The 128,593-nt window shown below is 42.1% G+C and overlaps 5 protein-coding genes and 1 pseudogene across 5 annotated transcripts; 3 read left to right on the top strand and 3 right to left on the bottom strand.

Moving 5' to 3' along the window:
* Positions 1-20,677: 20,677 nt before the first annotated feature.
* Positions 20,678-23,403, bottom strand: LOC115199885 (complexin-4-like). The gene is made up of 3 exons (XM_029762417.1): positions 23,228-23,403; positions 22,178-22,265; positions 20,678-21,482 (listed from the first exon to the last, which is right to left on the bottom strand). The coding sequence occupies exons 1-3, from the start codon at positions 23,290-23,292 to the stop codon at positions 21,255-21,257; spliced, it is 381 nt and encodes a 126-aa protein (XP_029618277.1). The 5' UTR covers positions 23,293-23,403; the 3' UTR covers positions 20,678-21,254.
* A 1,029-nt stretch (positions 23,404-24,432) lies between these two features.
* emb (embigin) lies at positions 24,433-30,655 on the top strand. The gene is made up of 8 exons (XM_029762415.1): positions 24,433-24,604; positions 26,835-26,903; positions 27,186-27,369; positions 28,293-28,378; positions 28,667-28,794; positions 29,007-29,292; positions 29,620-29,653; positions 29,788-30,655. The coding sequence occupies exons 1-8, from the start codon at positions 24,535-24,537 to the stop codon at positions 29,846-29,848; spliced, it is 918 nt and encodes a 305-aa protein (XP_029618275.1). The 5' UTR covers positions 24,433-24,534; the 3' UTR covers positions 29,849-30,655.
* A 149-nt stretch (positions 30,656-30,804) lies between these two features.
* LOC115199884 (28S ribosomal protein S30, mitochondrial) lies at positions 30,805-33,080 on the bottom strand. Its single transcript, XM_029762416.1, has 4 exons — positions 32,710-33,080; positions 32,306-32,482; positions 31,830-32,022; positions 30,805-31,493 (listed from the first exon to the last, which is right to left on the bottom strand). Exons 1-4 carry the CDS (start codon positions 32,813-32,815, stop codon positions 31,361-31,363), a joined length of 609 nt encoding a protein of 202 aa, XP_029618276.1. The 5' UTR covers positions 32,816-33,080; the 3' UTR covers positions 30,805-31,360.
* A 16,520-nt stretch (positions 33,081-49,600) lies between these two features.
* LOC115199882 (long-chain-fatty-acid--CoA ligase ACSBG2) lies at positions 49,601-67,643 on the top strand. Its single transcript, XM_029762414.1, has 15 exons — positions 49,601-49,862; positions 52,446-52,520; positions 52,682-52,944; positions 55,873-56,144; positions 57,325-57,413; positions 59,435-59,555; positions 60,125-60,205; positions 60,555-60,704; positions 60,979-61,146; positions 61,343-61,524; positions 62,169-62,402; positions 62,629-62,846; positions 64,195-64,334; positions 64,525-64,768; positions 66,974-67,643. The coding sequence occupies exons 2-15, from the start codon at positions 52,456-52,458 to the stop codon at positions 67,057-67,059; spliced, it is 2,313 nt and encodes a 770-aa protein (XP_029618274.1). The 5' UTR covers positions 49,601-49,862; positions 52,446-52,455; the 3' UTR covers positions 67,060-67,643.
* Positions 67,644-75,765: 8,122 nt separating this feature from the next.
* LOC115199580 (long-chain-fatty-acid--CoA ligase ACSBG2-like) lies at positions 75,766-95,360 on the top strand (annotated as a pseudogene).
* Positions 95,361-100,018: 4,658 nt separating this feature from the next.
* Positions 100,019-123,239, bottom strand: LOC115199881 (lysosome membrane protein 2-like). Its single transcript, XM_029762412.1, has 13 exons — positions 122,454-123,239; positions 115,292-115,449; positions 114,783-114,930; positions 114,063-114,257; positions 112,740-112,831; positions 112,280-112,399; positions 111,611-111,789; positions 109,300-109,418; positions 108,233-108,306; positions 108,047-108,098; positions 107,669-107,821; positions 106,852-106,899; positions 100,019-104,053 (listed from the first exon to the last, which is right to left on the bottom strand). Exons 1-13 carry the CDS (start codon positions 122,574-122,576, stop codon positions 103,916-103,918), a joined length of 1,599 nt encoding a protein of 532 aa, XP_029618272.1. The 5' UTR covers positions 122,577-123,239; the 3' UTR covers positions 100,019-103,915.
* Between the last annotated feature and the right edge of the window lie 5,354 nt (positions 123,240-128,593).

Genomic DNA, 128,593 nt, shown 5'->3' with positions numbered 1-128,593 from the left:
AGGAACACCGGCTCTATCCATGACATGGACTGACCAGGTGAATCCAGGTGAAACCTATGATCCCTTAATCAGTGTTGATAAAGGAGAGGAGACTGGTTAAAGAAGGATTTTTTCAGCCTTGAGACAATTGAGACATGGATTGTGTGCCATACAGCAGCGGGTGAATGGGCAAGACAAAAGATTTGTGTCTTTGAACGAGGTATGGGAGTAGTTGCCAGGCGCACCGGTTCAAGAACTGCAACAATGTTGGGTTTTTCACGCTCAACTGTTTCCCGGGTGTATCAAGAATGGTCCACCGCCCAAAGGAGATCCAGCCAACTTGACACAACTGTGGGATGGATTGGAGTCAACATGGGCCCGCACCCCTGTGGAACGCTTTCGACACCTTGTAGAGTCCATGCTTCTGCGAATTTAGGCTGTTCTGAAAACGGTTCCAACTCAATATTAGGAAGGTGGTCCTAATGTTTTGTACACTGTGTATAATGGGCCTTTGTCTGATCAGTGGGCAATGACCCCTTACCAAGATGGGCTGGCGCTGTTTTCCGATACGCCACAAAAACGTACATTCAAAGTCAAACACGGCATCAGGCAAGAGACCTGCTCATCAGTTAGACAGCCAAGGTCATGGGTCGTAAAAAACAGAAAGGGTGCCTACAAAAGTAGAAAGAGCACATTCTACATTGTCACCTCACTCAAAATATCCTATTTTCTGGGCGGCTAAAACCATAATTTGGTCAAACAGTAAAGTGCATTATCCTCATGATTCCTGTAGTGAAAGTGTCTGCCCATGTTCCTGTGCCCTCGCTGGGGCCTGATGCTGTGATGAGTGAGCCACTCTCCTCTCCCCCCATGTGCTCGAGATCAGTGGGTATTACATTTAGCAATCTAGATCATGTGTTTTGAGTTTCCACTTCCTCAGGTGTTGAACCCCAAATGAATTAGCCTATGATATTAGTTAGTGCACATACATATGTATGTAATTCATCTCTATTGAACCAAAAACAAATCCGGAAATTCTGGAGTCCTATTTTGACAGTAAAATAGCAACTATAGTCTAATTGCCAACCCGAAATTCATGACAATCACTGGATTAGGTTACACATCAAAATATCTTGAATCATGCATTCCTGCTTGAACGTGTTAGATGAAACAACTTATTTCTATCCTCAGTAATCTATGTATCAATACTTCTTAATAAAGCACTGTGAATGACTTTATAAGATGATTACTCATGATATGGGTCCAACCAAATCATGGGGCTGGTACCAACTGTAAAAGTTAGTGGCACCAGTGACTCCAGGGGAAAATGTAAGTCTGGAGCCCTGTAATAGTAATTAACATTTAGGGTTGGTGTTGATTCAGGTGAACACCTTGACAGGCAGTCATTTACAATATAGCCTAAGTTGTTAGCTTGGCTTTTATAACGTATAAGGCTTAAGCAGACAGACAGAGAAAGAGAACAAGAACAAGCACAGTGCAAGGAAGGGGTTGAATCAGAAAGGAAGCATGTCAAATGAAAGGGGATATGAAGAGGCCATTGGCACCTCAAGAGTCATTAAGAGGCCTCCTGGGTGGCGCAGTGGTCTAAGGCACTGCATCGCAGTGCTAGCTGTGCCACCAGAGATTCTGGGTTCGAGCCCAGGCTCTGTCGCAGCCGGCCGCGACCAGGAGGTCCATGGGGCGACGCACAATTGGCCCAGTGTCGTCCGGTTTAGGGAGGCCGGCAGGGATATCCTTGTCTCATTGTGCACTAGCGACTCCTGTGGCAGACTGGGCGCAGTGCACACTGACCAGGTCACCAGGTGTACGGTGTTTCCTCTGACACATTGGTACGGCTGGCTTCTGGGTTGGATGTGTGTTGTGTTTCGGAGGACGCATGGCTCTCGACCTTCACCTCTCCCGAGTCCATACGGGAGTTGCAGTGATGAGACAAGACTGTAACTACTACCAATTGGATACCATGAAATTGGAGAGAAAAAAGGGGGTAAAAAACTACAAAAAATAAAATATGAGTCATTAAGAGTGTTTTCACCCAGATCCTACGTCTATACTGGACAACTATGGCCTAACAGAGGTAAGTGCTCAAAACTTTGTCTGATCTCAGTGCACTGTCCTTTTCGTTGGTAGTAGATGGGGTGAGTTCCCCATATCTCTTTCCCTGGAGAGACAAAGAAGGGATAGGTCAGCATTAGGCTTCAGCGATATACCGTTTAGAACCTATACCGGGTTATTTCCAAATACCGACGGTATTGACTGATTGAATTTATTAGACAATTTATTAGATAATTCTCCACTCCATTCCGCCCACAACCGTAAAGGACTGTTCTGATGAAAGCCAAAATTGAACTCTTTGGCCTGAATGCCAAGCGTCTGGAGGAAACCTGGCACCATCTCTTCGTGAAGCATGGTGGTGGCAGAATCATGCTATGGGGATGTTTTTCAGTGGCAGGGACTGGGAGACTAGTCAGGATTGAGGGAAAGATGAACGAAGCAAACTACAGTGAGATCCGTGAGGAAAACCTGCTCCAGAGTGCTCAGGACCTCAGACTGGGGGGAAGGTTCTCCTCCAAACAGCGACAACTACCCTAATCACACAGCCAAGACAACGCAGAAGTGACTTCGGGACAAGTTTCTGAATGTCCTTGAGTGGGCCAGCCAGAGCCCGGACTTGAACCCGATTGAACATCTCTAGAAAGACCTGAACATAGCTGTTCAGCGACATCTCCCCATCCAACCTGACAGAGTTTGAGAGGATCTGCAAAGATGAATGGGAGAAACTCCCCAAATACAGTAGTGCCAGGCTTGTAGCGTCATACCCAAGAAAACTCGAGGCTGTAATCGTTGCCAAAGGTGCATCAACAAAGTACTGAGTAAAGGGTCTGAATACTTATGTAAATGTGGTATTTAAGTTTGACAGATTTTGCAAACATTGTTTTTTTTGGAGGTTGATGAAGGAAAAAAAACGATTTAATGAATTATTTTATAAAATGTGGAAAAAGTCAATGGGACTGAATACATTCCGAATGCACTGTATGTACACACTGAACAAAAATATAAACAAAACGTGCAACAATTTCAAAGATTTTACTAAGTTACAGTTCATATAAGGAAATCAGAATTGAAATATATTCAATAGGCCCTAATCTATGGATTTCACATGACTGGGAACACAGACAGGCATCCGTTGGTCTCAGATACCTTAAATAAAAGTATGGGGGTTTGGATCAGAACCAGTCAGAATCGGGTGTGACCACTATTTGCCTCATGCAGCACAACACATCTCCTTCACATACAGGCAAATCTGACCACGACTCCATTTTGTTGCTCCCAGCCTATAGACAAAAACTAAAACAGGAAACGCCCGTGCTCAGGTCTGTTCAACGCTGGTCCGACCAATATGATTTCACGCTTGAAGATTGCTTCGATCACGTGGACTGGGATATGTTCCGGATAGCCTCAGACAACAACATTGACCCTGGGTCTCGACCCTGCCCTGTGGAACTGGGTCCTGGACTTTTTGACGGGCCGCCCCCAGGTGGTGAGGGTAGGAAACAACATCTCTACCTCGCTGAGCCTCAACACTGGGGCCCCACAAGGGTGCGTTCTCAGCCCTCTCCTGTACTCCCTGTTCACCCATGACTGCGTGGCCATGCACGCCTCCAACTCAATCATCAAGTTTGCAGACGACACTACAGTGGTAGACTCGATTACCAACAACGACGAGACGGCCTACAGGGAGGAGGTGAGGGCCCTCGGAGTGTGGTGTCAGGAGAATAAGCTCACACTCAACGTAAACAAAGGAGATGATTGTGGACTTCAGGAAACAGCAGAGGGAGCACCCCCCTATCCACATAGACGGGATAGTAGTGGAGAAGGTGGAACGTTTTAAGTTCCTCGGCATACACATCACGGACAAACTGAAATGGTCCACCCACACAGACATCGTGGTGAAGAAGGCGCAAAAGCACCTCTTCAACCTCAGGAGGCTGAAGAAATTTGGCTTGTCACCAAAAACACTCACAAACTTTTACAGATGCACAATCGAGAGCATCATGTCGGGCTGTATCACCAACTGGTACGGCAACTGCTCCGCCCACAACCGTAAGGCTCTCAAGAGGGTAGTGAGGTGTGCACAACGCATCATTGGGGGCAAACTACCTGCCCTCCAGGACACCTACACCACCCGATGTAACAGGAAGGCCAAAAAGATCATCAAGGACAACAACCACCCGAACCAATGCCTGTTCACCCCGCTATCATCCAGAAGGCGAGGTCAGTACCGGTGCATCAAAGCTGGGACTGAGAGACTGAAAAACAGCTTTTATCTCAAGGCCATCAGACCGTTTAACAGCCATCACTAACATCGAGTGGCTGCTGCCAACATACTGACTCAAATCTCTAGCCACTTTAATAATTAAACATTTGATGTAATAAATGTATCACTAGTCACTTTAAACAATGCCACTTTATATAATGTTGACATGCCCTACATTATTCATCTCATATGTATTTACTGTACTCTATACCATCTACGGCATCTTGCCTATGCCGCACAGCCATCGCTCATCCATATATTTATATGTACATATTCTTATTCATTCCTTTACACTTGTGTTTATAAGGTAGTTGTTGTGAAATTGTTAGGTTACTTGTTAGATATTATTGCATGGTCGGAACTAGAAGCACAAGCATTTCGCAACACTTGCATTAACATCTGCTAACCATGTGTATGTGACCAATAACTTTTGATTTGATTTGAGTTGATCAGGCTGTTGATTGTAGCCTATGCAATGTTGTCTCACTCCTCTTCAATGGCTGTGCGAAGTTGCTGGATATTGGTGGGAACTGGAACACGCTGTCGTACATGTCGATCCTGAGCATCCCAAACATGCTCAATGGGTGTCTGGTGAGTATGCAGGCCATGGAAGAACTGGGACATTTTCAGCTTCCAGGAATTGCGACATGGGGCCGTGCATAATCATGCTGAAACATGAGGTGATGGCAGATGAATGGCACGACAATAGGCCTAATGATCTCGTCACAGTATCTCTGTGCATTCAAATTGCCATCGATAAAATACAATTGTGTTTGTTGTCCGTAGCTTATGCCTGCCCATACCATAACCCCACCGTCAGCATGGGACACTCTGTTCACAACATTAACATCAGCAACCTGCTCGCCCACACAATGCTATACATGTGGTCTGCGGTTGTGAGGCCGGTTGGATGGATGGCCAGATTCTCTAAAACGACGTTGGAGGCACTTGTGGTAGAGAAATTAACATTCCATTTTCTTGCAACAGCTCTGGTGGACATTCTTGCAGTCAGCATGCCAATTGCACACTTCCTCAACCTGCAACATCTGTGGCATTGTGTTGTGTTTGCGGCGTTTTTCCTATTTTGTTGCATTACAACCTGTCATTTAAATGTATTTTTATTTGGATTTCATGTAATGGACAAAATAGTCCAAAATATTTTGCATCTTTGAAGTGGTAGGCATGTTGTGTAAATCAAATGATACAAACCCCCAAGAAATCAATTTTAATTCCAGGTTGTAAGGCAACAAAATAGGAAAAATGGGGTGAATACTTTCGCAAGCCACTGTATGCCACACTTGTCAGGTGTATGGATTATCTTGGCAAAGGAGAAATGCTAACTAACTGTAATATAAGCTGTGGCTATTTTGAAGAATCTCAAAAATAAAATATATTTTGATTTGTTTAACACTTTTTTGGGTTACTACATTATTCCATAGTTTTGATGTCTTCACTATTATTCTACAATGTAGAAAATAGTAAAAAATTAAGATAAATCCAAACTTTTGAATGGTACTGTATATGTGTGTATGTAGTGTTGGTTTCATGAGTTGAAATAAAATATCCCAGAAATGTTCCATACGCACAAAAAGCTTATTTCTCGGGGCATTGCAGGGGGAAGCCAAAACAGCCAGATACTCAATCTAAACGTGGATTGATTCTCAATTGCGGTACAGTTCTAGAAACATAAATCCCTCTACCTTCATATCACATCAAAATAATTTCACAAACGCAAAATACACACTTACTGTACACCGTTTTAATCGATTCTAATTTGCAGCTGACAGTATTTTTCAGTGACAACACGTTTGTGGCGTCTGTCTTCCGTTTACACACAGCTGTTCTGAGATGCAGATAGCTAATTATCACAGGTAGCCCACTCTGTCTTCCGTCTGTTTTCCGTAAACAAGCACTGTAACGTGGAAATATGGCCGTATGGGAACCCTAACACTATAAAGGTGTGCATCAATTTAACGTTTTGTTTAAAAAATATATTTATCGCCAAAATGAAAGATGAGGTCCTTATGCTTCCAAAACCTTACCACAAGCGATGCGTGTTCATTTTCAGACCGAGCGTTTCGGCTCTTATCTCCCCCCTACTGAAGACGACTTCGTCCAATGACTCTTATGTGTAATGTAATGGAAGTGAAGACAAAGCTATGCATTTGGTTTGCTAGATGTCAAGATAAAGCTTCTTGGTTACAGCAGAGGCATTCAATCCCCTCCTGGATCAAGATCCCTGTTGCTTAAATTGTTTTGTGCGTAATTTATTATTGTGTGCAATTCCGGTAATACCCCGGTATGGTACAGAAACGGTATGCCAGTATGAAAATCTGGATACCGCCCAACCCTACTCAGCACTGAACATCACTTACTGTAATATTTAACAGACAATAGCAAGACAATGATAGGTCCTTTGATGATTAGGAAAATATTGAAATCGGACTCAGGATGGCTTATTCTGTACAGAAGATGTTCATGATGTTAGAGCAGTGAATGACCTGAAAAGGAGTATTATGGCCAAAAAGTCAACCTGCTTCATTTTTGTGTAACTTTGTCCAACTGGTCATCCTTGTGAATGATAAATCCTTGTCATTAGAAAGCTGAGAAGACCAGTGGGGAGAAGAGCAAAGTCCCTGTGCAGCTGGACATTTAACATTTACATTTAAGTCATTTAGCAGACGCTCTTATCCAGAGCGACTTACAAATTGGTGCATTCACCTTATGATATCCAGTGGAACAACCACTTTACAATAGCGCATCTAAATCTTTTAGGGGGGGGGGTTAGGATTACTTTATCCTATCCCAGGTATTCCTTAAAGAGGTGGGGTTTCAGGTGTCTCCGGAAGGTGGTGATTGACTCCGCTGTCCTGGCGTCGTGAGGGAGCTTGTTCCACCATTGGGGTGCCAGAGCAGCGAACAGTTTTGACTGGGCTGAGCGGGAACTGTGCTTCCTCAGAGGTAGGGAGGCGAGCAGGCCAGAGGTGGATGAACGCAGTGCCCTTGTTTGGGTGTAGGGCCTGATCAGAGCCTGAAGGTACGGAGGTGCCGTTCCCCTCACAGCTTCGTAGGCAAGCACCATGGACTTGTAGCGGATGCGAGCTTCAACTGGAAGCCAGTGGAGAGAGCGGAGGAGCGGGGTGACGTGAGAGAACTTGGGAAGGTTGAACACCAGACGGGCTGCGGCGTTCTGGATGAGTTGTAGGGGTTTAATGGCACAGGCAGGGAGCCCAGCCAACAGCGAGTTGCAGTAATCCAGACGGGAGATGACAAGTGCCTGGACTAGGACCTGCGCCGCTTCCTGTGTGAGGCAGGGTCGTACTCTGCAAATGTTGTAGAGCATGAACCTACAGGATCGGGTCACCGCCTTGATGTTAGTGGAGAACGACAGGGTGTTGTCCAGGGTCACGCCAAGGTTCTTAGCACTCTGGGAGGAGGACACAAGGGAGTTGTCAACCGTGATGGCGAGATCATGGAATGGGCAGTCCTTCCCCGGGAGGAAGAGCAGCTCCGTCTTGCCGAGGTTCAGCTTGAGGTGGTGATCCGTCATCCCCACTGATATGTCTGCCAGACATGCAGAGATGCGATTCGCCACCTGGTTATCAGAAGGGGGAAAGGAGAAGATTAATTGTGTGTCGTCTGCATAGCAATGATAGGAGAGACCATGTGAGGATATGACAGAGCCAAGTGACTTGGTGTATAGTGAGAATAGGAGAGGGCCTAGAACAGAGCCCTGGGGGACACCAGTGGTGAGAGCACGTGGTGCGGAGACAGATTCTCGCCAAGCCACCTGGTAGGAGCGACCTGTCAGGTAGGACGCAATCCAAGCGTGGGCCGCGCCGGAGATGCCCAGCTCGGAGAGGGTGGAGAGGAGGATCTGATGGTTCACAGTATCAAAGGCAGCAGATAGGTCTAGAAGGATGAGAGCAGAGGAGAGAGAGTTAGCTTTAGCAGTGCGGAGAGCCTCCGTGACACAGAGAAGAGCAGTCTCAGTTGAATGCCCAGTCTTGAAACCTGACTGATTAGGATCAAGAAGGTCATTCTGAGAGAGATAGCAGGAGAGCTGGCCAAGGACGGCTTGGGAACATGCTGGCGGTTCTGGAAACAAAACAGCAAACTCAAAAAGACAAGCAGGACGCCAAACCAGTCAGCCTCTCAGGTTGTACAGCAAAAAAAAAGAATATAAAATTTGTCACTGTCTTTTGCTTTACACATGGCACTTTGAAATGAAATAGCACTGATGATAATATTATTGTTACACATATTGTTGAACTTAACTCAGAGAAAATACATATCACGTGGTGTTCCACAAGGTTCTATTTTGGGTCCGGTACTCTTCAGTTTATATGTTACCCCTTGGCAGCGTTATCAGAAATCACAGAATTGACTTTCACTGCTACGCAGACAATACACAATTTTACATTTCTGTGTTAACAGAAGATTTTTGCACCATGGATTAATTAGTAGACTGTATTAGGGATTTAAATTCTTGGATGACTTCCTCCAGCTAAATCAAGACAAGACCGAGGTACTTATTGTTGGAGCAATAGCACAGAGAGAGAATCTGACCACACATTTTAATAAATGGGCAATAAAGATAAACCACCAGGTAAAACACCTAGGTGTTATTTTAGATTCTGAATTCAATTTCGAATCACACATTAGGAATGTGACCAAAATACCATTATAGCACCTGAGGAACATTGCCAAGATGCGGCCGTTTCTCTCTCAGGCTGATACTAAGATACTCCTCCATGCTTTTGTTACAAGCTGGCTTGACTACTGTAATGCTCTCCTGTCTGGTCTAAGAAAGACATTGGTCAACTGCAAAACATATAGAATGCTGCAGCATTGGTACTGACCAAGACCAGACGGAGAGCACACATTACACCAGTTTTAATGTCTGTGCACTGGCTGCCTGTGAGTTTTAGAATTAATTTTAAGATTCTTCTGTAGTCTTTTAAGTCAATCCACGATTGTGCACCTGAATACATGTCAGACATGCTTTAAAGTTATGTACCCAGTAGGTCCCTCAGGTCCTCTGGGACTGGCCTTTTAACTATCCCAAAGCCTAGGACGAAGAGGCATGGAGAGGCAGCCTTTAGTTATTATGACCCCAGCCTCTGGAATAGCCTACCAAAGGACCTGACCTGCTTTTTAGTCGTTCAGTTTTTATTGTAATTATTTTGTTTTTTATCCTCTTATGTTTGTGTAGTAAATATTATTATATTTTTATTTTCATTGTTATCACTCGTTTTTGTCCTGTGAAGCACATAGTTGCATTCCATGTCTGAAATGTGTTGTATAAATAAAGCTTGATTTGATTAAGAATCATGCTATGCTAACATATCTTCAACGCTTGTTACTATGTATGTTGTGTGGGTTGTTACTTGTCGGGCCTAAGAACCCACCGAAGAAGCCATGGCTACAGGATGAAATAGCCCACAACCTCTTGGACTCGACCTGCCCACTGGTAAAGAAGGGTTAGCAGAAAGAAGTTCCAAAAGCTAAGAAACCCACACAACTGAAAAGGGTGAGTCTCAGTTAGGACCCTAGCTATCTGGAAATATGGACTGTGTTGATTATTGTTCCCTAGCTTGGATTAACTCTGTTGACCTTTCTTTACTTCCACAACATTTTTCTGTGATTTAAAGTTTTTTCCCAATTGAATACTCCCCAGTCCTTAACCTGACCTGCATAACCATATCTGACAAGCATAACCATATCATGATGCAGCCACTACAATGTTTGAAAATATGAAGAGTGGTACTCAGTAATGGGTTGTATTGGATTTGCCCCAAACATAACACTTTGTATTCAGGACAAAAATTTAATTGCTTTGCCACATTTTTTTCAGTATTACTTTAGTGCCTTGTTGCAAACAGGATGCATGTTTTTAAATATTTTAATTCTTCAAGCTTCCTTCTTTTCACTCTGTCATTTAGGTTAGTATTGTGGAGTAACTACAATGTTGTTGATCCATCCTCAGTTTTCTCCTATCACAGCCATTAAACTCTGTAACTGTTTTAAAGTCCCCATTGGCCTCATGGTGAAATCCCTGAGCGGTTTCCTTCCTCTCCGGCAACTGAGTTAGGAAGGACGCCTGTATCTTTGTAGTGACTGGGTGTATTGATACACCATAAAAAGTGTAATTAATAACCACCATGTTCAAAGGGATATTCAATGTCTGCTCATGAGAGCTAGTTTCATCATAGCGCTTGATGGTTTTTGCGACTGCACTTGAAGAAACTTTCAAAGTTCTTGACATTTTCAGGATTGACTGACCTTCATATCTTACAGTAACTCTAAATATTATTAGTATACAGCAATATACACTTAAATATCAAAAAATACTTTTCTGCATTATAAAGCTCATCCTCTTATGAATCTTCCCAAGTACAGTACATCCTGTCAATAGACCAGGGTTAGCCTGGTGGAAACAGCCTGATCGCTTCATTCACCATTCTATGTGAAGTGAAATAGAATGGTGAATGTAGTAATCAGGGTGGTTAACCAGGCTGGACCAGGATACCCCAGGGGTGTAAGTACCCCAGGTTAACAAACCCTGCCCTACTACACAATAACAACAGTGGGGTCACTTTCAGGCTAAGTTCACATTGCCATAGTCTACGATTGCAAGGACTATTAAAACGATCTACTGTAGCCTACATAACTCAAGTGATCATGTCACATGATATTAGTATTCATAAAGGTAAGTAAATAGAAAAGGAATTTACATGAAGTATGTTATATAAATGCAATATGTTTTAACTTACATAATGTTGTATTTGAGCAAACAAATACATTTGAGGAAACATGGAAAATGTTGAGTTACAATGTAAAAGGTACGGTATTGTTACTCACCTTGATAAAGCACGAAGCCACTGGATTCGTGGAGGTTCCAATGCTAATGTTGAAACGTCTCCCCTCGACACAAGATGTGCCTTCTTGAATTGCACAACTATTTCTAATGTCAACGAATATCATCACATTGTTCCTAGATACATGTCGGCAAGAACATCTTATTTTGTAGTCTACGGTGGTCGAAGCCTCTGCTGCATTGCTACACGGCAGTGGTCTAGTCCAGTGAGTCTAGCGGAAATCTCCAGTCAGGTAGGCCTTTTTTCTTTCTTTTTTTTCTTTATTAATACGTTTTTTATTCCAAGTGCAAATTACAAATATCAAGCACAATTATACAAATCATCAGCAATCAACAACTTACATTACTACATCAAACACATCTAATGCGAAAGAAAACAGACAGGCAAAAACAAGAAGAGACTTTAAATACATACACAAATAAAAGGTGTAATTGTAAATCTCATTATAACGATTCAAGATGTCATTCTTTTTGTTATTAATCGGGGATAATGTGTTAAATTAAATCAGAAATAGCCCTTTCCTGTTTCAGAATGACAATGCCCCCGTACACAAAGAAAGGGTCTTTACAGAAATGGTTTGTTGAAATCGCTGTGTAAGAACTTGACTGGCCTGCACAGAACCCTAACCTCAACCCTATCGAACTCCTTTGGGATGAATTGGAACGCCGACTGCGAGCCAGGCCTAGTCGCCCAACATGAATGACATGAATGACCTCACTAATGGTCTTGTGGCAGAATGGAAGCAAGTCCCCGCAGCAATGTTCCAACATCCAGTGGAAAAGCCTCCCAGAAGAGTGGAAGCTGTTATAACAGCAAAGGGGGGACCAAGTCCATATTAATGCACATGATTTCAGAATGAGATGTTCAACAAGCAGGTGTCCACATATTTTTGGTTATGTAGTGTAGCTTCTGAAAACTCTGATTCCAGCAGAGGGAGTCCTTTACTCACCTCAAGCCAGGTTGCAGAGAATTTTTTTACATTTTACCTTTATTTAACTAGGCAAGTCAGTTAAGAACAAATTCTTATTTTCAATGACAGCCTAGGAACAGTGGGTTAACTGCCTTGTTCAGGGGCAGAACAACAGAGTTTTACCTTGTCAGCTCAGGGATTCAATCTTGCAATCTTTCAGTTTCTAGTCCAACGCTCTAACCACTAGGCTACCTGCCGCCCCAGAATGATACATTCCCAGCTACACATTCCTCATCTTCATTTCAACCATTTGATATCTATGATGTACTAAGTGCCTTATTGAAATTCGATGTCAAAAACATCCGCTCGGACTGACTTGATCCCTTTTTGCTGCAGCTTTCTGCCCCGCTTACTGCAGAATCATTAACCTATATTTTTAACTAGACAGTTGTTCCTATGGTTATCCCCAAGATCTGGAAAATGGCGCAAGTCCTCCCCCTACACAATGACGGATATCCTTCTGACTTGGATAACTACCGTCCGACTTCCAAGCTATCTTGCCTTGCCAAAGTTTTAGAGTCCCTGGCCAACTCTCAACTTAGAACTTTTCTACATTTTCATTCTACTCTTAATGATCACCTACCTGGTTTTAGACCTGGGCGTAGCACTGTTTCAGCAGCTACACTTGGCTTAGATGATGTGCTATATTGTTTAGAACATAAAAATCATTGTGCTGCCTTATTTATTAACCTGTCGAAGGCATTTGATACGGTTGAGCATTTCTTACTTGTTCAAAGGTTAGCTGAAATAGACCTAGATCAGGCATTAATTGCAATTCGTTCAAGAACTAACGGACAGGAGACAATGTGTGCTTACTGACAGTCTCAAATCTAGTTTCCTCAAAATAACGAATGGTGTGGGGTCGACTTTGGGCCCTGTTCTCCCTATATAAATAATATCGGTCTATCTGTTAAAACCTGTAACGTTCATCTCTATGCAGATCTTAAACTGGTGCTAAGTGCTTATAAAACCAAGTTTATGTTGTTCTCTAGGTCTTTTAATATTGACCCTGAGAGCATACATATTTTCTCATTGAAGGGAGCCCAAATTGAGCAAGTTCCCCATTATAAGTACTTGGGTATTTGGATTGATGATAAGCTGTCTTTTAAAACACACATTGAAAAACTGACACAAAAAGCTGAGAATTAGGATTTATTTGTAATGTAGAAATAAATCCTGCCTCACTTTGGAAAGTAGAAGGAAGATTGTTCAAGCAACGCTTCTCACAGTGCTTGACTATGGTGATATCATCTACATGTGTGCAGCAGCATCTGCTTTATAAACCTTTAGATTCAGTCTATCACTCAGCACTGCGTTTTATCACAGGGGACAATGTGATGACATTGAATCAAGGTGGAAAACTGTTTGGATTTGGTCAAAATCATCAACTGTAACGCCCTGGCCATAGAGAGGGGTTTTTGTTCTTTATTTTGGTTAGGCCAGGGTGTTACATTGGGTGGGCGTTCTATGTTATTTTTTCTAGGTTGGTTTGTTTCGTTGATTTTGGCCGTGTGGCTTCCAATCAGGCACAGCTGTAGTTTGTTGTTGCTGATTGGGAGTCACACATAAGTAGCCGGTTTTTCCTTTGGGTTTTTGTGGGTGATTGTTTCTGTCTAGTGTTTTCTGTTTTGTTCATTTGGGACCAGACAGGACTGTTTGCTGTCGTTGCTATCGAGTGTTTTGTTTGTAGTGGTTAATTTTTATTAAATATTTTAAATGAATACACATCCTCCGCTGCACCTTGGTCTTATTACGACGACGGCCCTTACATCAACGTAAGGGAATGTAGTCTTTTTTTCACCCAAAATGTCATCTAAATCCAATAACATGGTGAATTTTTGGGGGGGATTTCACGTTGAATTGACGTTACTTAACATCTCAACCAAATGTAAATCAAAACTCAATGAACTGATGTCTCAACCAAATGTAAATCAAAGTTGAACTGATGTCTGTGCCAAGGAGGTATGCTAGCCGTGATGCTTATGCTATGTTCATTTGATTTTCACTAATATTCAGTGTCCCCTCCCTGTTAGCAACATGGGATATAAAGCCCCTCACCATACTGTTGTTGTTATATTGTTTAATATTGTGACTATTTAATTTGTATTTTTATAAATATTCATACTATTGAGGGTCACAGCTAACATTGTTTTTGGATATGCAACGTAAGTAATCTGATTACTCAAAAATATATCTAAACTTCTATTTGTAGCATGTTACTTTGTAGGAACAAATGAAATTATATATTCCCCAATGTGGTTCCATTCTTCTATTGTGCAGCTGCCAAGATGCAGAAGCTTATGAGCTGAGTTCTAGCAGATTCACCAACGGTGTCTTCATCAAGTTTCTGAAGGAACGTCGTCTGGAGGATGAGAAGATCACTGTGTTGCTGGACAAAGTGGCTGAGGGTATGGAGTAATGGACCAATTTATGTATTGGTAAAATAATAATCATTTTGCAAATGTCCCTTTTTGTGGTCATGGAGTATGCAAGTCAATTAATAATAAAGTACACAGATTTGCTCTAGTGCAGTACCATGCAAAGTAAGTAAAAGCAATACAAAATATATATATATCCTATCCTACCCTGTATACAGTACCTCCATGAATTGATTATCATGGCAATAATACCTTGCCTGACAAATCTCTTCTATGAGAGCCTGAGATAATGTTATTGTGGTGTTGTTTTTTTTATCCAGACATGGGCCAGTTCGACGCCACTAAGGGGAAGCAGGCTCTGGAGATCCGCTGGAGATCCGCAGCAGCCTATCAGAGCGCAGGGCTCTTGACTGACCCTATTGTGCCTGATGACAGCTCTGACATGGACCTGGCTCACAACCGTCAGTGGGCCAAGGCTCACAGTCAGTGGTGATTTCAGCATTTAAATCTTGGAGGGGCAAACCATTTTTTGGGGGTGGGGGATGCATGCCAGCAAAGCCACTACACAAAACAACACAACACTAAACAATACATTAATGGTGCCCACAAACTGTTAGGGCCTACATCCCAACAGCAGTCCCAACACCTTACCACTGCTACACCTGGCTATCAGCGGAGCCTTGTCTGGCAGCAAAACAGTTAATTCAGCTTAATTTACTGCCTTTTCAAAAAACATGGCTGATATGGCTGATTTGCTTAAACAAATGTGGTTTCTACTGACAATTGAGATGTACAAACTGTGGCATAAGGGGACGACAAGCGGATAAAGGGCAATCCGTAATTTCGATTAAGGCATTAATGAGCGAGCTAGGACGGACGTAGTCAATATAACTATTTGTTCAGCACTTTTGAAATGTACAGCGACAGAATTCAGAACATGGGCCATTCTTACAGGGTTCTCCCTGTACAGCAAGTCAGAACCGTAGGATAAATAAAGGGGGCATGTAAGCAGACAATGAAATCTCTTACAATATTCGATGATTACATTTCTCTAAAACAGGTTATAGGCTACATGTGCACCACCAAGTCAGAACAGTAGGCGAAATTAAGAGGGGAAAATAGACCAAATTATTATGGTGAAGCACATGGGCTACTAACAACTTACTACACAACATACAGTTAGTATTACTTTCTTAGCTACAATATACATATTTCCCTGGCATATTACATAATTTATGCAGCAGCATACAAGACATTTTTAGACTCACCTTGTTGTGCTGTGCTCACTTGAACAGGAAGGTTGTGCGGCGGTCCTCCGTGGGCAAATTTTGTCATCAAACATTCTCTGGATTTATGGTGCTTTTTATGGTGCTTTTTCCCCGAGTACCCAGTTGTCTTGAACTCACTGAAGTCAGATTTCCCAGTTCCGAGTTTGCCAGTAGATTGTCGACTTGATTCATGATGATAACTGCTAGCTAAGATTTTGAAAGTATGATGTTGACATAATCAGTCCTATCAAATCACGGCGCAACTAGAGAACATTACCGACTCCTACACTTTGTATTTTCCGCTGGCTGCCCCACCACTACAGAAAGCACTGAGCTAGGCTGAAGCACCTGCATTTTGGAGCTGTCTTACTCAAGAAAGCAAAAAAGAGAACATAACTGTGTTCGAATACCCATACTAACATACTGTATACCACATACTTAATGAGTATATATTACATACTATTAGTTTATTTTAGTATACTGTAAACTAACAGTATTGTTACAGTTTTATTGTACTAGCGCCTCGCCTGTCTACCGGAAGTTGATGCTGTTGCTATGCAACCTCTTGATAGCTTGTTAGCGGTACATACTGCTGTAATGCTATGTGGTTCGTAAGGATAGCGTAGTTAACAAATTGTCAGCCAACATAATGTGCAACGTAACTTATTTGAAAAGTTATTACTTTATTAAATTGCTCTACATTTTCTTAACATTTGTCATAATTAGATAAAGCAATGAGTTTGTATCCACTCTCGTTGGACATCGGCTGTATATTTTCCCCCATTTTCTTCAAATCTGAAAACGTTCTGAAACCCACGCCCATTTTCTGAACAACTGCCCTAAAAGCACGGAAATGGTGTCCACTGCTTGTATACTTCGTATTTTGGCAAATGTTATACAATACCCGGGAACTTTTGGCATACTAACCATATCCATATGTAACCGATGTGAAATGGCTAGCTAGTTAGCGGTGGTGCGCGCTAATAGCGTTTCAATCGGTGACGTCACTCGCTCTGAGACTTGAAGTAGGGTTTCCCCTTGCGTTGCAAGGGCCGTGGCTTTTGGGGCGCGATGGGTAACGATGCTTCGGTGGGTGTCAGTTGTTGATGTGTGCAAGGGTCCCTGTTTCGAGCCCGGGTTGGGGCGAAGAGAGGGACGGAGCCTACACTGTTACACATACTATGACCAATAAGCATACTACATACCCAATTTACATCACAAATAGTATAGTTAGTGTGGTTAGTATGAGTATTTCGAACACAGCTCATGTTTGAATGCAGCTTTATGAACTCAATGTTTTTTTTTTACATTGTTTCCAAACTGATATGTGACACATATTAATGGCAAAATAACATGTAAAACAGCCCCCCCCCCGCCCCCCCCCTCAAAACAGGTGGAGCTCAATGTACTTATGGTGGATGTAATGTGTTTTTATTGCCTGAGATAATGTTTCTGGACTTTGAGTGTGGGGCTCAGCTCAAGCTGGGCTTCGCTTCATCTACACCCACATCATGAAGAAACCAGAGGACATGTCCTTCTGCCAGGCCCACGTCACCAACTTCTCCCTGGTGAGATGCTACAGTCTTTCACCCAGTTCCATTATGCAAACTTGTTCCTTCCCCAAGCTCCTGTCACCGATTTCTCACCGTTTCTTTCCTATTCCCTACCCCTTCAAGTGTTCACAGATCTGAAAAGGTGTAACTAATCCAATAGCCTAATCCAATCCATCCATCGAAGCTTTTCAGATCCGTGAACACCAAAGGGATAGGAGGATAGGGAAAGGAATTTAAACGCAATATGCCACTGATGCCATAATGTTTCTTCCCAGCTCTGTTCAATACCAATGAGAGCATTTTCCTTTCTTGGGGTTTACTGAAACAACATTAGGAGCATAGGTGGCATTGTGCAGACTGCAGAGACTCTACAGTGCCTTCAGAAAGTATTCATACCTTTTGACTTATTCCATATTGTTGTGTTACAGCCTGAATTTAATATGGATTCAATATGTTGTATTTCCTCACCCATCTACACACAATACCCCATAATGACAAAGTGAAAACACATTTTTAGAGATGTTTGCAAATTTATTGAAAATGAAATACAGAAATATCTAATTTACATAAGTATTCACACCCTTGAGTCAATACATGTTAGAATCACCTTTGGCAGTGATTTATAACTGTGAGGCTATCTGGGTAAGTCTCTAAGAGCTTTGCACACCTAGATTGTACAATATTTGACCATTATTCTTTTTTTAATTCTACAGGCACTGTCAAATTGGTTGTTGATCATTGCTAGACAACCATTTTCAGGTCTTGCCATAGATTTTCAAGTAGATTTAAGTCAAAACTGTAACTACTATACACCCTTTAACTTCTCCATGCTCAAGGGATATTCAATGTCTGCTTTTTTACCCATGTACCAATGGGTGCACTTCTTTGCGAGGCATTTGAAAACCTCTCTGGTCTTTGGTTGAATCTGTGTTTGAAATTCACTGCTCGACTGTAGGACCTTACAGATGATTGTATGTGTGGGGTATATTAATGAGGTAGTCATTCTAAAACTATTAAAACACTATTATTGCACAGAGTCATTCCGTGCCACTTATTACGGAACTTGTTAAGCAAATTTTTACTCCTGAACTTATTTAAGCTTGCCATAACAAAGGGGTTGAATACGTATTGTCTCAAGACACTTTAGCTTTTCATTTTTAATTAATATGTAAAATAATTTTAATTTAAAAGCATAATTCCACTTTCACATTATGGGGTATTGTGTGTAGGCCAGTGACAGAATCTCAATTTAATACATTCTAAATTCAAGCTGTAACACAACCAACCAAATTCAAGGGGTATGAATACTTTCTATAATCTTTTCCTATATGTTGACCCCAAAGCGATGAAAAGGAAGGCACCAGAGGAGACTGGCATCTTCTTGCTCTCCAGCAGTCTGCCCCAGCACTGCCTGTACACACGTCTCAGCTCTCTACAGAAGCGTACAAAAAATAATCACCACTTTCTACATTCTCACGTTACTACTACTTTATTATACTGTATTTGCCCCTTTTGTTTGATCTCTGATCTCTGTAGGATCAGCTGGGGTTCACAGTGTGTATACAGGACTCTTTCAAGGCTGTGGATGAGCTGGTGGACTGGACCACGGACGTCAACATCGGCAAGCACCTGATCGCCATAGACCTACAGCGCACCATGAGGAACAGCTGTCTGCAGACCTGCCCCACAGCCCCTAACACAGCCCCAGATCCAAGCACCTCCACCACCCTCACCCCAAAGACCATGGCCTTCTCTCCCCACACTGCTCCAACCTTTACCTGGATGTGTACGAGCCTCTACAGGGAGCTGTGGGAGGCTCATGCTGTGTGAGCTCCAAGCTGTATGACAACTGTAGCTCCTCTTTCTTTACTACTAGTGACTCAGTGTTACTGAACTCCACTAACACAGCCAGCATTCCCATGGAGACCACGGATGACATCAACGAGCTGCAGACTGTCTTCATGAATAGCCTGCAGCTTCACCACAAGTGATGAAGCCCTCTCTGGGGCATTGGTCGCCTGTTGCAGGATCTCTTTGTGCCGTCTTGCCAACTCCGATGGTCAACAGATCTAGTACCAGGCTATGGCATTGGGTGATTTTGGGGAGGAAACTGACATTACCTAGTGTAGGCCTGCTCTGTAAATCCTGGTGTTTTCTATGTGCCTGCCTTAAATGGATATTACATGTATTTTGTACTTTTGACTACAGATGTAGGATCTTAATCTGAGCACTCTTTTATTGCTGATCATTTTTCTGCACTACAGGAAATACAAACTTGTAGTATATTCAAGGTTTAAAAAGGCTTCTAAAGTTAGTAAATTCGACTTTAAAATGTCAGACTTGATTTGCCCTAATGAAAAATGTATCAACCCCTACAAAGAACTTCTATTCATTATGATCCACATTTCCTGTTGCTGCAGAAATAAGACTTAATAATGTCAAACTGTTACATATCCCTTGAAAAGGTTGTGGTTTTTGCAAATATCTTTTATTTTATTAGATAATTCTCATATAATGTGTACAATTGAGCTTTGAATAGCTAAATCGGTCTTACACGGAACCCAAACCGGCTGCGCGCGTGCACCATCGTGCATAAATTTATTTTGTCCCCCTACATCAAATGCGATCACGACACGCAGGTTAAATTATCAAAAGAAACTCTGAACCAATTCCATTAATTTGGGGACAGGTCGAAAAGCATTAAACATTTATGGCAATTTAGCTAGCTAGCTTGCATTTGCTGGCTAATTTGTCCTATTTAGCTAGCTTGCTGTTGCTAGCTAATTTGTCCTGGGATATAAACATTGAGTTGTTATTTTACCTGAAATGCACAAGGTCCTCTACTCTGACAATTATTCCAGTCATCTCTCCTCCTTCTAGGCTTTATCTTCTCTTGACTTAATATTGCAATTGGCAACTTTCATAAATTAGGTGCATTACCGCCACTGACCTCATTCGTCTTTCAGTCACCCACGTGGGTACCTGCTTCTATAAACCAATGAGGAGATGGGAGAGGCAGGACTTGCAGCGCGATCTGCGTCACAAATAGAACTGACTTCTACTTTAGCCCTTGGCAACGCAGACGTTCGTTGGCGCACGCGAGCAGTGTGAGTGCAATAATTGAATAATATAGATTTCTAAGTTTATTTTGCAACGCTCGTGCACGCGACGCAAGTGGTGTAGTCAGCCTTTCATATTCTATAGAGAGATATTTATCCTGAAACTTTTAAGAGCAGTTTCAGTAAAATGTAATGATTTTATCCACATGGAGGCATTGTCTCTCATTATATAAACCACAGCTCTGAACATGGATTGTTTTTCATGGGGTTCTTATGAAACATCTCTATATTTATTACAAACGAGCTGAAGTACAAAATCCAATTGCATACGGTCCGTTTTACAAAGGCTTTACCAAAGATTCAGAGGAATGTATTTTTTAACATGAAACATTTCAGAGCATTTATAACCGTGATGATATGACATCCTCTTAATTGTACCTTCTTGCAAAGAAGACATGAGGTTTACTGTATATAAAAAAGAAAGAAAAGCGTATTAACCACAACAACAAAAATACTTTTACTGCCATCCCTGTGATGTTTTTCCTGACCTCCTCCCCACAGCTTTCTGAGAAAGACAGATTAAGAGTCATCTCTCCAGGAGAGAGGGCCCTCTATTGACAGATTAACCAATTTAAGACTAGTTAAATTTAGATTGTGAAGTAGGACTACTGGTATGTGTTTCGGATAAATCCATGCCCACAGTCTAGATTAGAATACTTGAAAGCTAGAATATTTCAGGGAAGTCCAACCTTGGAAGTCCTATCCTTGGTCAAACTTGGTGCTTAGGAACTAATCTCAGATCAACTGAACCAGTGTTTCCTCTCATCACATCACATTACAGAGCACTTCTCCTCTGCTTTAGATTTCATCTCAACCATGGTGGCTGAGGCTTTCTCTTTGATCTGGTCCATGTCCATGTTCTGGAGGTTCTGTATCTGGCCCAGGATAGAGTCCTTCTCCTCCTCCTCTGTGGCGTCCTCATCCACCATTTTGAGTAGTTCTTCAGGCACGTCAATGTCGTCTCCTGCCAACTCCATCAGGTTTGCGTCCTGTTCACTCTAAACACAGCAAGCAATGCACTGGTCAGACTGGCTGAAGAGGAATCACTGTTCAGACTGGCTGAGGAGGACATTATTATGCCCAGGCACAGTATCAATATTATCATGTTCAAATTCTATAGTTTTTCTTCCTGGCCCATTTTTTTTTAACATATAATAGGTATTTCCTGACCAGGTAAGATTTTGGGTTGGAAGGCACCTGATCTGGGCACGTGGTCCAACAGCTAAAGAAAACAGCTTAGCATCACATGTGACCCTCTATGACCCTGACAGGGCCTCTGAGATAGATGGCATACACACACACACATGCACGCAGGGCATTTCAGGCCTGGGGCTCAAACGCAGGATAGCCGTGGTCACTGGGCTTTTTTTATGCCTTAATCTCTTGGCTCTACTCAGGCCTATCTGACTAGCAGGCCATGTGCTCCTGTAAATGTACTCAGTCACGCACTCTGACACTGACCGACACAGCCTCTGTTGCATCATGTTACTCATTTGTGATAATGTGTTCTCGTTTACTGAGAAATTGCATAAGATTATCACCTTACGTCATTCACAGGAAATTATAAATGTGGATGTTTTTATATTGAGGCCATTTTGCTATTGAGAGCATTTTTATCTAAGTGTTTATCAGCATTTCTCCTCTTGTTTCATATGACATGAGAATGGAGGAGAATGACAGGAGACTGTCTTACCTTTGGTAGTCTGTATTTGTCTCTTAAGCACGTTCTCAGTGTGGCCCTCTCAGCTTTCTTTACCAAGAACTCTGAATCTCTCTCCATCCTGTTTTCAGACAAGAAAAGAAACCATGTTACCAAACCTATAAAAGCGTATTAATATATTGTCCAACAGTCGATCATATAACTCTTACAAAATTCTAAAAAGGTAAACAGCTTGTATTTTCACTGCGTGATGCTGGTTGTGTAAAAATGTGCATTCTTTTTTTCAGAGATACAAATCTGTTTCTATGCTTCTGTGCAATGATAATTATTCATTGCCATTGCAGTTTTCATATCAATCAATCACATTTCATAGGCGTCAGCTCTAAATAAGATAATGTAGGAAAACAAAAAATATAAATGACTTAGTTTCTGGGGCAGCAGAGTAATAAATATATTTTTTATTAATCTCCAGATTATGGCAGCACTGTCAATCCCACCACTCTCAGCAATTGGAGACAGACAGTGATTCTGAAATAATCTAGGTGTGAAGTAATATAGGACTGCATGGTGGGTAGTCTGCCTTCAGTTTGACTCCCCTACTATTTGGTAAAGCATTCTTCATAGAAATTGTAAAATATGTTTAATTGTATTTTTATTAGTGTAATACTCTTGACTAGAGGTACATTTACAGGTGTAAATTGCCATTGTATCTCCCTTACAACTGTTTGGCTTTTTTACTTCATATAGCTAGGATAATAAAAAATTGCTAACATTTTTCAAAAAAGGGAAAGTTTGAAACTAAATGCTCTGCTCTTGCTTGCTATTGAATAAATCTAATACAAAATGTCAATTTTAATCATTCCAATGAGGTTGGCCTCAGATTCAGGAGCATAATCTATTTTACATTTAACTTCAATTGAATAAGAATTCAATCTCTACTTCTTGTATTTGGCTGAATTGAAATGGAATTGACCCCAACCTTGAAGCATTCCTTTCACCCTAAGCATCCTTTGCAGTTGTTTGATTACCACTTTGTATGACTTTTACAGTACTGTAAAATAAGGGCTAGTAGTAGTGACTTACTTTTCCTCCACCACCTGTTTCTGGTACTCCTCTGCCTCCTCTCTAGACATCCCCTCGGTGGACATGGTGACGTCTCCTATTCCTCTGGTCCAACACTGCAGTAGAGAGCTGGACTGGACAGTGCTCTACTACTGTAGCTCTTCACCAAACTGCTCGACTACTCACGATCAGCCTCAACAGGGTGAATAACCTACCAGGGGATTTTCAGACAGCACTTTTGTTTTTTCTGACAAGTTTTGGTCACTAAGTCCCTGGATTCGATTGGTCTCCAAGCGGGCTAAGCCAAGAGAGGCCTCCGACTGAGGGATGGCGCTGTGAAGGGTATGGCTGATCACTGATGGCCCGGGTGACTAAAATCTGAGGAATTTCTGCCAATGCCATGATCTGGATTAATCCTTTTGGGGAAAGATGGTATAAATTAAAACATTTAATATAAGTAATGAAAGTGAATGTTCACAGGGACTGCTTTTGAGATGGGTACTATTGTGGTTTAGACTGGTACAGTGTTATATTCTACAGACAGGGTAGGGTGCTATAGTCACTACTCGTCTCATGTGTGTGAGTTTGACTTTAATCCCCTTACATCACCAACCATAGCCTGAGTGCCCTGTCGCCGACAGAGTGGAGTCTGTATACCCCTGAGTAAATCACTAGATCTACACTCAATACATTAAACTATACTGTCTTGTCCGAGGTAAACAACTTTAAAGATATACATTTCATTAGAATATAACAATTGTGAATACAGAAATAGTAATGAATACCGAAGTAAACTCAACCGTTGCTAATATTAGCACAGGTGATGTTTATGGTATAAATCTGATATTGCACATATCATTTGGGGGGAATAATGGACAAGGACTTTGGACAGTGATCTCCAATATGACAGGCATACTGTACCATGTGACATACTGTACCAGCCATCCTACACCTGTATATCTCTTTACCCCCCCTCCCACCCCAAGTCATTTTTCAACCAAATGTTTGTACTGTAGTGTAGGGTTGTCATATGATACTCACTGTACTGTACTTTTTTTTGCACCTTCCATGACAAGGTCGCTGTTGCACTATGGGACAGGACTGTCTGTACCCTCGGTCTGTGTCTGTATGAATAATAGAGGAACACCAGCAGGCTGAGGAGGCAGTAGGCTGATATCTTTGCTGCGTCACCGATGCTGAGGGGAAGAAAAAGGAGGGGAGGGAAGGGGGCGAGAGAGAGGAACAGCAGGCAGCTGATGAGGGAGAGATCTTATAGAAAAACTCTATGCAGCAGATAACGCAGGACTAGCTGACTGACTGAAACAACCATGTTTTCGCCCTGGATCCTTTCCCTTCAGCTCATCCTGTTTCCTCTCTTCTGGAGAGGCATCTATACAAGTAAATATAGATTCTGGATTTTATATGTATCAGCTTTGTAGACAGGTCTTTCTGCTTGGCTGGTTGTGATGTGACCTTGTAGCCAGTGGAACAAGTGTGGCTGAGAGTCTTAGCTGCAGCAGGACATCTGCAAATGTGCATTAGATTTCCACAGTAGCTGCATTGGTGTGGTGTATTCAATACGCTTCTAATCCTTCAGTATTATGTATCAGGAGGACATTGGACCAATAATTGGGTCTGTTGTATGGATCACCAGAGATGCCATTTTTTCCATTACTGAGACAATGTTTTGTTACTGGTGGTGTGCTGCTGGCAATGACTTTGAAGTGTGTACTGTAAGCACCCTGTGCTTTACATGACTACCCTTTGTGGCAGTTAACAGCTTAAATGTCAGGTGTATGTCATATACATTACTGGGTCATTCCGCCAAATTGAGTACCTTTTGGGTAGTGTAACTTAGTAAAAGAAATACCACATGTTCAACTTAATAAAAAAACATGTTTAATCATCTCATGAGGTTTAATAAAAAATTACTATACCATGTGCCTATTAAGTGTCAAATAAAGGGTGACCGTAACAGGGTTGACGATTTCATCTTAAATCAGCCATGAATCACCTTGTGATAAGGGGAATGGAAGCTTGTTGTGTGCAACAGGGAGTGACAATTGAATATAAGCTTCACAAAAACATGTAATTTGCTAAAACATTTCCAGCCTGTTTATCTATAGGTAATAGGGTTGACGTGTTACGCTCGACCCGCTCAGTTTTCCACCACAAAATGGCCCAAAAGTTTTTTCTTTAAACACTATTTCAATGTTTCTTTAGAATTGTCTTTAATTAAAGGAATAGTTGAAAATATTAAAACGAGATGAGGGACAGGCGTACACTCACCGGTCAGTTTATTAGGTAAACCCATCTAGTTCCGGGTCGGACCACGCTTTGCCACCAGAACAGACTGAATTCTTCGGGGCATGGATTCTACAAGTGAGAAACGCTCCATAGGCATGTTGGTCAAAGCTGACGCGATGGCATCACAAAGTTGCTCCAGATTGGATGCCGGTACACCAACGCTACCAGGATGTACCGTTGACACCAGGCAGGATGGGGTCATGGACTCATGCTGCTTACGCCAAATTCTGACTCTGCCATCAGCATGATACAACAGGAACCGGGATTCATCGGACCAGGCAATGTTTTTCCACTCCTCAATTGTCCAGTGTTGGTGAACGTGTGCCCAGTTAAGCCACTTGTTCTTGTTTGTAGCTGATAGTAGTGGAACCCTGTGTGGTCGTCTGCTGCAATAGCCCATCTGTGACAAGGAATGATGAGTTGTACACCACCCCATTTTTGTGAATGGGGTGGTGTAACTAATAAATTGGCCAGTGAGTGTAAATGAATCACTAATAAATAAGTAATAATCTTCAGAAATGACTGTCAAAGCAACAAAATAACTAATGGCATAACTAGCGCTTTAAAATGATGGTGAAAACTTGGAGAAATTTTGAGAGTAAGCGGGTTAACATGTCAAAATTCTGAATTTATGGCACTTTAGCAAGCATTTATTCATATTAAAAATGTGATTTATTGAATTTTATATGTGGTCTACATTAAATGGCAGAATTATAACAGGCTTTTATAACGCAATATTGGTGCAGAATTTCTACTTAAAATATCAAAGGGATGCAAAATGTACTCTTTTCGTGGATCAACCCTACAATGTTAAGTGTTTAGACTACTGAGCTTTGAAAAAGTATGTACATACAGTGTCTTCAGAAAGTATTCACACACCTTGACTATTTCCACATTTTATTGTGTTACAGCCTGCATTTAACATTTGTGTCACTGGCCTACACACAACACCCAATAATGTCAAATTGTTTTTATAAATTAATAAAACATGAAAAGCAGACATTGAATATCACTTTGAGCATGGTAAAGTTATTACACTTTGGATGGTGTATCAATACACCCAGTCACTACAAAGATACAGGCGTCCTTCATAATTTAGTTGCTGGGGAGGAAAGAAACCACTAAGTGAAAAGAAGGAAGCCTGTACAGAATAAAACATATTCCAAAACATGCATCCTGTTTGCAATAAGGCACTAAAGTAAAACTGAATTTTATGTCCTGAATACAAAGTGTTATGTTTGGGGCAAATCCAACACAACACATCCCTCAGTAACACTCGTCATATCAAATAACATAATGTTTACATTCATTTCCCTTATAGCAGAAACAAATCCTCAGTTGGAATTGACGGATCCCATCACAACAGTCTTTAAGAGTGCAGTCCTGAAAGGTAACTACTAGAGAGTTCTTGTTTTAGTCACAAGTTTGTGTTGTTGCTGTACACAGTTTATTTGTGTACAGTGGTGTAGTGTTACATGTTTATTTCATTCTTCATTCAGTCATCTTGTGATACTTTAGAAAATGTTTTGTCTGAAATTCTGGTATATGTTCATCTGTATGTTTTGTGTAATGTGTACATATCTATTTTAGCTGTATTATAGGGTTGAACAGATGTCTCATTTTAGCTTTTTCTTTCTATCTGTTTGAAATCCCACCAAAATTCTAAACACAGGTGACAGCCTGGTTGAAAAAGTTGAAATCTTGAAACCCATCGATTTAGAGCTAGCATGTACCTGGACCGGTAATCCAAACAAATTACCAAACATTACCGGGTACTGGCGAAAAGATGGGAGTGAAATTACTAACTCTCGGCTTACCGTACAATTGGAGAATGAACAATATAATCTCAAAAGAGTGTAAGTATGTATTCATTATTCCATCAGGGATAGAGAATGTAAATCTGAAATGTAACTGCCTGTCATCTACATGTAAATATACAATGGTCTATGGACCCGAATGTTAATTATAGAGGTTGGGAGAATATCTCCAGTATCTACTCTCCAAATTAGGCAGCTATGTATTAGAGGTCTTCTCGGGTCCAAAAAGTTGGACTTTGACCTTAACTGACCCGAGGACAATCAGATCTGGACCCGAAAACAGTCAGACCTGAACTCGAATGGACCTGACGACAACCAGACCCGTACCCTAACGGGTCCAGGTCTAGACCAGACCCGATTGGACCAGAGTGACAAAAGAAAACATGTTTACCAGCTAAGTTGCTCTTCAGGTTAACGAATTGGTCTTTATATTATGACTAAGCCTTCTATAAGTCAATAAATTCAGCTTATTAGTGTAAAATGTATATTCTATAGGCTATGCAAAGCAGGTCCATTCGGGTCCACCCCAGTTTATCAGCTGTAGTTACATAGACCCGATGACAAACAGGACCCGACCCGGACCAGAGGGAAAAGTTTGGGTCCCGGGTCAGGTCTCACCTATTCAGGTTCGGGTGGACCCGTGAAGACCTCTATGTATTACTTTGTGCAAATACACTTTTGGTACGTCAGGACTTGGTTATATTTCACTACTGAAGCAGTTAAAATGATACACTTTGCCTCCGTTATATTGTATCCCAGAGTAGTGGTTTCCTTGACTGTAACCAATTCTGGCCCATGGCCAGAGGTCAGATGCCATGCTTTGCCAACATCTTCTAATGATGTGCCTAATTGACATTTGACAGCGAATGTTTCTTAGACTGACAAAACAACTATATTTTAGATATGATATTTTCCTTAGACATGTGTTCGTGAAAATTAAGCTATGATTATATATTTTACAGGTTCAGAATTACTGGGGATACACTTGGGAACTACTCATGCATCTTTAGTGATACCGACGAGGCAAAAATTGATTTCAATGTGGCAGGTACAGTATGTTATATGACATAAGTCAATGCATACATCATATTTCGTATTCTCTAGTCTCAATCATAGCCATGTATTGCTACAGGCATGTCAAGTTAGGCTACATGTTCTGTCATCCAGTATTACACCTGTTTTTATTAAATAAAAATATAGTGACACGATCCTTCTCAACATTACAAGAATGCACAGAAACCCATCTGTGCAAGGCGCTGGAAATTTGTATTGAATAATGAACTGTGCCTGTAGATAGCATTTTGATCTTGATACTGGTCCCTTTCTTTTCCTCCAGCCCCAGAGATGGACGATAAGAAGGACAAGCCTATTGTTGCCTATGTGGGGGACTCTGTGGCGATGGCCTGTAAAACCAAGCTTCCCCCTAACACTTGGCTTTGGTACAAAGCAAACGGAACCGAGCAGGTGAGAAGGTTGCCCAAATGTAATCAATGTGTAAAGGGAGACGCCGTCAACATTAGTTATTAACTACGTATTGTAATCTAAGATGTTTTAATTTCATTCAACGTACAGTTGACCATTAATAAATCACGTTATTTCATTTGACAGTTATGACAATTATCAATAGTACCACTTCGTGTTAGAGGCTTCGTGACATCGTTTTCTTTTGGTTTCAGGAACTCATCAATGCAACTACTGACCCCCTTCGTTACAAGATCAGTGTGGATGGAAACACAACCAAGCTCACTGTGATGAACCTGACAGAGGAGGACTCTGGTGTCTATGTCTGCAGTGCCATCTATAACATCAAGGCCAGTGTGAGCCGGGTGGAAGTTCGGGTCATCACCTTCATGGAGCCTCTGAAACCCTTCATAGCCATCGTGGCTGAGGTGATCATCCTGGTCCTCCTCATTCTGCTCTATGAGAGGTGGAGCTCACAGAAGAGCAGTAACTCGCCCACAGGTAATAACATACACACTTCTTTGCATACAGCTCTGTGTAGCACATAGGGATGTGGGGAACTTACTCCTCGGGCCTGAAGCGTGCCAGCGAACAGCTAGCTTTTCGTGTGGCGCGACTGGTAAGACATTTTGGGAGGGCGGTCACGTGTCACATGCGAGTCGAATCAGGAAGAAGCGATACTCGCTAAGCAAGCAGCGTGACGTCCTTCACATGTAAATGCAGCTTTGCAGTAGCTTTCAGGACCATTGTTTTATCCTCCATGTACAATGTGTTCTTTATAACATGATGGTCATCCTTTGTATAAAACTCACATTTTCTTATTCTCAGAAAATGGGGTGCATGCTGAACAAACACATAAATTGTGAGTATTTTTTAAGCTAATCATACCTTACTCAAGGGAATTGTATTGTTTGACTGATTCTTACAGTGACATTACTTTGCACATGCTGTATCCTTTCAAGACTAAGATGCTCTTTTTAACTTCTGCTATTTTAGGACAAGGGAAGGTAATAATGGAATGGATGAGAATACCACAACGAGACAACGAAAGACTTAAACCGATACAGCATCAACAGGGTAAATAAACTAGAAGAAATGTATGTTCCTAGTGCTAAGTTTTGTTTTCCGAGTGTCGCTGAAACCATTTCTTATTCATAAATCAATAGCACTTTTTTTTAATCAATTCTAAGTACTTTCAGAACCTTACTCAACAAGAAAACATCTTATGGCAAACTGTTGCAGGAACACCTTTTCCACAAAAACAAGGACAAAATGTCCCCCTTTCTGAATGTGTCAACTGAGACATATTCGTAAAATATGTTTTATTTTTGGGTCAATAATTATAATGCAACAATATATTTTTCTGCATTTTGACATAAATGATCTTTATATTTGTTTTTGTCCATGTTTCATTCAACATCATACTACCAGTACCTATGAGGTTGTGCAATAGCAGTGATATCTCAGCACAGTGTGTTATTTGGTTCGGTTGGTGAGATTGCTTGAGGCCTTCACTTTTGCCTAACAGGATGTGTGCCTATGGTTTGACATAAATGCCAATGTCTTCTTGTTTGACAAGTCTTCTTATTCTTGCACTCTTCTAGCCTATCTTCAGCTGCACTTATCAATTACATATGGTAGTTGGTGTGCAGTGCCTTGTAATTTGACAAACAAGTCAATTCTCTGCTTTGCTGATAGAATTAATCCCTTGAAGTCCCCATATGATGTTTATTTTACATTATCTGTCAGTGTTAAAGCAGTGTGCCTTTAATATACATTTTAAAATGCTATATTATTGTTGTCCTAACTCAGATGTAACTTTCCTCTTGTATGTGAATGGTAAATAAAAATCCTAATGATGAATCATCTTTGTCAGTATCCCTGATAAATGGTTGTGCCAAATATATTTATAACTAACCAGATAATTCATGTGTAGTTTTTCATAGGAGAAAATTAAGCCGAGTGGGCAGAACAAGCAAGGAGGTGGGCAGAGCCAAGGACAAGCTACTGAGATCCTATTGTCGCGTTCAAGCATTTATTTGCATATTTCCGCTAGGGAACTTTGGCAAAGGGTCACACCTACAAAACTTATTGCACTCTGTAACAGATTCTAGTTTTGGGAAGAGATAACTAATTGAGATCGAGCTTTTCTTCTTCTTCTATGAGAAAAATCTGCAGAATGTCAGCCCAGTTCCATCTCGCTCCATACTCTCCCACTGGGCTTCCTCTCCTCACCATATTTGGTGAGGGGTCAAAATTCCAACCGGATGCTTCAGATTTATACATCCGGTGAAACATCTGGCTCCTTGTTCCATCTGTGGTTGTGCCGTTTGTCCACATTGACTAAGCGACACCTAGTGGCAAACAGCAGAACACCGGAAGCAGGGTTTTCAACAATAATCACCGAAGCGGGGTACTCGCCAATCTTTCCCCACTGAAACAGTCTTTGACTTGGGTGGCTGAAGTCTGACAATTTTTAGGGCCTTCCTCTGACACAGCCTGGTATAGAGGTCCTGGATGGCAGGGAGCTCAACCCGTGATGTACTGGGCCGTAGGCACGCACTACCCTTCACAGAGCCTTGTGGTCAGATGCCAAGCAGTTGCCATACCAAGCGGTGATGCAGCCAGTCAAGATGCTCACAATGGTGCCGCTGTAGAACTTTTTGAGGATCTGAGGGCCCATGCCAAATCTTTTCAGCCTCCTGAGGGGGAAGAGGCATTGTTGTGGCCACTTTACAACTATGTTGACAGCTACCTACACAAATAGCTAGCTAGAACAAAGTGTTAATAAGATAAAAATTCATTAAAAAGATTTAAAAGCAATACAAATAAGTATTAGTGATGTGGACACCAATCAACCCTGTATGCAACTGTTTTTTACTTTGCACATGAATACATTCTGCCAGATCATACCAGAGATGTGATATATATATATACACACACAGTACATAAACACTGCCCATGTTCAGTGTACATGAATTGACATTTGCCACTGTTGAATCCAGATGGAAACAGTTCAACAAAAACACTTATTTTACCCTGCATACACCATCTCTCCATGTCCACCTGACCTGCCCAGTAGGAACCAGACCAGGAGCTTGAGGACCCTGTCATCCAGCCCAACAACACCACCATGCTTCATTTCATACAGATGAACACTGTCTGTCCCCCAGCACAAGTTCTTCCTGGGGTTCACAGCATCCGTCTCATGGACAGGGCCAGGGAGTTGAGCTGGTAACAGAAGAAAGAGAAGTACTGGCCAATAGTGATCACAGCCTGGGACACAAAGGACCTGGCCACATCCTCATGGCTCCAGAAACCTGATGATGTTTTGTTCAAGTTTACAAAATGTCCTTTAACAACAAATGGTGGTATTCACAACTAAAATGTATCAAGAATAAATGTATTCAAGAGCAGTCAGAAAACAGTTGAATGGTAAAATGAATTATAAGTTACTGATGCTTAGGGTGGTAAGGAGAATAACACCTGATATTCAAGTAATGACTCTACACACCTTGATACATGGCTTGTGCTCCTGTCCATGCGAATATACGGGCAATGCCATTAGCTCTCAGGTAGACCTCGATCTGGTCAGTCAGATTCAGTTTGGCCATTTTGTCCCTGCGATACCCATCAGAGACCAGGTGGAACTGGGTGTGGCCATAACAGCCTGGGTCAGGAAACTTGGCTCCTGGGAAAGCAAAGAGAGAATAAGAACCATGTTGAAATAGAAACATACACAAAATACTTTGATACTACCACCACCACTAGTGGAAACAATGTGTGGTTGGTTGATGCACCCCCTATGAGAATAACAAAGTAAATGGCTAAAGCGGAAACATATTGATCAATATTACTAGATTAACAACCAAAACCTTGTGACACTCATTTAACATCCAGATTCAACTCCATTATTACCTGTTAAGATGTTGTTCTCATACTGTCTCCCGAAAATGGGAAGCAGGTCTGGGGCAAACTTTAATTTGTGGAAACTACTCGCACTCAAATGTAGGTCTAATTCCATGGCCCAAAAAACAGTTAGGCAAAACCCAGTTTGACGTCAATATTCGACATATAATAGCTAGCCCTCGAAAACTCTAGGCGGCATTCTGCCTTCTCCCTACAGTTCCAGCCATTAACTTCGCCCACAACTGCCTCATGTGAACTACAATCCCGACGTTGTATTTTAACGTTTAGAAACGTCAATACCGATCGCTTGAGACGCAGATTTCGAAACATTGTGGACCTTATCATTCGTCAGCGAGAAATAATCCTTCAAAATAAAATGATACACTTACTGAAGTAGTTTTGCACAGATCCATACAGGCTATTGAAATGCGGTCTTCGTATTAACGATATGGTCGCTTCTAAACACAAGTCATTTTTTTAATGAATTAATGACCGTAAAGTCAACCTTGCGGGCGCCGCCACGTTTGTTGCTGATGACAGCAAGTTCTTCTTCTGTACGTCTCGTCCATCATCCTCAAACGCGGAAAGTCGCCTCAACGTGGAGGGTGAAATACTATTCGAGTTAAAATAATGTCTGTGCCACTGGAATCTGTATTTTGTAAATGGATTGGTTATTCTAATATAAAATGTTATGTTTATAACATTTTACACCAAGCATGTAACGCACGATACTGAAAATCGAACTGTTTTGAAACAACGTTTCGATGCTTGAATACTTCACATCAGGTTAGACTGCGACTCTCCAAACTGAATTTGCACAGCGTGCACTAATTTATAGCTATGAATTCGCAGGCACAATGTTGCCATTCACGCCCTGCATACCGAACTGATGTAGTTATTCTGAGAATAAACCTAATTGTTTTCATCTTAGTCGTCAGCATTTGTTTAATGACGGAGAGCGCAATGATCCTGGGCAAATGTGTCCTCCAGGAGGCACAGTAGTGCCTACTCACCAAGTGGTTGGCATTGTCAGAATGATTCATGGACGTTTTCCAGTTGACAGTGCTGCACTGCCACTGCAGTGTTTGCAATGCCATGCCTTCTTGGAGTCCTCATGCTTCCCAGCCGAAACCGTTCGGAAAAGTTCGTGCGTATATTAGCACGACATTTTGGACTTCGGTACGAGTTTTTTAGGCTGTTCGGCACACATTTTTCTCAACGCCAGTTCGTGAGCCGAAGTCTACACCCCTTCGTCCGTGATTGGTCAAGTGTAGGGAGTCTTTGTTGTCATTCAACGAAAGACGATTCGTTTTCATGCACATGCAGTGATGCCAATTTAGCAATTTTGTTGCTATATTTAGCAACTTTTCAGACTACCCTGGAAACCTTTTTTCATACAGCACCTAGCAACACATTTAGCTACTTTTAAAAATGTATTTGGAACTTTTAGCAATTTTTGAAAAGTAACTCAAACGCTAAAATGCACGCATTTTCCCTCTAAATGACACAAAACCGAGTTTCTCTGTCACACACTCAGTCACAACACACGTGCCTGGCTGCAAAAGTGCATTGTGAGTGACGTCAGCAGCAATTTCAACAAATTGCAAATCATTGTTGGCTGACTGCAGCAGCAGTAGTACGGGTTCGACGAGCCAAACTCAATGAATATAGTTGGTCACGAATGTTTGATCTTGAACAGAACTTACAACATCAATCAACATGTCTCAATCAAAATTGTACAGAAAAGAGTGGGAGTCTGTACCTGAACAAATTAAATCATATTTTTTTGCCGAGATGGACAGTCAATTTGAGTCACGTTATTGTGGATTCAACGTAATGACGCAGATTTACGTTACCACGCAATGACATTACGACGCATTTAGCAACTTTTAGCAACAAATCAACCTGCCTCCAGCAACATACCCTGAAAATGAGTTGGCAACACTGTGCACATAGAGAAATAATGCACCAAACATCTTAGTTATATGTACAATTGCGCGCCTAAGATCTCGGCAAAAACGTCAACATTGACAGATTTCTTGAGTTGTTTTAGATTAATTCGGACTATTTTTAGGATTACTGGCTACAGCGTCTCAACATGGACAGACAGTAGGGTAGTAGGGGTAACTATCCCCCCTAGGAACAATGTCTAATTGCTGAGACAAAAAAAAGCAACGTTTGGCAAAAAAAATGGTATGTGGGTGAAGGTCATGCATAGGCAAATAAACTATAAAGGGAAATAAATGTCACCATTAATATCTGCACTATGAGGAGATTTGATGTAAAGTCCCTCTTTTTAACTCGCCTGCACATTAATTTTCTTTGTTGTTCCTTTTCCAAACAATACATTATGTACAATTACACTAAATAAATATTATTTGAATAATGCAAGATTTTACATCCCAGCAGTCAATAAGATGACATTCAGGAGCAAAAGGTTTTCAATAGTTGTTTTTTATTCCCATAAAAAAATATTAATTGGACTATAATATTGGAATAGAATATAACTAATAACATTAAATAACATCAGAAATAACATTTATTAAGAATAAACTAATTAACTCAGTGTGACATTGATTTGGCAACTCTTATGCTCTGCTATTACACAATTCTAATTTGTACATAGGACACAAATGAAGCTATCCCCAGGAAAATTGGAGCACAAGTAATGAGCCCACCTCCTGCACTGCTCACACCTAATCCAGTCCCCACCTGTGACTGAAAATGGGGAGAGATGCCAATTGAAAAGCAGTCTCTTAATGACAAAGCAAAAACAGGTTTTTGAAATCTTTGAAAATGTATTTACATAAGTATTCAGACCCTTTGCTATGAGACTCTAAATTGAGCACAGGTGCATCCTGTTTCCGTTGATCATCCTTGAGATGTTTCTACAACTTTATTGGAGTCCACCTGTGGTAAATTCAATTGATTGAACATGATTTGGAAAGGCACACACCTGTCTGTTTAAGGTCCTACAGTTGATTCTACAGGATTCTTCTTAATTTCATTGAGCATTCTGCACTGTGCTCTTGCAGTCATCTTTGCAGGACGGCCACTCCTAGGGAGAGTAGCAACAGTGCTGAAATTTCTCCATTTATAGACAATTTGTCTTACTGTGGACTGAATTTTATAGATACTTTTGTGACCCTTTCCAGCATTATGCAAGGCATAATGTTCGAGGCATGGTTCACATCAGGCAATGCTTCTTGTGAATAGCAAACTCAAATCAAATAGCAAACTCATTCAAGGGTTCCTCTTTATTTTTACTAATTTCTACGTTGTAGAATAATAGTGAAGACATTAAAACTATGAAATAACACATGGAATCATGTAGTAACCAAAAAGTGTTAAACAAATCAACATTTATTTTTATATTTGAGATTCTTCAATGTAGCCACCCTTTGCCTTGATGACATCTTTGCACACTCTTGGCATTCTCTCAACCAGCTTCATGAGGTAGTCACTTGGAATGCATTTTAATTAACAGGTGTGCCTTGTTAAAAGATTTGTGGAATTTCTTTCCTTCTCAATGTGTTTGAGCCAATCAGTTGTGTTGTTACAAGGTATGGTTGGTATCTAGAACATAGCCCTATTTGGTCAAATACCAAGTCCATATATTATGGCAAGAACAGCTCAAATTAGCAAAGAGAAATGACAGCCCATCATTACTTTAAGACATGAAGGTCAGTCAATCCGGAAAATTTCAAGAACTTTGAAAGTTTCTTCAAGTGCAGTCACGAAAACCATCAAGCGCTATGATGGAACTGGCTCTCATGAGGACCACCACAGGAAAGGAAGACCCAGAGTTACCTCTGCTGCAGAGGATAAGTTCATTAGAGTTAACTGCACTTCAGATTGCGGCCCAAATAAATGCTTCCCAGATTTCAAGTAACAGACCCATCTCAGCATCAACTGTTCAGAGGAGACTGCATGAATCAGGCATCCTCGGTCAAATTGCTGCAAAGAAACCACTACTAAAGTACACCAATAACAAACATGAGCAATAGACATTAGACCGGTGGAAATCTGTCCTTTGGCCTAATGATTCCAAATGTTAGATTTTTTGTTCCATCTGCCGTGTCTTTGTGAGACGCAGAGTAGGTAAACAGATGATCTCCGCATGTGTGGTTCCCACCAGGATGCATGGAGGAGGAGGTGTGATGGTGTGGGGGTGCTTTGCTGGTGACATTGTCTGTGATTTATTTAGAATCCAAGGCACACTTAACCAGCAACCAAATTGAGATGGTTTGGGATGAGTTGGACTGCAGAGTGAAGGAAAACCACCCTACAAGTGCTCAACATATGTGGGAACTCCTTCAAGACTGTTCGAAAAGCATTCCTCATGAAGCTGGTTGAGAGAATGCCAAGAGTGTGCAAAGCTGTCATCAAGGCAAAGGGTGGCTACTTTGAAGAATTTCAAATATAAAATATATTTTTATTTGTTTAACACTTTTTTGGTTACCACATTATTCCATATGTGTTATTTCATAATTTTGATGTTTTCACTATTATTCTACAAGGTAGAAAATAGTAAAAAATAAAGAGAAACCCTTGAATGAGTAGGTGTGTCCAAACTTTTGACTGGTACTGTGTATATATATATAAAAAATCCTGCTTATCTTAATTTCCAGAATGAACAAATAATGTTCCTGATAATGTAGACTGTAACAAAAGATTGTTACCTAGCAACAATTGTGGGTATACACACACACAAACAACCATAAACTCAAATGCTCAACAGTTGTTCTATCCCAGAGCCCAACTCAAGAAAGGACTTGATTTCCGAATGCATATACAGTTGCAGCTGTTTGAGAACGCATGCAAATTTGAGCAAAAACAGGCAAAAATGGGGAGATTTGATTAACCATTGTCAAGTCCTAGGTAATGGAGATCAGATACACCCCCTTCCCTTGAAATACACACACGCTGGTCCCCCGTTGTGACCATTTTCCCAAGCGTCTCTGTGCAGTCAGACCTTTGATTATTTTGTGCCTCCAGAGCCACAATAATATGCCCCCTCTATGAATGTCCGAGTGTGACCCCCTCCCCATGGGTTACTGCAGCCAGTGTTGTCAGCACTACCACTACCTGGGTGGGGGGGTACCCCACCGGAATCCCCACCGGCTAGGTACAAGGTCATCAAGGTTCTCATTAGCAGCTTTGAGATTTTCCTTGTATATAATATTCTCCTATCAGGGGGCTTTGGCTTTGTAGGACCAAACTTGCTGCTTTAGTAAGTCTCTGACCGCATTCATCTTTCTGTTTTTGCTGCGTATAGGCTACTTACAGTAGGCCCATAAAACAGATAAGGACTTCTCCTTAGTGTATGGGTCGCTCAGGTGCGTGTCTAGGGTATAGGCCATTCCATCATGATAGGACAATAAATAAACTATATTTATAATTTATTTTAAAATGTACAGTATATCCCATATCTGCACAACATTGAAAACTCTCTCTCACAACCCCTGCTCACAGACACACATGGGCTCTGGGATTTGCAACCATTAGCCTTCTTCACTCACTTAACTCCACACTTTTCCAAACACACACCCCACCTTCCATCCCAATACATCTGCACATAACCACATACTGTGACTTCTATGTCCTCTGTTTGCTGTGTTTTATCTCTATCATGTTGATTGAGTAATTTTGTGTTCCAGTTCCTTATATTTGAATAATTATTATTTTGCTAATTATCCTTTCTTCTAATGCTGTCTTATCAAATTATCAAATACTATAATGGAAAGTCTAATACTAATTATTTAACAACATTCCCTAACTGGAATGGTATAGTGTAGTTTAAGTTTTTTTCTTTAACAATTGTTGTATTTTATTGCTTTTCTAAATATTTTTTTTATTACAATATTGGGTGTTTCATTATTCTACTCCTCTATGGGAACTTTGTAATATTTAAACTAGCCATGGAGAAGTCTTTGTGTCTCAGAACATTTGGTTATCAATATACAGTTTATCGACTACGAGAGCTACACGCTTCCCTTTTAATCTATTCTCCTTGAAAATTGGGTACAGAACATTGCGCCGTTCTGCAAATTCCTTCGGGAACCAATCATTCATGCCTATTGTCATGCCAGCGACTCTTTTACCAAAGCTTTTAACCATTATTTCATCTTCAAAGAAAGCAAATTTGGCAACGATTGGGCGCTCAGATCTCTGTCCGAAACGGTGTACTCGTTTGAGTTGTATTTTGTCGATAGCTTCGTGTGGGATCTGAAGCGTTCTAGGAGGAACTCCCTCACTACACCCTCAGGAACTTTTACTTCTTTCTCTTAGATAACAGTAAGTACCAGATTTTCTCTCATAAAGCTAGTATGTATGTATGTCAAATCAAATATATCAAATCAAATTGTATTTGTCACATGCGCCGAATACAACAGGTGTAGACCTTACAATGAAATGCTTACTTACAAGACTTTAACCAACAATGCAGTTTTATGGAAAAAAGTGTTAAGAAAGTATTTACTAAAATAAACTGAAGTAAAAAATAAGAAAAATAGTCAAATAACAAATAATTAAGAAGCAACAATAAAATAACAGTAGCGAGGCTATATACAGGGGGCACTGGTACAGAGTCAATGTGCAGGGGCACGGGTTAGTTGAGGTAATTGAGGTAATATGTACATGTAGGTTGAGGTAAAGTGACTATGCATGGATAATAAACAGAGAGTAGTAGCAGTGTAAAAATGGGGGGTGGGGTTGGGACAATGCAAATAGTCCGGTTAGCCATTTGATTAGATTTTCAGGAGTCTTATAGCTTGGGGGTAGAAGCTGTTAAGAAGCCTTTTGGACCTAGACTTGGCGCTCCGGTACTGCTTGCCATGCGGTAGCAGAGAGAACAGTCTATGACTTGGGTGGCTGGAGTTTTTGGCAATTTTTTGGACCTTCCTCTGACACCGCCTGGTATAGAGGTCATGGATGGCAGGAAGCCTGGCCCCAGTGATGTACTGGCCCGTATGCACTACCCTCTGTAGTGCCTTGCGGTCGGAGGCCGAGCAGTTGCCATACCAGGCGGTGATGCAACCAGTCAGGATGCTCTCGATGGTGCAGTAGAACTTCTTGCTTTGAGGGCCCTATGGTGTTGAATGCTGAGCTGTAGTCAATTAATAGCATTCTCACGTAGGTGTTCCTTTTGTCCAGGTGGGAAAGGGCAGTGTGGAGTGCAATAGAGATTGCATCATCTGTGGATCTGTTGGGGCGGTATGCAAATTGGAGTGGGTCTAGGGTTTCTGGGATAATGGTGTTGATGTGAGCCATGACAAGCCTTTCAAAGCACTTCATGGCTACAGACGTGAATGCTTTGGGTCGGTGGTCATTTAGGCAGGTTACCTTGGTGTTCTTGGGCACAGGGACAATGGTGGTCTGCTTGAAACATGTTGGCATTACAGACTCGGTCAGGGATAGGTTGAAAATGTCAGTGAAGACACTTGCCAGTTGGTCAGCGCATGCTTGGAGTAAATGTCCTGGTAGTCCATCTGGCCCTGCAGCTTTGTGAATGTTGACCTGTTTAAAGGTCTTACTCACATCGGTAACTAGGAGCAGCTGCTTCCAATTGAAGGTCAACCCAACAAACACCACATAGAAATAGACATACTAGAACTAACATAGGAATAGATTAACAAGAACATAACCCAACAAACCCCGAAACACTCCAAACAAACACCCCTCTTAAAACAGAACATAGCCCAACAAACCCCGAAACACTCTAAACAAACACACCCCTGCCACGTCCTGACCAAACTACAATAACAAATAACCCCTTATACTGGTCAGGACGTGACACTTATTGAGAAAAAAAGGTAGTTAAAGAGACATTGTTCAACAGGAATCTATGTGTTTGGCCTCACCTGGTGTCTACACTAAGTGGCTGCAGAGTACTTTATGCTGAAAAACATGCACAGACAGATAAAGACAAACAATATAGAGTAGTTATAGAAATAATTAAGGGTCTTACATTCTCCATGGTTGGCTCTCTTGCCTACCCCTGAAAGGGGTTCACCTAGGGGTCATGATAGGGGCTGTACCAAATGTTTGATGTATTATAATAATTGATTATGCTTATGTTGTATTAATAGAAGGGGAGGGGTTATAAGAAAAGCTGATACAAATCTGTCACGTCCTGACCAGTAAAAGAGGTTATTTGTTATTGTAGTTTGGTCAGGACGTGGCAGGGGTGTGTTTGTTTTGTGTTGTTGGGGTTTTTGGGTTGTGTTCTATGTTTTGTATTTCTATGTTCTATTTTCTAGTTTTTCTATTTCTATGTCTAGTTTATTGTTTTGACCTTCAATTGGAGGCAGCTGTTCCTCGTTGCCTCTAATTGAAGGTCCTATTTAGTAGGGGTGTTTTTCTATGGGATTTGTGGGTAGTTGTTCTTTGTATAGCCTAGTAGCCTTACAGGACTGTTTCGTCATTGTTTTTGTATACATGTTTATTTTTGTTTTCCTTCTTCAATAAAAAAAGATGAGTATACATATTCCCGCTGCGTTTTGGTCCAATCCCTACGACGCCCGTGACAGAACTACCCACCACTAACGGACCAAGCAGCGGAGGAAGGAGCAGCAGCAGAGCTATAAGGAGTTTTGGACTTGGGAGCAGATACTAGCGGGAGAAGGACCATGGAGGAAGGCTGAAGAGGACTGGGGACGCTATGCGGGAACACGGCTGGCAAGGAAGCCTGAGAGGCACCCCCAAGATTTTTTATGGGGGGGGCACATGGGTAGTTTGGCTGGGCCAAGGGTGAGCCCTAAGCCAACTCCCCGTGCTTATAATGGGGAGCGTGTGGAGTGGAGAGCGCCGGTGTATGCGGAAGTGTGCAAGATCTCGCCCATGCGCACGCACAGTCCGGTGCGAGCGATCCCAGCCCCTCGCAAGTGCCGTGCTAGAGTGGGCATCCAGCCTGGAAGGAGGATGCCTGCGCAGCACATCTGGCCACCAGTGCGCCTCCTAGGCCCAGACTACCCTACGCCTGCTCTACGCACGGCAGCCATCAGGCCTCTGCACAGCCCAGTTTGCCCTGTGCCAGCACTCCGCTCATGCAGGGCTACTATTACCATCCAGCCAGGACGGGTTGTGCAGGAGGTGCGCTCCAGACCTCCAGTGCCTACTCATGGCCCGGTGTATCCAGTTCCTGCTCCTCGCACTAGCCCTGAGGTGCGTGTCTCTAGTCTGGCGCCTCCAAAGCCAGAACCACGCACCAGACCTCCAGTGCGTCAGCCCAGTCTAGTACGTCCTGTTCCCACTCCTCGCACTAGCCTTGGGGTGCGTGTCTCCAGTCTGGTACCTCCAGTACCAGCCCCACGCACCAGGCCTCCAGTGCGTCAGCCCAGTCCAGCTCGTCCTGCTCCTGCTCCTCGCACTAGCCCTAGTCTGGCACCTCCTAAGCCAGCCCCACGCATCAGGCCTTCAGTGCGCAGTCCCCGTCCAGAGCTTCCGACGACAGTGCCCTGTCCAGAGTGTCCGGCAACAGTGCCCCGTCCAGAGTGTCCGGCGACAGTGCCCCGTCCAGAGTGTCCGGCGACAGTGCCCCGTCCAGAGTGTCCGGCAACAGTGCCCCGTCCAGAGTGTCCGGCGACAGTTCCCCGTCTAGAGACGGCACACAGTTCGGAGCCTGCAGAGACGGCCCACAGTCCGGAGCCGGCAGAGACGGCCCACAGTCCGGAGCCGGCAGAGACGGCCCACAGTCCGGAGCCGGCAGAGACGGCCCACAGTCCGGAGCCGACAGAGACGGCCCACAGTCCGGAACCGACAGAGACGGCCCACAGTCCGGAAGCGACAGAGTCGCCCTCCAGTCCGGAACCGGCGCAGCCAGAGTCGCCCTCCAGTCCGGAACCGGCGCAGCCAGAGTCGCCCTCCAGTCCGGAACCGGCGCAGCCAGAGTCGCCCTCCAGTCTGGAACCGGCACTGCCAGAGTCGCCCTCCAGTCTGGAACCGGCACTGCCAGAGTCGCCCTCCAGTCTGGAACCGGCACTGCCAGAGTCGCCCTCCAGTCCGAAGCTCCCAGAGTCGCCCTCCAGTCCGGAGCTCCCAGAGTCGCCCTCCAGTCCGGAGCTCCCAGAGTCGCCCTCCAGTCCGGAGCTCCCAGAGTCGCGCATCAGCCCGAGGTCTCCAGCGACGCGCATCAGCCCGAGGTCTCCAGCGACGCGCATCAGCCCGAGGTATTCAGCGATGCACCATAGCCCAGAGACTTTGGGAGGGGTAAAATATAATAAGCATTTAGCGGGGGTGGACAGGTTAGGTTGGGGAGTAAGGCCGGAGCCTGAGCCACCTCCGTAGTAGGAGGTTGGGGAGGGGGGGTGTAGCACAAGAACCGTCGGTGACGGTGGCCACCCTCCCTTCCCTCCCTTTAGTTAGGTTTATTTTTTGTTTTGGGGTTTATTTTTTTGTGTTTATTTTTGTGTGAGGTGCTTTCGGGGTCTGCACCTTTGGGGGGGGGGGGGTACTGTCACGTCCTGACCAGTAAAAGAGGTTATTTGTTATTGTAGTTTGGTCAGGACGTGGCAGGGGTGTGTTTGTTTTGTGTTGTCGGGGTTTTGGGGTTGTGTTCTATGTTTTGTATTTCTATGTTCTATTTTCTAGTTTTTCTATGTGTAGTTTATTGTTTTGACCTTCAATTGGAGGCAGCTGTTCCTCGTTGCCTCTAATTGAAGGTCCTATTTGGTAGGGGTGTTTTTCTATGGGATTTGTGGGTAGTTGTTATTTGTGTAGCCTTACAGGACTGTTTCGTTCGTTTTTGTATACGTGTTTATTTTTGTTTTCCTTCTTCAATAAAAAAAGAAGATGAGTATACATATTCCCACTGCGTTTTGGTCCAATCCCTACGACGCCCGTGGCAAAATCTTGCTGATGGTGATACTGGTGCATTTCTGGTTTCTCTTAATCCCATTGTTTATTCAATTCGTGTGGTTCTTTTCAGGACTCAAGAGGTATGGGAGTATAACCAGACTCACCCACCCCCATTAGCATTCCAGGAACCTCAGGAGTTGTTTCTCCCTCTAGAAGGCCATCCCTGGGATCAAATGGATCCGGGGGATTTGCCTAATCTATTTGATTTCAGAGGAGAATATTATTATTGAAGCTGTGAGACTAATTAGTCTTAAAGGGGGAAATGAAAGGGGTTCACCTAGGGGTCATGATAGGGGCTGTACCAAATGTTTGATGTATTATACTAATTGATTATGCTTATGTTGTATTAATAGAAGGAGATGGGTTATAAAACCTCACATTTATAGGGTCCTAGACTACAGATTAACAATATATATTCATTATAGAGGTTTAGTATTATAAAGAGACCCCTCTGAGAAATGTGTGACTGAGACAGAACTCTGCAGGGGAGTGTAGGAGATAAGAGACTAGTCAGACATTCCACTATAAATCAACTTTGGGGAGTGGACATTGATTGCCTAGGCCTTAGAAAACACTGGAACTATTGTATCTCTCTTGCAAGTTTATATAGCTGTGTATGCATGGGCTTGGTCTGAAGAGTAGAAGGTAATGACGTATACAGTGACATCACAAGGGCTGGACTTCGGGTGTATAAAATAACTTGGGACCTTTTAAATTTTGCAGAACTTACTCGGAAACATGCGTTATGTTCCTGTTGTCAACTTCTGTCTGCAATTACATTAATAAAGATTTTTGAAGGATTTAATTAAAGATATTGTCAAAATGCTAATTTCACCAATGAGCCAATTATTGACAAGGAACAAGGAAACAAACCCCAACAGTGACTTAAAATAGCCTGTTTTGTTTTTGTACAGACATCACACTATTACCTAACCAGCACCCTCACCTGAGAAGTAGAAATCAAAGGGAAAGAAACTGGGAATTGAATAACTGCAGTTGACATAGCTAAGTAAATGGCAGAGCCTTTGTTTGTGCATAGTGTAGTCTATAGTGTTGCCAGGGAACAGCACCCTCTTCAAAGAAGTAGGAGGTGAAGATCTCCCGCACACTGATTGCCTCTCTTGCTGCGTTGTTGGACTCCATCCTTGAAACATCCTGCAGAGCAGCAGACTTCTCTGGCACACGGCGGCGAGCTGCAGATCCCCTCCTGGTCCTCGTGTCCATCCTCATGAAGTTATGCAGGACACAGGTACCCTTCACACGCCTGAATTCCCCCAGGAGGCAGTCCGAGATGGCCCTGGTTACCCAACCTGGCAGTGCCCTACACGGTAACTGTAGGCAATCTTTTTGAAGGAATCTCCAGTTAAAAGGTATATGTAGGAATATGGAAGATAATGTCATTATTAGACTTTTACATCACCAGGTCATTGTGGATTACTAAAGTATAATATCCCTTATAACAAATCATGATAACATTGGATAGATAGATGCATGTGCACACACGTGCATGTGTAGCATGCAGTGGCGACCCGTCATTCAGGGCAGGTGGGGAGCCCCACCTGTTTTGAGCACCACACTTTTAGGTAAAAAAAATAGAATATATATATATTTTAACTGAGTTAATTTAGCCGCATACAAACATGGTCTCTTTTTTGTTTTCTTGATTAAGGCAGCTCCAAAATGCAGGTGTTTCAGCATAGCTCAGTGCTTTCTGTGGTGGTGGGGCTAGCCAGCAGAAAATACAGAGCATTGTGAATGATTGGCTCAGTTTTCTGTCATGATTGACTCAGTTTTCTGTCACTCATGGGACAGTACGTCATCCCCAATTCTAAGGTTAGAGCTCGAAAAAAATTTCCCCTTGGGTTCTGCCATAGAGTTATATTAGAAGTGCCCATCCAAGAAGGCTCAAGGTCATTGGCCACAGAATGACATCAAATCACGTTATATCTACAGTAGCTTTGATTGAACTGATCATGTCAACATCTTACTTTCAAAGTCTTAGCTAGCAGTCATCATCAGTTGTCATGAAGACGACAATCTACTGGCACATCCTTTTTAATCCTTGTCATATGAAGAGAAATAATGGAGAGAAATTATAGATAAAATGTATCGATGCTCATCGGCCATTGTACATAAAGATTACACAACAAGTTGGAAGTCGCAAATTCAACAATGAGTCGTTTGGAAGGGATCAGTGGCTAACTGCAAGCGTTGCAAAGAAACCACTAACGTTAGCCTGCTATTCAATGGAGTGGCTGTGTTTTTTTCAGAGTTCCCACCATAAATCCAGAGAATGCCAGACTTTGATGACAAAATGTGCCAGCAAAGGACCGCTGCACCACCTTCACAAGGTGAGTCCAAAAATGTATTGTATGCTGCTGCATAAATGATATAATATGCAAGGGAGATATGTATACTGTAGCTAAGAAAGTAATACTAAGTGTATATTGTGTAGTAAGGTGTTAGTAGCCCATGTGCCTCACCCTAATCATTTTATCTATTTTCACATTGTTCGTGGCCCGTGGTGTGCTTGTTTGGCAACTTTTTTTTGTACAGCTTTGACAGTGCTACTGATAGTAGTGGTGGCGCATGGCTTGCACGTGCAAATTCAGCACACACAACATTCTGTAATATAATTGTGTTATTAAAAAGCTTATTTAATGCGTCAAATAGTGTTATATGATGTTATCTTTTTTGACACGCAAAGACCCAAACGGCGTTCAATGTGTCTCACCCTAATCATTTGGTCTATTTTCCCCTCTCAATTCGCCTACTGTTCTAACTTGGTGGTGCACAAATAGCCTATAACCTGTTTTACAGAAATCTAATCATCGAATATTGTAAGAGCTTTCATTGCCTGTTCATATGCCCCATTTATTTTGACTTGTTGTACAGGGAGAACACTGTAAGGCCAATGTTCTGAATTCTGTTGCTGTAACGTCTACTTCCAACTCACACTCTCAAACACGTAGATTCCCTGAACGCAGCTCACTTTCCAGCCCACTTTCCAGCTCACACTCTCAAAGACATAGATCCCCTGAACACAGCTCACTCTCCAGATCCCAATCACCTGAATTCTGATCACCTGTTCACACAGCTGTATGTCATTATCACACACTATTTAGTTCAGTTCTTTGCACCCCATCATTGTGAGGTATTGTTTGTTTTGTGACACACTTCTAGTCGGACCGCTGGTTTTCCTGTAATTTAATCTTCCCGCGCATGATCATTTTTGCCTGCCTCACTAACGACGCCTATTCCCTGCCTGTACTTTAGCCTATTGGATTTCCTGTTATCAACCTATTTCCTGATCTCCCGGACGACATTACTAGCCTTTTCCCTGCCTGTACTGTTGCCTTTTTGGACCCCCCTGTGTATGACCTTCTGCCTGCCCCTGGATCCAGCTACCTGCCTCCTCCTGTGGTCCTTTACAAATAAACACCTGCTGCGCCCTGCACTTGAAACCAGCTCTTTGTCTCCCCTCGTGTTCATTACATGCTATACATTTCAAAAGTGCTGAACAAATAGTTATATTGACTACGTCCGTTGCCGCTTGCTGATTAATGTCTTAATCGAAATGATGGATTGCCTCTTATTCGCTTGTCGTCCCTTTATGCCATAGTTTGTACATCTCAATTGTCATTAGAAACCACATTTGTTTAAGCAAGTCTGTCATATCAGCTATGTTTTTATGTGTAGTGGCTTTGCTGGCATGCATCACACTTTTTTTTGGTTTGCCCCACCAAGATTTACATGCTAAAATCGCCACTGGTAGCGTGTGACAATAGCAGGATCATATCAAGGATAGCATCACAAATGAATACATAAATACCACTTGAAGCTTGAAGATGAGTTGATCATTTGAATCAGCTGTGTTGTGCTAAGGCACAAAAAAAATGTGCACCACTGCTCTTCATTGGGACCTCTTCATCTGCAAACAGGCTTTCACAGCTCTCTGAATCTGAGGACCAAAAACCTCACAAGAAACATCATATGACTTCCTCATACTCAAATTAGACTGCACTGAATATTATGTTACTATTATCTCCGTCATCACGTCTATGGACTGGAACTACACAAAGTAGCTGCCCTATCCAGAATAGCCTACTCTCTCACTTTGACAGTTGGGGCTGCTATCCTTTCACCCTCCATGGCTGTCAGCTAGCTACCTACAAATGCATTTGGAGTTTGTTTTTTTACAGTGATAAATACATCAAGATACCTAGCTAATATGAAGTTAGGCAGCTGGTGATATTTAATACATCGTTTTTTTTACATTTTCAAAATGTATTTATCTACTTGAATAGGTTCTCCCAGCCATGTGAACGATTGGAAACAGGGCAACAAAGTGTGTTTGTCACCTGAGCGTTTTAAAGCATATTACTATTTACCTGTGAATAAATTCCTGAAATGGAGAATGGATTAAGCTATTTACCCATTTAATAACCAGACCTTCATACAAACTTGCTATGCTGAATTATTGACGCACAATCAAACGTGCTGCTATATGCTGCCATATGCTGCCAGCACGCCCACAATCGAGCCACTCTGGGAAATTTACCGCTTGCTAGTGAACACGAGCCGTTAGGCTTTTCTCAGAAAGATTTTCTCATTTTTAAGTTCATTAACGTCCATTTAAATCTTATTGACTGTCCCTTTTAGCTTATTTGTTTGTTTCTCTATTGTCGCATCTTTTTCGTCACTCATCTCGAGGCTCGCCTACAACTCTTCTATACCTTTACTGACTAGTTCAAGTATTCGCAGTTTGTCATTTATCGATTTTAACAGATTCCCGGTGGTGAAAAGCTTAAGTCGTCTGTATCCATCGAGGAGTCACGTTTTCTTTTGGAGATTGGTTCTCCTTGTTTACTCTCCGTCATGTTTGGGTTTTGCTTGTTTTCGTAATATTTGTCGATACATTTCTCTAGCCATATGATATGTTTTGTGTCGTTATCCAGATTGAAGGTTATTACCCACCAGATTGTGTAGTGCTAATAGTTAGTCTAACTTGCTGATATTGAATATTTAGTTTTTATCTTGAGGTGATCTGCACTGCTGTGTTCAGTCTGCTATCTTTGATATGTTGATTGATGCAATTGTACAGTTTTCCTGTATGTATTTTTTTTTTAAATAAACAAAAATATTTTGAATGTTATTTTTTATTTTTATTAAAGCAAATGTTTTTTGAGATGTCACAAGCAGGACCCAATTTCATAGACAAGTTTGGCCTATATATTGTTGTTCCTATGTGCTATTTTGATATTGTAGCCTTGTTAATATTTCTGTCATATCTCCAGACTTGCTGCGGCAATGATAAGTGAGGGCAGGTGTGGTGTGACTGGTGGTATGACTAAATGACCTTGGTGCCCAGAATATCTGGAGCGCGTGGTTGAACTCTCACCTGCATTTACTAAAACACCATGTCCAGGTTCAGATTATTGCCGTTCTCACCTCATACAATCCAACACCCCTCAAGACATAACATAAGACTGATACTTTGATCTAAAATACAGAATTCAACCACTGGAAATTAAATACGGGTCAATAACAATATATATTAATCTTAGAAAACAACTTAGTTGACATTCATTTGTTACACTTATTTCAATGCAGAGGTGTTTCACATTACAACAAGTTGTTGTTGCACAATGTTTGTTCCACAGATTAAAGATCTGTGCATTGTGGCTCAAAGTCTCCTCTTTTCTCATAAACTTTCAAAAGCTATCTTGCTATATCAATTAATGTTACATCCCCATGATTTAGAACTGATAAGGGCTGACACAATAACTTGCTTTAGTCCTGTTAAAATGACCAGTGTCTTGAGCTAAAGTGATGGTTTTACTTCATATTCTTAGAATCAGAAATATGTTTCTCATGAAATGTGTCTTTAAACGGTTTAACATTCACGTAAACAGGCACAGCAATGTCAGCACAGGCTTAACTTAGATCTATAGGCTGTAATGTAGTCTGCTACCCCCCCCACACACAGCGTCCTTGTGAGTTTCCAGCACCTACTGCTGCAGAAGGTAACCTTTGTTCAAGTCTACTGGTGGATTGTTAACTAGCTATTTGACCCTCAGGTGTGGGGGAAATTACGTAAGAGTGCATACAGACCTGAGTTGGATAGTACTGTCCCCCATACAATACCTCTACAGGCTTATCAGCTGCTGTCCTGGGTGACATTCCCACGTTGTGCACATCCCATCGAGGTCCATCCAAGTTTTCCCTGCACTCTCTCCTGCCAAGGTGATGTCATATAGCACCTGCCTCTGTCTATCCCTGTCTGAACAAAGTCTCTGAACAAGGTAGGATATCTGCTCTGTCTTTATTCAATAGAAAGGTATTATGATATTCTGCTGAATATTACTACTCTGGAATGAATTAGTACATTTTATTATGTGTGCTTTCAATTCTTTCACGATAGGCTACTTTTTTCATGTGCCAGACCACCAAGTCAATCTACAAATCACAGACAGCTCTTGCAACATGTTCCTATAGTCCTTGCTCACATGTCAGAGTGGGGAACTAGAGTCAATTGTCTGTCTGTCTGTCTGTCTGTCTGTCTGTCTGTCTGTCTGTCTGGCTGGCTGGCTGGCTGGCTGGCTGGCTGGCTGGCTGGCTGGCTGGCTGGCTTGTATACATTTGTCCATCTGTATTGGTTTGTGAAATCAGTTTGAAGCAGTTGGACAGTTATTGCATTATAAACATTGGGGAATATTTAGGATTATTTATTCAGCATCTACAGCAAAGCATTGACTGATACTGGGAGGTGTTAAGTTGCCTATAATTGCATGTAATTGTCTAACCATTAAAACCAAGAGTAACTGTGATTTTGACTTTTAGATTGCTTTCTGGTACTGATACAGTAGCCTTGACGGTATAAATCCAATATAATGTTTGAATTTCAGGGGCAGAGGCATGTTCAGAGTGAAAAGATTTGACCAGTAACCTATAATAGCTGCATGCATTGGTTTCCTAATCTATATATAGATATATACATGTGTTCAAAGCAAACAAACAAACATGACCTGGCCTACATCTCAGGACATACATGCAAAAAACATGTTTGAACTTAACTTAACCAAGCAGGTTCCTCTGGTTTTATTGTTTTGCCAACAGGCTCAGGCTTATTCTTTATTGTCTTGTTAAAGCCAACACAACCAGTGCTAGCCTGGGTCACTCTAGAGCTGATGCTGCTGGAGAGATACACACATACTAAAATATATTTCATTGTTTGAAATGGACAGCTCATTACTTGATGGGTTGAGGCCTTGCTCATGTAGGAACATCGATAGAGAATTGTATATTTATGTGTCAATTTGCTACCTGTTTATAGGTAATCTGTTAAATGCCCAGTGCAGTCCAAAACTTGATTCATCTGTGTTTTATATATATTTACACTCTATGAGTTTGGAATAATACAGTGAAATTGTGAAATTGATGCTATGCCCTTTTAGTGTTTGAAAAGACCGCCTGGAATTACAGCCTGTTTTGGTGGGATAGAGTGTTGACCTGTCTGCCCTGTTGACATCACCAGGCAGTAAATAGACCAATAAGAAAGAGTTCCAATCCTCTCTGCTAATAACAGCTAGTTTTTAGTTTTCCCCTCCCACTTAGACCACTCACAGACAGTCCTATCAAATTTCTTGCTTGAGAAATTGCTCTTGCTAAGAAGCTATTTTTGTTCATTTTTTTATTACCATTTTTAATTTAAAACAATCACGTTAAGGTACTTAATTGTTACCCAGAATTGTTTTGATAATGAGATAAAAACGTGTGCATTGATCCTTTAAGAGCGCATAGAGATTCTATCCAATTTATCTATTACAGTTCATTGTTTTATTGCAGAAACGTCAGTAAGCACTAATGTTTGCAGCATTCTGTGCAAAAGTTCAGTGTTTACTTTGCCACATAACTTAGGCAATTGTTTTGCAATTATGATTAACTTTTGCCGAGAGATATTTTGACCATAGTTATCTGATCTATCTGGACGGATCTTCTGTTCTTTTCTTGTTGAAGTGGTGAAACAAAACAATGTCCTCATCAACCAGATAAAAATGTTATATCACTGTTATGAGCTTTGTCTCAATATTTTAACTACTTGTTTGGAATCTGAAGTGACAGCATCCATTTTTCTCTCTCCATACATGTTTAGCAGCTTCTTGGCAATATGGTGTACTCAAGGCATGTCATCATTATGACTGTCACAGCTAAACTAGAGCAGATATGTGTGAAAATTGTCTTCAATTTCAAGATAAAACACAAGATCGCATAATTTCACTGACATTTTTCATCATAGGCTGATTGACATCATGTCAGAGATAATGATGAGGTATCATGGTCAAGTAACCCAACATGCTACTCTATGTGCACTACATGCTTTGGGCCTATGTTGTATTTGAGACATGTAAAAAACCAACACATGTACTATGTGTGCCTGTGGAGATAACTACTGTACAGGACCTTGACTGAGATCTGCCTTTGAAGATAAGACAAAAAAGGGTTTTTCAGCAGAGATATCCGCTCTTTCTCAAGTCACTTTCTAATGTAAAAATCAACCGTCTTGGTGTAACCTACTATATTTAAGTGAAAGATTGGAGAAAGCTCTGCAAATGGTTACACGTTTTTGGTACAAACCCTTTAATTTCGCCATTCGTTATCAATCGAACTAAGCGGCTATTGACACACTACCCCTGACGCTGTCATGTTGCAATACCCACTCATATAAAGATCCAGGAGGCTACACTTTTTCTCTTGAATCTGTAGAAGATCAGGAGCCTTTGCACAAACTATCTAGAGATTTTATTCATTTGATATTTAAAGCTTGTTCATCATGATCTAGTGGTTTCTGCACATCTAATGTAGATCCTTTACGTCTTTTATCTAAGCAATTACAAGATGTCTGAACAAGAGGATTCCATTGTCCTCAATGGGGTTCCTGTCGTAGAGAAGAGTCCTGAGAGGTACGTGGAGTTATAGTAATCTTCTATGCTGGAGAACAAATTCTGTCAGAACAGTTGAAGTACCAGTTTATAATTGCTAAATATTCACCAAACAATGGTACAGTATTTTATGACTGAGTGTTTCTTTAAAGCATATTTTATTTTCATGTGCTTCATTCTAGTTGTGTGAGTGACATTCCTCTTGGCGAAACCGAACCGTTACCACCAGTCACCAAACTCCAACAGAACAGAAACCATTCCAGTCCCCTCGTCAATGGAGGAGTAGTAGACCATCCACAGCCAAACTGTGATGGAGAGGGCAAAGACAGCCAGGAGACAGCTGCTGTAGAACCTGCAGTGATAACCCCAGCAAGCATCCCCGAAGCACCAGCCAAACCACCCAGATCACCTGGACTAGAGGGACCTCAATGGGATCCTCTCTCAGGTAATAGCTGTTTATGGTGATCATAGGTAGAGCTAAGAGTTTTTTTTATATAGGATATGGACTCAACTTAACTGAAGCAGATCAGATGTTTATCACCTATAAGAGGAACATGATTATGTTTTGTAGTTCATAATACAGCAGTTATAAAGAAACTTGTGGAACAGGTTGACAGAAATGTGCCTAAAAGCATAATCAGTTCAAGGATACAGTTATTCTGACCTTCGAGGAAATGTGTTATTTAATCTCTTGAGGAAGAAAATGATTTACCTGTCCCCCATTGCATGATTTTGATCAATCAATCTTTTCTATTTAATCAGAGCCAGTTTCACCACTCAAACCTGATTGGTGGGTAGGCAGGGACATTCCATAGCTTCCTCTATTTTCTGAATCAATATGATACAGGCAGCCCAGCTCTAGTTAAGAGGGTTCAAATGGTTATGCTTCACACTGAGACAGCGAAGGAGGGTGGGATAGAGATAGTCCAGTCTGATTCTCAGAAATAGCCACACACCCTGACTTCTGTTTTATTTAACCCTTATTTTACAAGGTAAGTTCACTGAGAACACATTCTCATTCTGTACCTGCCTGAGGTCCACTGAGTTATTGTGGGGACAGGGCAGGGGAATACTAGTCTTTGAAATGACTTCATAAACTACCACTGATGGCAGGAAACTGCTGCCCCTGCTGTCCACATACTACAAGTGGTCAGATGACACGGATGCTACGCTACAGGACTGTTATACTAGCACAGACTGGAAAATGTTCCGGGATATATCCAATGGCATTGAGGAGTATACCACCTCAGTCATTGGCTTCATCAATAAGTGCATCGACAACGTCATCCCCACAGTGACCGTACGTACATATCCCAACCAGAAGCCATGGATTACAGGCAACATCCGCATCAAGCTAAAGGCTAGAGCTGCCGCTTTCAAGGAGTGGGACACTAATCCGGATGCCTATAAGAAATCCCACTATGCCCTCAGACAATCCATCAAACAAGCGAAGCGTCAATACAGGATTGAGATTGAATCCTACTACACCGGCTCTGACGCTCATCGGATGTGTCAGGGCTTGAAAACTATTACGGACTACAAAGGGAAACCCAGACGCGAGCTGCCCAGTGACGTGAGCCTACCAGACGAGCTAAATGCCTTTTATGCTTTCTTCGAGGCAAGCAACACTGAAGCATGCACGAGAGCACCAGCTGTTCTGGATGACTGTGTGATAACGCTCTCGGTAGCCGATGTTAGCAAGACCGTTAAACAGGTCAACATTCACAAAGCCGTGGGGCCAGATGGATTACCAGGACGTGTACTCAAAGCATGCGTGGACCAACTGACTGGTGTCTTCACTGATATTTTCAACCTCTCCCTGACCGAGTCTGTAATACCTACATGTTTCAAACAGACCACCATTGTCCCTGTGCCCAAGGAAGCAAAAGTTTTTTAAAAAAGAAAGAAAAAAAAGTAACCTGCCTAAATGATTACCGCCCAGTAGCACTCACGTCGGTATCCAGGAAGTTCTTTGAAAGGCTGGTCATGGCTCACATCAACAGCATCCTCCCGGATATCCTAGATCCACTCCAATTCGTATACCGCTCCAACAGATCCACAGATGACGCAATCTCAATCGCACTCCACATTGCCCTTTCCCACCTGGACAAAAGGAACACCTATGTGAGAATGCTATTCATTGACTACAGCTCAGCGTTCAACACCATAGTGCCCACGAAGCTCATCACTAAGCTAAGGACCCTGGAACTAAACACCTCCCTCTGCAACAGGATCCTGGACTTCCTGATGGGCCACCCCCAGATGGTAAGGGTAGGCAACAACATGTCTGCCACGCTGATCCTCAACATGGGGGCCCCTCAGGGGTGTGTACTTAGTCCCCTCCTGTACTCCCTGTTCACCCACGACTGTGTGGCAAACAATACTCCAACACCATCATTAAGTTTGCTGATGACACAACAGTGGTAGGCCTGATCACCGACAACGATGAGACAGCCTATAGGGAGGAGGTCAGAGAACTGGCAGGGTGGTGCCAGGACAACAACTTCTCCCTCAATGTGAGCAAGACAAAGGAGCTGATCATGGACTACAGGAAAAGGCGGGCCAAACAGGCTCTTATTAACATCAACGGGGCTGTAGTGGAGTGGGTCGAGAGTTTCAAGTTCCTTGGTGACAACATTACCAAAGATCTATTATGGTCCGAACACACCAAGACAGTCGTAAAGAGGGCACGACAAAACCTTTTCCCCCTCAGGAGACTGAAAAGATTTGACATGGGTCCCCAGGTCCTCAAAAAGTTCTACAGCTGCACCATCGAGAGCATCCTGGCCGATTGCATCACTAAGCTTCCTGCAGTCCAGGACCTATATAATAGGTGGTGTCAGAGGAAAGCCCATAAAATTGTCAGAGCCTCCAGTCACCCAAGTCATAGACTGTTTTCTCTGCTACCGCACGGCAAGTGGTACTGGAGCGCCAAGTCTAGGACCAAAAGGCTCCTTAACAGCTTCTACCCCCAAGTCATAAGACTGCTGAGCAATTAATCAAATGGCCACTGGACTATTACATTAACCCCCCGCCCCTCCTCCATTTGTTTTGTATACTGCTGCTACTCGCTGTTTATTGTCTATGCATAGTCACTTCACCCCTACCTATATGTACAAATTACCTCTAACCTGTACCCTTGCACACTGACTCGGTACTGGTACCCCTTGTATATAGCCTCATTATTGTTATGTTATTGTGTTACTTTTTATTATTTTTTTACTTTAGTTTATTTGGTAAATATTTTCTTAACTCTTCTTGAACTGTACTGTTGCTTAAGGGCTTGTAAGTAAGCCTTTCACGCTAAGGTCTACACTTGTTGTATTCGACACATGTGACAAATCACGTTTGATTTGATTTGTATTCACTACAGGTGCCTCGGTGCCCCTGAAGCTGTCGGATGTGTGCCTGGCCCCAGCGGAGCAGCTCTGGTGCTCCTTTAGGGATCAATCGGTCAAGCTGAGGATGACCGAGACAGGGCTGGGCTGCAAGGCCCCCATGACCGTCCACCAGATGTTCCTGGAGACGGTGGAGAGCTATGGAGACCTGCCTGCACTGGCATCTAAGAACGAGGGGCAGTGGGTCACCCTGACCTGGAGAGAGTATTACCAGCAGTGCCGAGTGGCGGCCAAGAGCTTCCTCAAGGTCTGTTTATTGATGTAATTGTTGTGTCAGTGTCGGTGCTCTTTAGTTGCTCTCTGTTCTATGCTTGCGTGGAATTTAATGGAAAAGGATCTCTCAAAGTTCTATGTTATGATGTACTTTTACCAGGATGTGTGTGTTCTGCATTTTTTAGTGGCTGTATCTATACAGAGGCGTAGGAGTATTTCTGAACTTTGCCAGTGAATTCTAATGAAGATATGTTAACATCACTGAAAACTGACAGCCACGAGAGCCAAATTTGGCCAGCAGGTGGTTTTATTTGTTCCCCCAAATTTTCTAAACTAAAAAAAATATATGTACTTTAGAACTATATTTTTTTCATTGTTGGAAAAAAGGCTGTAAAAACTCCAGGAAATGAGCGCTAAGTGAAATTAACTTAATAAAACTGTTCCCACGTACTCCCACAGATAATAGAGAGACGCGTGATCGTATACAAATGTAAGCAAGTTTTGAAATTGTTATGTTTTAGTCAAACATATCTGTTTGGCCTTCTAGCAGTCAATCTGCGGTCTACAAATTATTTATAATTGAATTTTTTTTACATTTGACATTTTTGTCATTTAGCAGACACTCTTATCCAGAGCAACTTACATTAGTGAGTGCATACATTTTCATACTTTTCATTATAAGCTGGGTGTTTTGAGCTCTGAATGCTGATTGGCTGACAGTCAGGGTATATCACAGGTATGACAAAATATGTATTTTTACTGCTCTAATTACGTTGGTAACCAGTTTATGATAGCCATAAGGCACTTCAGGGGTTTATTTTATAAGTCCAATATACCAATATACCAAGCCTTATTGCTTAATTTTAAAAAATGGTTCAAGGCTGAATCTAGTTGATGATCCCTGGGCTATGGACTATTTAGAATTTTACCTCCAGAGAAAGGGGATTATGAATGTTTACACAGCAGAAATAATTTCCATTTTCTCCCATTGCCATGTCTGTCTCCTTGTAAGAATGGTGCTGGTGAAAACCAACACTTGGGTGTGTTAGATTCAATGCTTAAGTTACTGTACATCTCCAATGTCAAGGAGAGGCAATGAACTGGAGTAGTTTTCAAAGCATCATGTAGGACAACAGTAAATGAGGCAGTGTGCCACATTCTTATTGATTATAAATGTTTATTTCGGACTCTTTCTCTTCCTCCCTCTACTGTAGTTGGGGCTGGAGCGTTACCATGGTGTCGGTATTCTGGGCTTTAACTCTCCAGAGTGGTTCATCTCAGACATTGGCTGTATCCTGGCTGGGTAATAATAACATTTGACTTCTGCTTTTAACCCCTCTGAAAGACACACATACATACACAGGTTTTTGGAGAGGTGCGGAGGGGCTGCCACACTGGGTGCCACACTGGGTGCCCGGGGAGATGTTGTTGTGGGGGGGTAAGTGCCTTGCACAAGGGAACAACGGCAGGCCAAATTTATTCCCGTCAGACCCGGAATTCGAACTGGCAACCCTCCGGTTACTGGCTCACCTCTCTAACCGCTAGACTACCTGCCACCCCTATCATTATACACTGCTCAAAAAAATAAAGGGAACACTTAAACAACACAATGTAACTCCAAGTCAATCACACTTCTGTGAAGTCAAACTGTCCACTTAGGAAGCAACACTGATTGACAATAAATTTCACATGCTGTTGTGCAAATGGAATAGACAACAGGTGGAAATTATAGGCAATTAGCAAGACACCCCCAATAAAGGAGTGGTTCTGCAGGTGGTGACCACAGACCACTTCTCAGTTCCTATGCTTCCTGGCTGATGTTTTGGTCACTTTTGAATGCTGGCGGTGCTTTCACTCTAGTGGTAGCATGAGACGGAGTCTACAACCCACACAAGTGGCTCAGGTAGTGCAGCTCATCCAGGATGGCACATCAATGCGAGCTGTGGCAAGAAGGTTTGCTGTGTCTGTCAGCGTAGTGTCCAGAGCATGGAGGCGCTACCAGGAGACGGGCCAGTACATCAGGAGACGTGGAGGAGGCCGTAGGAGGGCAACAACCCAGCAGCAGGACCGCTACCTCCGCCTTTGTGCAAGGAGGAGCAGAAGGAGCACTGCCAGAGCCCTGCAAAATGACCTCCAGCAGACCACAAATGTGCATGTGTCTGCTCAAACGGTCAGAAACAGACTCCATGAGGGTGGTATGAGGGCCCGACGTCCACAGGTGGGGGTTGTGCTTACAGCCCAACACTGTGCAGGACGTTTGGCATTTGCCAGAGAACACCAAGATTGGCAAATTCACCACTGGCGCCCTGTGCTCTTCACAGATGAAAGCAGGTTCACGCTGAGCACATGTGACAGACGTGACAGAGTCTGGAGACGCCGTGGAGAACGTTCTGCTGCCTGCAACATCCTCCAGCATGACCGGTTTGGCGGTGGGTCAGTCATGGTGTGGGGTGGCATTTCTTTGGGGGGCCGCACAGCCCTCCATGTGCTCGCCAGAGGTAGCCTGACTGCCATTAGGTACCGAGATGAGATCCTCAGACCCCTTTTGAGACCATATGCTGGTGCAGTTGGCCCTGGGTTCCTCCTAATGCAAGACAATGCTAGACCTCATGTGGCTGGAGTGTGTCAGCAGTTCCTGCAAGAGGAAGGCATTGATGCTATGGACTGGCCCGCCCGTTCCCCAGACCTGAATCCAATTGAGCACATCTGGGACATCATGTCTCGCTCCATCCACCAACGCCACGTTGCACCACAGACTGTCCAGGAGTTGGCGGATGCTTTAGTCCAGGTCTGGGAGGAGATCCCTCAGGAGACCATCCGCCACCTCATCAGGAGCATGCCCAGGCGTTGTAGGGAGGTCATACAGGCACGTGGAGGCCACACACACTACTGAGCCTCATTTTGACTTGTTTTAAGGACATTACATCAAAGTTGGATCAGCCTGTAGTGTGGTTTTCCACTTTAATTTTGAGTGTGACTCCAAATCCAGACCTCCATGGGTTGATAAATTGGATTTCCATAGATCATTTTTGTGTGATTTTGTTGTCAGCACATTCAACTATGTAAAGAAAAAAGTATTTAATAAGATTATTTCATTCATTCAGATCTAGGATGTGTTATTTTAGTGTTCCCTTAATTTTTTTGAGCAGTGTACATCTAGCATGCAACATCTTACCAATCACTACCCTGCACTATTGTTCATACTGTAAATGCTGTGTGACTTGGACAACCTGCTGCTTCCTCATAGAAAGTATTGATCACACACAGCAATCACAGTCTAAACCACCTCAATAAGAAAGTTGTTTGATGTGTGTTGTGTGCCAGGGGTTTTGCTGCAGGCATCTACACCACCAACTCCCCCGAGGCATGTCAGTATGTAGCAGACAACTGTGAGGCCAACGTCCTTGTAGTGGAGAACCACAAACAGCTCCTCAAAATCCTCCAGGTGAGACCCCATAACACATACTGAACTACACGGTTCCCCTGGTTGTGTCTGCCAATAAAATAAAAAAGAAATGTCCACAACTCTGGTATACTCCCATTGTGATTTCATAAGACGCAGAAAAAATATGTTTCGATCTGAGTTGGATCTTCGTCAGGTGATACACCACTGTGAAACACACCTACTTAAATATCCTCTAGAGGCATGTACATCCAGTCAATTGAATACATATGACACATTAACATCACAATAAATTACACAGTAGACATAAGGAAAAACATGAATACATTTTGGTTTGTTTATCCATGTCAAGTAATATACAGTAGGTGTGCAATAGATTTTAAAAACGGGTGAGACAAATGCGTCAATCATTTTGTATACAATAATATACGGAGAAAACTGAAAAATACCAATAGCCATATGCACAGAATTATGCAAATAATATAACATTTAAAAAAAAAATATTATCCAATACTGTGCTGTTTTATTTGTAAGTAGATCAAGTGAAATTTTTTTTGTTTGTGTGCCAAAATGATTCATTCTAAAATTCCTACTTTGTCCATACCTTTCAGATTAAGGACAAGCTTCCACACTTGAAAGCTATTGTTCAGTACAAGGATGAACTGCAACAGAAGCTGCCAAACTTGTACACTGTAAGTTTGCATCGAAAGAATATCTATAAGCAAGATCAAGTTTAGCCAGCTGGAAAAAAAACATGATTTATTTGCCTAATAGATAGCAATATTAGTAGAACACATTATTTCCTCGAACATTTCCTTTCCTACACTGTAACTGTGAGACTGTTAATCCATTCACATTACTGAGCAAACAGAGCCAAGTCCAGCTGCCCTGGGCTGGCTTTGTTACACATCCACCATAGTTGTTGGAACCCTTCTGAAAAGGATAATGTGAATAGAAAATATCTAAGCCAGCACAGTACGATTCGGATTGGCTCTATAATGTGAATCAGGTGTTTCTGACTCAACCTCTGTCCTCCTACAGTGGGCTGAGTTTATGAAGCTGAGTGAGGAGGTGTCTGATGAACAGCTGAATGCTGTGGTGGACAGTCAGAGGGCTAACCAGTGTTGTACGCTCATCTACACCTCTGGAACCACAGGCAACCCCAAAGGGGTCATGCTGAGTCATGACAATGTGAGTAATTCTATTGAGGAAAAAGCTCTATATTTACATGTACATTTACTGTACTGCAGTATCCAGCTGGCCTCCCCTTCATCCTCACAGAATGTGGTGGCTCCCTCAGACACATTACAGTAGTACTATATGGTGGAGATAGCTCTGGGGCCGCTGAGCACTGGATACAGTATGTGAAAAAGTCACAATTTTGTCCATGTATTGTTCACGCCAAGGACAAACAAAAACGTAGTGTATAGTTTTTCCTCTAAGTGGTGACCGACTCTCTCCTCAGATCACCTGGACTTCAAATGCGGCAGGCAAAATGCCTGATCTGAAACATGGTGAGGAGGTGGTGGTGAGCTACTTGCCCCTGAGCCATATAGCTGCCCAGGTCAACGACATGTGGATCGCCATGAGATTTGCAGCAGTGACGTATTTTGCAGAACCAGACGCCCTGAAGGTCAGAATCCATAACTATTATACTACAGAAATGGATGATGTGCATTACTTTCCTTTCAAAATGCTATTTACATTGAGAACAATTGATTGAATTGTGGTGGTTTGGGTTTGACTTGGTTGGGAAGGGTGGGACTGGAGTAACTTGGACTGGAGTAACTTGATATGACTTGATAACCAGTAACAATATGATTTCATAGGGCTCTTTGGGGACTACTCTGAAAGAGGTGCGCCCCACCAGTTTCCTGGGAGTTCCCCGTGTGTGGGAGAAGATGCAGGAGAAGATGAAAGCCATTGGTGCCAAGTCCTCTGGTATGAGGAAAAGAGTGGCAGACTGGGCTAAATCCATCGGATTGCAAGCCAGCTACAGTGCCATGAATGGGTAAGGATTTAGCTCAGGTTCTTGTTGTTCAATCAAACCCGTACTTCAGAAATAATGCAGATTTTCAGTGCATCAAATTTCACCCATAGACATGATCTTATCAATAACAATAAAAAAAACATACATCCTCACTCATGCCCAAATACCATTTTTTGTATTCTAAACTAGATTAAATTCCAGCCAAGTTTGGCGACTAGTAAGTACTTTTTAAACCTCCCGCTTTGGGCTGGATATGTCAATTTGTTTTGTTCATACATGCATAATCTATGAGCAGAATTAATGTCTTACCTCAATTAGCCAGCAAACCCCTAGTTTGTTCACTGGAAGCTTATGCAGCGCCATTTTCCCTACATTTTCCACTACGTGGGCCAGGCCCTTAGCAATTTGAGTTTCAGCCAATCAGCCCCTCACCATTTGAGAGACAGCTAGCAAGATGCACACACAGCAAAACGAGAGACAGCGAGCAATGACGTGGTGCACATATCTGCACATAAGTGATGTAGTACGCAATTTTCGGGGACCGCTTTTGATTCGTGAGTGCCACTTTCAGAACTACTGCTTAAAAAGTATACAAAGGTAACAGAGAATCTCTTTCATCTTTTACACCATGTGTGGTATTCCTCCTTGTTTGTTGTGGATTCCAGTGAGAACCTGTTGCCCTGGGGCTTCATGCTGGCAAACAACCTGGTTTTTAAGAAGGTTCACTGGGCCCTGGGCCTGGACCGCTGCAGGAACTGCTTAACAGGGGCCGCACCCATCACTAAGGAGACCCTGGAGTATTTCATGAGCCTTCGCCTCCCCTTGTATGAGCTGTATGGGATGAGTGAAAGCACCGGCCCTCACACCATCTCCTGGGAGAATAACTTCAAGATCATGAGGTCAGCAACTGGAAAACTAGGATGTCCACTGCCATTTTTAATGACTGTTTACATTCATTAATCTGTAGTTGACAAAGCTAGCATTGTGATAGCAAAACATGAATTGATACCAATAAGCCATCAGATATAAAAGTGACATTTAATACATTCTTGCTTTGCGGTCTCACCGTATAAAGAGCTGACAGCAAACTGTCAACAACAAAGAATATCTTGATGTTGTCCTCAGCTGTGGAAAGGTGGTGAATGGCTGCCAGACAAAGTTGGACAAGCCAGATGAGGATGGGAATGGTGAGATCTGTTTCTGGGGGCGTCATGTGTTCATGGGCTACCTGAATGAGCCAGAAAAGACTGATGAGGCCTTGGACCAGGAGGGCTGGCTGCACTCTGGAGACCTGGGAAAGCACGACAAGGACAACTTCCTGTTCATTACAGGGAGGATAAAGGGTATAGTACTTAGAGTAGTGATGCTAGGCAGGCGGGTGCTGCCCGCACCCGCCCGCCTAGCATCACTACTCTGGACGGTTCTGACTTAGAATATGTGGACAACTATAAATACCTAGGTGTCTGGCTAGACTGTAAACTCTCCTTCCAGACTCATATTAAGCATCTCCAATCCAAAATTAAATCTAGAATCGGCTTCCTATTTCGCAACAAAGCCTCCTTCACTCATGCTGCCTAACATACCCTTGTCAAACTGACTATCCTACCGATCCTTGACTTCGGCGATGTCATTTACAAAATAGCCTCCAACACTCTACTCAGCAAATTGGAAGCAGTCTATCACAGTGCCATCCGTTTTGTCACCAAAGCCCCATATACATACTATCCACCATTGCGACCTGTATGCTCTCGTTGGCTGGTCCTCGCTACGTATTCGTTGCCAAACCCACAGGCTCCTGGGCATCTATAAGTCTTTGCTAGGTAAAGCTCCGCCTTATCTCAGCTCCCTGGTCACCATAGCAACAACCACCCTTAGCATGCGCTCAAGCAAGTATATTTCACTGGTCATCCCCAAAGCCAACACCTCTTTTGGCCGCCTTTCCTTCCAGTTCTCCACTAACAATGACTGGAACGAATTGCAAAAATCACTGAAGTTGGAGACTTATATCTCCCTCACTAACTTCAAGCATCAGCTGTCATAGCAGCTTACTGATCACTGCAGCTGTACACAGCCCATCTGTAAATAGCCCATCCAACCAACTACCTACCCCATCCCCATATTTTATTTTTTCTGCTCTTTTGCACACCAGTATTTCTACTTGCACATCCTCATCTGCACATCCAGTGTTAATTGCTAAATTGTAATTACTTTGCCACTATGGCCTAGTTATTGCCTTACCTCCTTACTTCCTTTGCACACACTGTATACAGATGTTCTATTGTTTTATTGACTGTACGTTTGTTTATCCCATGTGTAACTCTGTGTTGCTGTTTTTGTCGCACTGCTTTGCTTTATCTTGGCCAGGTCGCAGTTGTAAATGAGAACTTGTTCTCAACTGGCCTACCTGGTTAAATAAAGGTGAAATAAAATAAATAAAACGTTTATTTTCTAGATGTACTGTATATAGCCATTACACAACATGGCTGCCATTGTTGGGTTTTGATGGGAGTAAGATGCTCTTTCCTCAAGACACTGATCTAAGGTCAATTCTGTGTACCTTCCCCTGATCCTAAGTCTGTGCCTAAGGGTAACTCCTACCTTGAGCCTGGATATACAAGATAATCATTGTTGAACATCATGTAGATCTATGATCTAAATATCTAGCTAAGTATGACATATCTTGTCCTGCAGAGCTGATCATAACAGCAGGAGGAGAGAATATTCCACCTGTGCCCATTGAGGATGCAGTGAAAGCAGAGACCGCAATCATCAGCAATGCAATGTTGCTCGGAGACAAGCTCAAATTCCTCTCTATGATGCTCACACTCAAAGTAAGACCTCAAACATTAGATGTGGACTGTATTGCCAACTCCTATGTTCATTGACATGCTTTAGAATTATTGCTTAAGAATTATTAAGCAATTCATATAGAATTATACAGCACAAACAGATCTGGAACCAGGCTCTGTCAGAAAGGTTCCTGGATCACTCCTAACCTTTGACCCCACTCTCCTTCCGTAGTGTGTAGTCGACGACAACGGCGATCCAACGGACGAGTTGACCCCAGAGGCCTTGGCTTTCTGCCAGCAGCGTGGTGTCATGGCAACCAAGGCCTCTGAGATTATAGCCAGTAAGGAGCCAGCTATTTACAAGGCCATCCAGGAGGGCATAGATCGCGTAAATGCTAAGGCCAACTCCAACGCCCAGAGGGTCCAGAAGTGGATCATTTTGGACAGAGACTTCTCCATATCCGGGGGAGAACTGGGTGAGTCAGTCAGTGTGAGAAATATATACAGTACCAGTCAAAAGTTGGGACACATCCACTCATTCAAGGATTTTTCTTTATTTGGACTATTTTCTACATTGTAGAATAATAGTGAAGACATCAAAACTATGAAATCACACATATGGAATCATGTAGTAACCAAAAAGTGTTAAACAAATCACTTTATATTTTAGATTCTTCAAAGTATCCACCGTTTGCCTTGATGACAGCTTTGGACACTCTTGACATTCTCTCAACTAGCTTCATGAAGAATGCTTTTCCAACAGTCTTGGAGTTCCCACATATGCTGAGCACTTGTTGGTTGCTTTTCCTTCACTCTGCTGTCCAACTCATTGCAAACCATCTCAATTGGTTTGAGGCCAGGTCATCTGATGCAGCACTCCATCACTCTCCTTCTTGGTCAAATAGCCCTTACACAGCCTGGAGGTGTGTTTTGGCTGAATGTCCTGTGGAAAAACGAATGATAGTCTCGCTAAGCGCAAACAAGCTGGGATGGCATATTGCTGCAGAATGCTGTGGTAGCCATGCTGGTTAAGTGTGCCTTGAATTCTAAATAAATCACTGACAGTGTCACCAGCAAAGCACCCCCTCACCATCACACCTCCTCCATGTTTCACTGGGGGAACAACACATGCGGAGATCATCTGTTCACCTATTCTGCGTCTCACGAAGACACTACGGTTGGAACCAAAAATCGCAAATTTGTACTCATCCGACCAAAGGACTGATTTCCACCGGTCTAATGTCCATTGCTCATGTTTCTTGGCCCAAGCAAGTCTTTTCTTCTTATTGGTGTCCTTTAGTAGTGGTTTCTTTGCAGCAATTTGACCATCGGGCTCCCGAGTGGCGCAGTGGTCTAAGGCACTGCATCTTAGTGCTAGAGGCGTCACTACAGACCCTGGTTTGATTCCAGGCTGTATTACATCCGGCTGTCATTGAGAGTCCCATAGGCCCAGCATTGTCCTGGTTAGGGTTTGGCCTGGGTAAGCTGTCATTGTAAATACTAATTTGCTCTTATCTGACTTGCCTAGTTAAATGAAGGTTCATTAAATAAAGGTCTGATTCACGCAGTCTCCTCTGAACAGTTGATGTTGAGATGTGTCTGTTACTTGAACTCTGAAGCATTTATTTGGGCCGCAATCTGAGGTGCAGTTAACTCTAATGAACTTATCCTCTGCAGCAGAGGTAACTCTGGGTCTTCCTTTCCCATGGCGGTCCTCATGAGAGCCAGTTTCATCATAGCTCTTGATTGTTTTTGCGACTGTACTTGAAGAAACTTTCAAAGTTCTTGAAATGCTCCAAATTGACTGACCTTCATGTCTTAAAGTAATAATGGACTGTCATTTCCCTTTGCTTATTTGAGCTGTTCTTGGCATAATATGGACTTGGTCTTTTACCAAATAGGGCTATTCTGTATACCACCCCTACCTTGTCACAACACAACTGATTGGCTCAAATGCATTAAGATTAACTTTTAACAAGGCCACTTGTTAATTTAAATGCATTCCAGGTGACTACCTCATGAAGCTGGTTGAGAGAATGCCAAGACTATGCAAAGCTGTAATTAAGGCAACGGCTGGCTACTTTGAAGTATTTCAAATATAAAATATATTTTGATTTGTCTAACTCTTTTTTGGTTACTACATGATTTCATATGTATTATTTCATAGTTTTGATGTCTTCACTATTAATCTACAATGTAGAAAATAGTACAAATAAAGAGAAACCCTTGAATCAGTAGGTGTGTCCAAACTTTTGACTGGTACTGTATATTAAACAAACTTAGATTGCTAAACTAAAGCTAGTCTTGTCACATTACTGTATGTAATTTTCAATAGATAATTAGCTTTTTCAGAATTTAACACATTTTTACAAAGATGCCGAGAGAGAAGTAAATGTTTTGCCACTAATGTTTATCGCGCACAATATCTGAAGTTAATCACGTACGGTATCTGAAATAAATGTTTTGCCAGTAATGTTCATCACGTACAGTATCTGACGAGGCAGTCTTGTGACTATTTCAAACTAAACAACATTCCTCTGGATACCATTGCATGATATAATCTTTCTTCCAAGCTGTTGAGTACATCAAATGTGATTGGAGCACAGGAAAGAGGGGACACTCATTTTGAGAGCACAGTAAGTCTGATTGAATATCCTTTCTTTCTTCCATCTTCTCTCCAGGACCTACCATGAAGCTAAAGAGGGGGGTTGTTGTCAAAATGTTCCAGGAGAAAATCAATGCTATTTATGAAATGGCACCAGAATAACAGAGGAACTCAAAAGGACTGGAGAACATTGGACTGTTGTAGTTATTGACCTATTAAATATATCTGCTCTATAGAAATATTTAAGCTGTTTTTATGCACAAGATTACACAGCAACGATATTAGCACTTTTTTGTAAATAAACCATATATTCATCATTGCCAAATCTAGTGTCCACAACTGTGCAAGCAGTTTGTGCTTCTGGTAAAAATTAACTGTAATTGCCACCGTAGCAATACTTTCAAAGTCGTATCACTGTCATATGCTTTTTATTTTATTATTTGTAAAATATATGAACATGTTTGCAAAAAAACAATTATTTTCTCTCAACATGTTCAAGGAGAATCTAAGGACATACCAAGGACAATCATTTAGCAATGCTATATAGTAAACATCACTTTAACTAAAGGACAAAGATACTGAAACATTATTTTATCATTAATGTTATGTTTGTGATAACATAACAATACTATGAATCACAACAATTGTTTAGAATTTTACCCAATGCTTTTCCTTGTACATGAAGAAATATTGAAATGTAAATGTTTATGTGTTAAATGAACTTGGTCAATAAAATCCGAAACGATTTCAAGCCAACAAGCTATTCTGGACAAAAAAAGTAACTTTGGTAGTATCTCACACACACCTTACTTGCTGCTGTCCAAGTTAGTGTCTGTTGTTTCACTGGAATAGCAATTAAAAATCTCCTCATCAGAGAACAGTGCCAGTGATGTGATTGCTATGACTTGATAGAAACCATTTGTGAAGAGGCTTTATACTCCGATAATATAACTACCATCGGAGGTTCTGCTGAGCTGGGTCATGCTAAACAAGCTAGCTACATACAGTAAATTCGGAAAGTATTCAGACCCCTTGAGTTTCTCCACATTTTGTTACGTTACAGCCTTATTCGAAAATGGATTGAATTGTTTTTTTTTCTCTCATCAATCTACACACAATACCCTATAATGACAAAGCAAAAACAATTTTTTATAAATTTTAGCAAATTTACACATTTCGCATGTACATACATTTTGCATTTACAGAAGTATTCAGACCCTTTACTCAGCACTTTGTTAAAGCACCTTTGGTAGAGTATTCAGACCCCTTCCCTTTTTCCTAATTTTGTTACAGCCTTATTCTAAAATGGATTAAATACAAATATTTCCTTATCATCTATACACAATACCCCATAATGACAAAGTGAAAACAGGTTTTTAGACATTTTTGCAAGTTTTTAAAAATAAAAACATATCTTATTTACATAAATATTTATACCCTTTGCAATAAAACTTGAAATTGAACTCAGGTGCATCCTGTTTCCATTGATCATCCTTTAGATGTTTCTAAAATTGTATTGGAGTCCACTTTTGGTGAATTCAATTGATTGGACATGATTTGGAAAGGCACACACTTGTCTATACAGTTGACAGTGCATGTCAGAGCAAACACCAAGCCATGAGGTCGAAGAAATTGTCCGCAGAGCTCCGAGACAGTATTGTGTCGAGGCACAGATCTGGGGAAGGGAGCAAAAACATTCTAAGGCATTGGAGGTCCCCAAGAACACAGTGGCCCAATGGTCACTCTGACAGAGCTCCAGAGCTCCTCTGTGGAGATGGGTGAACCTTCCAGAAGGACAACCATCCCTGCAGCACTCCACCAATCAGGCCTTTATGGTAGAGTGGCAAGACGGAAGCCACTCCTCACTAAAAGGCATATGACAGCCCACTTGGAGTTTGCCAAAAGGCAACTAAAGACTCTTAGACCACGAGAAACAAGATTCTCTGGTCTGATGAAACCAAGATTGAACTCTTTGGCCTGAATGCCAAGCGTCATGTCTGGAGGAAACCTGGCACCATCCCTATGGTGAAGTGCGGTGGTGGCAGGATCATGTTGTGGGAATGTTTTTCAGAGGCAGGGACTGTGAGACTAGTCAGAATCGAGGGAAAGATGAAAGTAGCAAAGTACAGAGAGATCCTGCGGCGACAGGTAGCATAGTGGTTAGAGCGTTGGACCAGTAACCGAAAAGTAGATAGATTGAATCCTTGAGCCGACAAGGTCAAATTCTGTTGTTCTGCCAAGGCAGTTTACCCACTGTTCCTAGGCCGTATTTAAACTGACTTGCCTAGTTAAATAAATATTAAATAAAATTACAAAAAATACAAGCTTGGCACACCTGTATTTGGGGAGTTTCTCCCATTCTTCTCTGCAGATCCTCTCAAGCTCTGTCAGGTTGGATAGGGTGTGTCGCTGCACAGCTATTTTCAGGTCTCTCCAGAGATGTTCGATCGGGTTCAAGTCCGGGCTCTGGCTGGGCCACTCAAGGACATTCAGAGACTTGTCCCGAAGCCACTCCTGCATTGTCTTGACTATGTGATTAAGGTCGTTGTCCTGTTGGGAGGTGAACCTTCACCCCCAGTCTGAGGTCCTGAGCTCCCTGGAACAGGTTTTCATCAAGGATTTAATTTTTTACATTTTAATTTAACCTTTATTTAACTAGGCAAGTCAGTAAAGAACAACTTCTTATTTACAATGACGGCCTACTAGGGAACAGTGGTTTAACTGCCTTGTTCATGGACAGAACAACAGATTTTTACCTTGTCAGCTCAGGGATTCGATCCAGCAACCTTTCCGATACTGGCCCAATGCTCTAATCACTAGGCTACCTGCCTGCAAAAAATTCTAAAAACCTGTTTTTGTTTTGTCGTTATGGGTTATTGTGTGTAGATTGAGGGGGAAATTAGCAATTTCATCCATTTTAGAATAAGGCTGTAACGTAACAAAATGTGGAAAAAGACAAGGGGTCTGAATACTTTCTGAATGCACTGTACTGGCAAACAGTGACACCAACCACTGGTTGGTCTTCTTCAGGTACTGTATCAGGTACTGTATCTGAACCTATTGATGTCACCAAACCACAGGAACCCACGGCAAAGTTTCTAATTCTAAGAACTGAAGCCATAAACGTGGAGGTTCCACACAAATACGTCTCTTAAATTCTTAACACAAGAATTACCATCAAATTATCACTAGTTTTTAAAATGACCACTTTTCCCCTCAAAGATTCAACAGGATTGGTTAGGTAAGTAATATATAGGTTGTTCCACCAATTTGGTGCCTTTTGAGATGTGTAACTTTGTGAAAAGAAACTTGATTTCACCTAATTTTAAAATGATTTCATATAGAGCACATGTTCAACTTAATAAAACAAGTTTTGCCATCTCAAGAAAAAAATGACTATAGCAAGTGCCTCTTAAGTGCCAAATAAAGTCACAGGGTTGGCGATTTCATCCTAAATCAGCCATAAATCCCCTTGTGTCAGTGGAAATGGACGTTTCTTGTGTGCAACAGGGAGGGGCAATTGAAAGTAAGCTTCACAATTTTCTTCTATTGATATATAGTTTACACCTATCCACTCCTTTCAGAACCTAACTACAGTGGGAAGAAAATCTTAGGGGGTAACAACTGTCAGGGGTGTGAGTGACAGACAGTAAGTGTCAGTTGAGATTTGAAGGAATGTATTCTCAAAGCCCTCCAAGCCACTAGCCTGGTCAACCAGACTGACTGCTGTTCTCACATTTTGTTTCAGCGCAGTGTCCTTGTAGTTTATGAGGCATCAAGGCTAATGTAGGACAAAGAGAATTTGGCCAATTGTCAAACAACATTTTAACAGACAAATTGTTCAAATCAACAACTGGTCAAAGTAATTTTCCATTTTATTTGTGGGGAAAGATGGCCGATGGCTGCATACTGATTGCACAGAGTTAAATCCCTTATGCGCTTACAGCAAGATAGGCAACTGCCATTTCGGAGGTTGAATATAAGCCAAATCCCCAAAGAGATGATTTTATGTAATGAGTCAATCAAATGATCCATCGACAGAGCAGTGAGCTCCTTATTGACCAACATTCACACCTGCACCGGGAACCTATTGTCAACTACACACCGCAGAATGCCGGCCTACTTTGGTTAATATTTGTTCATTATTATGTTCAAAATGTGTTTACGTATTACATTATTCAATTAATCATTGAATCAATAATATCTGACTATCATTAATGAATAACTACAAAATGGAACATTTCTTTTACACCATATGAAAAAGTTATACACACACATTAGTTACAGTTTTTGATACTGTAATGCCCCCATGTGGTAACAATCATTGATCCTATTAAAAAGAAAATATGCTAATGCAAATTTCTTTTGAAGAGGTGCTGACTAAAGTAAGTAAACTGTATAAAAATAATTACAAATCTGAAGAAGGCACTACGTGGTTATACCCATTCAATTGTTGGGAACATATTTAGAGTGTGCAACTTTATTTTTGTAACAATCATTTATGACGGTTTTGGATTGATTGATTCGTATGTTCGACAGCCTAGCCCTATACCTTCAATGACTCATTCTACCATTTTAAATGTTTGCTTAATTCAAGTCACCAAAATGTAGCTTGTGTTTTTATAGGGTCAAATAAACAATCTATGCTGCACATCTCCACATCACAAATGTATTAAATGTGTGAATTAAAACATTGAAACATTTGGCTGAATCCAGTGTAAAGACATTTAAGGTAACATGGAGTAACTAGCCCCCCCCCCCCCTGCTGACTGTGGCCCTCATAGACAAGGTGTGGCCAGTGACTACGGTGAGAAAGTATACAGGGAACCCCAGGCAGGCTATAACACATCTTGTCCTTGGAAGTGAGGTTTTAGGCTGTATTTCGAGAAAATATTGCCCTCAACCACCTGACAAAACAGAGAAAACAGCAATTTTATGGTAGGCTGTCAGGCCTGGGGCAAGGTAACACATTTCATGAAACCTCTAACAAAAACAGTGCTACTGAATGCAACACAGAGGAAATGTAAAAACCATACATTTGGTGCTCAGACAAGACATTACATTATTTGCCTTTAATTCCTCATGTTGCACTGTCAATGTCCCTGGGTTCCCGACAATGGCAGTGACCCTGCTGTAGAGCCTGGTTCACCAGATACTGCCCTGTCTGTCCAGTGGATCCAAAAACAGCTATCTTCATCATGACACTTTGCAAAATAAATATAATGAATTTCACAAGTTTAAGGACCAGACTTGAAATGAGTTTTGAATATTTGAGGAAATAGATGTGAGAACGAGGATTCAGTGGGGACATGAGAATGGACCGTATGAAGCCAAGGGGTGCAGATGAAGGAACTAGAGGGTTTGACTCGGTATGGTATGGTATGGTATCATGCAGTAGTCATTAGGCTGAGATGATGAAACAACTGTTTGGTCAGGTTTAAGTTGGGTGGTAGCGGTGATTAAGGAGAGTGAGAACAGGTGTGGAAGATGATTAGCAGTTAGTAGCAGCTGGAGCTTGTTTGAGGAGTTACGTTCAAAGCAACTAAACTCAGCAAAAAAACAAGACTTCCTCTCACTGTCAACTGTGTTTATTTTCAGCAAGCTTAACATGTGCAAATATTTGTATGAACATAACAAGACTCAACAACTGAAAAACTGAACAAGTTCCACAGACGTGACTTAATCAGGTAATATTAATTACAGAGAAATAATTTTATAAGTTAGCATGTCATATCACTTAATCCGGCATAGCCAAAGACACGACACACTCTATGTCCTGCTTCCCTCATTGTCAGTCCATGGACAAGAACATGGTCTATAACTGTTGCTCGAATTCCATCAGATATTTCCACTCTTTGTCTTCGTCCTCCTCTTCCTCTTTCTTGCCCTCCTCCTCCTCTTCCTCCTCGTTGCCCACCTCGCATACGCACTCGTCCTCTCACATTGTTTCTTCTATCCATTCTCAGACTTTCTCCTTCCCACCTTCAACAACCTGTTTGCTCTCTGAACTGGCTTATATTGGTTTTGTCGCATCATTTGAAACAGGTTAAATCACTTTTGAGTGGTTGTGTTCAATCAATGACATGTTTTCTCTATTTGTATTTGATTGTTGCCACTTGTGTTTACCAGTATGAATGACATGTGCATTAGAGTGCAGAATGTATTTTGAGAATGAGAATGTGTTTAGAGTTTTGCTGAAAAGTCTAAGTGAGATCTGCAAATTGTGTTTTACCATGTGAAATGGTTTAAGGTATTGATAACAGACTGCATAATGTGTAATGTGTCCCTGAACAAAGGGGGGGTCAAAATCAAAAGTAACAGTCAGTATCTGGTGTGGCCACCAGCTGCATTAAGTACTGCAGTGCCTCTCCTCCTCATGGACTGCACCAGATTTGACAGTTCTTGCTGTGAGATGTTACCCCACTCTTCCACCAAGGGACCTGCAAGATCCCGGACATTTCTGGGGGGAATGGCCCTAGCCCTCACCCTTCGATCCAACAGGTCCCAGACGTGCTCAATGAGATTGAGATCCGGGCTCGTCGCTGGCCATGGCAGAACACTGACATTCCTGTCTTGCAGGAAATCACGCACAGAACGAGCAGTATGGCTGGTGGCATTGTCATGCTGGAGGGTCATGTCAGGATGAGCCTGCAGGAAGGGTTGCACATGAGGGAGGAGGATGTCTTCCCTGTAAAGCACAGCGTTGAGATTGCCTGCAATGACAGCAAGCTCAGTCCGATGATGCTGTGACACACCGCCCCGGACCATGACGGACCCTCCACCTCCAAATCAATCCTGAGTACAGGCCTCGGTGTAACACTCATTCCTTCGACGATAAACGCGAATTCGACCATCACCACTGGCGAGACAAAACCACGACTCGTCAGTGAAGAGCGATTTTTGCCAGTTCTGTCTGGTCCAGCAATGGTAGGTTTGTGCCCATGGGCGACGTTGTTGCCGGTGATGTCTGGTGAGGACCTGCCTTACAAGCCCTCAGTCCAGCCTCTCTCAGCCTATTGCGGACAGTCTGAGCACTGGAGGGATTGTGCGTTCTACAGTTGTTGTTGCCATCCTGTACCTGTCCCGCAGGTGTGATGTTTGGATGTACCGATCCTGCACAGGTGTTGTTACACGTGGTCTGCCACTGCGAGTACGATCAGCTGTCCATTCTGTCTCCCTGTAGCGCTGTCTTAGGCGTCTCACAGTACGGACATAGCAATTTATTGCCCTGGCCACATCTGTAGTCCTCATGCCTCCTTGCAGCATGCCTAAGGCACATTGACACAGATGAGCAGGGACCCTGGGTATCTTTCTTTTGGTGTTTGAGTCAGTAGAAAGACCTCTTTAGTGTCCTAAGTTTTCATAACTGTGACCTTAATTGCCTACCGTCTGTAAGCTGTTAGTGTCTTAACGACCGTTCCGCAGGTGCATGTTCATTCATTGTTTATGGTTCATTGAACAAGCATGGGAAACAGTGTTTAAACCCATACAATGAAGATCTGTGAAGTTATTTGGGTTTTTACGAATTGTCTTTGAAAGACAGGGTCCTGAAAAAGAGACGTTTCTTTTTTTTATGTTTCAATACAACTTTTAGTAACACTGCTAGCTTATTTGGGATAACTGTTTTGAACTCCAAGCACAGATGGGACACATGAAAATGAATCTGCTTAAACATTAATCATGCAAAATTTGTAAGAAATGTTTGTGCCACAGCATCAGTTTGATTCAAACCTGTGCTCTTCTGTTTTCTATCCTTTGTAATTAGTCCACTGCACCAAAGCTGTTCATTTTAGTCTATTCAAACAGACTCCATTTCAAAGGAAACAAGCACTCATTAAGATCAGATGTGGGCGTGGCCAACACACCTGAACCTGAGTTTTGTTGATGCTGAGAACGGAATGTATGTTTTTAAATAACATTCATAGAGCGTTTCTTGTGGTCTTTACGGAAAGTTCTCTTAATGTTCTGAGAACATGACTTTAAATAAAACCATGATGAAACCTGTAGAAAACGTTATGTTGAAGTAATGAAATTCCTATCTAAGAAACATGGTTCTCAGAACGTTATGTGCTAGCTGGGAATTTGTTTATTTTTACTGGGAACAATCACAGTAAGTTACTTGATTGTTACCCAGAAATGATTTGATACTGAGATAACATCTGCATTGGGCCTTTATGTAATCCACTAAATAATGCTAATATTTGCTTTTGCATTTTAACATTTAATGTGGGAGAATATAATTTTTTAAACTCTAAATATGTCACTAAACCAAGACTCAGGTACAAGCCAGTTTCATGGTACAGATAGTGTTCTACAATATATTAAACCCGTGACATTTTTGTAGAATGACCCATTTACAGAAGTTCTAGTAGCCTAATTTTCTCCAAAAGTTGGGTTTATAACGCTGGTCTCAAAATGTAAAATAGACAAGCATCAGAATTATCTGAATGACATTTGATTCTGTAGCCTAAACCTGAATTGCAGAAGTTTGTTTACAACCCGAGTTCAAGTGAGTACAGACTTAACTGAATGACTACAGAGACAAAATACAATATGGAATTTTATTGAATAGTTTGGGGTAGGCCTTCAAAGTGCCCCTCAAAGCCAGCATTCCTCGGGGATGAGGTTTACCTCAAACTATTCAATAAAATTCCATATTGTATTCTGTCTTACATCAATTAGCAATTAAATCAATATTTTGAAAGCAACTGTTTTCTGGAAGATGTAAGATAAACAGTACCAGTCAAAAGTTTGGATGCACTATTTTCTACATTGTATAATAATAGTGAAGACATCAAAACTATGAAATAAAACATATGGAATCTTGTAGTAACCAAAAAAGTGCTAAACAAATAAAAATATTGTTGCCCTGGGGCTTCATGCTGGCAAACAACCTGGTTTTTAAGAAGGTTCACTGGGCCCTGGGCCTGGACCGCTGCAGGAACTGCTTAACAGGGGCCGCACCCATCACTATGGAGACCCTGGAGTATTTCATGAGCCTTCGCCTCCCCTTGTATGAGCTGTATGGGATGAGTGAAAGCACCGGCCCTCACACCATCTCCTGGAAGAATAACTTGAAGATCATGAGGTCAGCAACTGGAAAACTAGGATGTCCACTGCCATTTTTAATGACTGTTTACATTCATTAATTTGTAGTTGACAAAGCTAGCATTGTGATAGCAAAACATGAATTGATACCGATAAGCCATGAGATATAAAAGTGACATTTAATACTTTCTTGCTTTGCGGTCTCACGGTATAAAGAATTGACAGAAAACTGTCAACAACAAAAAATATCATGATGTTGTCCTCAGCTGTGGAAAGGTGGTGAATGGCTGCCAGACAAAGTTGGACAAGCCGGATGGGAATGGTGAGATCTGTTTCTGGGGGCGTCATGTGTTCATGGGCTACCTGAACGAGCCAGAAAAGACTGAGGAGGACTTGGACCAGGAGGGCTGGCTGCACTCTGGAGACCTGGGCAAGCACGACAAGGACAACTTCCTGTTCATCACAGGGGAGGATAAAGGGTATAGTACTTATTTCTAGTTTGTTTTCTAGATGTACAGTACTGTATATAGCCATTACACAACATGGCTGCCAGTGTTGGGTGTTGATGGGAGTAAGATGCTCTTTCCTCAAGTCACTGATCTAAGGTCAATTTTGTGTACCTTCCCCTGATCCTAAGTCTGTTCCTAAGGGTAACTCCTACCTTGAGCCTGGATATACAAGATAATCATCGTTGAACATCATGTAGATCTATGATCTAAATATCTAGCTAAGTATGCCATATCTTGTCCTGCAGAGCTGATCATAACAGCAGGAGGAGAGAATATTCCACCTGTGCCCATTGAGGATGCAGTGAAAGCAGAGACCGCAATCATCAGCAACGCCATGTTGCTCGGAGACAAGCTCAAATTCCTCTCCATGATGCTCACACTCAAAGTAAGACCTCAAACATTAGATGTGGACTGTATTGCCAACTCCTACGTTCATTGACATGCTTTAGAATTTTTGCTTAAGAATTATTAAGCAATTCAAATAGAATTATACAGCACAAACAGATCTGGAACCAGGCTCTGTCAGAAAGGTTCCTGGATCACTCCTAACCTTTGACCCCACTCTCCTTCCGTAGTGTGTAGTCGACGACAACGGTTATCCGACGGACGAGCTGACCCCAGAGGCCTTGGCGTTCTGCCAGCAGCGTGGTGTCATGGCAACCAAGGCCTCTGAGATTATAGCCAGTAAGGATCCAGCTATTTACAAGGCCATCCAGGAGGGCATAGAGCTAAGGCCAACTCCAATGCCCAGAGGGTCCAGAAGTGGGTCATTTTGGACAGAGATTTCTCCATATCCGGGGGAGAACTGGGTGAGTCAGTCAGTGTGAGAAATATATACAGTACCAGTCAAAAGTTTGGACACACCCACTCATTCAATGATTTTTCTTCATTTGGACTATTTTCTACATTATAGAATAATAGTGAAGACATCAAAACTATGAAATCACACATATGGAATCATGTAGTAACCAAAAAAGTGTTAAACAAATCACTTTATATTTTAGATTTTTCAAAGTAGCCACCCTTTGCCTCGATGACGGCTTTGCACACTTGTCTGAAGCTGTGAGCATATACTGGAAAATAGGACATAGCAAGTAGCTTAGGGTAAAGATGAAACAATGTGTTGCAATGAACAGTTGTGCTGATTGGATGTAACGGGAAAAGATGGCACATGAGGAAGCAACTCAGCATAGTAGTGCCTGACTCATGTGATTTGCCTAGTGTGTTACATGCTGACGCTAGGTCTATGAGGTTGAGGCCCACTAAAGATTAACCAATTATTATCCGTAAAGAAAAAAAAAAACTATGAACTGTGGACTACTAGTCTGAAAGTCTCCCCAAAGGATAGGTAGCGTCCGTAGTAAACCCGTACTCAGAGCCAACTGTCTAACCCAAAATGAGATCTGAAATCAGGCACTATTGCAACACTACCATAGAAACTGTAGGAAGAGACGTAAAATGGCACTTGAATAAAAAATGTATGAAAAACTGAGTGCTACCAAACCCGTGCAGTTGCCAGATGAACCTTGCGTGCTAGCAGTAAAGGAAACAGCATGGTAAACCCATTGCTGGGTAGGCTTAATTTATAACCAGAAGGTTGGAGTTTGCCAAAAGGTACCTAAAGGACTCTCAAACCATGAGAAACAAGATTCTCTGGTCTGATGAAACCAAGATTGAAATCTTTGGCTTGAATGCCAAGCGTCACGTCTGGAGGAAACCTGACACTGTACCTACTATGAAGCATGGTGGTGGCAGCATCATGCTGTGGGGACGCCTTCCCTGTGGCTCAGTTGGTAGAGCATGGCGTTTGCAACGCCAGCATGGTGTGTGCAACGCCAGGGTTGTGGGCTCGATTCCCACGGGGGGCCAGTACAAAATAAATAAAAGTAAACAAATGTAAAAATGCATGAAATGAAAATGAAATGTATGTATTCACTACTGTAAGTCGCTCTGGATAAGAGCGTCTGCTAAATGACTAAAATGTAAATGTAAAATGTAATGTTTTTCAACTGCAGGGAATGGGAGACCAGTCAGGATCAAGGGAAAGATTAACGGAGCAAAGTTGAGTGATCCTTGATGAAAACCTGCTCCAGAGTGCTTATGACCTCAGACTGGGGGCGAAGGTTCACCTCCCAACAGGACAACGACCCTAAGCACACAATGTCATGAATGTCCTTGAGTGGCCCAGCCAGAACCCGGACTTGAACCCGATGGATCTCTGGAGAGACCAGAAAATAGCTGTGCAGCGACGCTCCCCATCCAACCTGACAGAGCTTGAGAGGAATTGCAGAGAAGAATGGGAGAAACTCCCCAAATACAGGTGTGCCAAACCTGTAGCTTCATACCCAAGAAGACTCAAGGCTGTAATCGCTGCCAAACGTGCTTCAACAAAGTACTGAGTAAAGGGCCTGAATTCTTATGTAAATGTGATATATCCATTTTATACTTGGAATACATTTGCAAAAATGTCTAAAAACCTGTTTTTGCTCTGCCATTATGGGGTATTGCGTGTAGATTGATGAGGGGAAAAAACTATTTAATCAATTTTAGAAAAGGGCTGTAACGTAACAAAATGTAGAAAGAGTCAAGGGGTCTGAATACTTTATGAATGCACTGTATTTAGGTACATGAAGGATCCAACCTTACACAGGATAAAATACTTTTTAACAATGTAATGAAGTTATTATTTCGACACAACCACAATGATGCTTTGCCTGTCAGCACCAATAACTATACAATAAAGTAGGTCTATCCCATGAATAATAATATGGTGATTATAGTTATAAGAAATCCCCCAAAACTTGATCAGCAACAACAGACATTAAAAGTAACCCTATGTTTTGATTTGCAACATCAGTTATGTGAGCAGGACCATACACAATCAAGTAGGTCCTATTTACAGAACTCTATACCATAGTATTGAACACTTGGAGAATGGACATGTTTAGTAAGTAGGGTGATGGGGGTTGATCTGTGGTGTCCAGCTGCAGTCCTGGGTCAGATACACAGAGGAGATGACTAGTGTGTTGAAGTCATCCAGGTAAAACGCTGGCACCAGGTATCGGGATGCAGGTTTGCAGCAGGAAACCTAAAAAAAGAAAGGCCAATGAACTGTAAGTAACCATCAGATCACAGTTTGAAAAGTTTTCAAACATATTCAATCTCTCCATTTCCCAGTCTGTTGTTCCCACTTGCTTTAAGATGTTCACCATTGTTCCTTTACCCAAGAAAGCGAAGGTAACTGATCTAAATGACTATCGCCCCGTAGTACTCAGGGCCCTGGCTCTGAACCCCTCCCTGTGCAACTGGGTCCTGGACTTCCTGACGGGCCAACCCCAAGTGGTGAAGTTAGGCAACAACACCTCTGCCACGCTGATCCTCAACACGTGCTCAGCCCGCTCCTGTACTCCTTGTTCACCGGGAGCACACTGCCTGCCCTCCAGGACATCTACAGCACCTGGTGTCACAGGAAGGCCAAGAAGATCATCAAGGACCTCAGCCACCCAAGTCACGGCCTGTTCACCCCGCTACCATCTAGACGGTGGAGACAGTACAGGTGCATCAAAGCTGGAATCTAGAGACTGAGAAACAGCTTCTATGTCCAGGACATATCAGACTGTTAAACAGTCACCACTAACCAGCCTCCGCCCAGCACCCTGCCCTGAACCTTAGTCACTGTTCTAGCCGGCTACCACCCGGTACTCTACCTTAGAGACTGCTGCCCTATGTACATAGAGTCACTGAACACTGGTCACTTTAATTATATTACATACTGTTTTACCCAATTTATATGTATATACTGTATTCTAGTCAAGGTTCATCCTATATACTTACTGCTGTACACACCTTTTCTATTCATATACTGTCCATAATGTCTTTACACACCATTATATGTATGTAAATATTTATGTACATATATGTGTATATATATATATATATGTATATATATCGATTCAATTTTATAATTTTTCTGGATTGCGTGTGTATTGTTTTTTCCCGTATTATTATTGCTAGGTATTACTGCGCTGTTGGAGCTAGAAACACAAGCAATTCGCTGCACCTGCAATAACATCTGCAAATCTGTCTATGCGACCAATAAACTCATACAGTATATTGATATCATTATGCTTCTTAGAGAGGCTGATCATCTGAAATGAAAGACTATAGTAATACAATGAAGTAATCAGGTATGATCTGTCCCGTGCAGATTTGCTCAGGGAGTAGAAAGGGAGAAGAAAACAAAAAAATGAAGGAAAGCTCAATATCTGAGTTGTGGTAAAAAATAAGAGGCAGGTTGGTCGCAATAGTGTCCTAATTTGACCCTTAAATCATATTTGGTTGTTAAGACGTCTGCTCTGTCTGCTTGAGTCTACCATTTCCTGGCTGAACAAATGTGAGAACCAATTCGATGAACAAGGTACTAACCCTTAAACCTGTGACCTTGTACTGAGAGATGCATAACACATTCTATTTTATAATTTGTTCAGACAAAGCACAGGTAGCCACTTCTATGGCATCAGATGGAATAGACGCACATATACATTGTGTTTGCAAAATATGCATGTTACGTTCCCCAGTTTCTGTGCTGTTTAGGGTTTGTTTGTGTTTGTGTGTGTGTGTGTGTGTGTGTTTTTCAGGATGGCTTCCTGGATTCCCCCAAGCAGCTGATTGGTCGGCCCCATTGCAGATTGGAGCTCTGATCCCGCCCTCTCGTTAGGGGATACAGCTGTCGGGAATTACAAACTCATTCTGCAACTGGATAAAGCCAGTGTTCCTTTGTTAGGAGAGATAGCTTCTTTGTATGTGCTGTCTTTAGTTGTTGGTTTGTATACGTTTCTGTGAAGGATTTTGTAGCTGGTCCTGCTGAGGTATGTGTATGCCAAAAAGATAGTGTTTTTAATTATTGAAATTGCTCACTTTAAGTTTGTATTCTGTTTCATTTGTTCCCAGGGGGATGGGGAATGCATCTTGGGAGTGCTTAGGCAAGAGGCCTGCGGGCATACATATACCTGTAGTCTGTCTATGCACACTAGGTAAGACCTGGGCGGACCACCCCCTGTATTTTGGTTAGCGCGCCAGGTTGCGTTAAGGTTAGGTAAGTAGTGGGTAGGTAGGAGAGGGTACTCTAACTTTTACTTTCTTTGCTTTGGTTCCGTCCAGCCCCTTTTCCCCACATTTTACCATGTTAAGGAAATAAATTCCCTGTAAACAGTAATATTCTCTGCCTCAGTCATCCTTACCCACACCTACAGTCACATACCTTTCACTCCACGGGGAGTTGAGTGTAGCAAGGTGTTGCGTTCCCTCCAAGAAGTGTGCATAACTGCATTTGACTGTAAACCTAAAATCATATGCCAACTGTTAACACTTCTCTTCAATGCTTTTGCAGTGTGACGAAGTTTCAATGTTTTTAGTGCAACTTTGACATTCTTGGTTGAGGCCAGGGTTCCATGCGTTACCTCTTGAGGGGAGTCCTGGGGGTAAAGGTGTGCACCACACCGTGGTCCTGTGGGGTCCAACTGTGGGGTGCAAGCTGCACACTGCGTGACGGTGATGTGCTCTGGGTAGATCCAGTTCTCCCAGCCCAGGTCTAGCAGAGACCGACAGACCAGGGTCACTCCAAATGTTGGAAACTGTGCTTGTAATGTTTGTCAGATCTGATAAACAACTTATTTGTCCAGGATTGTAATTATTTGTGCTGTAAAATTGGAAAATGATCAGGTGACACAAACCTTGTATGAAGATCTGAGATACCAGTTGACAGCAGTGTCCCTGTTTCCAGAGAACTCTGGCTTGGAGTTCTCTACTGAAATGGAGAGCAACTTCAACAAATTTTGTGTAGCAATACATTACTCAAGCAAATGGTGGGAATCTCAGATTCATTATCTAGATTTGATCAAACGTTCATTGTCAGTGATGGTCTTCGAAGTTGCATTACACAGCTTTACTGTTGTCTGAGAGTCAGTGTTGGATTGCGAACATAGCTTTTCACTTCTCCCTCAGTGAGGACAGTCTAGCCCCCTCCATCCGAGGCTCTCTTTACAGGTTCAGACCCCCCACAGGAACTTATGTCTGAAAGGGGTTCCCATCGGCACCTGCAACAAGTGAATAAGGGGACCATTACTCCTTAGATTTTTACATAGTGGCCTACATGACATTCGACTGGGCACAGACATCAATTCAACGTTGATTCAATGTAATTTAATTGAAATGATGTGGATTCATCCAGTGTGTGCCCAGTGGATCAACTTCGCTGTGCAGAAAAGGCGATCAAATGCGTTTCGTTCAGAGGAGGAAAAAGGGGCAACAATTGTCCCTCATGCTTTCCACTACCCTGAAGCTATATGCATTGAAAACCATGAATATAAACTAAGCTTGTACAAAAACACAGGATATCTGAAAGCAGTGTTCAGAGTGCTATGAACAGGATGATATGGATGTCTTTAGCATGGGAAAACATCTGGTCTCTACATTTGCAGTAACACACTGCTATTTTCTCTGCTCAAAACAGCATTGACTGATTACATTAGCATCTCAGTTTTAAAGTACATTGCAATGGGAGCAACAAATCAACCCAAGTCTAACTATAACATCTGCATCTTTTAAAGTAGGTTATTCCTACTAACCTAACTATAACATCTGCATCTTTTAAAGTAGGTTATTCCTACTAACCTAACTATAACATCTGCATCTTTTAAAGTAGGTTATTCCTACTAACCTAACTAACATCTGCATCTTTTAAAGTAGGTTATTCCTACTAACCTAACTATAACATCTGCATCTTTTAAAGTAGGTTATTCCTACTAACCTAACTATAACATCTGCATCTTTTAAAGTAGGTTATTCATATCTTTATATTTGAAACTAGTAACTTCAGATCATTTCATTAATCAAAAGCATAGCATGCATTCATTGTGAATTTGAGGTGACATTGACTGCTAATACTCAGTGATGTACCACCATTTATTGCCTGCACTATTATGATCGTACACTCCAGTAACAAATGACACCAAAAAAATGGTAGTTACACACTTGTCCAACAACCTGCTAAGAACGATTATCCTCATTTTCTATAATCATATCTTTGATTATGACTTATTGAGAGTATCTATTCCAGGTGTGTCTCACCGGTTCAGAAGGATGACCGGAGCAGAGACTGTTGGAATTGCTTAGGGTTTCTACTCTGAGGATTTCAGAATGAAAAAGTTTCTCCCAGGGAACAGCTAGAGAGCACAACCATTCGATATTGCAAGATGATCATCTTTCTCTGCGGACAGATTGACATCCAAGTCAGAATCCAATCAAATATTTGGTGTGGTTCTTGTAGTCCTATTCAGAGAGGCAAAGGGTCTGTTGACTGTTTTGAGATGTGTTTGAGTAAAGTGATGCTCGATGGTCAGATCATTATGAATTGTGTGGATGATGAGTGACCGTTTCCCCGTCAGTGATTTAGCAGACTACGTTTTGACATTTATTTGGGCTGCAATCTGAGGTGCAGTTAACTCTAATGAACTTATCCTTTCAAAGTTCTTGAAATGTTCCAGATTGACTGACCTTCATGTCTTAAAGTAATAATGGACTGTCGTTTCTCTTTGCTTATTTCAGTGGTTCTTGCCATAATATGGACTTGGTCTTTTACCAAATATCTTCTGTATACCACCCCTACCTTGTCACAACACAACTGATTGGCTCAAATGCATTAAGAAGGAAATAAATTCCACAAATTAACATCTCAACATCAACTGTTCAGAGGAGTGCGTGAATCAGACCTTCATGGTCGATTGCTGCAAAGAAACCACTACTAAAGGACACCAGTAAGAAGAAGAGACTTGCTTGGGCCAAGAAACACGAGCAATGGACATTAGACCGGTGGAATCCAAATTTGAGATTTTTTGTTTCAACAGCTGTGTCTTTGTGAGACGCAGAGTAGGTGAACGGATGATCTCCGCATGTGTGGTTCCCACCGTGAAGCATAGAGGAGGAGGTGTGATGGTGACACTGTCAGGGATTTATTTAGAATTCAAGGCACACTTAACCAGCATGGCTACCACAGAATTCTGCTGTATCAGATGACCTGGCTTCCACAATCACCCGACCTCAACCCAATTGAGTTCGACCGCAGTGTGAAGGAAAAGCAGCCAACAAGTGCTCAGCATATGTGGGAACTCCTTCAAGACTGTTGGAAAAGCATTCCGCATGAAGCCGGTTGAGAGAATGCCAAGAGTGTGCAAAGCTTCCATCAAGGCAAAGCGTGGCTATATATATATTTTGATTTGTTTAACACTTTTTTTGGTTACTAAATGGTCCAAACTTTTGACTGGTACTGTATGCACAAACTGTTCCGAACTGTTTCAGAAGGGAATCATGTGGACAGCTTAACTGGGTGGGGGGTGTTGTTAAACCATGGGGGCTGTTTGAATTTTACATTTGGGAGGTGTTAAAACATTGGAAGTGTTAATTAATTTACCTGCAAAAAATTATTACACAGGTGCACTTTGTGCTGGGGACAATAAAAGGCCACTCTAAAATGTGCAGTTTTATGTGACAGATGTCTCAAGTTTTAATTTCTCTACCATAAGCCACCTCTAATGTCATTTTAGAGAATTTGGCAGTACGTCCAACCGGCCTCACTACTGCAGACCACGTGTAACCATGGCAGCTCAGAACATCCACATCCAGCATCTTCACCTGTGGGATCGTCTGAGACCAGGCACCCGGACAGCTGATGAAACTGTGGGTTTGCACAACCGAAGAATTTCTGCACAAACTGTCAGGGAAGATCATCTGCGTGCTCGTCATCCTCACCAGGGTCTTGACCTGACTGTAGTTTGCCGTCGTAACCGACTTCAGTGGGCAAATGCTCACCTTTGATGGCCACTGGCACGCTGGAGTAGTGTGCTCTTCATGGAGGAATCTTTCTTTCAACTGTACTGAGCAGACGGCGGTTTGCTGATGTCAATGTTGTGAACAGAGTGCCCCATGTTGGCGGTGGGGTTATGGTATGGGCAGGCATAAGCTACGGACAATGAACACAACTGCATTTCATCGATGACAATTTGAATGCACAGAGATACCGTGATGAGATCCTGAGGCCCATTGTCGTGCCATTCATCCGCCACCATCTCCTCTTGTTTCAGCATGATTATGCATAGCCCCATGTCGCAAGAATCTGTACACAATTACTGGAAGCTGAAAAGGTCCCAGTTATTCCATGGCCTGCATACTCAACAGACATGTCACCCATTGAGCATGTTTAAGATGCGAAGGAGATGTTTCATGCTGCATGAGGAAAATTGTGGTCACACCAGATACTGACTGGTTTTCTGATTCACGCCCCTACCTTTTTTTTTTTTTTAAAGGTATCTGTGTCCTACAGATACATATCTGTATTCCCAGTCATGCAAACTCCATAGATTAGAGGCTAATGAATTGATTTCAATTGACTGATTTCCTTTTATGAACTATAACTCAGTAAAATCTTTGAAATTGTTGCGTTTTATATTTTTGTTCAGTGTGGCTAGCTAGCCAGCTCATATAATTACCAGAACATATCTGCCAACGTTATTGCGTTTGACTCTAGCCTACTTTTTATTCAACATAACTAGAAAATGAACACATTACAAGTTCATCATTTACAAATGATTTACAAGAATGGCGAGCTGATAACTTAAATACATAATCTTTTTTCTGTTGGAGGAATTTGCTGTTACCCCTACCTCTTTCAGATATACCAAGAAGCAAGCAAAAAGAAGCAGGCATGGTACATTCGTGGGATCTTGGTCTGTGTATGAAAGGGATTTATGAAAGGGATTTTACAGTACAAGAGTTAGTCAACTGAATCCGCCAATAGTGTTTTCAGAGTTCAGTATATTCTCATATAAATCAAATCAAATTGTATTTGTCACACACATGGTTAGCAGATGTTAATGCGAGTGTAGTGAAATGCTTGTGCTTCTAGTTCTGACCATGCAGTAGTATCTAACAAGTAATCTAACAATTTCACAACAACTACCTTATACACACAAGTGTAAAGGAATGAATAAGAATATATACATATAAATATATGGATGAGCGATTGCTGTGCGGCATAGGCAAGATGCAGTAGATGGTATAGAGTACAGTATATACAAATGAGATGAGTAATGTAGGGTATGTAAACATGATATAAAATGGCATTGTTTAAAGTGACTAGTGATACATTTATTACATCCAATTTTTAATTATTAAAGTGGCTAAAGATTTGAGTCAGTATGTTGGCAGCAGTCACTCAAAGTTAGTGATGGCTGTTTAACAGTCTGATGGCCTTGAGATAGAAGCTGTTTTTCAGTCTCTCGGTCCCAGCTTTGATGCACCTGTACTGACCTCGCCTTCTGGATGATAGCGGGGTGAACAGGCAGTGGCTCGGGTGGTTGTTGTCCTTGATTATCTTTTTGGCCTTCCTGTGACATCAGGTGGTGTAGGTGTCCTGGAGGGCAGGTAGTTTGCCCCCGGTGATGCATTGTGCAGACCTCACTACCCTCTGGAGAGCCTTACGGTTGTGGGCGGAGCAGTTGTCGTACCAGAAGGTGATACAGCCCGACAGAATGTTCTTGATTGCGCATCTGTAAAAGTTTGTGAGTGTTTTTGGTGACAAGCCGAATTTCTTCAGTCTCCTGAGGTTGAAGAGGCGCTGCTGTGCCTTCTTCACCACACTGTCTGTGTGGGTGGACCATTTTGTTTGTCCGTGATGTGTACGCCGAGGAACTTAACTTTCCACCTTCTCCACTACTGTCCCGTCGATGTGGATAGGGTATAAGCATTGGCTAAAAGTAGTGTACTATTTAGGGAATAGAGTGCCATTTGAGATGCAGACATGGTCTTCTCTATATCCCCTTATATCCATATACCAGTCATTTGTTTACTGTTTTTGTTTTTCTTATAATTGCCTATTGTGAAGTCTTTACATCTGAAAAAAATGGATAGATCCTGGACCTACTGTGGAGTGACCCCATGCCTCAGAATGGCTGCGTGCCCACAACTTTGGCTCAGAGTTTGTCCTGGGTCAGTATCCAGAAAGCATCTCAGAGTAGGAGTGCTGATCTAGGATCTGTCCATATGATATTATTCATTATGATTGAAAGGGAAAAACTGATCCAAGATCAGCACTCCTACTCTGAGAAACTGGATATGGGCCCTGGTCAGGTTATGGTATGTAGCCAGGAAGAACCTCCTGGCCTTAGTAATGGGGTATTTTTAAAGCTACATCTCTTTAGGCCCATAATGCTAATATGCCCACTGACTTGTCATGGCATAGGCCCACACTATGGTATTATCTCACTTGGTAGACGGGAGGAGTTGCAGAGTTAAGAGTTGTAAAGCTTCTCACTTACCTGAGTCAACTTAAATGTGTCTGCTTTGGAAGTGCAGTACAAGAGGTTTCTGGTACATGTGCAACAAACTAAACACTGCTTTACACTGTATGGTAATTACGTATTGTTTACTTCTGTACAACATGTCCTCACCCCGTTCTCTGCCTCCAACTAGTGTGATGTGGGCTGCAACAGGGGGGCCTTCATGAAACTGGGACCAGACCTTGTGCCTTACTTGATTCAGTATCAGGCTAGCAGTATGACTCGAGAACTCACCCTGAGGAAAAAGTAAGATACAACAGACAATGGAAAATTACATTATGTATAGTTTCCATGAGAACGTTGCGCTGTGATATTTAACATCCAAGACTGTAATTATATAGAGATTGATATGACACTACACGAGAGAATGCTTTGGTCTCTTGTATTAAGGATCAGACAATAGCTTGTACACAACTACGCATGCATAAATGTAAACAAGATTGTTCATACATACAAAATATTTTGATTATTCAAGTCACAAGGAAAAAGTTTGATCTGCTCTCCCTGTCTGGCTTACAGTGTGCGGAAGGCGGGAACATTCAGCCCTCAAGGTCCTGCTGGAACAGTTGTTTTCACACAAGTCGGACCTCGTCAGTGCCTTTCAAGAGTTTGACAAAGACAAAACAGGTGTCATAACCTCAGTATAGACATGATCAAATATTATTCCAAAGGATTATGAGTTTGTGGGTTAATCCAACCAACACCCCTTTCACTTGTTTGTGCTCATATTTCATAAGAAATAAACAGACTAAAACATTAAGCAATTCCCTCTTCTCAACACAGGGCAGGTGTCTCTGAATGACTCTGCCACGGCGGTAGAAAATGTGCTGCGTCTAGGCCTGTCCTGGAGGATACTGCTCTCCGGGCTAGCTAGCTGAGACCACGGGGGGCATGTTGGACTACCAGGAGTAGTTCTGGGAACTCTCCATAAAAATACAAATATCCTGTTTAGGAAAGGCGTGCCGCTAGCGGGACACCTCGACAACATCCGGTGAAATTGTAGAGAGCCAAATTCAAATTAAATTATTATAAATATTTAACTTTCATAAAATCACAAGTGTAATACATCAAAATAAAGCTTAACTTCTTGTTAATCCAGCCGCTTGTGTCAGATTTCAAAAAGGCTTTATGGCGAAAGCAAACCATGTGATTATCTGAGGACAGCACAACCATACAAACATTTTCCAGCCAAGTAGATTAGTCACGAAAGTCAGAAATAGCAATAAAATTAATCACTTACCTTTAATGATCTTCATATTTATTTTATTTATTTTTTATTTCACCTTTATTTAACCAGGTAGGCAAGTTGAGAACAAATTCTCATTTACAATTGCGACCTGGCCAAGATAAAGCAAAGCAGTTCGACAACATACCAAAACACAGAGTTACACATGGAGTAAAACGACATACAATCAATGATACAGTAGAAAAAATAAGACTATATACAATGTGAGCAAATGATGTGAGATAAGGGAGGTAAAGGCAAAAAAGGCCATGGTGGCAGAGTAAATACAGTATTGCAAGTAAAACACTGGAATGGTAGATTTGTTATTTGAAGAAAGTTCAAAGTTCAAATAAATAATATGGTGCAAAGGAGCAAAATATATAAATACAGTAGGGGAAGAGGTAGTAGTTTGGCCTAAATTATAGATGGGCTATGTACAGGTGCAGTGATCTGGGAGCTGCTCTGACAGCTGGTGCTTAAAGCTAGTGAGGGAGATAAGTGTTTCCAGTTTCAGAGATTTTTGTAGTTCGTTCCAGTCATTGGCAGCAGAGAACTGGAAGGAGAGACGACCAAAGGAGGAGTTGGCTTTAGGGGTGACCAGAGAGATATACCTGCTGGAGCTCGTGCTACAGGTGGGTGCTGCTATGGTGACCAGTGAGCGGAGATAAGGGGGGACTTTACCTAGCAGGGTCTTGTAGATGACCTGGAGCCAATGTGTTTGGTGACGATTATGAAGCGAAGGCCAGCCAACGAGAGCGTACAGGTCGCAGTGGTGGGTAGTATATGGGGCTTTGGTGACAAAACGGATGGCACTGTGCTAGACTGCATCCAATTTATTGAGTAGGGTATTGGAGGCTATTTTGTAAATGACATCGCCGAAGTCGAGAATCGGTAGGATGATCAGTTTTACGAGGGTATGTTTGGCAGCATGAGTGAAAGATGCTTTATTGCGAAATAGGAAGCCAATTCTAGATTTAACTTTGGATTGGAGATGTTTGATGTGAGTCTGGAAGGAGAGTTTACAGTCTAACCAGACACCTAGGTATTTGTAGTTGTCCACAAATTCTAAGTCAGAACCGTCCAGAGAAGTGATGCTGGACAGGCGGGCAGGTGCAGGCAGCGATCGGTTGAAGAGCATGCATTTAGTTTTACTTGTATTTAGGAGCAGTTGGAGACCACGGAAGGAGAGTTGTATGGCATTGAAGCTCGTCTGGAGGGTTGTTAACACAGTATATGGTATATGGTTGCACTCACAAGACTCCATGTTACACAATAAATGTTTGTTTTGTTTGATAAAGTCGCTCTTTATGTCCAAAAACCTCAGTTTTGTTGATGCGTTTTGTTCAGTAATCCATTGGCTCAAAGGCGGTCACCACAGGCAGACGTAAAATCCAAATAGTACCAGTAAAGTTCGAAGAAACATGTCAAACGATGTTTGTAATCAATCCGCAGGTTGTTTTTTGTCTAAATAATCAATAATATTTCAACCGGACAATATTTCAACCGGTCAATATAAAAGAAAAACAGGAAATGTGCGCTCTAGGTCGTGCGCACCAAACAGGTCTGGGACTTTCCACAGTCCACTCATTGAAAGTGGTCATTCTCCCTCATTTTTCAGAATAAAAGCCTGAAACGATGTCTAAAGACTGTTCACATCTAGTGGAAGCCATAGGGAACGCAAACTGGGTCATAACCCTTTATATGGTGGATAGGCTTTCAATGGAAAAACACCCATTTCAAAATAATGGCACTTCCTGGATGGATTTTCCTCTTTCACCTGCCATATCAGTTCTGTTATACTCACAGACATTATTTGTGTTTTCTATCCATATCTACCAATTATATGCATATTCTAGCTTCTGGGCCTGAGTAGCAGGCAGTTTACTTTGGGCACACTTTTCATCCGGAGGTGGATATACTGCCCCCTTTCCCAAACAGGATATGGAGGTAATGGCATGTTAAATCTGTCATTTAACTTCCATATTGACCCTACTGAATAAAGATGACGCCGGAGGGGATGGCTGCCGTCTTATCGGCTCTTAACCAACCACGCAATTTTTTTGCGTTGTCTGTAACTTGTTTTGTACAAGTTACTGCTCCCATCTCTGACCGAAAAGAGCTTATGGACATCAGAATTGCGATTACTCACCTCAGATTAAACTAAGAGTTTTTCTTCAATGAGTCGGACGGGAGGGATATACTACAGACACCCGACCAGGCCCAGGTACCCGTCATTTGCTGGAGAAGGAAAAGGAGATTTTGCGGGAAAAGATCAGGGTGCCTTGTGAGGATCAGGCGATGAGTGGCTAATCTGCCTTTGCCTTCCGTCCTGCTAGCTAACGTTCAATCGCTGGAAAATAAATGGGACGAACTGAAAGCATGTATATCCTACCAACGGGACATTAAAAATTGTAATATCTAATGTTTCACCGAGTCATGGCTGAACGACGAAATTAAGAACATACAGCTTGCGGGTTATACACTATTTGCAGGATAGAACAGCAACCTCTAAGACACGGGGCGGGGGCCTATGCATATATGTAAACAACAACTGGTGCACGATATCTAAGGAAGTCTTGAGGTTTTGCTGCTCGCCTGAGGTAGAGTATCTCATGATAAGCTGTAGACCATCTGTAGACTATCTACCTTCATCTGTATTTTTCGTAGCTGTCTACATACCACCACAGACTGATGCTGGCACTAAAACAGCACTCAATGAGCTGTATACCGCCATAAGCAAACAGGAAAACGCTCATCCAGAGGCGGCGCCCCTAGTGGCTGGGGACTTTAATGCAGGGAAACTTAAATCAGTTTTACCTAATTTCTATCAGCATGTTAAATGTGCAACCAGAGGGAAACATTCTAGACCACCTTTACTCCAAACACAGAGACGCATACAAAACTCTCCCTCACCCTCCATTTGGCAAATCTGCCCATAATTCTATCCTCAGAGTGACTGTATGTACATACCCCAACCAGAAGCCATGGATTACAGGCAACATTCACACTGAGCTAAAGGGTAGAGCTGCTGCTTTCAAGGAGCGGGACTCTAACCCGGACGCTTATAAGAAATCCCGCTATGCCCTCCGACGAACCATCAAACAAGCAAAGCTTCAATACAGGACTAAGATCGAATTGTACTACACTGGCTCTGACGCTTGTCAGATGTGGCAAGGCTTGCAAACTATTACAGACTACAAAGGGAAACACAGCCGAGAGCTGCCTAGTGACACAAGCCTACCAGACGAGCTAAATAACTTCTATGCTCACTTCGAGGCAAACAACACTGCATGAGAGCATCAGCTGTTCCGGATGACTGTGTGATCACACTATCCGCAGCCGATGTGAGTAAGACCTTTAAACAGGTCAACATTCACAAGGCCGCAGTGCCGGATGGATTACCAGGACGTGTACTCTGAGCACGCGCTGACCAACTGGCAAGTGTCTTCACTGACATTTTCAACCTCTCCCTGTCTGAGTCTGTAATACCAACATGTTTCAAGCAGACCACCATAGCCCCTGTGCCCAAGAACACTAAGGTAACCTGCCTAAATGACTACCGACCCCTAGCACTCACATCTGTAGCCATGAAGTGCTTTGAAAGGCTGGTCATGGCTCACATCAACACCATTATCCCAGAAACCCTAGACCCATTCCAATTTGCATACCGAACCAACAGATCCACAGATGATGCAATTTCTTTTGCACTCCACACTGCCCCTTCACACCTGGACAAAAGGAACACCTATGTGAGAATGCTATTTATTGACAACAGCTCAGCGTTCAACACCATAGTGCCCTCAAAGCTCATCACTAAGCTAAGAACCCTGGGACTTAAACACCTCCCTCTGCAACTGGATCCTGGACTTCCTAACGGGCCACCCCCAGGTGGTAAGGGTAGGTAACAACACATCTGCCACGCTGATCCTCAACATAGGGGCCCCTCAGGGGTGCGTGCTCAGTCCCCTCCTGTACTCCCTGTTCACTCATGACTGCACGGCCAGGCACGACTCCAACACCATTAAGTTACCTACCTACCTCATCCCCATATTTTTTTTATTTACTTTTCTGCTCTTTTGCACACCAGTATCTCTACTTGCATCTGCTCATCATCATCTGCTCACTTATCACTCCAGTGTTAATCTGCTAAATTGTAATTACTTCGCTACTATGGCCTATTTATTGCCTACCTCACGCCATTTGCACACACTGTATATAGACTTTATTTTTTTCTATTGTGTTATTGATTGTACGCTTGTTTATTCCATGTCTAACTCTGTGTTGTTTGTGTCGCACTGCTTTGCTTTATTTTGGCCAGGTCGCAGTTGTAAATGAGAACTTGTTCTCAATTAGCTTACCTGGTTAAATAAAGGTGAAATTATATATTATTTTTTTTAAAGTTTGCTGATGGCACAACAGTGGTAGGCCTGATCACCAACGATGAGACGGTCTATAAGGAGGAGGTCAGAGACCTGACCATGTGGTGCAAGGACAACAACCTCTCCCTCAACGTGATCAAGACAAAGGAGATGATTGTGTACTACAGGAAAAGGAGGACTGAGCACACCCCCATTCTCATCGATGAGGCTATAGTGGAGCAGGTTGAGAGCTTCAAGTGGTGGTGTCCACATCACAACAAGCTAACATGGTCCAAGCATGCCAAGACAGTCGTGAAGAGGGCACAACAAAACCTATTCCCCCGCAGGAGACGGAAAAGATTTGGCAGGGGTCTTCAGATCCTCAAAAGGTATTACAGATGCACCATCGAGAGCATCCTGATGGCTTGCATCACTGCCTGGTATGGTAAATGCTTGGCCTCCGACCGCAAGGCACTACAGAGGGTAGTGCATACGGCCCAGTACATGACCAGGGCCAAGCTTCCTGCCATCCAGGACCTTTATACCAGGCAGTGTCAGAGGAAGGCCCTAAAAATTGTCAAAGACTCCAGCCACACTAGGCATAGACTGTTCTCTCTGTTACCGCACGGCAAGCAGTACCAGAGCGCCAAGTCTAGGTCCAAGAGACTTCTAAACATCTTCTACCCCCAAGCCATAAGACTCCTGAACAGCTAATCAAATGGCTACCCAGATTGCCCCCCTCCCACCTCTTCTACGCTGCTGCTACTCTGTTATTATCAATGCATAGTCACTCTACCTACATATACATATTACCTCGACACTGGTGCCCCTGCACATTGACTCTGTACCGGTACTCCCTGTATATAGCCCCTATTGTTATTTACTGCTGCTCTTTAATCATTTGTTATTCTTATCTCTTACTTTTGGGGGGGGGGTATTAAAACTGCATTGTTGGTTAAGGGCTTGTAAGTAAGCATTTCACTGTTGTATTCGGCGCATGTGACAAATAAAATTTGATTTGATTAAATCCTAATGAATGTACATACTCCTCTCCCAACAGGCTAATTGTGTTTGTGAGTCCTGTCCAAGCATACTGTGGTTATATAGCATTCTGAGGGAACCCACCTGTTATGTCATGACACCTCCGTTTCAAAAACCTGATGCCGAAGAAAATAGTGTGTGTCACAGACAACTCTCCCCTTGTCTGCCCATTCAGCACATCAAACAGGGTTTGCTGGAGACCCTGTACCGCCATCGTGCAACCTTGGGGACAATCTTCAGAATAGTGGACTTGGACAACTCGGGTAACAATACTGTTTTACTCCACTTTCAGTCCATGTGTTGTTTCTTCGGGTGAATGTTTTGATCCCACAAGATGTGATGTCAACCATCTGTTACTTGTGTTGACTCGGTTATTTGTTTGGGATGTGTGGTTTGCGTGCGTACATTCAGACGTCGTAGTTAGAAGCCAATCACCCTGTAATCCGTCTGTGAGGGGTTAAAGCTAATATCAGCAGCAGGTGGTGGCTGACTCTCCAAGTTGAGAATTAACCCACTGATCTCCTAGTGTCACATCCAGCCAACTGAAGCCATTCCTGCTACCTATCTCTCCCCTCCTCCCACTGGCTCTCCCTCTCTCCTCCCTCTCTCTCTCTCATTCTCCCCCTTTCTCCTGCTTCTCCCTCCCTTCCTCCTCAGCTCTCTGGCCCTCTTCCCTCCAGGGTTTATCACGATGGAGGGCTTCCATCAGATGTGGGAGCTGCTGAGTGCCTACTTAAAGATGGAGATCACTGACAAGGCCATCTCAGACCTGTCAATCACCATAGACACCAACCAGGAAGGCAACATGGACGAGTTCAAGGAGGCCTTCCTGCTGACCGACAATAAGAGCCGGCTGGATAGGGGAGCTTCATGGGGACCGCCACTGACCTGACAAAACTGGAGGGGGACCCCAATATGAGGGAGTAGTGGGAATAAGTGAAAAGAGCAGACACTCAAGACCCAATACACCCAAGACCAGGAACTACTACTAGTGGGAGTAGTACAGTATGGAGAGAGAGAGAGAGAGAGAGGGGATGGAAGAGACTGCTTGTTCATTACCTCAGGGACTAGGAATCGAGAACAAACGAATCAACCAACAAGCTGCTTTGATCGTTGACGCACATTGAGACACTGACACTATGGAATGTTACAGGCTAGAAGGTGAATAGAAGCCAATTCATCTCCTTGGTGATTAGAGAGATGGATGGATATAATTTTCATCATAGGTTGAAGTTCAAGAAGACACCACAGAGGGATGTGGTTTGGATTCATTTAGTCCATATGCAGAGGCCAATGAGCAATATACACAACGTCGTCATTCCAAGCAGAGTAACTTGCACATCATTTGAAACTTTCAAAAATTCAATTGATGCCAGACTCACATAAATAGATCTGGACTAAATCAAATGTATTTATATAGCCCTTCTTACATCAGCTGATATATCAAAGTGCTGTACAGAAACCCAGCCTAAAACCCCAAACAGCAAGCAATGCAGGTGTAGAAGCACGGTGGCTTGGATAAACTCCCTAAAAAGGCCAAAACCTAGGAAGAAACCTAGAGAGGAACCAGGGTTTGAGGGGTGGCCAGTCCTCTTCTGGCTGTGCCAGGTGGAGATTATAACAGAACATAGCCAAGATGTTCAAATGTTCATAAATGACCAGCATGGTCAAATAATAGTAATCACAGTGAACAGGTCAGGTTTCCATAGCCGCAGGCAGAACAGTTGAAACTGGAGCAGCAGCACAGCCAGGTGGACTGGGGACAGCAAGGAGTCATCATGCCAGGTAGTCCTGAGGCATGGTCCTAGTGCTCAGGTCCCCCGAGAGAGAGAAAAAGAAAGAAAGAGAGAATTAGAGAGAGCATACTTAAATTCACACAGGACACCGGACAAGACAGGAGAAACAATCCAGATATAACAGATTGACCCTAGCCCCCCGACACAAACTACTGCAGCAGACTAACTATTATTGGTGCCTTAGTGATAAAGTGGGGAAAGCCATCAATTTAGTGAAACTCTTATTAGTGTACTGACTGTACTGTCATTACCAACAGACACCGGTTCACTGGATGTTGCAGTAGGATTATCTCCATGGGGACATCGGTCCTTTCTCACAAGAGCGGAACTCAAGCTCAGCGTCACCCTCTGGTTTACTGTATAAACAACTACAGGAGAAGGAAGCAGAACCTACCTCTCCAAATGCTTTTTTGTTTGTCTTGGACCCATCACTGTAGTTGTCCTAACTTTTACTAAGCCCCATAATTCCTTCCATCATAAATAAAACATTTTAAAAATGCAATTGTTGGGCAACCTTTAACTTTGCCAGATGTTTGATTCACTTGTAATTACTGTAAGTTGCTGTTGATGCTGGAATGTTATCTGACATATCGGAAGGTAACATTTGGAATGCATTGGACGTAAACACAAGTGACATTACTTTTAATGAATCTTTTTAACTAAACATGCTAAGCTTGTGTACGTGTGGGTAATGAATCCAGGAATATCAGGTAGAATGTTTCTGTATTTTATTTGTGTGCGTGTGTTTCACATAAAATCTTGATGACATGATGGCAAACTTAGTAATGTAACAATGGAAGGTCTGGAACTCATTAAAAAAAAAAGTATGTTTGAAGCAACAATGAGTTTCTTTTTAGAGGTACAACAGAATACAGTTATTGGAGATCAATAGTGGCAAATATTAGATCATAATATCATATAATACATTCAAATAAAAATGTCTGAAACATCCAAAGGAAAACATTGGTATTAGTAAATAAGAAACACTGCAAGCAGGTCAAAGCATTTTTTTAAAAAGAGGATGGGAATACTGAGCTCTTTACTAGTAACCACCAGATGGCTCACATACACTACTTGTTCACGTAGATATATCCAATCAGACAGAAGACAGTTTCAGTACTCTACTACTTCCTTTCCTTAATTATTACTGATGGGCCACATCTTTCACCTGTCATGTTCATTCAGATCAGCCGTCAGGAAGGAAAGAGGACCAGAAGACTTGAGATACAACCATGGGTAGAAGTGCACAATTTGCCCTACTCTCCTCCTGCATGAGCCTTTCGTGATGAATCAATATTGTTTTATTGCTTGCATGTATGATGTGATGTGATTTCTGGAGAATTTTTTTTATTTTATTTGATGTTCATTGAATGCCTACATTTGAATTACTAAACTCAACAGGAATAAGGACCTGAGAACACTAAAAAAAGATAAGCTTTCATCCAGGCATTGCAGACAGTGCCCAAACATGCCTGAAATTCAGCATGGTGGTATGTCCATTTTCAAAACAACTATGGTAGAGGATATGGAGGTGGAAAACCATGTCATAAGTGTCCATTTTAAATGTTGTAGGAAGAATAGGATGGCCTATAAGAATTCTGAGCATGAGGTCATGTTAGAAACGGGACAAACAGCATTATTCTATGCTGGAAGCAAGGCAAGGTTTTGTATGTTTTGACTGTGTTCCTTTGGCTAGCCAATAAGGTGACTGACTACTACAGAGGTAACACACATGGCACAGCCTGCCCTCTGACCCTCTTCTCAGTCACAACCCCCCAAAAATCTGTTAACTTTCTCTAAATTCCCTGGTTTTCCAGAAATCCTTGTTGAAGGATATCAGATTTCCTGCTTATTTCCTCCCAATTCCAGGAATCTATTAACTGGGATTTCTGGAAAACCTGACATTTTTGGGAAAGCTAGAATAGTTTTGCAACCCTAGCCAGAGGTGTTACTAAGGAGGAAAACATGACTATTTTGATAAGTTAAAACTATAGTTTGTGACCATTTCTTATAGTTAGCCTACACAAAGCTCTCCTATCCTAAATCCTCAATAACTGAAAGCAGAGATTCTAAAACATACTATGTGAAGGCACCAATAAATACCATGAGCAGAAAAAAAGTATGTTAAACTACTACAGTCGTGGCCAAAAGTTTTGAGAATGACAAATATTCATTTTCAAAGTCTGCTGCCTCAGTTTGTATTATGGCAATTTGCATATACTCCAGAATGTTATGAAGAGTGATCAGATGAATCCCTCTTTGCCATGCAAATTAACTGAATCCCCAAAAAACATTTCCACTGCATTTCAGCCCTACCACAAAAGGACCAGCTGACGTCATGTCAGTGATTCTCTCGTTAACACAGGTGTGTGCGTGTTGGCGAGGACAAGGCTGGAGATCACTCTGTCATGCTGATTGAGTTCGAATAACAGACTGGAAGCTTCAAAAGGAGAGTGGTGCTTGGAACCATTGTTCTTCCTCTGTTAAACATGTTTACCTGCAAGGAAACATGTGCCGTCATCATTGCTTTGCACAAAAAGGGCTTCACAGGCAAGGATATTGCTGCCAGTAAGATTTCACCTAAAATCAACCATTTATCGGATCATCAAGAACTTCAAGGAGAGCGGTTCAATTGTTGTGAAGAAGGCTTCAGGGTGCCCAAGAAAGTCCAGCAAGCGCCAGGACCGTCTCCTAAACATGATTCAGCTGCGGGATCGGTGCACCACCAGTACAGAGCTTGCTCAGGAATGGCAGCAGGCAGGTGTGAGTGCATCTGCACATACAGTGAGGCGAGGACTTTTGGAGGATGGCCTGGTGTCAAGGGCAGCAAAGAAGCCACTTCTCTCCAGGAAAAACATCAGGGACAGACTGATATTCTGCAAAAGGTACAGGGGTTGGACTGCTAAGGACTGGGGTAAGGTCATTTTCTCTGATGAATCCCCTTTCCGATTGTTTGGGGCATCCGGAAAAAAGCTTGTCCGGAGAAGACAAGGTGAGCGCTACCATCAGTCCTGTGTCATGCCAACAGTAAAGCACCCTGAGACCATTCATGTGTGGCGTTGCTTCTCAGCCACGGGAGTGGGCTCACTCACAATTTTGCCTAAGAACACAGCCATGAATAAAGAAATGGTACCAATACATCCTCCGAGAGCAACTTCTCCCAATCATCCAGGAACAGTTTGGTTATGAACAATGCCTTTTCCAGCATGATGGAGCACCTTGCCATCAGGCGAAAGTGATAACTAAGTGGCTCGGGGAACAAAACATCGATATTTTGGGTCCATGGCCAGGAAACTCCCCAGACCTTAATCCCATTGACAACTTGTGGTCAATCCTCAAGAGGCGGGTGGACAAACAAAAACCCACAAATTCTGACAAACTCCATGCATTGATTATGCAAGAATGGGCTGCCATCAGTCAGGATGTGGCCCAGAAGTTAATTGACAGCATGCCAGGGCGGATTGCAGAGGTCTTGAAAAAGAAGGGTCAACACTGCAAATATTGACTCTTTGCATCAACTTCATGTAATTGTCAATAAAAGCCTTTGACACTTATGAAATGCTTGTAATTATACTTCAGTATTCCATAGTAACATCTAACAAAAATATCTAAAGATACTGAGGCAGCAGACTTTGTGGAAATAAATATTTGTTTCTCAAAACTTTTGGCCACGACAGTCTTAATTAATTAAAAGTAAAAAAACAGTATTTCATGGTAATGTTGGTATCGTGTTAAAAGCAAAAACACAGCCATCAACTGTATTCTTTGCTACTTTATTTTTTTGGCAAATACACTAAAAATGTTTACAAAAGCATTGTATAAACATTTGTGCAGTGTAAATTATCAAAACTAAAACTAATGTATATTACATTTGAAATCGTTTTTCACCCAACATGACGATTGTCATTTTTCAGCAGCAAAAAACATTTAATAACTCAGAAGTAACATTAAATGTCTGTTAGATGGTGACTGAGACCTTTAGAAACGTACACAAAATGAAATGTGAAAATAGATACAGTTGCTACACTGCTTAACTAAATTGGTTACTTGAAAGCAAATTAAGGAAATAAAGGATGGTATTACCGTTATTTTTCCATGAAGGAGAGCTTCATTCATCTATGGGTTAGATTGCTTGTACACGACCCTTGTACCCATCCAGGCACTAAGGCAATCTCCCTCCACATGCATACACATTATCAGCCTTCCAATTAAATCACTCCAGTTTGACAAAACAGTACATTGGCTGTACAAAAATGTCTACATAAGCTTATCATCCCACACACACACACGACCATCTAGGAATTCTCTCTAAGAACATTTGTGAGACAGAAAAATTCAATGATCAACTGAAATGTGCTCGAATACCCTCAGTTGAATATTACTATACCGAAAAAAAATAAAGGAAATGAAACAGGACCACAAACAAACAAAAAACATACAAATTCAGAAAAACAAAGACAACATTGAACATATGGATACATAAATTGTGTCAGATTAAAAAAACATTTAATAAAATGTGTTTTTACATAACATTATATTGTTTTGTCAATACATAAAACGTATTTTTTTCTCCCGCACATTAGAGCGGCATTTTTGCATAACAAGCAATATAGATCGCCCCAGTCGCTTGATATTAACAATAGTTATGGAATTCTAAAAACCTTTTTTTTTTTTTGTCTTGTTGGGAAAAGACAACTCAAACACTGTTGTAAATACACTGCAGTTGGATCCTGGCACTGTTTTAGATGGCTTGCATCTGAAATGGCACCCTAATCACTAAACCGTGCACTGCTTTTGACCAGAGCCCTTTGGGCCCTGCACGGTAGGAAAGGTATATGGTGCAATTACTATTAGGTAGGCGGTGGCACAACCGTTATCTCGGAGGAGAGTAGACACAAGCTAGAACAGATCCATGTAGGTTATCTTTGGTCACGCACAGAGGAGCGAATGGACATGAATGATTGGGTACAAAGGTGAATGGGACTAGTCAGTCAGTGTCTCAGGTGTGTGTGTGTGTGTACACTGTTAAGCATACAACACACACATGGCTCTGGTTTGAGGTCTTATATGTTCAAGTCAAAAAAGGATAGTATGATATACTGTGATGATTATACAAGTACAGCCATGCTTGCACAATGCAATAATTGCCTGCAAGTACAGTAGGTTTCAAACTGAAAAGAAGGCCTATTGTGAATTGGTTCTTGATATATAATCATGATATATATAAAAATCAGGACCAGTTTATCATAGTACATCCCCAAAGCCATGTCTGACAGATGTCCTTACTGGCACAACCAAACAAACTAATACTTGAACAACTCTCATTTGTTTACTAGAGTATCCATCTAGACCTCCAGAAATAGTTTCCAGTTTTAACAACCCAAGCCATCGTCGCCCACAGAAACAAAATTCTCAATATGGACAATTCTTCAGCCACTTTAAGGTCTGCTACAATGACAACTGAGATCAAGTCCTCATCAGTTAACAGAAGTGGGGTTAAAAACCATGATACTCGATGTTACAATTTTGCTATCTATAGTTATCTGCTAATTCCAGTAAATGACAGCAAGTTTTGGGCATTGTATCCTGTGCTCAAATATTCTTAAACATTTAAGGAGTTCACAGACCAAACTTAACAATTCAGAAGAGTTGATACCAGTTTCTGTTGGAACAACCCTAAACAGAATATGAGCATGGATGGTTTCTCCACAGAAAAATAGGTTATGGTAATTAATTGCAGCAATAATAGATAAAATAATAATATTTTTTATCTTCCGAAAAGCAAGTAACAAAGGCAAAGTGTCCATCTACAATTACACCTCAGGAACGAATGAAAAACAACCCTGGGTCAAACCACTGAAATACACCGAAGGACCATTGCATTTTACATAACCCCCAAAAATAAAGGGCAAGTTCTCTTTTTTTGGAAAGTGCAGGAATCACATTTTGAAGTTGACAGTATTATGGACTTAGCACATTTTTTTCCAGAAGCGACTGCCAAAAGCCTTGACACGACACAGAGACTAGTGACCAACGACAGCAACAAAAAAACACAACACATCAAAATATACAGTAAGACAAATAGTGATTCAAGTGTCATGTTTGTCTGAATACCTGAAGCTCCTTGGCTAGCCAGTTGACTCTGTTCGACATAACATGCACAGCAGAAGCAGTGTGCAGGGCCTGACTGTTTATTCTAGAATTTTAAAAAAAAAGTTCTTTACAGGGCACCCATCGTCTTCAAATCAATTCGTAGACAAGCCCATTTGACGCATAATGCAACAAATATTGTATTACAGTGAAACGCCTACTTACGAGCCCTTTCCCAACAATGCAGTGTTAAAAAACTAAATGGTAAATATAATATGTATAATATGCTTCTAGCAGGGTACAGACTATGTGAAGACCTGTTACCTTATGAGGACTGTATTAGCAATCCAACTTGTGCTTATTCTAAGTATCAGTACAGACACACACAACGTGGGTCGACACTGTTAAAATTAAAAAGTGTTTTAGGCACACCTTTGACTACTTGCTGGATTAGGTCAGAGGTAGCCTAACATTTCCCCATTACGTATGTACAACTAAGATATCCAGCTTTTTACCGTATCCACATGAAGAATCAACACACTGAACAATTGTAAGGCAGAAAGTAGGTTCAAGTCTCCCTTGTAATGTAGGTTTTTCTTCCATTTTGAATATTAGATTAAAGTTTATGGTATTTCTACTTCGGCTATAGGTACAATCCCCTAACACCACATAATGGGAAAAGCAGCCATCTACTAACGCCTTATCTTCTGACTTTGACATGTCTTCAAAAGGTTTCCAAAAATTCCAATATGTAAACAAAAAAAAAAGCTAAATCTCTCAGTTGTCATACTACACAGTGCCTGCATCAAGAAAAAGTAACCCATAGTCCAATCAAAACAGGACACTACAGTGTAAGACATGCACACAGTCACAAATTCTGTTTGATGACAACTTGGGTATGTGAACTGACTGATTCATCTCAGGAAAATGCTCAACATAATATGAATAGTTTGGCTCAGTCCAAAAGGATATGGAAGTAAGTACACAGTTTTGTTAGCAAACCCACATTCTGAGTCGCTGAAAACTCAGTTACAGGGAGGGAGGGAATACTACTAGTCATACTATTTCACTTAAGGAGCAAAGGTTTTAATCTGTTGGCTTGTTTTGGAGGTAACCTCACAAACACCGTTACAAAGAAATGTTAAAGGACCTTCTGGTCTTCATTGTTCAGGTAAATACTACGGTCAGTCAGTCAGTGCTCTTTGAGCCCTGTTGGAAGGCTGATAGTGGTTGCTCAGTGGTTGTTAATCATTGAGAATACTGACTGATATTCTACTTCAAAGTGCAGAAAAAAAACTCACAAAACCTATTGTCCTGGCTGAGATAACTAGTGTTTCGTCATGAACCCAGCGGTGAGCTCGACAGAAAATAGACAAGTGACATTAGTAGTAGACCGGAGATGTTGTTTTGCACTATGGCAGGAAGAAAGGCCATGCTCAGCAGGAGAGTAGGACAGTCTCCAAAAGTGAAAACCCCTGTCCGCACTGCAAAACCCTGCCTTGGTTATAATACCGCGCCCAGGCTGCTCCGCCTGCCCCTCCCCTCCACACTGCAGCCTCCATCAACATTTCTGAGCCTCCACAGGAGACATGGCGATGTAGGAGCCGTTCCTCATTGGCTGGTTGGTGTGGTTGTTTTCTGATGGTTCAACCTCTGGTTTGTCGCTGACTTGAGTGTAGGCAGTTTCGTCTTTTGCCGTCTGAAGAGGGAAAAACATTTTGGAAAGGTCAAAAGGATCCCGTCATGAAAACAACAACCAGTTATATACTTATAACTAAATTGGAAATATTGTACACATGAAAATTAAATGTTTAATGCAATGTTATAGAATAAACTAATTGTGGATATATAATGAATTAATGTCACTGTAAAAACCACCAAACCCAAAATACTTTTCAACTTAAAGAACAAATATAATATGAAGCAGGAATGAGATAGATGTACACTGAACAAAAATATAAATGCAACATGTAAAGTGTTGGTCCCATGTTTCATGAGCTGAAATAAAAGATCCCAGAAATGTTCCATATGCACAAAAAGCTTATTTCTCTCAAATGTTGCACTCAAATTGGTTTAACCCTGTTAGTGAGCATTTCTCCTTTGCCAAGATAATCCATCCACTTGACAGGTGTGGCATATCAAGAAGCTGATTAAACAGCATCATCATTACACAGGTGCAGCTTGTGCTGGGGACAATAAAAGGCAGCTCTAAAATGTGCAGTTTTGTCACACAACGCCACAGATGTCTGAAGTTTTGAGGGAGCGTGCAATTGGCATGCTGACTGCAGGAATGTCCACCAGAGCTGTTGCCAGAGAATTGAGTGTACATTTTTCTATCATAAACCGGCTACAACGTCGTTTTAGAGAATTTGGCAGTATGTCCAACCAGCCTCACCACCGCAGATCACGTGTATGATGTTGTGTGGGTGAGCGGTTTGCTGATGTCAACGTTGTGACCAGAGTGGCCCATAGTGGGGTTATGGTACAGGCAGGCATAAGCTATGGACAACGAACACAACTGCATTTAATCGATGGCAATTTGAATGCACAGCGATACCATGATGAGATCCTGAGGCCCATTGTGGTGCCATTCATCCGCCGCCATCACATCATGTTTCAGCATGATAATGCACGGCCCCATGTCGCAAGGATCTGTATACAATTCCTGGAAACTAAAAGTGTCACAGTCCTTCCATGGCCACCATACATGTCAACTTGGCACAGCCATTGAACAGGAATGGGACAACATTCCACAGGCCACAATTAACAGCCTGAGCAACTCTATGCGAGGGAGATGTGTCGCGCTGCATGAAACAAAATGGTGGTCATACCAGACACTGACTGGTTTTCTGATCCACGCCCCTAACTTTTTTATTATTTTTTAAGTACTCTGATCAACAGATGCATCTGTATTCCCAATCATGTGAAATCCATATTAGGGCCTTATGAATCTGATTTCCTTATATGAACTGTAACTCAGTAAACTCTTTGAAATTGTTGCATGTTGCGTTAATATTTTTGTTCAGTGTGGCTGGCTAGCCAGCTCATATAATTACCAGAACATATCTGCCAACGTTATTGCGTTTGGCAGATATGTTATTTGTTATTGCGTTTGACTCTAGCCTACTACTGTATGCATATATACTTAACAAAAATATAAACAAACATTTCTGGGATCTTTTATTTCAGCTCATGAAAAATGGGACCAACACTTTACATGTTGCGTTTATATTCTTGTTCAGTATATACACATAAATATATACACACACAAGTATGTAGACACCCCCTCAAATGAGTGGATTCAGCTAAGTCAGCCACACCCGTTGCTGACAGGTGTATAAAATTGAGCACACAGCCATGCAAACCTCCATAGGCAAACATTAACACTAGAATGGGCTAACTGAAGAGCTCAGTGACTTTCAATGTGGCACCGTCATAGGATGCCACCTGTCCAACAAGTCAGTTTGTCAAATTTCTGCCCTGCTAGAGCTGCCCCGGTCAACTGTAAGTGCTGTTATTGTGAAGTGGAAACGTAGTGCACAAAAATCGTCTGTCCTCGATTGCAACACTCACTACAGAGTTCCAAACTGCCTTCGGAAGCAACGTCAGCACAAGAACTGTTAGTCGGGAGCTTCATCAAATTAGTTTCCATGGCCGAGCAGCCGCACACAAGCCTACGATCACCATGAGCAATGCCAAGTGCTGGCTGGCGTGGTGTAAAGCTTGCTGCCATTGGACTCTAGAGCAGAGGAAACACGTTCTCTGGAGTGATGAATCACGCTTCACCATCTGGCAGTCTGACGGACGAATCTGGGTTCGGCAGATGCCAGGAAAACACTACCTGCCCCATTGCATAGTGCCAACTGTAAAGTTTGATGGAGGAGGGATAATGGTCTGGGGCTGTTTTTCATGGTTCGGGACAGGCACCTTAGTTCCAGTGAAGGGAAATCTTAATGCTACAATGACATTCTAGACGATTCTGTGCTTCCAACTTTGTGGTAACAGTTTGGGGAAGGCCCTTTCCTGTTTCAGCATGACAATGCCCAAGTGCACAAAGCGAGGTCCATATAGAAATGGTTTGCCGAGATCGGTGTGGAATAACTTGACTGGCCTGCAGAGCCCTGACCTCAACCCCATTGAACACCTTTGGGATGAATTGGAACGCCGACTGTGAGCCAGGCCTCATCGCCCAATATCAGTGTCCGACCTCACAAATGCTCGTGGCTGAATGGAAGCAAGTCCTCACAGAAATGTTTCAACATCTAGTGGAAAGGCTTCCCAGAGGAATGGAGGATGTTTTATGGAAGCAAAGGGGGGGGACCAACTCCATATTAATGCCCATGATTTTGTAATGAGATGTTTGACGAGCAGGTGTCCACATACTTTTGGCCATGTAGTGTATATATAATCCCTAAAGATAATTTTAAATTATAAGCAACAAGCAAGAATTGCTAAGAGCTCAAAGAAAATAGCAAACGAAGCAAAATGAAGACTTACAGTAAAAGAATGAAAAGCTTCAGTAAAATCAATACGTTTTACTTCATTCTAAAACAGAAAGGAAAAAAGGGGGGGGTTACAGAAATGCTTTATCATAATACGTTAACTATACAGTTCTTTTCAATAGCTTTATTTGATAAAACAAGCTTTATCTGAATACTTTAAAATACCAATTCTTTGTCTGTGATGTGAACTCCTACTTTGTTTCTCAGCATGAACATGCCGGCAGGCCTATATCTGTGTTGTTGAACCATGTGGGGAAGATACTAAGCTAACTTATCTATCTGAGTCATGACTGATGGGTGGGGAATGGGGTCATGCACAAGAGGTCAGAACGACTAACCAAGACAAACACAGATAAGTGTTGAAAGTACACTGGCTAACCTACAGGATTACTAGAGTTCAGTGCCTGTACATCACTGTAGACTGTCATCGTTGTGACTGTCTGCCAATGAGGAACTTCTCAGATATATACTTCCTGTTCTGACCTCAGTGGTTTCAATTGTTAGAAAGGCCAGCCGGAATAACTTTTCATACAGACATTACAGGAGGTAGGACATGATGACCATGTGAGTTTTATCATGTAAGTAGTTGGAGGTTACCCTCAGTCACCAGACCAGTGATGTTAACATAGAAGTATAAATGGTCTATATACACTAATAACCACTTATGAAATCCTTCACCACAACTGACATTGTGAGTGAAGTGCCAAATTGCGAATTAAATGTACAATTTACACCATATTTCAGAGAAGCTAATGAATATTCTTGTTTGGGGTGTCCTGGGAGTAAGTGCAGGGGTAGAGGGGAGGTCTTACCTTCTTCTGGCGAGACCTGCAGACCAGGAGAACAAAGACAACGAGCAGGATGGCGCCCATGCCCACGATGAGCAGAGGGAAGTTGGACACCAGGGTCACGATGAGCAGCAGGGTCCTCATCTGGGTAGCAGAGTCATCGTCGATAGTGGCCGTCTGGGGGAGGTCACTACGGTTATCAATCCATCTTTACTATTTCATTAACTGGTGTTGTTAAACAGATGCTGTAAACCAGTTATTAACTAGTCTTAATAATAGACCAGTAACAAAGGATTTTCTCTGGCAAAATGTTGAAACTTTATTTGACATTTCTAGGCTGCACGTGAGGCCGACTGAATTTCACAAAATAATGGAGAGAGAGAGGGAGGAGATATGTCTTACCTCATTGACAAACATGATAGGGAAAATTGTAAAGTTTAGATGTTTGGTTTTGCTGAGGAAGAGAAAATGTAATGAGGACTCAAGGTTCAACAATGGGCCTTCTCATCCTTCATACTAATTGAGTGGGGGAAAAAAATAAAAAAATCAGGCTTCAAAGTGGGTAAAACTGTTCTGGTCTTTACTTACGGAAAGCCTGGAACTCTGTTCAAAATGATATTGAGCTGGGCTCTCTTGCAGGCACGGATGGGGACCCCAGTGGTCTAGAAATCAAAATAAATGGAGACAGCCAATTTTAATAATCCACTGGTACTTCATAAAACACACAAATACAAAATGTCACATAGCTATTAAATACAGACTGTTAATAATCAGATTGAGACGATGTAAACAGTATACACTCGGTGGCCAATTTATTAAGTACACCACCCCGTTCATGAAAGTGGTTCGCTCCTACACAGTGAGTCACATGTCTGTGGTTTGCTATATAAAGAAGGCAAACAGGCGTTCAGTTACTGTTTCGATTGAACGTCAGAATGGGCAAAACGAGTAACCTAAGCGACTTTGAGCGTGGTATGATCGTCGGTGCCAGGCGCGCCAGTTCCAGTATCTCAGAAACGGACGGTCTCTTGGGCTTTTCACACACGACAGTGTCTTGGGTTTACAGAGAATGGTGCAACAAGCAAAACACATCCAGTCAGCAGCAGTCCTGTGGGCGAAAACAGCTTGTTGATGAGCGAGGTCGAAGGAGAATGGAAAGAATCGTGCAAGCTAACAGGCGGGCCAAACAGGAACACGATTCCCAGGTCCTGTTGTGTCATGTTGATGGCAGAGTCAGAATTTGGCGTAAGCAGCACGAGTCCATGGCCCCATCCTGCCTAGTGTCAACGGTGCAGGCTGGTGGAGTTGGTGTGGGGGGTGTTTTCCTGGCACACGTTCAGTCCCTTGATACCAATTGAGAAAGTTTAAACGCCACAGTGCATCTGAACATTGTTGCTGACCAGTTGCATCCCTTCATGGCTAAAAAGGGGTCCGACCCGATACTAGATGGGTGTACCTAATAAACTGGCCAACCGAGTTTAGGGCCCATAACAGATCCCACATATCGGCCTTATGACATACATACATACATACATACATACATACATACATACATACATACATACATACATACATACATACATACATACATACATACATACATACATACATACATACATACATACATACATGTTAGATAAAATGTTTGTTCATACTGGATTAAGGTCAAGGTAAGTCTCATGCTCCTCCTTGTTGGGGCTCAGTCCTTCAACAGCATTAACGTACATGGCATCGGCCTGATAGAAGTGAGGGAATGACACCACGATAGGGGCACCTATGGACAAGAGGAAGGAGATGGGGGTGAAACATGATTTAAAGGCCCAGTGCAGTCAAACATTTTCTGTGTTTTATATACATCTCCACTCTGAGGTTGGAATAATAATATGAAATTGTGAAAATGATGATAATGCCCTTTAGTGTAAGAGCTGTTTGAAAAGAGCACCTGAAATTTCAGCCTGTTTTTGTGGGATGGGGTTTTGGCCTGCCTGGTGACATCACCGGGTGCTAAATTTGTTAACAGACCAATAAGAAAGAGAGTTCCAAACCTCTCTACCAATAACAGCACCTTTTTTTTCTCCCCACTCAGACCACTACCAGACAGTCCTAGCAAAATTCTTGCTTGAGAAATTGCTCTTTGCCAAGAAGCTATTTGTTTATTTTTTACCATTTTAAATTTAATACAAATCACAGTTAGGTACTTAATTGTTACCCAGAAATGATTTGATATTGAAAAACGGCTGCATTGGACCTTAGAGACAAAAACCCCCCACAAGCAACCAATATGATTAACTACCCTTGATCCTTATCCTGGACTGCCATCATGGAGGATTAAGCAAAACAAAGTCAAATGTTTGAATATTGAGGGTCTAAAAAGGAAATATCATGGACAGATGTGAGAGATTGCTAATGTGTGCTATCTGGTATTATAACCCAAGCACAGAGACAGCGGAACAGATAGCAAAAATGTGTAGAGTTCCTCCTTGCCATTGGAAAGGCAGCCCATACCGGACAGATTCTGACAAGCCATTGGAAAGGCAGCCCATACCGGACATGTTCTGACAAGCCATTGGAAAGGCAGCCCATACCGGACAGATTCTGACAAGCCATTGGAAAGGCAGCCCATACCGGACATGTTCTGACAAGCCATTGGAAAGGCAGCCCATACCGGACATGTTCTGACAAGCCATTGGAAAGGCAGCCCATACCAGACATGTTCTGACAAGCCATTGGAAAGGCAGCCCATACCAGACATGTTCTGACAAGCCATTGGAAAGGCAGCCCATACCGGACATGTTCTGACAAGCCATTGGAAAGGCAGCCCATACCGGACATGTTCTGACAAGCCATTGGAAAGGCAGCCCATACCGGACATGTTCTGACAAGTCATTGAAAAGGCAGCCCATACCGGACATGTTCTGACAAGTCATTGGAAAGGCAGCCCATACCGGACATGTTCTGACAAGCCATTGGAAAGGCAGCCCATACCAGACATGTTCTGACAAGCCATTGGAAAGGCAGCCCATACCAGACATGTTCTGACAAGCCATTGGAAAGGCAGCCCATACCGGACATGTTCTGACAAGCCATTGGAAAGGCAGCCCATACCGGACATGTTCTGACAAGCCATTGGAAAGGCAGCCCATACCGGACATGTTCTGACAAGCCATTGAAAAGGCAGCCCATACCGGACATGTTCTGATAAGCAGACACGGTGAAATCATGGCTGTTTTTCAAAACCCAAGAGAAAAACTATTCCTTTGAGGTCATAATGACCATTCTGAAGTTCCACAAGGTACTAACCTCAGAGACACAATAGAATGTGTTCCATTTCCTTATGTGGCACAACTTGAGTGAGTTAATAACCCTCACTAAGGAATATGGAAACGACTCAAAACTGCAATAACTGACAAATGGAATTCAAACTGACAAAAGCAATTAACAAGGGCCCTAGTTCACTTGTAGCCCGGAGATTACTCAGTCATAACAGCATCCAGACGGTTGAACTTTCTCTACTGCACCACACCGTGAATGTGGATGTTCCTTAACACACATACAGTACAGGACTTAAAAATATATCTACTCCCCCCACGAGACTTAACGGTTACAGTAGTGCATTTATATGCCATGTGTTTGTACATGGATTGTTTTACGAGAGGAAACCATTTAGAGATAAGCCTTATCCTAGCCCTCAAGTCCACAGGTATGCAGGCAATTTAAGTGTTTTATAGCCCTCATCCAGAGTTAATCATTCACCATCTACACCATTGTAAAATCTGGATAGTCAAACATGGGAATTTCTGATATTTACTGCAGCTGGAAGCGCAGCTAGAACTGGGATTGACTGGGGTATTCTTTTCGGTCCAAAACAATAAGTTATGTTGTTAGTCAAATCAAACAGTGGGTAAGTGGGGCGCATGCTTTGTTATGCAAACCAGGGTTGCAACAGGGTGACGAACCGTCTCGTACCTTCTCGGCAAACACTGACTTTAAGCACCCCGGTGCCAAGGCAGTCCCCAGCTGGCACACAGAAGCCGGCGTTGGTAGGGTTCTCCTTAGGACTCTGCAGGACATCATGTGGAGGGGCGAAGCGGTAGGCTGGGATGCCCTTCACTTCCACGTCCTCAACATAACCCAGATGGATAGACCTAGAACACAGAAGTGGGAATAAGGATATGGACACAAGACGTGTAGTAGGACTTTCTCATTATATCGAATTTATGGCAGGATTTTGAAACTCTTCATTCAGTCGTACATGTCATTTCCAGAGAAGAGTGTGAGGTCGGCGGTCTCAGAATGTGTCACATACTGTGCTGAGCATTGGGTAACTATGAGAAGATAACGTACAACTGTTTTGATTGAGTCAAAGCTTCCTTTTCATATCATGTGCAGTTTTCCCAGTTTCTCCTCACGCATCATGGTGCTGGTTGGGCCATGCTCAGCTCACACTTGTTTACTATGATCAGGGCGTGACGTCTTCTACAGTGGTTTTATCAGTCTGATAGGGATAGGAGTCCGTTGTTTCCAAGAATTCCTGGCTGTCACCTAAACCACTGCCCCTCTTTGTACTTTCTACTTTGACTAAACAAATCACAGACTACCGATAATACAAGATTTGGAGATATGACTGTGACGTACCTGCAGAGGTCAGCAGCGAAGATGTACAGCAGCTCTTTCCTGGACAACAGAGGGTGGAACACACTGCCGTCCGTGCCGTTTATCATGTTGCTCTGGTTAGAGGACCACCACGACATTTCACTGTTGATAGGGGAAAGGTAGGGGAAATGTAAGACATCAAGAGGGCGTCTACATAAGGTTATTCTAACATAACGGAACCAAATATTGATTCCATTTAAACTGCCTGGAAGCCATTAAACATCAGATTTTGCAATCTGCTCTGTCATGACAGGGAGCAACTGGGAATAACCTTGGACTTTGAATACTTGAATTGGACAGATACCAAGTCATCCCCGTTCAGTGAGTAAACCCAATGGCCGGGGCAAGGACCAAAAAGCAAAATGCTGACATGAGAAACTTTCTTGTTATCCATTAATCACAACAACATGAAGGTAGAAAAACAGAGGAAAAGGGTCCCTACGTCAGACCGTTCCATGTGTCTATTCTGCCATATTCCATGTAGTCCCGTTCGCCAGTCAGGAACACAAACTCTCCTTCGTCGGTTCCATTTTTCTGGGAGGATAGAGAGAGCAACAATAGTTCAGTGGGACTGTCATATCAAAACAAGTACATCCAACAAACAGGGGAACAGCGGACAGGTCCAGAATTAGAAACAGACAAACGAGCTTTAATAAAGCAGAGTTAAAGTTAGAACATCTTCCGTTATTGATGTTAAGTGAATTGGGAAGTCATTTCTGTGTTTAAAGTGGCTGGTTGTCGTTGTTGGAAATGTACTGACGGGGAATATTGGGCTCTAGAGGCTCAAATAAAAATGCCACTGTATTACTGTAGCCTGCCTATCCAGTTCCGTTTTCTCATAATACAGTTTTATCGGGAGTAGGTTTGGGCGATATACCGTTTATACTGTATACTGGGGTATTTCTAAATATGGAGGGGGGGGTTACTGTGGGGGGGGGGGGGGGGGGGGGGGGGGTGCTACGCCACTGCTTATAACTAGATTTATAACTATAAGAAATCTAAGATGTGTCAAATAAAATATATCCAGCACAGGGCTCCAGTTTTGCATTTGGTTTGCTAACTTGCTATCTAAGTGGCTAGATGTCAAGATCAAGCTTCTTGGTTACAGCAGAAGCATTCAATCCCCTCCTGGATCAAGATCCCTGTTGCCTAAATTGTTTTGTGTGCACTTCCAGTAAAACCCCGGTATGGTACAGAAACGATACACAGTATGAAAATATGGATAGCGCCCAACCCCAATGGGCAACGTTAAGACTCCGTAAGAGTGTCAAACTAACAATAAAAAGTCCCTTCCAGATAAATGCTTTGACAGTTGAGATTTGAAAGTTTAGGTACAGGTACAATTCTACCCACTGTCTACTTCTTTCTGGGATTTTCCAAATAATGCACTGAACTTGTTTATTAAATCTGACTGTTTGCTTTTTATTGCACGAGGCAGAATAGCAGACAAGTCTCCAAAGCAGACATGAGTCTCCAAGAAAAAGGGGAACTAAGCAAGCTTCCTCAGCATATTGTCATTTTTCACTCTCATCATGTGATGACACCACAATACCTCATCAACCGGCGTCTGGTCTGATGACTAAAGGATTTATTGCGCAATGTCACAACTTCTATTAAAATCACAATTTCAAGACCGGCCATTAGCTAAGGCTATAACTTTAGTGAATGACTGTATTAACAAGGACCAGCTCTGAAGTGTAATCTGAGTGAGCATATGGCTTATTACAGTATTTCAAGGTTTTTACTGAATACAAACAGTGCTTACCTTCCACATCAGTCCAAACATCTCGTCCACCTCTGGTTTCATGGCGTGGATTTTGGAGAGCAGGGGGTCCTTGAAGCCCCATAGCACCTCGTGAACGGTGCGGGTCATGAAGATTTCCACACCGATGGAGTTCATCCACATGGAGACGAAGGTGCGCAGCAGGAAAGAGTAGGAGTTCAGCTCGTTCATCACCGCCTGTCCAGGGAGAGGGGGGAGAGGGGGGGAGAGAGAGAGAGAGGGGGTTAGAGATTGCAACACAATCATCAGCAACATTTGTAAGTCCATAGCTTTTGTTGCCATCTGGTCTGGTCCTTGTCATTGGATGAAGTCCACAAAAGTCTCTGTGATAAAGTAACAAGCTTATAGGAACAAGTCACCAAGATTGTGAATTGGAAATGTGTTTTTTGCATATCCCATTTCCCCCTTGAAGACCCTCTCGGAGAGTGGGGTCACGGCCAGGGATCAGCCATTATTGAATGCGTCCCCGGAGCCTTGCTCAAGGGCACACCGGCAGATTTGTTTTACCTAGTTGGCTCGGGAATCGAACCAGCGACCTTTCAGTTACTGACCCAATGCTCTTAACCACTAGTCCATCTGCAGCCCAACACACTGTATTGCGGATATACCGTGTCCATGGCAGCTAAGATAAAGTGCATATGTGAAGTGTACAAGTATGTAGAGGTAACAAGCAGAGACCGAGAGACACACACACTAACTCACCACAGCTGGGATGTTGACTGTCCTCAGAATGTCGACCTCTGGATTACCCCTGGACTTCTCTGGGACGAAGACAAAGCTTTTGGGGTTCAGGGCATAAACCTTGGTTCCGTTTTCGAGGAAAGTTACATTTTCCCTGGGTCTGTATTCCCTGTTATGGAAAGGTGTGGGTAGAAAGGTTGTCGTTCCAAACAATATTCCCCCCCTCCCCATGTCAAACAAGTCCATGAGCAGGATCAGCAGCATGGATTAACATTCAGTCCATATGACTTTCCCAAGACCTGCATCACCAGCTTCCCATGATCAAACAAACAGATCATAAAACAAATACATAGCGGACCGAATCTTAACTTGAGATATACACACGAAACACAAATATTAGCAAAAACCTTCCATTGGTATCGATATAGGAGTTCCACTGAAGTCTGAGTTACGAGTGTTGATCTCAAGCCCTTTGTGAACTGAGGCCATCTCATTTGAAAGGAGAGCAGTTAGTGTTGTGGTCAATCTACCTGTAAGTGTAAGGTCCAATCTGGGTGACAGCTGCTTTGCCTCCTGCTAAGAACACTTCAGGGTTGGTCACGTTGAAGAAGTAATACTCCATGTAGACTGGAGGAGGTGGGTTCTTCCATGACTCAAATACTCGGCTCGCCTCAGTCAAGGTCAATTCCTACAAAAAAAAGAGAGCGAAATACAGTTAATGATGGAGGACAGACCAAAACAACAATGATATCTCCAAGCATAATTTGTTTACGGTAGTACATTCCGGAGGGATAGAAAGCTATTTAGCCTAAAAAGCTATTTAAAACAATTTCTTTCCATTTCTAAACTAAGGATATTTTGGCTTTCAAAAGCAATTACATTATTGATTGCGGCAGCATCATCCACCAACAATCCTTTTCAGGTTATGCCAGGAGAGAGCACACACTGCAATTAATGTAGCGTACACCCTATGCCAGCACACCAAAACAGGGTAAGGTCCTTCACAGCTGAATAACTGTCAGTACAAGCAGAAAACCTGAGTGAAAACTGCCCAGGGGAAGTCTCTGTCGACTTCAGCAGGATGAGAAAGATATTTGCATTTTGCTCAGGACAATCTTCAAAAAGCCTAAATTACCACCCACCATAGTGGCAGCGTGACAGTTTGAATAAACAATATGGACTAGCATCACTGTCCTATTAGTCATCATCTGAATACAGGAAAGCGGTTAAAGTTAGCCATCATGCCTGGACTAGAAAAGACAGTCGCTTCAACAAGGTAATTCAATTGTAATTAAAACTGACGCAGTGACATTCAACACCTTGAATGAATGAATGAATGAAGCGTGTTGAAACACGGTTGTCAAATCTAAAGAGCAAATTACTGTTAAGCGGTCTGTTGATCCATAAAATACTGGTAAGTACTCGACAATAGGGCCTACCGTATAGAGAAATCGGTATTACTAACTTCAAGTGAGAAATGTCTCACTTCCCCCGTCCTTTACATAAGGGGTTCCTGATTGCCTTCTCTGTCCTCTGACTAAAGTGAGGTGTACTTGAGAAAGGCCTTTACCATTTACACAGCTCACTCAGCTGAAGTCTCAGAGAAGCTCAGCGAAGCTCGACGATTGAAAGAGGATGTTTATTTTAAGGTGTGGCCCAACAGGGATGCACAAACTCTTCTTTCCTGTCAAGACTTTAGTGCAGCCATGATTTAAGATGGTAGAATGACTCATTACAATGGAGGTGCATACTCCCTATGGAGACTTAAATGATTGGACAGTATTTTGGCTCATACACACACATTCTGAGAAACACACTCTATACAACTGGGCCAAAGGTCAGAACTCCCTAGCTAGAGCATTGAACTGGGGGGCTTACTCCTCAGGGGCAAAACAGAAGCCTATTGCTTCATTTAGATTCCAGTCAGTTTTAAAACATGATCATAACTTCGAGTGGGCATATTGCAGCAGTGAAATAGGCTATTTTCCAGCACAAGTCATGTAAACAGTGTTCTAATAAAAAGTTAGGAGCACAACTAGGGATGCACGATATATCGGTGAACATATCAGAATCGGCTGATATTAGCTAAAAATGCCAACATCGGTATCGGCCCGACATTAATTTAACGCCGATGTTAAAAACCGATGTTAAAGCAACCGTGCATACCTATATAACGTAGGTATATGACGGAATGACGCCGCGTAAAATGTTGCGCTACACGTGCAGCACAGCATTCTTAACCGAGCCCACAATGTCTGCTGTGTGGATCGAGCAGTCATTTGAAAGAGTAAGACATTTTCAGCGAGACAACTTAAAGGCGAAATCCATTAATGCCAAGATAATGGAATTCATTGCCCTTGACAATCAACCGTTCTCTGTCGTGGGTAAGGTTGGCTTTCGCCGACTGGTCAAGCACCGGTACACACGACCAAGTGCGCTATTTTTCAGATGTTGCCCTACCGGAGTTACACAGTTAAAGCGTCACTGCTATTAGCTTCACGACATGCATACTATGGAACGCCGTTTGGGTCTTTGCGTGTCAAAAAAGATACAGTAGCACTGTCAAAGCTGTACAACAAAGTCAGCAATCAAGCAAACACCGGCCACGAATTATGTGTTTACAATACCGCGCTGGTAATAAAGCATAATTTGTTTGACCGCAACTTCTGTGGTAGCTAGCTTTAGCTTGGTAAAATTACTAGTCAGGATTGAGGGAAAGATGAACGGAGCAAAGTACAGAGAGACCCTAAATTTAATTGATTGGACATGATTTGGAAAGGCACACACCTATCTATATAAGGTCCCACAGTTGACAGTGCATTTCAGAGCAAAAACCAAGCCATGAGGTCGAAGGAATTGTCCGTAGAGCTCCGAGACAGGATTGTGTCGAGGCACAGATCTAGGGAAGGGTACCAAAAAATGGCTCCAGTATAGAAGGTCACCAAGAACACAGTGGCCTCCATCATTCTTAAATTGAAGAAGTTTAGAACCACCAAGACTCTTCCTAGAGCTGGCCGCCCAGCCAAACTGAGCAATCAGGGGAGAAGAGCCTTGGTCAGGGAGGTGACCTAGAACCCGATGGCCACTCAGAGAGCTACAGAGTTCCTCTGTGGAGATGGGGAAAACCTTCCAGAAGGACAAGGTACAGTGGCCAGGCGGAAGCCACTCCTCAGTAAAAGGCACATGACAGCCCGCTTGGAGTTTGCCAAAAGGAACCTAAAGAACTCTCAGACCACGAGAGACAAGATTCTCTGGTCTGATGAAACCAAGATTGAACTTGTTGGTTTAAATCTCAAGCATCACTTCTGAAAGAAACCTGGCACCATCCCTACTGTGAAGCATGGTGGTGGCAGCATCATGCTGTGGGGATGTTTTTCAGCAGCAGGGGCTGGGAGACTAGTCAGGATCGAGGGAAAGATGAACGGAGCAAAGTACAGAGAGACCCTAAATTTAACCACAGGAGGACTCCAATCAAGTTGTAGTAACATCTCAAAGATGATCCATGCAAACACGTTGCACCCAAGCTCAATTTCGAATCTCATAGCAAAGGGTATGAATACTTATGTAATTAATTATTTGCAAAAAAAATCTGTCTGTTTTCGCTTAGTCATTATGGGGTATTGTGTGTAGATTGATTAGGGGGAAAAAACTATTTAACCCATTTTAGAATAAGGCTGTATCATAACAAAATGTGTAAAAGTTCAAGCGGTCTGAATACTTCCCGAATGCACTGTATGTAGCATATTTGGTGTATATAAATTCTAGCTACTTTTTAAGCAAACGTTGTGCTCTACAAACTAATATTTAACTCTGTAAAGACATTTGTTTATTATAAAAAGCTAAAATGTTGATACAAAAACAGGTCATTGAAATTAAAGTCATTTGTGGAATATCACATTTCTACACTGTGTAAAAGAGCAACCTATTGAGATGCATTACATTGAAAACTCTACACTTTGACGTCAAGAGGGTAAAGTTTGAGTGAAGACATGAGCTCAGTCATTCATTCATTGGTATTGTCATTAATCTTCTAAAGAAACTATCCCTTTTGCTTTCTTTCTGTGCCGTCAAATGTTCAGATATACTGGTAAAGTAACCAGGTTGTTAGCTACAAAAGCTAGCTAATGAGGTAACATTACTAAACAAGGTGTAAACAAATGCCCGTGAGTGGTTTTGAAATACACTTTTGAGGTCTAGGGAAGAACATTTTTAAAACATATTTTGGAGGGTATTGTTGCCCTTTAAAATTTCAATTGCACACCTCAAGAGGCTGGTGTTTGGCTCTCAGTGTTTCTGTACTGCATGCGCAATAGCAGAGTCAGCAAAACAAAAGACGACCCGATTGATACAGATCTTTATGATATCATATCATTCAAAAAGGTAAGCCTACTTTGCAATTAACATTTCATTTGTTATGTTTTATGAGAAAACCTTTAGAAAATGACTGTTTCAGCATTGCTGTGGTTGACAGAGGCATTCCCATGCCATTATGTCTTCAGAAAGTTACAAGAAATACAAAAATCACTAATGCATTCTTTAAAATCTAGGCTTTTGACTGAACAAATCTGCACTCACGTTTTTTTTTCTTCTCTAGGGCACTCGGAAACAACTGCACAGTGAAGCCTATCATTACAATAATTATTATCTGGGGGATTTTTTTCCCTGGTCGCACTGGTACTCCAAAATAAAACATCTGAGCATATGCAACCAACATGGTGGCACTTTAGAGCCTTGAACGTGAATCAACTCAAATTGAATAATCAATGCTGTACAGCAAATTATGATTGCTATAGAGTCAAATATCGCATCCCATTAAAGAAAAAATATCCAAGTTATTTTGGAAAAGGCAACAAAAAGCCTATTTGATACTTTGAAGACATTTCCTTTTATTTTACAAGATCATTTGAGTCACCTGAATGGTGTGAATTAAAAAGTAAAGCCAAAGTAAGCTAGCTATTCCAATGCTGTGGGTTGGATTGAATGTGTTTCAAGCCAAACACTGCTTGCATACAGGATATGAGAGAGTGAGGGAAACACCAACACGTGACTCAGTCATCAGGAGTGTTCCACCAAGTTTCCACATTTCGCAATCAGTGAAGTGTGTTCTGTTTGAGACTAAACTGAGTCCCTTTCAAACAGATACAACTCAAGAGTGACAGTTTCTGTGTATACAACATTTTAACTAAAACCAAGGTCTAGATTAAAAGAATTCCTGTGTTTACCAACCTTGAAAAAGGAAGGCCACCTAAAGACTTCCATAGACATCATGTCCACATCATTTATCTCTTAGAAAAGCTTAAAACCTTGATCTCACAAGCAAGCAGGGACAGAGGGTTGCGGTTTATCAATCTTATCATAAATCAAACTCACTATGTGCATGTAGCTGGTGGGTGGGGGTGGGTCACATGATGAGTGGTAAGGACATGAAAACATAACAACTGTTAGGGTCACTCAAAAATAAATTAAAACTTAAGACAAAATATAAGCAGGAGTTGTGGTTTGATAACTGTTCAAGACAATACGAAATTACATTCAGTGCCATATTTTACTCTGGTTTTTCCCCCATCTATGAATTGTGAAAGAAACCTGTTTGAATTAACGTAAACAGGTTTGTCACCCATGAATTGGTTGTGAAGGTTTTTTACTCTACCCTCCAAAATATAGTTTGAGGAGGGGCAGAGGGTTTCTTCCTGGAAGAGCAGTCCTCTAGACCTAGATCAGGCCAGGGCTGAAACAACAAGTTAACAGAGGACTGCTGTCTGACCAAAAAATATCCTGCCTCCAGGCCAAGGAGTCCGTCAGATTCCTTACATGAATTTAACACTCCTCTCCCATCCACGCCCTTTTACCAGAAGTCCTCTAGGTAGGATACTGGAAAGTTGTTCTAGAAGTGCACCATGACATGAAACAACATCAGATCAGTTTTAGAAGTGGTACAGTTGTGGATGGACATAACTTCTTTATTTCTTATTCATCTTTTCAGTCACCGGCAATGTCCGGGCACTTTATTGAACGTAAAGCGCCTGGTAGGCTGATATTTGATATCAGGCTAATATTTGTTTGTTTGTTTCATGATGTTATGTTATGTATTCTAGGTCTAGGATGACACTACCGTATCCAAAATAAACCCAGACGCGAATTTAACAACAGCAATTAAACTGTGGCAGGGAAACTTGGGCTGTTTGTGTCTGTATAATCTCACTGTCAGTTTGACATTTCTGCTGAGGTTCGCAGTTTCAGAAAAAGAAATTGAACCTGTTCAGATCTCTAGGACATTTTGGGGGGAGATTATTTTATAGCGTGGTATTCAACCTTGTCAGCAAAGACGGGGAAGAATGAAATGCAAAATATTCCAAAAGGGAGCTGGACTCCGAGCCTTCACGATCTCTCTCCCTTCCCCCCACCCATGCGCACGCACGCACACACACACCTCCCTACCCTCCGCTGACGGGATTCCTACCCTACTACAACCCCTGACTGATAAACCCAATAAACCACTTGGAAAGCTCATATAAAACTTTTAATCCCAAATCAATTATATTGTGAGACACACGTGTAAATAAGATGAATACACTGCAGTTGAAGGTGCAGCAGTTCTAATTCAAATAATCTGTATCGTGTATAATAAAGCTTGACTGAGTATGATTTTTTTTTAAACAAATATATATATATAGTGGGTTTGTACTGATGGAATAAAGCAGGTTGCTTGCTCTGAGAGCACCCATCCATGGTGATGGTTTTACCACCACGCACTGTGACATGAGCATACCCCGCATTGTAAATCTGCCAGATTCCATCCATAGGCTACTACAATACACTGAGTTTACATGCAGAGCTGTTCAATAGGTTTGAATCAATGTTGCGGATTTATGAATGATACAATGTTGCGATCCTACCACAAAAACCATCACTGGTCGGTGGTAAAAAAAAAAATGCAGCACATAAATTGGCGACCTTGGAATGCATGGTATGTTGCACTGACCCATGTTGGGTGGGCAAATGAATGGAGATGCGGATTGAGTGAACTCAATGCTGTAGCTAGCTAGCAAACATAATTTTAAAGCTCCAGCCTGGTCTCAGACTAGACGTAACATAGTAAACCAGGACACTGAAATGTTGTGCTGTGTTACATTTGGTATGGTTACATAAGACAGAAGGTATAACTTCAATGTCTAGCAACCCAAAAGGTTGCGTGTTCGCATCTTATCACAAACAACTTTGCTACTACTTACTACTTTTTAGCTACTTTGCAACTACTTGGCATGGGAGCTAACCCTTCCTCTAACCCTTTAATCTAACTCCTAACCCCTAGCCTAGTTAACGTTAACCACCTTGCAACCTAGCTAACATTAGTCACAACAAATTAGAATTTGTAACATAAACATTTTTGCAAATTCGCAACATGTACGAATTGCAATCTGTAACATATTGTACGAATTGTAATCCGTAACATATCATACAAATTGTAATTCATAACATATCACACGAAATAATGATAGTCAATGTGAATTTATGGGAGTCTGTTACGTCTACTCCTGAGTCCAGGTTGAAAACTAGTAACGAGAAGGGATGGGAAATGTGACTCACCGTCTGCTGTTCAGTGCAAAGACAACAGACGTTAACAAGTTAAAGCCACCAGACAACAAACAACTATAAAATGCATGTTTGAAGTGGGAAAAAGTTACAACTCACCTTTTTAAGCCGATTGTAAATCATTGTTTGGAAGACTTGAGCCACGACCAATGCGATGCCCACTATCAGTAGATGGGCGCAGAGAATCCCAGTAGCGTAAATTGCACATGATCTCCGAGTCATGGTGCTGGCCAGCTATCAAACTAGCTAATTTGGCAAATTTGAAATTACTTATAACACTAACGATAATACTGTCTGTAGGTTCTGATCTTTATTTTGACTTTCTTTCCTCGAAGATAGCTGCTACTTCTCACTTTGCCTCATACTCACTACAGACAACACTTGAAACGAATATAAAATTGCTCGTTGATATGTAGCTATCTACTCGCAAACTGTCTTCGATAATAAGAAATACTGGTACTTAGTGCTGTCAAAAAAAACTGTTATTCTTCCCATACAGTCGGTGCCTAACGGAAATCGACTGTGGCGTTCTGAGGCAGCGGGTGAAATAGCAGCTCGCAGTGCAGAGGACGGGCGGAAGACCTCCACTCCCTCCTTACCAGATTCAAATTAACTCGAACAAGGCGTCGTTTTGGTCTCTGGTGGGCGGTGGGTGTGTTAAAGTCAATGACTGTATATGATGTTAAAATGTAGCGTGCTTTCCGTGTGGCTGAGGTCAGTGTTTTACTTTAAAAGCACCATAATAAGACAGCACAAACTAAAACACGTTCGATATGTTTGCCGTTGATGTTCTCTACATAGTTAGCTAATGATTTGTATTTGGATACGTTCAACCAAGCAACGATTTGAAGTATGAAGTAGTGAGGCAAACAACGTGAATGTGCTGAAGGGAGCTTGTGAATGAATTGGCATCGCATGCTCATTCACTTCTCACCCTAGGATTGCTGCTAGCTAACTTTATAAACTGAGTGAGTGTTGAGTGTAGCCTAGGCCTACTACTGCCACTGCTTAGCAGGGTGGCATATACTATTGCGAAACTATAAAACGTTTTTTTTAAAACAGTGCATCTGAATTGAGGAGTTAGCTAAATGAATGTATACATGATACTGCCTTCATACATGTTTAGGAGTAACCGACTGTTACTTCTCAAAATGAAATTCCGCTATATCACCTCATGTCTCTTTAAATAACAACAACATGAACATGAATAATGTCTTGTTCAGAGAACCAACGATAGTTGACGTGAACCGTTAGTTCACTGAGCAGTAAATCTTATTGGCTAACAGCCTCCCGGACCACCATTCTAAGACCACCCCCAGTGGGTTATGATTGGACAGACGAGGTTGAGCGTGTTGCAGAATTTGATCGACTGATTTCGGGGCGGGGCTCGTTTAAAGGGGGAATGGCAAAGTGAATCAGATGTGCCCAGAGAGCTGACTGGAAATCTCCAGTCTACTCAGTCAAGCTAACGTCGAGGGAAAAAGAGAAAGTGCGAAATAAGTACAGACACATATCTTGCAGTACTTCCTACCTTCAGCAAATAGTTATCCTCTGGTTCTCCCTTGTTAAATGTTATACAATTTCCCCCATCTGTACAATGCTTCGCATTAATTATTGCCTCTGCACTAATGAAAAATGCAGATACATTCACACTGCCGTTCAAAAGTGTGGGGTCACTTAGAAATATACTTGTTTTTGAAAGAAAATCTTTTCTTTTTTGTCCATTAAAAGAAAAGAAAATGGATCTGAAATACAGTGTAGACATTGTTAATGTTGTAAATGACTGTTGTAGCTGGAAACAGCTGATTTTTTAAAAATGGAATATCTACATAGTTGCTGATAATAGGCCTCTGTAGCCTATCACTCCTGTGTTCCAAAGGCACGTTGTGTTAGCTAATCCAAGTTATTCATTTTAAAAGGCTAATTGATCATTAGAAAACCCTTTTGCAATCATGTTAGCACAGCTGAAAACTGTTGTGCTTGTTAAAGAAGCAATAAAACTGGCCTTCTTTAGACTAGTTGAGTATTTGTGATAAGTGATTTGCACTTTTCGCCCCAAAGTACATTCATCTCTAGGAAACAGAACGCGTCTCCTTCCTGAGCAGTACGATGGCTGCGTGGACCCATGGTGTTTATACTTGTGTACTATTGTTTGTACAGATGAACGTGGTACCTTCAAGCATTTGAAAATTGCTCCCAAGGATGAACCAGACTTGTGGAGGTCTACAATTTTTTTTCTGAGATCTTGGCTGATTTCTTTTGATTTTCCCATGTTAAGCAAAGAGGCACTGAGTTTGAAGTTAGGTCTTGAAATACATCCACAGGTGCACCTCCAATTGACTCAAATTACGTCAATTAGCCTATCAGAAGCTTCTAAAGCCATGACATCATTTTCTGGAATTTTCCAAGCTGTTTAAAGGCAAAGTCAACTTAGTGTACGTAAACTTCTGAGCCACTGGCATTGTGATACGGTGAATTATAAGTGAAATAATCTGTCTGTAAACAATTGTTGGAAAAATTACTTGTGTCATGCACAGAGTAGATGTCCTAACCGACTTCCCAAAACTATAGTTTGTTAAAAAAGAAATTTGTGGAGTAGTTTAAAAACGAGTTTTAATGTCTCCAACCTAAGTGTATGTAAACTTCCGACTTCAACTGTAGATAGATTCAGACACATTACAGAGACAACAAATGCTTGACCTCCAGATGAGTGTGAGGGGGGGGAATTTAAACACAATTCTTACAAGCTTGTTTGGCTGGTAGCTTATTCATTAGATGTTTGGGTCTGCTGGTGAACCATGATGTGCAGGCATAATCACAGTGACACTGGACTAACGCACTTTCCAGAGTCTTTAGGATGTCAATAGCTAGGTTTCCATCCCATTGGCTACAGATTTTCATGTGAATATTCTAAAATCTGTATTAAAAACATGGACATTTTCCCAAAAGAGTTGTTTCCATCAAATTGACTTTTTTCAACTCTAGGCCTACTGGTGATTTTGTCACAATTGTTTTTGCATAGGTAGAGGGAATGTGCCCACCCGGGTATTGGCACGTGCGCTCTAGCCAACAGTTTGCAGATACAGTGCGGGTATAGCCTACAATACACAATGATATTATTATGGACAAAAGTGCAAGATTATTTTTATTTGTCAAATGGCAGCCAAGCATTGATCATCATGTCAGCAGAATAAGACCCTTGATATTTATTGAAAGGAGCATCAAGCTCATCACCGTGCACTTTCCCCACACTGTGAAGTTCATCTTCATTTATTAAATTTTTTTGCCTAATAAACTGCATGCTTTCCCATGATGTCGTGAAATGTTTAATCCGACATGTACCAAGATGTTGGATGTAACATGTACCAAAAAGTTGGATGTTAAATTATAAATATTTAGGCTATATTGAAGCATAAGGTTCAAGAGGGCATGAAGAACAGCCTCTCGGATTGGAGAGGAGGCAGAGCGTTCGTTAAACTGAATAACTGGGCCTGCCGGGAGCATATGTCGCCACGTTATTATAGGATGACTTGGGAGAATGATGATCTGCAACAGACAGCGCATCCCAGTATCAGAAGTAGAAATACAGCCAGACTGGCCTGCTACTGTGCCATTCTATACCTTATAAACTGTCGAGAGTAGACCCACAATGGTTCCAAATGGAATTTAAACATTTAAATCACAGGGCCGTTGCGCCATTATTCAATTGACATTTTCACCTAGAGTAGAATTTTGTACTCACTTGAAAACAATAATGCAATTATTCATTGCATTTTAGTGTTGTAGGCTAGGCTAGGTAGGATAATTGTATTGTCCCTAAACAAGATCAATAGGGGAGCTTTTTTGAGCCGCGTGTCTCAAGTCTTCACTGTTCTTTCATGTGCAGTGATAAAATCAAATCAAACTGTATTTGTCACATGCACCGAATACAACAGGTGTAGACCTTACCGTGAAATGCTTACTTACAAGCCCTTAACCAACAATTCAGTTCAATAAATAGAGTTAAGAAACGAAATAAAAATATAAAATAAACATTTACTAAATAAAAGAAAGTACAAAATAAAAATCAAAGTTAAACAATAAAATAACAATAGCTAGGCTATCTACAGGGGGTACCGAGTCAATTTGCGGGGTACAGGTTAGTTGAAGTAATTGGTACATGTAGGTAGGGCTAAAGGGGGGGGGGTCAATGTAAATAGTCCAGGTGGCCATTTGATTAATTGTTTAGAAGTCTTACGGCTTGGGGGTAGAAGCTGTTAAGGAGTCTTTTGGATCTAAACTTGGCGCCCTGGTACCGCTTGCCGTCCGGTAGCAGAGAGAACAGTTTATGACTTGGGTGACTGGAGTCTTTGACAATTTTTAAGGTCTTCCTCTGACACCGCCTAGTATATAGGTCCTGGATGGCAGGAAGCTTGGCCCCAGTTATATACTAGGCCGTACGCACTACCCTCTATAGCGCCTTACGGTCGGATGCCGAGCAGTTGCCATACCAGGCAGTGATGCAACCGGTCAGGATGCTCTTGATGGTGCAGCTGTATAACTTTTTGAGGATCTGAGGACCCATGCCAAATCTTTTCACTCTCCTGAGGGGGAAAAGGTGTTGTCATGCCCTCTTTACGACTGTCTTGGTGTGTTTGGTCCATGATAGTTTGTTGACAACGTGAACACCAAGGAACTTGAAACTCTCAACCCGCTCCTTTAGAGCCCCGTCAATGTTAATGGTGGCGTGTTTGGCCCTCCTTTTCCTTTAGTCCACGATAAGCTCCTTTGTTTTGCTCACATTGAGGGAGCGGTTGTTGTCCTGGCACCACACTGCCACGTGTCTGACCTCCTCCCTATAGGCTGTCTCATTATTGTCGGTGATCAGGCCTACCACTGTTGTGTCGACAGCAAACTTAATGACGGTGTTGGAGTCATGCTTGGCCACGAAGTCGTGGGTGAACAGAGAATATAGGAGGGGAATAAGCACGCACCCCTGAAGGGCCCCTGTGTTGAGGATCAGCGTGGCAGACGTGTTGTAGCCTACCCTTACCACCTGGGTGTCGGCCCGTCAGGAAGTCCAGGATCTAGTTGTAGAGGGAGGTGTTTATTCCCAGGGTCCTAAGCTTAGTGATGAGCTTTGTGGGCACTATGGTGTTGAACGCTGAGCTGTAGTCAATGAACAGCATTCTCACATAGGTGTTCCTTTTGTCCAAGTGGGAATGGGCAGTGTGGAGTGCGATTGAGATTGCGTCATCTTTGGATCTGTTGGGGCGGTATGTGAATTGGAGTGGGTCTAGGGTTTCTGGGATGATGGTGTTGATGTGAGCCATGACCAGACTTTCAAAGCACTTCATGGCTACCGACGTGAGTGCTACGGGCGGTAGTCATTTAGGCAAGGTACCTTCGCTTTCTTGGGTACAGGGACTATGGTGGTCTGCTTGAAACATGTAGGTATTACAGACTCAGTCAGGGAGAGGTTGAAAATGTCAGTGAAGACACTTGCCAGTTGGTCCGCGCATGCTCTGAGAACATGTCCTGGTAATCCGTCTGGCCCCGCGACCTTGTGAATGTTGACCTGTTTAAAGGTCTTTCTCACATCGGCTACAGATAGTGTGATCACACAGTCGTCCGGAACAGCTGGTGCTCTCATGCATACTTCAGTGTTGATTGACTCGAAGCGAGCATAAAAGGCATTTAGCTCGTCTGGTAATCTCACGTCACTGGGCAGCTCGTGGATGGGTTTCCCTTTGTAGTCCGTTTGCAAGCCCTACCGCATCCAACGAGCATCGGAGCCGGTGTAGTAGGGTTCAATCTTAGTCCTGTATTGGCGCTTTGCCTGTTTGATGGTTCATCTGATGGTATAGCAGGATTTCTTATAAGCGTCTGGATTAGTGTCCCACTCTTTGAAAGCGGCAGCTCTAGCCTTTAGCTCGGTGCGGATGTTGCCTGTAATCCATGGCTTCTGGTTGGCATATGTATGTACAGTCACTGTAGGGACGACGTCTTCGATGCACTTACTGATGTAGCCGGTGATTGGAACATATTCCAATCTGTGCTAGCAAAACAGTCCTGTAGCATAGCATCCGCTTTGACTGACCACTTCCGTATTGAGCGAGTCACTGGTACTTCCTGCTTTAGTTTTTTCTTGTAAGCAGGAATCAGGAGAATATAATTATGGTCAGATTTGCTAAATGGAGGGCGAGGGAGAGCTTTTTATGTGTCTCTGTGTGTGGAGTAAAGGAGGTCTCATGTTTTTT

This window comes from Salmo trutta, chromosome 9, assembly GCF_901001165.1.
Source record: "Salmo trutta chromosome 9, fSalTru1.1, whole genome shotgun sequence".
NCBI classification, from domain to species: Eukaryota; Metazoa; Chordata; class Actinopteri; order Salmoniformes; family Salmonidae; genus Salmo; species Salmo trutta.
Note: the sequence above shows the minus strand (reverse complement) of the source record. Positions and strands in the feature narration are given on the sequence as shown.

Excerpts from the sequence above, each read along its gene's own strand:
- LOC115199885 (XM_029762417.1), bottom strand. The coding sequence starts at position 23,292 with ATGTCCACCGAGGGGATGTCTAGAGAGGAGGCAGAGGAGTACCAGAAA. Across the intron at positions 22,266-23,227 it reads AAACAGGTGGTGGAGGAAAA|GATGGAGAGAGATTCAGAGT; the intron begins GTAAGTCACTAC and ends GTCTGAAAACAG. Across the intron at positions 21,483-22,177 it reads ACAAATACAGACTACCAAAG|AGTGAACAGGACGCAAACCT; the intron begins GTAAGACAGTCT and ends TGCTGTGTTTAG.
- emb (XM_029762415.1), top strand. The coding sequence starts at position 24,535 with ATGTTTTCGCCCTGGATCCTTTCCCTTCAGCTCATCCTGTTTCCTCTC. Across the intron at positions 24,605-26,834 it reads CTGGAGAGGCATCTATACAA|CAGAAACAAATCCTCAGTTG; the intron begins GTAAATATAGAT and ends TTTCCCTTATAG. Across the intron at positions 29,293-29,619 it reads GAGCAGTAACTCGCCCACAG|AAAATGGGGTGCATGCTGAA; the intron begins GTAATAACATAC and ends TCTTATTCTCAG.
- LOC115199884 (XM_029762416.1), bottom strand. The coding sequence starts at position 32,815 with ATGGAATTAGACCTACATTTGAGTGCGAGTAGTTTCCACAAATTAAAG. Across the intron at positions 32,483-32,709 it reads TGAGAACAACATCTTAACAG|GAGCCAAGTTTCCTGACCCA; the intron begins GTAATAATGGAG and ends TTGCTTTCCCAG. Across the intron at positions 31,494-31,829 it reads GGAGAGATGGTGTATGCAGG|GAGGCTGAAAAGATTTGGCA; the intron begins GTAAAATAAGTG and ends CTTCCCCCTCAG.
- LOC115199882 (XM_029762414.1), top strand. The coding sequence starts at position 52,456 with ATGTCTGAACAAGAGGATTCCATTGTCCTCAATGGGGTTCCTGTCGTA. Across the intron at positions 60,705-60,978 it reads TCATGCTGAGTCATGACAAT|ATCACCTGGACTTCAAATGC; the intron begins GTGAGTAATTCT and ends CTCTCTCCTCAG. Across the intron at positions 62,847-64,194 it reads CATTACAGGGAGGATAAAGG|AGCTGATCATAACAGCAGGA; the intron begins GTATAGTACTTA and ends CTTGTCCTGCAG.
- LOC115199881 (XM_029762412.1), bottom strand. The coding sequence starts at position 122,576 with ATGACTCGGAGATCATGTGCAATTTACGCTACTGGGATTCTCTGCGCC. Across the intron at positions 114,931-115,291 it reads ATTGGACCTTACACTTACAG|GGAATACAGACCCAGGGAAA; the intron begins GTAGATTGACCA and ends TTTCCATAACAG. Across the intron at positions 107,822-108,046 it reads CTATCATGTTTGTCAATGAG|ACGGCCACTATCGACGATGA; the intron begins GTAAGACATATC and ends GACCTCCCCCAG.